The 140,726-nt window shown below is 45.0% G+C and overlaps 2 protein-coding genes, 31 non-coding genes and 2 pseudogenes across 35 annotated transcripts; 17 read left to right on the plus strand and 18 right to left on the minus strand.

Annotated features, from left to right (window-relative positions):
- Positions 1–6,661: 6,661 nt before the first annotated feature.
- LOC148663609 (U1 spliceosomal RNA) lies at positions 6,662–6,815 on the minus strand (annotated as a pseudogene).
- Positions 6,816–14,627: 7,812 nt separating this feature from the next.
- Positions 14,628–14,683, plus strand: LOC148663610 (U7 small nuclear RNA). Its single transcript, XR_015939025.1, has one exon. It is a non-coding gene; the product is annotated as a U7 small nuclear RNA (small nuclear RNA).
- Positions 14,684–21,639: 6,956 nt separating this feature from the next.
- Positions 21,640–29,234, plus strand: LOC148663611 (uncharacterized). The gene is made up of 4 exons (XM_088632863.1): positions 21,640–22,244; positions 22,346–22,461; positions 22,526–22,746; positions 29,227–29,234. Exons 1-4 carry the CDS (start codon positions 21,687–21,689, stop codon positions 29,232–29,234), a joined length of 903 nt encoding a protein of 300 aa, XP_088488989.1. The 5' UTR covers positions 21,640–21,686.
- Positions 24,551–24,623, minus strand: trnav-cac (transfer RNA valine (anticodon CAC)). The gene has a single exon. It is a non-coding gene; the product is annotated as a tRNA-Val (tRNA).
- On the minus strand, positions 25,060–25,131 carry trnae-uuc (transfer RNA glutamic acid (anticodon UUC)). The gene has a single exon. It is a non-coding gene; the product is annotated as a tRNA-Glu (tRNA).
- Positions 29,235–33,984: 4,750 nt separating the features above from the next.
- On the plus strand, positions 33,985–34,058 carry trnat-agu (transfer RNA threonine (anticodon AGU)). Its single transcript has one exon. It is a non-coding gene; the product is annotated as a tRNA-Thr (tRNA).
- A 2,769-nt stretch (positions 34,059–36,827) lies between these two features.
- On the plus strand, positions 36,828–36,901 carry trnat-agu (transfer RNA threonine (anticodon AGU)). Its single transcript has one exon. It is a non-coding gene; the product is annotated as a tRNA-Thr (tRNA).
- A 1,005-nt stretch (positions 36,902–37,906) lies between these two features.
- Positions 37,907–37,988, minus strand: trnal-aag (transfer RNA leucine (anticodon AAG)). Its single transcript has one exon. It is a non-coding gene; the product is annotated as a tRNA-Leu (tRNA).
- Positions 37,989–39,666: 1,678 nt separating this feature from the next.
- On the plus strand, positions 39,667–39,740 carry trnat-agu (transfer RNA threonine (anticodon AGU)). The gene has a single exon. It is a non-coding gene; the product is annotated as a tRNA-Thr (tRNA).
- Positions 39,741–40,745: 1,005 nt separating this feature from the next.
- On the minus strand, positions 40,746–40,827 carry trnal-aag (transfer RNA leucine (anticodon AAG)). The gene has a single exon. It is a non-coding gene; the product is annotated as a tRNA-Leu (tRNA).
- Positions 40,828–42,386: 1,559 nt separating this feature from the next.
- Positions 42,387–42,460, plus strand: trnat-agu (transfer RNA threonine (anticodon AGU)). Its single transcript has one exon. It is a non-coding gene; the product is annotated as a tRNA-Thr (tRNA).
- Positions 42,461–45,229: 2,769 nt separating this feature from the next.
- Positions 45,230–45,303, plus strand: trnat-agu (transfer RNA threonine (anticodon AGU)). Its single transcript has one exon. It is a non-coding gene; the product is annotated as a tRNA-Thr (tRNA).
- A 1,005-nt stretch (positions 45,304–46,308) lies between these two features.
- On the minus strand, positions 46,309–46,390 carry trnal-aag (transfer RNA leucine (anticodon AAG)). Its single transcript has one exon. It is a non-coding gene; the product is annotated as a tRNA-Leu (tRNA).
- A 1,678-nt stretch (positions 46,391–48,068) lies between these two features.
- trnat-agu (transfer RNA threonine (anticodon AGU)) lies at positions 48,069–48,142 on the plus strand. The gene has a single exon. It is a non-coding gene; the product is annotated as a tRNA-Thr (tRNA).
- Positions 48,143–49,147: 1,005 nt separating this feature from the next.
- trnal-aag (transfer RNA leucine (anticodon AAG)) lies at positions 49,148–49,229 on the minus strand. Its single transcript has one exon. It is a non-coding gene; the product is annotated as a tRNA-Leu (tRNA).
- A 1,678-nt stretch (positions 49,230–50,907) lies between these two features.
- trnat-agu (transfer RNA threonine (anticodon AGU)) lies at positions 50,908–50,981 on the plus strand. The gene has a single exon. It is a non-coding gene; the product is annotated as a tRNA-Thr (tRNA).
- Positions 50,982–51,986: 1,005 nt separating this feature from the next.
- trnal-aag (transfer RNA leucine (anticodon AAG)) lies at positions 51,987–52,068 on the minus strand. The gene has a single exon. It is a non-coding gene; the product is annotated as a tRNA-Leu (tRNA).
- A 1,678-nt stretch (positions 52,069–53,746) lies between these two features.
- On the plus strand, positions 53,747–53,820 carry trnat-agu (transfer RNA threonine (anticodon AGU)). Its single transcript has one exon. It is a non-coding gene; the product is annotated as a tRNA-Thr (tRNA).
- Positions 53,821–54,825: 1,005 nt separating this feature from the next.
- Positions 54,826–54,907, minus strand: trnal-aag (transfer RNA leucine (anticodon AAG)). The gene has a single exon. It is a non-coding gene; the product is annotated as a tRNA-Leu (tRNA).
- Positions 54,908–56,585: 1,678 nt separating this feature from the next.
- trnat-agu (transfer RNA threonine (anticodon AGU)) lies at positions 56,586–56,659 on the plus strand. The gene has a single exon. It is a non-coding gene; the product is annotated as a tRNA-Thr (tRNA).
- Positions 56,660–57,672: 1,013 nt separating this feature from the next.
- On the minus strand, positions 57,673–57,754 carry trnal-aag (transfer RNA leucine (anticodon AAG)). Its single transcript has one exon. It is a non-coding gene; the product is annotated as a tRNA-Leu (tRNA).
- A 1,678-nt stretch (positions 57,755–59,432) lies between these two features.
- trnat-agu (transfer RNA threonine (anticodon AGU)) lies at positions 59,433–59,506 on the plus strand. Its single transcript has one exon. It is a non-coding gene; the product is annotated as a tRNA-Thr (tRNA).
- A 1,013-nt stretch (positions 59,507–60,519) lies between these two features.
- trnal-aag (transfer RNA leucine (anticodon AAG)) lies at positions 60,520–60,601 on the minus strand. Its single transcript has one exon. It is a non-coding gene; the product is annotated as a tRNA-Leu (tRNA).
- Positions 60,602–63,366: 2,765 nt separating this feature from the next.
- trnal-aag (transfer RNA leucine (anticodon AAG)) lies at positions 63,367–63,448 on the minus strand. The gene has a single exon. It is a non-coding gene; the product is annotated as a tRNA-Leu (tRNA).
- Positions 63,449–66,213: 2,765 nt separating this feature from the next.
- On the minus strand, positions 66,214–66,295 carry trnal-aag (transfer RNA leucine (anticodon AAG)). Its single transcript has one exon. It is a non-coding gene; the product is annotated as a tRNA-Leu (tRNA).
- A 2,765-nt stretch (positions 66,296–69,060) lies between these two features.
- On the minus strand, positions 69,061–69,142 carry trnal-aag (transfer RNA leucine (anticodon AAG)). The gene has a single exon. It is a non-coding gene; the product is annotated as a tRNA-Leu (tRNA).
- A 1,678-nt stretch (positions 69,143–70,820) lies between these two features.
- On the plus strand, positions 70,821–70,894 carry trnat-agu (transfer RNA threonine (anticodon AGU)). Its single transcript has one exon. It is a non-coding gene; the product is annotated as a tRNA-Thr (tRNA).
- A 1,010-nt stretch (positions 70,895–71,904) lies between these two features.
- trnal-aag (transfer RNA leucine (anticodon AAG)) lies at positions 71,905–71,986 on the minus strand. Its single transcript has one exon. It is a non-coding gene; the product is annotated as a tRNA-Leu (tRNA).
- An 11,531-nt stretch (positions 71,987–83,517) lies between these two features.
- trnal-uaa (transfer RNA leucine (anticodon UAA)) lies at positions 83,518–83,600 on the plus strand. The gene has a single exon. It is a non-coding gene; the product is annotated as a tRNA-Leu (tRNA).
- Positions 83,601–86,028: 2,428 nt separating this feature from the next.
- Positions 86,029–86,100, plus strand: trnaw-cca (transfer RNA tryptophan (anticodon CCA)). Its single transcript has one exon. It is a non-coding gene; the product is annotated as a tRNA-Trp (tRNA).
- Positions 86,101–93,497: 7,397 nt separating this feature from the next.
- LOC148663639 (U7 small nuclear RNA) lies at positions 93,498–93,555 on the minus strand. Its single transcript, XR_015939077.1, has one exon. It is a non-coding gene; the product is annotated as a U7 small nuclear RNA (small nuclear RNA).
- An 8,691-nt stretch (positions 93,556–102,246) lies between these two features.
- Positions 102,247–102,319, plus strand: trnaf-gaa (transfer RNA phenylalanine (anticodon GAA)). Its single transcript has one exon. It is a non-coding gene; the product is annotated as a tRNA-Phe (tRNA).
- A 3,331-nt stretch (positions 102,320–105,650) lies between these two features.
- LOC148663641 (U1 spliceosomal RNA) lies at positions 105,651–105,815 on the minus strand. Its single transcript, XR_015939102.1, has one exon. It is a non-coding gene; the product is annotated as a U1 spliceosomal RNA (small nuclear RNA).
- A 938-nt stretch (positions 105,816–106,753) lies between these two features.
- Positions 106,754–106,872, plus strand: LOC148663642 (5S ribosomal RNA; annotated as a pseudogene).
- A 13,494-nt stretch (positions 106,873–120,366) lies between these two features.
- LOC148663643 (zona pellucida sperm-binding protein 3-like) lies at positions 120,367–122,591 on the minus strand. Of its 3 annotated transcripts, XM_088633050.1 has the most exons (7): positions 121,965–122,525; positions 121,748–121,863; positions 121,328–121,675; positions 121,139–121,256; positions 120,840–120,940; positions 120,689–120,762; positions 120,367–120,519 (listed from the first exon to the last, which is right to left on the minus strand). In XM_088633050.1, exons 1-3 carry the CDS (start codon positions 122,511–122,513, stop codon positions 121,618–121,620), a joined length of 723 nt encoding a protein of 240 aa, XP_088489176.1. In that variant the 5' UTR covers positions 122,514–122,525; the 3' UTR covers positions 120,367–120,519; positions 120,689–120,762; positions 120,840–120,940; positions 121,139–121,256; positions 121,328–121,617. The 3 variants fall into 3 exon arrangements, with proteins under 3 accessions (XP_088489176.1, XP_088489177.1, XP_088489175.1); XM_088633051.1 differs by lacking the exons at positions 121,139–121,256; positions 121,328–121,675 and having other exon boundaries at positions 120,368–120,519; XM_088633049.1 differs by lacking the exons at positions 120,367–120,519; positions 120,689–120,762; positions 120,840–120,940; positions 121,139–121,256; positions 121,328–121,675 and having other exon boundaries at positions 121,744–121,863; positions 121,965–122,591.
- Between the last annotated feature and the right edge of the window lie 18,135 nt (positions 122,592–140,726).

Genomic DNA, 140,726 nt, shown 5'->3' on the forward strand with positions numbered 1-140,726 from the left:
GGCTGCTGACTAACACTGTACTGTCTGGAGATCAGCTCCATTTGCAATAAAAAAACGTGCGTAACAAAGCTGGAGAGCAGCTGAACTTGTGCTCAGTAGTCAGTATGGTGCTGAGGGTTCAATACTGTCGTTGTTGTATTAGCACGAGCTGCACAGGCTCTGAATCAGACCATTTCAATTAGTCTGATCAGTGCAGGACAAGTTAAATGTAGAATTATTGCTTTACGATGTAGGTCATGCGTTGATATATGACATGTCTCATTCCTGATTCAGCTCATGTTCCATAGGAGAGAAGAGATTCCTCCTGTTTCTCGTACAACCATATCAGAACAGAAGCCCATGTCACCCAGCTCTGATTCAAGATCGAGTTGCATCTTCAACATTTTGTTTTTGTTTCTGATCATAATTTTCTTTAGTTATGATCAATATTGAACTTTTTCTAAGTAAAACAAAACTAATCAAACATGCAGGCAGATTTTTGAAAAGTATTAGGAGTTGATAGGGCGCTCCTTCGGAATAGTCGTCAGAAAATGTGAGAAAAGGAAAGTTACGTAAACTCTCACACACAGCATTAAAGACTGGAATCTGATCATAAAAAAACTAGCTGTCTCCCCGTCGGTAATCAAACCCCGGTTTCCCGCGTGACAGGCTGGGACACAAACAACTTTGCTAACTAGGAGCGCTTGCTAGCTATTAGGAGGCATTTACTCTTAAATATGTTACTGTTTTGGGTTTCGACTTTAATTTTCCCGATACCAGTTTTTTACAAAAGTAAAGGCACATGGCACATGTGTGGCACATCACGTCCGAGTTTAGTGACAACTACCTCAGAGATTGTAAGCTGGGTAGTTTCAGATCACTTTTTTTTAAAGCTTCAAGCAAACCCGAATACCTTTGTGTAATCGTTTTTCATAAAGTGTCATTGTATTGTAACGCCCTCGCCTGGTGGTGAGGAGGAAGCGCCCCTAGGCGCTCGTAGTACCGCTGGGCATGATGGGAGTGGTAGCCGGGAGGAGTCTGAGGGTCAGCACGATGACCAGCGGCTGACCCTACCTGTGTAAATAATGTCCTAGTAATTCTAGTGCCCTGTGTAGTCCTGTAAAAGTAGAGTGTGTTGTTAGATAATTACCACCCTAAGTGTGTACGTGTTCGTCAGTCTCCTCATGTGTGTGTAGATCGTGTGTTTGGTTTTGGTGTGGTTGTTAAATAAAGTCAGTGCTTGGTTAATCGCGTCTCCACTGTTCTTTAGTTCTGAAAAAAAACCTGCTAACGCTACATTGGTGTCAGAAGCGGGCAGAATGAACAACTCGTGGCAGACACTACCCGATTCCGTAAAGCGCCGGCTGACGCTGAAAGTCGCAGAACCCATCGGTGGCGCACATAGGGAGCCTGAGCAACTCCTGGGTGCGACAGGTGGCCACAGCCCTTACCAGGGCTACCCAGTAGTGGTCCCGCCAGTAGAATTGGGGCGGCCGCCCCGGAGAGAGGATGCCCTCCCTGCCGGAGCCGATCAGCGATTCCCACACCCATCGGTGCGGGTGCGACCAGGTCGCTACGATGGTGAAGCGCCTTGGGAGACCTATGAGGCGCAGTTCCAGCTCGCGGCCTGGACGAATGGCTGGAGCCGGGCGGAGATGGCCGGCCACCTGGCGGCGGCGCTGGAAGGAGCGGCCTGCCAGGTGCTCCTGGACGTCCCGGAGGAGGACAGAGGCGACTACACGGCGCTGGCAGCAGCCCTCCAGCTGCGCTTCGGTGTAGAGGAGGCGCCGGACTTGATGCGGGAGAGGCTGGCCCTGCGGCGGCGCCGACCAGGAGAGCGACTGGGCCCGGTCGCCGCGGATGTCATGTTCCTCGCCCGCCGAGGATACCCAACTTTCCCCCGGGAGGCGCAGCGGGAGATGGCTCTCCAGGCCTTTCTCAAGGCCCTCTCGCCTGAGGAGCTGCGGCGCCACGTGCAGCTGGCCACGCCAACATCGCTAGAGCAGGCCTTGGCCCTTGCTACACGGGCTGAGGTAGTGTTCGGGGTGACTGGAAGCGCCAGCAGACGCAGTGCGCCCTGCCGGCTGACCGAGACGGCGAAGGAGGAATCCAGCGAGGGGGAAGAGGAGCCAGCCCGTGCAGCGACCGCCGCGGAACAGCCCCACACGCTGATTTGCAACCGCTGCGGGAAGAGAGGACACCGAGCCCGGTTCTGCCGGGCACCCGAACCTCGCTCTCCCCGATCGGCGTCGGGAAACAGGAACGGGGCGGCTCAGCGCGGGGAAGGCCGCCCTTTGAACACCTCAACCCCCGCTCCGGAGAGCGCTGTAAAAACCGGCGCCCCTCACGCCACCGTGGGGCGAGTCGGCTGTAGCCGGGGCCTCTACCTCCACTGCCGGATTGAGGACCAACCCTGCCTGGCCCTACTCGACACCGGTTCATCAGTAACCCTACTCCGGCCGGGCGTCCTCCCCGACACCGAGGACACCAACCCCCCAGGATGGGAGGCCTCCGGCCTCCGGCCTGCGGCTGAGGACCGTGACGGGACAGCTCGCTGCAGTCCAGGGGAAACGGGTGCTTGCCTTCCGTCTGGGTGCAGCGACGGTGCGCCACCCCTGCTACCTTGCACCCATCCAGGAGGACTGCATTCTGGGGCTGGACCTACTGCAGCGAGTGGGGGCCAGGTTGGACTTGGACCGGCAGGAGTTGGTGTGGCAGGGGGAGCGACTGCACCTGGTGGAGGGCAGGTCCGGCGAAGGCCGAGGGACGCGGGCTTGCCGGAGCCGGGGGAACAAGAGGCGGCGGCGGCGGCGGCGTCAGTCGCCGGGGCAGACCAGGCCTGCGAGCCGGGGAGCGAGCGTGCCGGATCCTGCCCCTGAGTCGGCCGGGGGGCCAGACAGGGCGGCGGTGGGGGCCGAGCGTTGCGTGGAAGCGAGGCGTGCCGTTGAGGACCTCTTCCAGCGGAGCTGCGAGGGCCTCGATCAGGACCAGCGGCAGCGGCTCCAGGAGCTACTCGCCCAGAACAAAGACCTCTTTGCGGCGAGGGATGAGGACTGCACCCGCAGTGCCCTGGTCCAACACGAGATCAACACCGGCGACGCTCGGCCCATCCGCATCCCACCGGGACGCATGGTCCACGCCAAGCGGACCGCCGCCGAGGAAAAGATCCGGGAGATGGCCGCAGCGGGGGTGATTGAGCCCTCCGCGAGCCCGTGGTCGGCGCCAGCCGTACTGGTTAAAAAAAAAGACGGCTCGTGGAGGTTCTGCGTCAACTACCGCAAGCTGAACGAGGTCACCCGGAAAGATTCCTACCCCCTGCCGAGGATAGATGACGCCCTGGACTACATCACCGGGTCGACCTGGTTCAGCTCCCTGGTCCTCCGCTGCGGCTACTGGCAGGTACCGCTTGCTCCCGATGCTCGCCCGAAGACGGCCTTTTCCATCGGCCAGGGCCTCTGGCAGTTTACTGTCATGCCTTTTGGCCTGTGCAATGCCCCGGCGACGTTCGAGAGGCTGATGGAGAGGGTGCTGGCATCGGTCCCGCGGAACCAGTGTGTGTTGTATCTGGACGATCTGCTGGTTCATGCACGGAGTTTCGACCAGGCCTTGACGAACCTCCAGGCGGTGCTGGCCTGCATCCGCCGTGCTGGCCTGAGGCTCAACCCCCGCAAGTGCGAGCTCCTGCGGCGGGAGGTGACCTTCCTGGGACATGTTGTTGGACCGCGAGGGGTGGCTACGGACCCAGGTAAGGTCGCCGCAGTGAGGGGCTGGCCGACTCCTTGCACCATCGCGGAGCTCCGCAGCTTTCTGGGGTTGGCCTCGTACTATCGGAGGTTCGTCCGGGACTTTGCCAGCATCGCTGCCCCACTGCACCGCCTCACCAACAAGGGCCGCCGTTTTGACTGGGACTCGGGCTGTGAGACTGCCTTTGGCCGGTTGCGTGAAGCTCTGGTGGGGGCCCCCGTGCTGGCCTACCCCGACCCGCGGTTGCCGTATATTCTCGACACCGACGCGAGTGACTCGGGGGTGGGGGCGGTGTTGGCACAGGAGGGGCCGGATGGGGAGCGCGTAGTGGCTTACTATAGTCGGGCTCTGACTAGGCCTGAGCGGAACTACTGCGTGACCCGTCGCGAGCTGCTGGCGGTGATGGCGGCGGTCCACCACTTCAGGCCGTACCTGTTCGGGACCCGGTTCCGGTTGAGGACCGACCATGCATCCCTCACCTGGCTGCTCCACTTTAAGGAGCCAGAGGGGCAGATGGCGCGATGGATAGAGATCCTGCAGGAGTACGACTTCACTGTCGTGCACCGTGCGGGGTCTCGCCATCTCAATGCCGATGCTCTCTCGCGGCGCCCCTGCGAGGCCGCGGACTGCCATCACTGCGCCCGGCGGGAGCAGCGTGAGGAGGCTGTCCGCGCCGTGGCGGGGGTGAGCGCCGCGGCCATGGCCCGGGAGGGGCCGCTGGGGGTGGGCCTGCCAGACCTGGCGCAGCGTCAGGCAGCTGATCCTGACGTGGGGCCGGTGCTCCGCTGGAGGGCAGCAGGAGTGCGGCCTACGCGAGAGGAGCTCGCCCCGCACTCGAAGTCCGTCAAGGCCCTCTGCGCCCTGTGGGAGGCCTTGGAGGTAAAGGACGGGGTGCTGCGCCGGGGGTGGCGGGTACCCTCCAGTGGCGAGGTACGGTGGCAGCTGGTGGTGCCTCGGTTGCTCTGCGGGGCGGTGCTCCGAGCGGTGCACGGCCAGCCGGGTGTGGGGCACTTCGGCGGTAAAAAAACCCTGCAGCGTCTCCGAGGCCATTTTTATTGGGGTCTTTGCCACCGGGACGTGGAGCGGTACTGCCGAACGTGTGCAGTGTGCGTGGCGCAGAAGGGTCCCCCCGAGCGCTCTCGGGCCCCCCTCCAACAACACCAGGTGGGGGCTCCTATGGAGCGGGTGGGGGTGGAAGTTTTGGGCCCGTTTCGGCGCACCGAGGCCGGGAACCGCTACGTCTTGGTGGCCATGGATTATTTTACGAAGTGGCCGGAGGCCTACGCCCTCCCGGACCAGAGTGCCCCCACGGTGGCCGATGCACTGCTAGAGGGGATGTTTGCCAGGCTGGGGGTGTCGGAGGAGTTACACAGTGACCAGGGGCGTAACTTCGAGTCCCAGGTCTTCGCCAGAGTGTGCCAGCGCCTGGGGATCACACCGCTGCATCCCCAGAGCGACGGGTTGGTGGAGCGGTTTAATCGGACGCTCGCCACCCAGCTGGCCACCCTGGTGTCCCTACACCAACGGGACTGGGACCGCCACCTCCCCCTTGCGCTCTGGGCGTATAGGACCGCGGTCCAGGAATCCACCGGGTGCACCCTGCCTCGCTCATGCTGGGCCGGGAAATGCGAACCCCGGTGGACCTGGTCTTCGGCCCGCCGCCCGGAGACGGGTCGGCACCACCGGCTGGACCGGACTACGAGTGGGACCTGCGGCAGCGGATGCAGCGGGTGCACAGCTTTGCACGGACCCACCTGACACAGGCGGGGGTCCGGTAGAAGCGGTACTACGACCTGCGCTGCAGGGGGCCTGCCTTCCAGCCCGGGGACTCGGTTTGAGTGTACAACCCGCGCCGCCGCAAAGGCCTCAGCCCTAAGATGGCGCCGTCGTGGGAGGGGCCCGCTGAGGTACTCGGGGTGGTGGGCGAGGTCTGCTACCGTGTCCGGTTGCGAACACGGGGTAGAGTGGTGGTCCTGCACTGAGACCGCCTGGCCCCCTACCGGGCCCGGGAGGAGGAGCCGTGTGGGGAACCTCTAGAGGAGCAGCCGGGGCTTGAGCCGGCCGATAGTGGGGCGTCCATGGGTCGCCAGCCATCACCGCGGCGCAGCGGCCGCTCACGCAGGGTTCCGCAGCAGTTAGCCGAGTACGAGTACAGCCTGAGGGGGGTGCTCGACGTCGGCGAGACGCCAGACGCTTCAGGTGGGGGCAGTGTAACACCCTCGCCTGGTGGTGAGGAGGAAGCGCCCCTAGGCCCTCGTAGTACCGCTGGGCATGCTGGGAGTGGTAGCCGGGGAGAGTCTGAGGGTCAGCATGATGAAAAGCGGCTGACCCTACCTGTGTAAATAATGTCCTAGTATTTCTAGCGCCCTGTGTAGTCTTATAAGAGTATAGCGTGTTGTTAAGTAATTACCACCATAAAGATGTGTACGTGTTCCGTCTCCTCGTGTTTGGTTTTGTGTGGTTGTTAACAAATAAAGCTAGCGCTTGGTTTGTTAATCGCGTCTCTACTGGTCTTTTGTTCTGAAAAGAACCTATAAATATAAATATATTCATTTATTACTGGTTTCATTCATTGAGCACGGATACAATAGAGGTACAGCCATTCACTATTTGACATGTCTGCACTGGTACAGAACCTAGCAATCAGAAAACAGGTGAATCTGTCTTTAGAATTAGCACACAGTACTGAGGCCCCCATGACCAAATAAAGGCTAACCTCGATAATCAGCCTAAATAATGCAGACCACAGCAAAACAACTGACTTTGAAAAGGGAATGAATGTCCGGAAAGAGAAGTGTAACCAGCTTGAGATGCTTCTCCGGACCTCTAACTAAAAGAAACCGGGAACCAGCAGTGGCATCGACTCCTTTCGAACTAGGATCCTATCGCAGCTCGTGGTGTCGTAACTCTTCCGTATCTGATATTGGACCAAGCACATCAGGGGAGAGCGTGAACACAGTCCCCCACTACCAGAAATTATGCAGTCGAGATTCCCACATTTGGGGAATTCGCAGGGGTCAGCACAGCTGGAGTGCAATGGCCGAGCCTTGCTCTGGGTGAACCGATTTCGATTTCGATTTTTAAGAACTTTTATTTCCTTTTCACAATCAAATACAGGGCATCACAAATGCTTTACATTAATATACATACTTAAAACAGTATATATGATCACATCTTATTACATTTTGACACGGTACCAGTTACATAGCAACAATTTCTTTTTTCTGAAGCAAATCACATTCTTTACTTAAACATGATAATGTTTTTCACAGTTTCTTGAGATATTGACCTATGCTCTCTATTTCCCACAGATTTTCTGCTTCCTCCCTCCCTTCTCTCCACAGATCTCTGAGGTAATAGTTCTCTCGGGTGATGAACAGGGCCAGGCTACCTGCTGCCTTGACTGGGACCTCGATGCCTTTGAACAGCCCCATGTTCCTCACTCTCCACAGGGCGTCTTTCCCACTGTTCACCACGGCCCAGATCCTGTCAAACACGTCAGGAGGAAGTTTGACAGGAGAGATGCCGTATATGACGAAAGCAGCGGTCAGGGTAAATTGGGGCGAGAGAGCTTGCAACCAATCTTCAAACTGTGCCCAGAAGGCCTTAGCAAAAAAGCAGGACCACAGGAGATGGGTCACAGTCTCCTCCTCGCCGCAGCCCACCCTAACGCAGCGAGGGCTGGGGGTGAGGCCTAAGAACTAAGAAAGTTCGTACCGGTAAGCACTGGTGGACGACACTCCAGGCTAAATCTCTGTGAATGTTGCACAGAAACTTAGAGGATGTGTGTTTCCACACCTTCCTTGTTTGGGCTGATGTTAAAATGCCCACAGGGGTCTGCCTATTGTTCTGGGGTGCAACGAAATCTTCCAGTTTTTGGACGCTGACATCTCGGAGGGGAATATGGCCAATTGGGTGAGATCTTAGAAAACTTTTAACTGTCCCATAAATTGCAGGGCATGTGTCAGAGAGTGGGACATCCAGCTTGGGTCTGACACCCCACACTCTGAACACCTCCCTACCTACCCAGAGCCTGGCAAAATAAGTCCAGGTGCTGCAGGTGCTGCTGCAAAGCCTCTCAGCACAGAGGCCAGGAAAATGCACAGCAGCTTCGTAGCAATATCTGGGACAGACTTCCCCCCTGAGGGTAGCGGCCTGTACATTATTTCCCTTCTGAGTCTTTCCTGCTTCCCACCCCATAGAAATTGAAACATCAATCTCCTCAGCACCGCCGTAACATGGTGTGGGATTGGGAAGGTAGAAGCCAGAAAATTCAAGACAGGCAAGAGCTCGGCTTTGATGACCAGCACCTTACCTGTCATGGTGAGGTCTCGGTCCTTCCATTGCATCAGTTTTTTGTTTAAGATTGGCAATTTGTTCTGCCAATTTACTGTTCCCATCTCTTCTCCAAAATACACCCCCAGGACCTTAATTCTCTTCTCTTGCAGCCTGAGATCATGTCCTTCTTTTGGCTCCCTCCAGTTCTGATAAAAAATCTCACTCTTAGATTTGTTAGTTTTTGCGGAGGAAGCCAAAGAAAAACGATCACAGCACTGCAGAGCTCTGCTAATTGAGGCTTTGTCAGACAGGAGCAGGGTGACGTCATCCATGTAGAGAGATGTCTTTACCTCTCCTCCCCTGATCCTGGCGCAAGGCACAGGCTAAGAACTCCATAGCCAAAATGAATAACAAGGGGGATAATGGGCAGCCCTGCCTCACCCCTGAATAGACTTCGAAGGGGCGTGATTTATTGCCATTAACCATTACTCTGCTGTTGCTACCTGTGTATAGCAGGTTAATCCACTTTCTCATGATGGGGCCAAACTTCATGTGCTCAAGTACCGATGTTAAGTACTGCCGGTTTAGGCGGTCAAAGGCCTTTTCTAGGTCTACACCTAAAATGCACAGAGGGAGGGAGCGATCCTCCGAGTACAGACAGACATCCCTCAACAAGGCCAGGTTGTGGCTCATCAGGCGTCCTGCTATGCCACAAGTCTGTTCTTTCCCTACCAGTGAGGCCACTACATTTTTTAGGCGCAGGAAAAGGGCTTTGGACAGGATCTTAGTGTCCACACCTAACAGGCTGAGGGGTCTCCAGTTTTTTATGTCATTCTTTGCTCCTTTCTTAAACAAGAGAGAGATAGTGCCTTCTCTTAAGGAGTCAGGCAGCAATTCTGTCTTATAGCTTTCCTCGAAAAGGAGCATTAGTGGATCCTGAAGCAGATCCCAAAAGGTGCAATAAAATTCCTTAGGGAGCCCGTCAGCACCCAGAGTTTTCCCCTTCTGTATGCTCTCCATAGCCTGTCTCAGCTCTTCTACTGTCAAATCCCTCTCAAGTACTTCCCTATCTTCTTCACTCAAAACGTTTTCTAGCTTTGAGGTAAAAAAATGAATTTCTTCATCCTTTACCTCTGTACAGTCTTGAGTAGAAGGCCTCGATGCAGGAGAGGATAGCACTCGGCTCTGTTCTCTCTCTTCCCTCCTCATCAACTACACTTTCCATGACAGACTTGGAGCCTACCACTTTCCTGAAAAAGAAGCGAGTACACTTCTCATTTTCTTCCAAGAACTGCACTCAGCTTCTTAACAGCACTCCTCGACTACTTTCTTCCGCTATGCTTCGGATGTCCTTTTTTAAAAGGGCGATATCCTCAAGCACATTGAAGCCACTGTGCAGCATCGTGTAGAAACGCTGCAGCTGCCTCTGTTTCCTGGCTAGCACTCCTCTCCGTCTGGCAGCAGCCTTCCTTCCCTCAGCCATGAAAAAGGCCCTTGTCCTCACCTTCACCTCCTCCCACCATTCTCCTACTGACCCATACAGACACTGCAAGGACAGCCACTGTGATAGTTTCTCCTTGTAGCGGGATACTACCCCCTCGTTCTCTAGCAGCTTTGTGTTGAGTTTCCAGAGGCCTGGGCCAAAGACAGTCCCACCCTTGAGTTCCACTCTACACCCTAAAGCCTGGTGATCTGAGAAGAAGACAGGCTGAAGAGTGACCCCAACAACTTTCACTCTCTCTGAGACAAAGCAATAGTCAATTCTGGAGCTGCTATTCCTCCCTGACCATGTATATCCTGCTGTTGTGGGATATATACATCTATATGTGTCTGAGAGTTTAAAGTCTTGAACTAAGTTTTGCAGGGCCAGTGAGCTGGAATCCAATTTTATCGGGCTTTTGGCTAAGATCAAGTTCAAGTGGCATGCCCGTAGTTCCTGTCTTTCCAAAGTTCTAGAAGGTGATCGAAGATCCTGAAGAGTGCTTGAGCTGGTATCGACCTAGGTTGAGACTAGGGGGTTAAGGCCAAGCAGCAGCTGAGCTGGGTGGGATCCGGCAGCAACGTTCTCTCTCTCTGCTCTCTCCTCTCCCCTCCCCCTTTCTCTTGCTCCGCCTCCTTGGCCTCTTGGCTGGGAGTAGGTACTCGTGGCCTGCCCGCGGTGCTTGCTTTCTTCCTCGAGACTCGGAAGCGCTATCCGCTCCCTCTCCCTCTCTCTCTCTCTGCCTCCTTGGCCTCTTGGCTGGGAATAGATACTCGTGGCCTGCCCGTGGTGCTTACTTTCTTCCTCGAGACTCGGAAGCACTATCCGCTCCCTCTCTCTCTCCTCCTGCGCCTGCACCTAGCTGGGCTTTGCCCACAAGGGCAAAGGCCAGGGCTCCCTTGCTGCTCCTTTAGGAGGGCAGCTAAACCCTCCTCTCCACAGGACCTTGTTCTCTCTCTTTCTCTCCTTTTTTCTTTTTTCTCCTTTCCAGATGGCAGACAAGAAGACACTGATCCGGTTCCACTGGACTAAGAAAACAGAGACGATGCCAACTGTGAAATCCTTTTTCATTACCTTCCTGAGAAGGATCCTGCAGTTGGTGGCCGGAGATCTCTACTGCCTGCAAGACAACAAGGCAGAGAGATGCATGGAGGCCTACATGGCCACGGACGCCTCATATGAAAAGGCAACGAAAATGATCAGAGAAAAAGGTAAGCACCCCGGTTTCTCTGATTTCAGGCCTGAGCCTATGAGGAAGACAAACCAGAGGACCATCACAGTCCTCACATACAACCCTTACGTACCAATGGAACTGGTAACACCTCCCCCGCAGAGAACCAAACTGCCGAGGCCACACCCCCAGCCGCACCAGTGCCACAAGATGGCCGCCAGGACGACGGACAAAATGGCTGACCGGAGGAAGGGCCCTCATAACTCCCAGCAAGAAGGGAAAGAGAAAGCGGGAGAAGAGATGCAGGGCAGATCCACCTTCGGAAGGACAAAAGAAAAGAGTGGTAAGGGAGAACCGTTTCCTCGTCCTAGAGGAAACGGAACTTTCTTCCCCCGAGGCCCAGGAACAACTGGAGGAGGCAGCCCAGGAAGTGGAGCCCCCCTCCCCCGAGGCTCAGGAACAACAGGAAGAGGCAGCCCAGGAAGTGGAGCCCCCCTCACCCAAGGCCCAGTAGCAACTGGAGGTCCCCGAAACTCCTGGAGAAAGGAAAGAAAAAAGCCTTCCCGAAGCGGTGGCGGAGAATTTCCTCGAGGAAGATGAGGATTACTTTGAAGCCGCCCTGGAGCCGGGACTGATGGTAGGGCTGGACCTGTCCAGCATGTTTACCTTTCAGTCCCCAGCGAGACCTGGAGGGAGCCCAGCATATTCCCCCCAGCACCCAAGGAGAGGAGTTACATCTAGGCTAAACAGTGCCCAGATGTAGACTCCCAAGTTTTCCACTGTAAGCACAAAGAGAGGAGGTTCAACTTTCACTTGTTTAATCATGACTGTGAAACTTACCTTTCTAACAACTAACGTGAGAGGGCTAAGAGTCTTTCATGATCTGGCCTCAAAGTCTTTCTCAGTTTGTTTCTTACAGGAGGTCCACCTGAAGGATGAAAGTGACAAGCTGACATTCACCAGGGAATGGACGAAGGGAGAATCATGCTGGAGCGTAGGAGGGGTCCACTCTTCCGGAGTGGGAATCCTCCTCGGAAACCAAGAGTTGACGCTGGTTTCCTCCTTCTCGGTGGTGCAGGGCAGGATCCTGGTCGCAGAGATCGACTGGAGGGGGCAGAAGTTGAGAGCAATTAACGTCTATGCTCCGGCGGAACCCTCTATCCGGAAGGAAGTGTTTGCTGACCTGGCCAGCATTCGGTCTTGGGTACTGGAAGCTGAACCGGGAGATACTGGAGGAAGACGACTTCAGGGCACTGTTCCGTAAAGACTACGCAAGCTGGGTCGATCTGAGAGACGGCTACAGCTCCATGGTGGAATGGTGGGAGTCGGTGAAGGACAGGACCTGAACCCTGGCGCAGATGTACTGCAGACGGAAGGCGGCCAGGGAGAGGAAGGAAGCTGCACGACTCCAGAGACAACTAGAGGAGGAGTACAGCTCGGCTAACGGGGGAGGAGCCTTCAATTCAGCCCGGGCACAGGACCTGAAGGAGAGGCTCCGCAAACTCAATCAGGTCCGAGGAGCCCAGAAAAAGAGGGTGATCCACGGCCTGAGACGAGGAGATGGAGAGGAAGTGCTGGACGAGAGCGACAAGGTAGAAGCGGCCACCGCTTTCTACACGGAGCTCTTTTCAGAAAAGCAGACGGAGGTGGAGGCAGGCGATGCTTTTCTGGAGGAGCTGAAGGCACGAGTACCGGAGGAGGTGAGGGAGGACTTGGAGGGTCCGATCACGGCCGAGGAGCTGAAGGCGGTGCTCTTGTCCATGGAGAATGGCAAGGTGCCGGGGCCGGACGGACTCCCAAAGGAACTCTACACCTGCTTCTGGGACACCCTGGCGGCAGATCTGGTGGAAGTGGCGCAGGAGATCTTCCGCCGGGGGAAACTCGGAGACACCATGAGGGAGGGCATCATCTACCTGCTCTTCAAGAGCCCTTAGCAGAGACGGTGAGACGGGACCCTGTCATCGACGGCCTGGAGATACCGGGAGGCGCGGGGGAAACCCTGAAGATCTCCCAGTTCGCTGACGACATGACGCTGTTCCTGAGGTCGGACAGGGGGTTGAGGAGGGCCCTGCAGGTCATGGAGCAATACTCCAGAGCCTCGGGGTCGAAGCTCAACCGCCGAAAGAGCAAACTGAAGTTCTTCGGGCCCTGGAAGCACAGGACGACGGCGCCGGAGGGTCTCGAGCTCTGCACGGAGCCCCTCAAAATACTGGGGGTTTCCTTCCAGAGCCAGGACAACGAGACCAACAACTGGACCGAGAGGATCGCCAAGGTGAACGCGAAGCTGGGTCTGTGGAAAACGCGGTCGCTGTCCTACACAGGGAAAGTGATGGTGTTGAAAGCAGACATCCTGGCGGCTTTGGTTTACCTGGCGGTGGTGTACCCGCTGCCGGCCAGACTCAGACGAGCGCTGCAAGGGATTATCTTCGGCCTCGTCTGGGGCGGCAAGTACGAGTACATCACTCGAAAACCGGATGTGTCAGCCGGTCGAGGAAGGGGTTCGAGATGTCCCACATTTCCCCCTGAAACTCAACTGCATCTTCTACTGCAACCTCTGTCGGGCGCTGCAGGAGCCCATTGGCCACAAGTACCAGTACTTTGTCAGGCTGTGGCTCTCCGTCCCGATGAGGCACTTGGTCCAGTGGTCAAACACTGGGCCCAAGGCAGAGAGGCGACCGAAGTTCTACACCCACGCTGTCAAGTGGAGCAGGAGGTACGAGGCCACGAGACAGCCAGAGCTCTGCACCAACCACAGAGGCCTGTACAAAGAGGTGAGGGGGCATTTGGTCGCTGACGAAAGGCTGCAGGTTCCCAGACAAGTCTGGGAAAGGACACAGCCCAAAGAACTTGACAACCAACTGAAGGACCTCAACTGGATGGCTGTGCACCAGAGACTGGCTACCAGAGAGGTCCTCTACAGACACTCGCTAACCAGGAATCCGCATTGCCCCCGGGACACGTGTTTTGTCGAGGAGACTCAGGAGCATGTGTTCTGGAGCTGCCTCTTCGCCAAGGTGGTGTGGGGCAGAATGGACAACATTATGCAACTCCTGGGAAAGGATGCAGTGCTCAGTTACCAGTACATTCTGCTGGGGGCTGGCACCCACCAGACTGGACAAGGGGACACAGGACCTGTGGGGGCTGCTACTGTCCCTCACAAAACAAGGACTGTGGAAGGCGAGGAACACTCTCATCCGGCACAACATAAAGTGGGGGGCGAGGGAGCTGGAGGAGAGGATCCTGGCGGACCTCAGGAGGAGGACGAAGCACCACGTCGCCAAATGGGGTTTCCCCACGGGGAGGGAGCGCTGGAATGGACTTTGGGACCTATACAGAGATTAAAGGACAATAGCAAGTGGTAGATTTGGAGGGACTCTCTTAATTGCGCAAATCCGCCCCCACTCGCAAAGATTGATAACGGACAATCAATCTCCGTTCCGCCGTTGTTTTTTATAACATGGAGTGTTAATATGTGTGAGATGTTCCTTTTGAGATGTTTTTTTTGCAGAATAAAGTATATTTTGTAGAACAAAAAACATCTTATGACAAGGTTTACAAGTTATCTGTTGAACTACATTCTCATAGGTGTGGTCACATTCCAGATCATTTGTTTACGTTTTTGTTTCTGGAGCAACTGTTAGATGAAATGTGCTAATATGTAACCTAACTCCAGTGTGAATAACTAGAAGAGGGGAGCAGCTCCATTCCATACCATGGGAGCTTTGAGATTGGCTGGGCCAGATCTCTCATTTGCATATCTGATTTGGAAATATAACACTAAACCCCTTCTTGCATGGATTTAACTTGCACCCAAGAGTCCCCTACTGTGTATTGCTACTTATTTTTTTATGATAAGTGGTGATTACCAGTTGACAGGTTTTATTTGTTGAATTATAAATGGTTTTGTATTATCATCCTGAATGGCCTGTACTCAAGGTTTGGTAGGGTATGTGTTTTCATTTCATTTACCAAATTGAATTTTTGCTCTTTTAGTATTTGTCTAGAAGGCTTTCTGAAGTCAGGAACCCCATTTATTTGGTGAAAAAGGATTCTGTATTAATATTTCTCATACAACATAAATAGGGTCTTTTATGAATAAAAAGATCTTGCACTTGGAAATCTTGATAAAGCTGTGTGCTTCCATACACTCAAGCAGTTTTGATTCCTAATATTTGACCTTAGGTGCGGGAACGGGTCTTTTTTGCCATTTGATTTCCAATTGATCAGCACAGTATAGAAAATAGACCCATAAAGCAACCTCAGCAGTGACAAATGTGCGAAAAGTGATCACTTGTTTTCGCCCGCTTTCAAACTGAAACCCTTTGGTGTGTTAAGAGAATGTGATAACCACTACACTGCGCAAGGTGGGAATGGGTGACTTGCAGAGAGTGTTGAACGTCGAGAAAGGACTTCTCTCAGGAATATATTTCCACATTCTGAAGAGGAGATTTTCTCCATTTCTATAGTCTGACTTCCTCTTTTGCTAGAGAGCTGTAGAATTTGGAGTCACCTATCCAGCTCTGGGAGCAGTGTGTAGATAACAGGTTTGTAACTGCCTGATGAGCACAGTAAATTAATACAGCAGAATAAACACACTGTGAGTATTTGAAGGGAATTAACAATCTTTCACGTCTCGCCATGTTCAATGCTGCTGTCATTTCTGTAATATTGTGATTATCACGTTCATCACACATGGGCAAGATCCCCTTTTTGAAAGCGGGCAGAAACAGGTGTCTTTTTATCTTCTCACATTTTGCACTTCTGCCAGTGTTTTATGGATCTTGTTTTGTCTTATTGCAATAATTCGAATTTCCTGTGTCATTCATGATCACATCAAACAGGCAGCAGATCATGTCACCTTTCAGATAGTCGTTCTTCTGCTTCCTAAATTTCCTAGAGACAGGTCTTTTCAGCAGAACTGACAAATGTGGCAAAGCAACCTGATAAGACCAGGTCCTAGAAGTCACTACTCAGTCAGTTACTACTGCCGAAATGCAAGCCCTTCCTCCAGCCTGAAGAAGTTGATCCTACATTACTCAGGAAGAAGATGTATCTACCAAACTTCAGAGAGCTGAGCTGGATTACGTAACACTCTACCACTCCTCTTCGTGCACTCATGCTGGAACTTTGGGAGGCTACTGCAGACAGCAGAGGTTAGATCGTAAACAGAGGTTGAAATAGCTCAGCTGAGAAAGCCTTAGACTGATGCTCTAAAGGTCCCTGGTTCAATCTGGGGTTTTGGCATTTTGTTTCGTTGCGCCATTTGTTCCTCTATGCAATGCCCTGTGTCCAAAGTCACACTTCCCTTTCTCAGCCTGAATCCCAAACTAGAGTCTTTGTGTCCTTGAGTCCCTCTTTTACCGACACTGATGAAGTACAGAAATAACTTAACATATTTTGCACTCCTTATGGTGTTTTATGGTGGGACCTGTATTTCTCTATGAATTTCCTTAGTGACAGCCCATTTGTTTTCAATATATTTCTGGTGAAGTTATTACATCGGTCTCCCCTGGTGGCTTGTTTTCATATCCCACTTCTGACAATGACTTTTCTTATGTCACTTTGATGCTTTAAAGCTCCTTAGCTCCCTGTCAGGAATCAAACCCCATTCTCCTGTATGACAGGCAGGGATTCTCACCATGGTTAAATTGCAACTGTAATAATATTGACAACATTAATAAATGCATATATAATTGAAATTAAAAACATATCTAACACAGCATCTTTTCTGGTTATATACCACAATGCATTGCTGATATTTGTTGTTTGCCATTTAGGTTAAATACTGTCATGTTTTTCTCAGCAATCTTCTTTTGATGCGTAAGTATAAATAATGATAATACTACTTGAATGCATACAGGTCTTAATATTATTTTGATTAAAAATAGTACGTTAATAAGCAATAAATGGCATATAAAATAGTGTGAAGGTGAAGATCACACAAAATCAACTACAAATGTGGGAATTATACATTTTTAGGATTATAAATTGCATGTAGCACATTAGCAACACTACAGTAATGCTAATATAACAATAGTGTAAAAAAAATCCTGACCTTATTCCTTACAAATGCTGATACAAAATGGGAATGATTTCAGAGTTTCGGGGATTGGGTCTCCTGATAGAGATCAGAGATGAACTGAGGCATGTGGGAAAGTGTACAGAACTGGTGAACTCCCAATTCCACATCAAGAGGCTGAGCACAATGGAAGAGTCCTGTACACACAAGTGAGTCCTTGACAACATGGACAATCAAAACCTACTGGTATGATATTATATTCTCTCTGTGGTGTAGAAAATATTCACTAATAGTATTATAGGTTACAGATAGGTCATTATATGACAGCTTACATCTGATTAATAGGATCCATCTCTGGCATAAATTCTTATTTTTAGTTTATAATGTATAATCTTGCTAATTTTTTAATGCCAAAATAAAGTGTTTTATAAAAAGCTTCATGTTCTAAGAAATTACTACAACTTTTGAACTTTGAAATATTGCCACTTTGTATTCTAGGACTTAGCAAATACTGCAGAAAAGTGGAGTTAAAATGTGAAAATGTGTAATGGGTATGTCTGATTAGTTTATTAGTGAAGATCCAGTAGTAAAAATAGCTTCTAATATTATTTCTAATATAATATTATTTCCAGATAAACCAACTTTGGAGAGTAGGCAACAGTGATTTCAAAGAAAGTGTGTTCACAGTGTTGTTAAGGTATTGCTTATAGATTTTTTTAATGTTTTTACATTACATTTTTACTTTGATCAAGTTAAAATATCCACAAAATTTAGCTTAAAGATACCTTGTTAACCACTGAATTTGCAAGGTGTAAAACTGCTAAATTGTCTTTTAAAATCTAAGGATTACAGTAGTACATTTGATACTAAATATTTGAGTAAATAAACGTTGAGTGAAAACTCGCTTGAGAAATGTCTAAGCTCAGTCATAATTTGGTTTTCAGACTTAAGACAAATTAACTGATGATGGAATTCAACTTTGCTGGCACAAACCAGAAAGATCAAAGACAAAAGAGGTGCCTGGGAGACACAAATCTTTTTAGAGCAATTAAAGGTACTTTTATTCTATGTTGTACTTTCAAACTTTGGGTACTCTTTAATTAGGACAGACTTTATTGCTCAATTACTATGATGCAAGCTAAACTTAATACACTGATTAAGCTTTGATCTTAGTAAACCTTAATGGTTCTTTTTTGAGATTATATTCAAGAAGAGATTAATCATCATTTGTCGATCATTTGTTCATTTGTTGGAGAACTTGATAATCTTTGACAATTATTATTAAATGAGCATTATACAAATGTGCGTTGATATTTTTAATATGTACCTTAATTGTAATATATATAAACACAATTGGTTTGATATGGATGTTCATTTGAAGGATTTGAGGATATCAAGGATCGCAGAACAACCAAAGATACATTTGGGTCTCTGCTATTGGTAAAGATGAAAGAGTACCGTAAGTGTGAAGCTTGCATACACACGAGAGAAAAAATCAGTTTTAATGCACTTCATTAAACTGATGGTGTGCTTATCAATCGTGCATGAAAAATACATAGCAGAGGATGGTTTCGATCTATCGACCACTGGGTTATGGGCCCAGCACGCGTCCGCTGCGCCACGCTGCTGACAGCTGTCATAGTGTGATTCAACACAACTGCTCTATCTTTGCTTTCTAAAAGTGCGCCCGAGATTAAAAGTTTCAACGGCAAACGCAGACGTCACTTTGAGCACTTGGTCTTTTATAGTACAAATATCACACGCTGCACTACATGGGCGTGTCTTCAAGATCGTTGAGAACCAAACCTTCTGCTTTCCGAGGCAACTGATTCTTTCCTTGTTAATTCACAAATCTTCAATGAGAATCAGTGAAACGAAAACCAAACACATGTACACACTCGCGTCCTAGCCTGAAAGAAAAATGATGGAAGCATTTGAGGAATAACAAGAGTAGTCTGAACAGCTCCAGTCTATCAACTGCTCTACAAAGTGATCGCTACTTCCACACCCAGTTTATAACACTGAAAATGATTCAGGAAGCACAGCAAAGTTCTAAAAGCAGCGCTTGAAAAGCGTCTAGATACATAAAATGACAATTTCTCAAAAGTAAAATCTTCAGCTTTTAAATATTGTCATCCATATATTTTCGTTTTTCTCTTTTTTACATAACACGCTTTCGAGAAATAGACTGTCTTGTAATGAAGGCTGCATTAGAACGTGTATCTACATTAAAATCGGGTTTATGACTTTTGCGTTATTCAGCTTTCTTAGCGCTTGGGTCTCGATTCAGATATCGCAATAAAAGCAACAGGGGAGTAAGTTTTCCTTTTCTAAATCAAAGGTGATCTGCTCACAAGGAAGTATAAAAACTTCAAAGGAACAAGTAATAGGTTTATTCCATGCTGAAAAAAAGAAGAAAGAGAACACAACGTTTCGGCCGTGGAGCCTTCTTCAGGTGAAGTATAAAAAAGTATATAATGTATAATGAAGTATAATGAAGTATAAAAACTTCAGCGTTTACTTTTTGAAGACCTCAAATTGTTGAAACACTATTGCTTCATGAGCTAATAAGTAAGGTTTCTGAGCACGCATTGTATTACTAATGCTGTTATTAATAAACAAAAAGCTTAAATTCACATAATGGAATTTGGACGGCTCAAAGTAGTCTATTCTTTGGACAACTTTACTTGCCCGCTGAGTAGAGTTTAAAGCAACGGCAGCAGAAGTAGCAGTAATAGCAACAACGTGGTTAGAGTGTCACAATACACTCTATGAAATTATTACGGCTTCAGATCGTTTTGTTCTGTTGAAGCTGCCTACAGGCTCTGAATTGCTGACATTGGCTGTGATCTTTTTTCAAGTTTCATGAAATCCTTCACATATTTGAAATATTTAATTCGGGTTCGCCTAATACACGGTACCTGCAGCAGAATGCTGTGGCACATGAAGCCGTTTTGTTTATCGGTTGTAAGGATTTAGGAGCGTACTACAAATCGAGCAAGCGAAAAGAAAATTAAACAGGAGTCACTTTTTGGATTGCTAATTCATTGTGCTCTGCTCGTCTAGGTTGAAATCCCATCCTTGTCATGGTTAAGGCCTGAGACGTGTGTGTTTTTTTCTAAACGGTGTTTGCATTTGTTTCCTCTTTTACTCCTGTAAACTCAGGATTTGTTTTCCTTGGTGGCAACAATACGCTTCTGTAAATGGTAGACTCTGCTTTCAAATGAGCTGCACCAGGCATTCGGATACAGAAGAACACAGGGATTTAAAATTCAGGAATACGAACGGCCAATTGCTTACAGCTAGGGTTTTTACGTTTTCTTATTTAGCGATTTGTGTATCAATCTTTTAACAATTCATTAAAATGCTAACAATATGTAAAATCAAAACAACAGCACCGTTAAATGCCGGAGAGACAGGTCGTTTTTTTTTCCATCAGATGCCAATCTCTAATGCTGTGTGAGAGCTTACGTACCTTTCCTTTCCTCACATTTTCTGACAACTATTCCAAAGGGGCACCCTGTCAGCTCCTAATACTTTTTAAAAGTCTGCCTGCATGTTTGATTATTGTCGTTTTATTTAGAAAAAGTTCAATATTGATCATAACTAAAGAAAATTAGGATCACGAATAAAAAAAGGGCTGAAGATGCGAGTCGCTCTTGAATCAGAGCTGGGCGACACGGGCTTCTGTTCTGATATGATTGTACGAGAAGCAGGAGGAATCTCTTCTCTCCTATGGAGCATGAGCTGAATCAGGAGTGAGACATTTCGTTTGCTCGTGCATATGTTAACACATGACCTACATCGTAAAACTAAATTAAAAACTAACATTAAGTTGTCAAAGACATTCATTTATATACAAACAAGAGACAGACATAGTAATGATTCTACATTAACTTGTCCTGCACTGATCAGACTAATTGAAATGTATGAAAGCCCGTTTCCGCCAGGGAGTTACAAAAAAACGCGCTATGGTATCGCAGAATTCCGACTAAGTAACTCAGAATTGCGACTTAGTAACTCACAACTCCGACTTTATATCTCACATTTGCAACTTCGAAATAGCCCATATTTCATTGTCTGTCCTTTTGTTATTGTAACGGATTCGGGTTCTAGCTAGCAAGACCTGGGTTTGAGCCAATACAGTGAGGCACGAAGTAGGGTGGGAGCGGAGAGGGCACAAGCCCTAGAACCCGAATTCGTTACAATAACAAAAGGACAGACAATAAAATATGGGCTTTTCGAAGTCGCAAATGTGAGAGATAAAGTCAAAATTCTGAGTTTTTATGTCGCAATTCTATGATTCTAAGTCACAATTCAGGATACCATAGTGCGTTTTTTTTACTCCCTGGCTGAAACGGGCTTCCATAGGTTCTCAGTGCTGCGAAGCAAAAGCAATCTCTGGAAAATCAGACAAATTATTATCAGATCATGTCAAAAGCTGATCAGTATTTCTTTACTGGGAAGCAAAGAAATGCTTGTATTACACATTTTAATATGACATGCAATTACACATGAAAAATAGTAAAATTATTTTCATTGCGGTACGTGTTGATAGATCAGCCCCCTCGATAAAAGAAAGTGTGGACGGACGTGTCGCATGTTCCGTACTCTGTCTGACAGCGAGTTTAACACACTTTCCTCGGAAATTAGAAACTAATTGAACAATAAATTAATCTGAGCAAACTTTACACGTGTGGGTGATTTAATTCTGTCGAAATTGCGTGGAACTCCTCCGCTGAGGTCAGATACACACGGGAAAATGTTCAGGCGGCTTCACGGAGTCCCGACTCAGACTGGAATCAGGTTCTAATTAGACGCTGAGAACAATCCGGATCTCTGTATGTAATTGATTGTGTTGATTGAGCGGTAGTGTGACCAGGTGTGCGGTAGCAGGTCCTGCCAGTATAAAAACCTAGTCACCGCGTTCACATTTTATGCTTTCTTGCTTCAACACAGTTTTGTGGTTTACTTATTTTACTCCTGTAGCATTTGAACGGGACGTTAATTTGGCGATGCGCTCGTTTCTCTTTATGCTGTGCCTGTACACAGGGGCCGGGCTCCCCGCACTGGTCTCCGCCGGGCCGGCTGGCTGGGACTCTCGGGAATTGGCGCTCCAGGCCGACCTCCCGGCTCCTGAAGACGCAGCCCAGTTGGAGGACTTGAACCTGGCAGATGCGCCCTCCGAAGACCTGTCTGCAAGCGAGAACGACTCGCAGTCCTTGGCTCCCGACTTTCGCCGCCTTCCCGTGTCCAGAGACGCGTACTCGCCCTACTTCGACAAGGAGAAGATGAAGCCCGAAGCCAGCAGCCGCCCCTTACCCGCCTACATCAAGAGCGTCCTGTTTCCTCCCCAGCGAGGGCGGCAGCCGGCTCGCCCGGCCATCGGGGGCACCCGAGGAGTGGCTGTGTGGTGCGACTCCAGCAGGATGTACGTGAGGGTCAGTCGGCTCCTGTTCGGCTTCAGCTGTTGGCCGTCGGAGGTGACCTTGGGCAACTGCAGCGTCAGCCGAACCACACGCACTTACTTCTACTTCATCTACGGGCTTCACGAGTGCGGCACCGAGCGATCGGTAAGCGGGTCTTCATCTACAGGCAGTGTATCGATGTGAGCTGTAGGGCCAGTATCGGGGTTGCCTTTCCTGGGAATATCCCTTCCTCTGTGACCCTGCAGGTTGTCCAGGGCCGCCTGGTGTACTCCAACACTCTCCGCTATGCCCCGCCCTCCTCCAGTGCACCTGTGCATCGCTTCATTCCCTTCTCTGTGCCGGTCAAGTGCTCCTACAACAGGTAGGCAGGGCTCTGCTGCTGCTGGGAAAGTGTCCAGATGCCCCTCATCACCTCTGTCCTGCAGGTTCCACTACTCCTACAAGGTTGGCTATGTCCCCACGTGGGTCAGGAGAAGGACCTTCTTCAAGGACCTGAAGAACAAGCACAGCTTTGTCCTGCTCACCACCAACTCCTTGAGTGAGTGGCTCCACCTGCCTGCAGGGGGTGCTGTGTGCAGGTGTAATGCTGCCTCTCTCTCTCCAGCCCACTGGGTCCGGCTTTCTCCCAAGGATGAGTACTTCCTGGGTCAGCCCATGTACTTCCAGGCCACTGCCTACTTTGCCACAGCGGAGCAGAGGCTGTACATCCACTCGTGTTACGTAACGGAGAAACCAGACCAGCACTCCCAGCCCCGTTTCCCTGTGATCGACAATTTGGGGTATGGCCCCTTCTGGGAGGGGAGGTGGGCAGGAGCCCTGAGAGCCTGCAGGGGTTCATCCTTGTTCTTGTCCCCAGGTGCATGGTGGACAGCAAGGCAGATGGCTGCCTGTCCAGGTTTGTCCCCTCCAAGCAGAAGGATGTGCTCTGCTTCACAATTGATGCCTTCCTCTTCCAGAAGAAGCTGTCCAGGAAGGTATTGCTCTCAAAGGCTGCTCAGCCTTCTCGCTCTACTGATCCATTGTCTGCTTTTTCATCCATGATCTAGATGTGAACCAGACTGTGGCAGCTGTAGTGCCTAGAGCTGCCAGCTTGCCTTCACTGATGGCAGAAGGTCCTTCTCTGTCCCTCTATTGGCCTTGATCCCTTAATGCTGTGACCTTCCCTCTTGCAGCATGAAGTGACTGAGCTGTACATGCACTGTGTCATGGCTGTGGCTCCTGCTAAAGCAACACCAGGGACCAAGTCCTGCACCGAAAAACAGAAAAACAAAACTACTCACTCTTTAATCTCGTCTAATCCAAGACGCACCGAATATCACAGTCTTCTTTTAACACGCGTGCTGTGATTCCTCTATGTAGCAGAAATGACAACCGAGGAGCCGAGAGATTATTTCAGCATTTCGCATCTGAACGGAAAACATGAACGACCAACTTGGACATGGGTGTCTCATGACCGCACCTTAGGTTGTGACACGTGCAGGTGTGAGGGGTTGCCGGGCTACTTTGGAGCAGAGCTTGGGCGGAGGGGGGGCGGGAAAGCAGACAAAGAGGTGACACCTCAAGGTCTGCACGATCACAGCTCTCCGCCGCCCCAGGCTTCCGCTCGATAAGCTACTGGACACACCCGCCCCTCCTCACACAGACCGTGGAAAAGCCCCTGAGTGGGAGGGCTCTCTCTTCCTCCCAGGAGCTCTTGGACACGACGCACAGACAGGGCGCGGGGAGCCGCCGCCTGCAAACACGGCTCCAGGCAGGACTCCACTCCGCAGGAGCCGCAGAGCAGAGGAGATGAGGGCAGCTTAGCTCCTGTGCAGAGACCTGAGCTGTTGTTGCTGTGGATGCTGTCTTTTCTGCACTCGGGGTAGGAGTGAATGTTGAGTTGCCCTTAGAAATGAAGCAGAGCACTTCAACGGCACGGGTGTGTGTGTGTGTGCGCCCTGGTGATTCTGGGAGACAGATCGAACCTGGGCTAAAAGAGAGGGGGCTTAGCCCTCTTCCGTTTGCTAGTTCAAAGTTGTACAACCCATTTGTATCTGCTAGGCGGCGCAGTCGTCGTGCACAAAGAACGCTTTGAAAAGCGTCAAAGGCAAGTCATTCCGAGTTGGTCGTTTGTGTTTTCCGTTCAGACGCGAAATGCTGAAATGATCTCTCGGCTCCTCGGTTGTCATTTCTGCTCCGTAAAGGAATCGCAGCACGCGTCGGCTTCCAGCACGGTGGGTCGGGACACGATGCCGGGGGTCGGAGAGAGCGATGTCTTTCTCGTTAGTATAGGACCTGTCACCTGTCACGCGGGAGACTGGGGTACATCAGGACGCGCATTGAAGTGAAAGCAGGATGCGCTGTGACATGCACTGTGCAGATCCTGCCACACTAAGAGGTGAGTGGGTCTGTTCGATCACAGCGCTAGACGAATCCCCAATCCCCTTTTGTGCCTGGCGACAAAAGATGTCTGTTTCCGCCCGGTTTCGAACCGGGGACCTTTCGCGTGTGAGGCGAACGTGATAACCACTACACTACGGAAACGATGGTAAGACGTGCCCAGCGGCCCAGCGCTGAGCTTTGCCAATGCGATTCAGCTGCTTCCAGTGCCTTTATTGGAGTGCGCTGATGGACCGTGCTCTCTCTCCAGAGACCAGCACGCCTGTCATGGACGGAGCAGGAAAGGTGGCGCCACATTCTACAGCCCTCTCCACGCAATCGACGAAATCGGGCTACTGAAGTGGAGAAAATCGCCTCTCCAGAAAGTGCAAATATCATCTTGGAGACTATAAATCCTATTGCCGAAGGTCAGCCCTGTCTACCAGAGTAACCCTCCTGCAGCGATGATCAGCTCGTCTCACACGCGAGAAGTTTCGGCTGGAAACAAGCGCCCCCTCTTCTCGCACGTTCGAGTAGTTTTAATGCGGCTCCTTCGTACACGGTGCTGATCTTTTGGAAAGCAGGAGGCAAAACTGACACGTTCCCATACCGGGAGTCGAACCCGGGCTGCCTGGGAGAAAACCAGGAATCCTAACCGCTAAACCATATGGGAGCACACAACCCTGCTGTTCTGGGCATCATGTAAGCAAACTACATAAATATGAGCACACGCAAGAGAGTTGTCACTCAGAGTGTCGAAGGGTCGATGTATACTGGTGCTCAGTTGAAATGCAATGTCAGGACTTTTCCGAATTATGTCACACGAAGAGAGCACATCCTTTTCCGCCCTGCTACATGTGTATCGGTAACTCACCGTGATCGTATAGTGGTCAGTACTTTGCGTTGTGGCCGCAACAACCCCGGTTTGAATCCGGGTCACGGCAGAATAGGGGCGTCTGCTTTTACTACTTGCACGAATGAAGGCAAGAAAAAGCCAATCGATGTGAACGAACGGCGCTTTACAGAGGAGTACTGCCTGACTGGATCGTTGATGAACGACAGGGGCCACTTCGACCTCTTCTCGGTTTTCTTCAATGACTTACTAAGGATCTTCTTCACATTCGCCTATGCAGGGGAAGCCAGTTACACCAAAGCAAACGCAGGAAAGTGCAATTCAAGCAGAGACCCGGAGGGACTTGTTTACACCGAGAGTGGTCGGAGAATGGAACAATGCGCCCAGCCCTGTTGCTGGAGCCGATTCTTGATGAGCTCTTGGGCTCACTAAGAGGCCCCCGCTGGATGCTAATCTTTCTGTTGTACTTGCAGGTCCTGCGCTGCTTTTGAGCCGACAGAGCTCGACCTGGTCTGTCGGCACAGCCCAATTGCAAATGATCGGCTCCGCGTACAGAAGGAACGTGCGTTTGGTACTGTTGTAACAGAAGGAATAAGGTTCTTGATCCCAAGATGAAGTAAAACAGATGAGTTTATTGCATGCAAGGAACAATAAAGCCGAAGTCTTGTTTCCCGCAAGAAACAACAAAACCGAAGTATTGTTCGATGTGCCGGTACAAACTTTTAGGTTATATAGTCCTTCCTTGCTGCTTCAGACGTCATTCGGTGTTATGGTAAGGGGGGGGTCATGGTATTTGGCCAGTTAAGAGGCCCTGGCCAAATGGTCAGTTTAAGATTATGCCCCCAGGGGGTTCCTTGTTCGCATCTGGCATCCTTATCAGTTAACCCCCTTTCCTGCCATAAACCCCTGTTGCTTAGAAGTCTAATTTTCAGGCAGAACTGACTTACGTTAACCCTTTTTACATCTTATCTCTTACTTCATTCCCCCCTTATAAAATATGGCCTACGTCAGGACTGCCTATTTTTTCACATACAATGTCAGGGCAGATCTTTCCTTTTTAGATGTACAGGCATGCGTTACCATGACATTGTGTGTTCCACAGTTACAACAAGATGTTATTGATGTTTTTGTACAAGTGATAGTTACAATTATACATATAAAACAGCCCTAATCCTACAAATACATGAAGTCCTACTCCAGGACCCAAACGCAGACCTCAGCCATGTGGAGATCTATCGTCAGGATCTTGGAACAGCAATACTGACCCAACTCCGATTATAATTTTTTGGCTTATAGATATGCCAACACCCGGAATGTATTGATACCATATCCCCAGAAATGCTCCTCAGGCCTAACAAGCACACTGTTGGTCTTAGGAAACATCAGACACAGAAACGGTAACAACATCCTTCTTTCTGTTCACTCAGTCTCTGGTGCCGTGGGTCGGTGAAAGTGCGATACGCGGATCCAGCGATCTCATCCTGTCACTCAGATGGCACAGTCAGTAGTTGGTGGCACTTGATATGGTCCCTCCCAGCAGGATTGCAACGTCTGGCAGGGTATCTCTCCTTCACCTACACCCACTCGCCAGGTATCCGGTCGTGTCTCCCCTCTACTGGAGGTCCCCAAGCGTCCGGCACCTGTTCACGAGCCCTGTGCACTGCTTCAGTTAACAAACCTACAATACTTTAATAGAGAGTTAGTTAATTCATCAGTGCCTTAGCCAAACTTGGCCTCCAGGGAGTTTCTTTGGCTGCCCGTGATGATCTCAAATGGGCTCAGTCTCACAGTTCTGTTTGCTCCAGCCCGCAAACCGCACAGGACTGCAGGTAGAGCATCTACCCACGGTGTTCCTTCAGTTGATATTTCCTTAGTTGGTCTTTCAGACTGTGGGTGATGGGGGCAATGTGACTTCTAACTTACCCCTAGTGAGGCAATTACAGCCTGGCACACCTTCCCAGTGTAGTATGCCCCTAGATCAGTATCCAAGGGGAAGGGCAGTCCGTACCACGGGATCATCTTTGTCATACACTTGGGTATGTGCCAGCCCACATCCCATCATTATACAACCCCACATTGTTACACATTTGTTCTAACCACTATTAAACATCTATTAAAGCCCTCAAACTGAATTCTCCCCTTTCCCCAATAGAGGTTTCACAGGGGTCTCAGACTCCCGCTCTCCCAGTGCCGCTCGTCTGGCATCTGCTTCTGCATGGTTGTTACCTTGAGTTACTGGAATTCTTTATTTATTGTGTTATTTACACCTTACTCAAGCTGCTTCTGTCGGCAGCTGTAAAACTACAAATCAGTTCAGAGACAAGCCCAGTATTCTTAACTGGAGTCCCTGCCGTTGTGAGAGAATCCTATTTCTCCATAGCCATCCAGAATTGTGGCCTACATGCAACAAATACATACATTATATACATATACAGTAACCCTTTGTCCACACTTACATATAAAGGAATGGTTGATCCATCTGAGGAAACCCCAGTCTCAGCACCTGTAAGAGAGCTTGTTTCAAATTATTACAGGCGGCTTTTGCTGCTGGAACCAAGGCAATCTTGTCCTTGTACTGCACTCCCCCCTTAAGCAGATCTGTTAAAAGTTGTGCTCACCCCGTAAAAACATTGCACCCTGGCCCTGTTAAAATTCCACAATGCTCGACACAAAAGGGCCTTATTATAACTGCTTAATATTAGACACTATAAAGCTGAAGCAACTCAGACTTGTGGGTTTCCTCGTCAGGGGAAGAACTCAGAATACCATCAACATACTGAGTGATCACAGTCAGTTGAAGCCATGTGATACCCTGTTCTGGATAGTCATTCTTTGTAATGCATAATATTCCAACCCAATAGATCTGGGATAAAACCACCCATTAAAATCTGGTACTCGGCAAGTAAAACTTGCTGCCCCAATACTCCTGTGGCTTCCTGCCGTCTCCCCATATACATTACTCTATAGCACACTGTTGAACAGAGGAGTGAAACAAGCATGACAGTAGTGCTCCAGTATCCCCTAACAGAGAAACCAACACTCCATTAACAATACATTTTTATCCACTGGACTGGGACAGACTTAGGGAGGCTACAAGGGATTTACAAGATCTAATCGTTAGGTAACAGATCTTCTCACAAGACGTTATTCTCCCCAATCTCGATTCTAAACCTACAGCGTTTCAGCATGTCTGGTTTCGAGACATTCAAAAAAATCCAAATTGTTTCCACTATTGCAACTAATTGTATAAAAATACAAAAACTGTTTATCTAACTACTTTTACGTCCACCTGTACTGTACTTATACGTTTCAGACGCTCTTATATTTTCCAATCTCCTTACAGATGCAGCCATTCAAAGTGCTCGGTACAGACACATACCGGAGGTAATTGGCTACGGCGTCGTGCATCGTGACGCGCGATGACGCAAAATACCGCGGTATGTGATTGGTTGACCGACAGGGGCACTCGTGGTCCGTTGGTCTGTCATAGAAAGACTTACTGTAAACGTCTTTACTGTGCCCGTTGTAGATATTGAATTTTACCACTGAAGGGAAATCTGAGTAGCTGAGCATAAAAAGAATAGGAGCATACTGTAATGTGTGTGAAGGCCATAAACGATATTAATTTTGGAACATAAACATACAGTATATAGCTGGTCTTGGTACTTTAAAGAAAAAAATACACACCAGTATTCCATTTCTCCCTAAACATTGTAAACTTCGAAGTCTTTAACTAACGTGATACCGGAGTCAACAAGCATACTTTAAGAATTTGATTAAAAGGGAATATAATATGGAATCGCGTATCTCAAGAATTTAATAACGGTATGATTATATCCATGTACTGCGACAGGGCTCTGTAGGGCTGTTTCGCCTATGTATTCATGTGAGCTCTCTTTTGGCCCACTGGTCTAGGTGCGTGACTACCAACTGGCAGGTTGTGTGTTCGAATCCAGCTGGTGCTGGACTTTTCATTTTTATTTATTTATTTTTTAATCACGTAACATAAACATATTACCGTATGCAAACTGTATACAGTATGAATATGTATATTTAATGTCTTAACTGTGCCCATTTAAGTATTGAATATTCATATCTCATTTTACCACTGAAGGGAAATATTATTACATGGGGATTCAGTTGTCTGAAAAAACGCGTTTATTTCGGGCTGAAAAACACGTTTTGAAAAGTGTGCTGTTACTGCCCCATAACTTACATGGGGTTGACCAAACTTGCAGAAACATGTTTATTTCTGCTGAGAAACACGTTTTGACCCTTTCTGCACACTGGGGTTAAGAGCTGAGTGTGTGGGCTCTTCTGAGCATAAAAAGAATAGGAGCATACTGTAACGCGTGTGAAGGCCATAAACGATATTAATTTTGGAACATAAACATACAGTATATGGCTGGTCTCGGTACTTTAAAGAAAAAAATACACACCAGTATTTCATTTCTTCATAAACATTGTAAGCTTCGAAGTCTTTAACTAACGCGATACCGGAGTCAACAAGCATACTTTTAGAATTTGATTAAAAGGGAATATAATATGGAATCGCGTATCTCAAGAAATTAATAACGATATAATTATATTCATGTTGCAAAAGAACTGCAACGGACATAAAAACTCCCTTGCTTTTAACAGAGCGTTCCATAATTTCTAACTACGAAAATGCCAGGTGAAAGGATTTGTAAACATATTTTGTTAAAGCAAGTCAGTTTTTTCCGCAACACATAAAATACATTTTTCCAAGAAAGTTTAGCCTTTGTCACTAATGAAACCACTAAATAAAGACATAAATATAGAAATCTTAAGATTTGTTTTATTTAATGTTGGTAGCAGGATGAACTGTCAGAGTGTATATTTTGTCGCAGAGTTGCTACAAGATGTTAACAGTGAAAAAGGTATTTAGAAATGAGTTATTTCAAGATGAAAAAGAAAACATACACGAAACATGGTTTCATTATGACCAGAATCGGTCTTGAGATATTTTTAACTTGATTTACAGTATTTGAAAGGTATGTCTTAACACCGATACTACAGTGCTTAAGTACTGCTCACGTATATGTTTCTAGGTTTATATTATGCATTTCATATGGTCAAATTACTTTTTGAGCAACTAATAAGAAGCGCGAAACGGTATCTGTTTTAGTTTCGTTTTGTGCTGGGACCCGTGGATTGATTAGAGATATCAAGTACATAGAAGTCATTTTTTAAATGTTGTTGTTCGTCTTGAAAAAATGTTACGAGTACATCATCTATCAACAATTACACAGGTTCTGTTTCCATATTGCGGATTTTGGTTACGTAATATTATTTTCTAGATTTCACGTTGTGAATATATGATTTGGGCAAACAGAGCCGCAAAGAAGTACATTATTGGTTGTTGTTTTTTTTTTGCAGTTTTATCTAGAACAAGCGATGCTTAAACCTTTGTCTGATTCTTGTGAAACTATCCACACGACAGTTACAGTACCTAGGAGTTGACTTCAGTGATGTCACTGATGGGATGTTTCTAAAAATCCATCCTCTGTAAAACGTCTTCTCTAGTTGTCCTGCATATGTATTCGCTAATGAAGCTGTGTGTTCTGAGCCTGGAACTCTACATTTCTTTATGAACCAGCTTAGAGGGCTAAAGACAGCTTGTGTTTAAATTGAGTGTAAGGCAATTTATGCTTCTAAAGTCATGGTCAGCATTTATTTTTGTACTGTGCTTTAAACTTGTTCTGTGCCTAGTCACATTATTTTATAGCGTTTTTATAGCGTTATCAAATCCATGAAATGTTAGTTTCCTGACTCCCATGTCACATGGTCTGTGATTGAAACCTGTAAAACCGGTTTAAATCGCCACAGCCAGCACTCTTCAGGTGTGAGGGTCTTCTGCTCAGAATGAAACGCTAAAATGTTTGTGTATATTCTAATGGTAGTGGGGGCAGGGTGTGTGGGAACAGGTTTGGTTGAAATTGCATTGGAGATCTATGTTCTTCACACCTGAAACATTTTCTCTGAAAGCATTTTCTTCACAGTTTAACCGATCTTGTTACAGCATTTTACAGTTTACTATTATGAACCATATTAATTTTAAGTGCTTAATGTAAAATCTTGTAAAAATATATTTTCATTGTTCAAATATACATTAAGTCTGACTATCATATAATAAGTTAAATACAAAACTAAAGAAAAAATAGGGTTAAATATAATTCAAAATATTTTGCTAACAATGTTAACTGTTGATGAATAATAAAATGTATTAACTAAGGAGTAGGATGGCATAGTTGTTAGTATGTTTTTTGTTTTGTTTCTTTTTCATAAATACAACAGTAGTACCTGATGTCTCAGTGGCTTTCAAAATTAAATTATGCATGCAAACCTGTGAACTAGAAAGATAACTAAGATATCCATCCATTATATTCCATAATATCCATGAAATATATGGCGCTGAAATATGTGTGACGCAGTGGTGGCCTGACACGGAGAGGTGCCCTGGCAGCTGTATGATGCAGTGGTGGCCTGGCACGGTGAGCTGCGCTTGCAGCTATGTGGCACGGTGAGGTGCGCTGGCAGCTGTGTGATGCAGTGGTGGTCGAGTATGTAGAGGTGTCGTGCGAGGCATGCTTTTTGCACGCATGAAGTAAATCCCACGATTGCTTTTGAACTTGGACAAAGTACTTCCAAAGGAGCGCTATGCGCAAAGATTTAACAAGCTCAACCCCCGCCGACGATTTGGTGTGAAGAAGCAGAACATTCAAGTTTCACAGACAGAAGCAGCACGCCAGCACAGCCAACATTAAAACGGAGGGCACACTACGATTTGCATTGACACAAAAGTGATCTGGGCAGACATCGTTCCCTGCATAACGCAAAAAGTGACAAAGCGCTTTTGGGTTGAGAGGACGCAAGAAGGTTTTTGTTTTGTGCCTTGATGTCAAGCTGAGAAAGTATCTTTAAACACTTTGCTTAGTTTCTCGAGAGACTGCCAAAAAGCAGTTCCCTCCCTTTCGTCTGAAGCCAGCTGAAAGGGGGTCTCGACAGAAGCACCTGGCAGCGGTGGGATTTGAACCCACGCGCCCGAAGAGACTGGAGCCTTAATCCAGCGAATTAGACCGCTCGGCCACGCTACCCGCTGTGCACTGTCTCTTTGTCTCATTACTTGCCCGGAGGAAGCCGGGTGGGTTTTGCTCTTGTCGCCCGAATTAGTGGCGTTATGACCGTGGAACCGACTGCACCTGCTTTTTCTGAGACGCTTCCCCTCTCATGGTGAGATCTCTACTTCTTTAACACCTCTTGATAAAAATCTTCTTTTGAGCAGGTTTCAGACCTCTGCGTACAGCATCCTTGATGTCATTTTATTTTTACAGCAGCCGCATCCGGAAAGTTGTGTCTTTTACGTTTTATTTGAACAACAAAACTACATACAATACAAACAAGAGCACATATAACGTATCAAGAAAATCGTCAGGGGCACATGCTATAATACAATGACACTTTATGAAAAATGATTACACAAAGTAAAGATAAGGTCTGCACAGCTTGTTCTTACATTTCGAAAGAGTCCGTAAATACCCCTTTACGTCTATTTTGAACTGTTCAAATGTAGGACTCTTCCCAGACCATTTCACTTTATACCACATTCCTAAACGAGGATGCTTCTCCTGTTTTAGAACTATTTTGGGCGGTATGGCTTATACAGCACACCCACAGTATTCTAATGGTGGACTGCAGATCTGTGCTATAGTTCAGTCGAATTCAAAGGATCCAGCAATCGTACTGGATTTGTCTGGGATTCTGAAATGTCTCTTGCAAAAGTATTTGGGTTTGCTTGAACCTTTGATAAAAAAAAGTGATCTGATCTGAGACTACCCAGCTTACAATCTCTGAGGTAGTTGTCACTAAACTCGGACGTGATGTGGCACACATGTGCCGTGTGCCTTTACTTTTGTAAAAAACTGGTATCGGGAAAAGTTTCTTAATATTTCTTTTGATTAGCATGCAAGAAAGTGTGATCATTACCTATGGAATTTCCCGCCAGCGTGGAGCTTGAATTCACAACCTTGAGACTCAGTGTTCAACAGTCACAGAAGAGGTCAGCCTGGTCTTCAGTTTGCCAACGATAAGCTCCGGCAGTGCTCCTCTGTAAAGCAGATTGTTCGGATCGGTTATGTGGGACGGCACTTCGATACTAAGATCGTTTGCAGCACACGCATGGTTTCCCCCTTCACGCAAAAAACATAGACGAAGGAAACTCTCTTGTCTTGGGCTGCTGACTCCCGGATTTAAAGCGCTCTGGGTGCCAGCTATGTCTCTAACAAGCACACTATAAAGACAGGAATTACACTTTGCTCACGTCACGCATGGAATGGCGAGGCTACTTGTTCCAATATTATCTAGTCTCACCTCATATGGTGCCGATTCCTGGTTTTCATTTAAGAAAGAGCACTGCAAACACCGCAAACAGTGCAAAACGTGTGATGAAAGAAGTCTTTTCCCCCCTTTGTCTAAAGCGGAACACAGCGGAGTGACAGATAAAAGCCATTTCTCATCCTTTCTCTTAGTGGTGGAACTATCGCATGTAAATGAGGCAACTTGCAAGGCGAGCAGGCTCGGTGCACACCGAACGCAGATGTCTCAGAGCAGTAGAGACGTGTCCAAGTGGCTGTCAAAGGACAGCACTTCGCCGGCGCCGTGGCTTAGTTGGCTAAAGCGCCTGTCTAGTAAACAGGAGATCCTGGGTTCGATTCCCAGCGGTGCCTTTCTTCCTGTCTTACTGTACAGAATTTATCCTTATGGGCAAATCCCATGCCTTTTAATTCAGGTGAATGCAAGTGTCCGTTTCCTTTCTGGAACAACTTGTTTTGAAAGAAATCTATACAGCTTGCGAAAGATGAAACACAAATCTTGCTTATCAGTGAAGAAGAGGTACTCCCAGCAGGCCAGCTAATACCAGCAAAGTTTTTTTTCACCCTAACCCAGAGAATGGAGAAAAGCGAGGCGCCTGTGGCTCTGCAGTGTAATCAGTTCGCGAGTTTGGCGGTTAGCTGAAAGAGTGGTAAATGGAGCTCGCCCCAGCCCGTCCTTATTCGTTTAAAGAGGATAAAAAATTAACTTCGCCGCCATTACTACCAGCTTTAAAAGACTGCCATGGGCACGGAAAAAAACACACTACAGATGACTTTTCTGGAGCCGAAGCAGAGATTCCTTTACGAACCAACTGATAAAGCTCAGCCAGTGAATACTGTTAACAGAATGTGAAAGCACGATCAACTTTGTAACTGCAACCACAGGAAAAACAGCAAGAAGCAGGCTCCATTCCCCATTTAAATCTGTCGTGCGAGGCATGCTTTTTGCACGCATGAAGTAAATCCCACGATTGCTTTTGAACTTGGACAAAGTACTTCCAAAGGAGCGCTATGCGCAAAGATTTAACAAGCTCAACCCCCGCCGACGATTTGGTGTGAAGAAGCAGAACATTCAAGTTTCACAGACAGAAGCAGCACGCCAGCACAGCCAACATTAAAACGGAGGGCACACTACGATTTGCATTGACACAAAAGTGATCTGGGCAGACATCGTTCCCTGCATAACGCAAAAAGTGACAAAGCGCTTTTGGGTTGAGAGGACGCAAGAAGGTTTTTGTTTTGTGCCTTGATGTCAAGCTGAGAAAGTATCTTTAAACACTTTGCTTAGTTTCTCGAGAGACTGCCAAAAAGCAGTTCCCTCCCTTTCGTCTGAAGCCAGCTGAAAGGGGGTCTCGACAGAAGCACCTGGCAGCGGTGGGATTTGAACCCACGCGCCCGAAGAGACTGGAGCCTTAATCCAGCGAATTAGACCGCTCGGCCACGCTACCCGCTGTGCACTGTCTCTTTGTCTCATTACTTGCCCGGAGGAAGCCGGGTGGGTTTTGCTCTTGTCGCCCGAATTAGTGGCGTTATGACCGTGGAACCGACTGCACCTGCTTTTTCTGAGATGCTTCCCCTCTCATGGCGAGATCTCTACTTCTTTAACACCTCTTGATAAAAATCTTCTTTTGAGCAGGTTTCAGACCTCTGCGTACAGCATCCTTGATGTCATTTTATTTTTACAGCAGCCGCATCCGGAAAGTTGTGTCTTTTACGTTTTATTTGAACAACAAAACTACATACAATACAAACAAGAGCACATATAACGTATCAAGAAAATCGTCAGGGGCACATGCTATAATACAATGACACTTTATGAAAAATGATTACACAAAGTAAAGATAAGGTCTGCACAGCTTGTTCTTACATTTCGAAAGAGTCCGTAAATACCCCTTTACGTCTATTTTGAACTGTTCAAATGTAGGACTCTTCCCAGACCATTTCACTTTATACCACATTCCTAAACGAGGATGCTTCTCCTGTTTTAGAACTATTTTGGGCGGTATGGCTTATACAGCACACCCACAGTATTCTAATGGTGGACTGCAGATCTGTGCTATAGTTCAGTCGAATTCAAAGGATCCAGCAATCGTACTGGATTTGTCTGGGATTCTGAAATGTCTCTTGCAAAAGTATTTGGGTTTGCTTGAACCTTTGATAAAAAAAAGTGATCTGATCTGAGACTACCCAGCTTACAATCTCTGAGGTAGTTGTCACTAAACTCGGACGTGATGTGGCACACATGTGCCGTGTGCCTTTACTTTTGTAAAAAACTGGTATCGGGAAAAGTTTCTTAATATTTCTTTTGATTAGCATACAAGAAAATGTGATCATTACCTATGGAATTTCCCGCCAGCGTGGAGCTTGAATTCACAACCTTGAGACTCAGTGTTCAAGAGTCACAGAAGAGGTCAGCCTGGTCTTCAGTTTGCCAACGATAAGCTCCGGCAGTGCTCCTCTGTAAAGCAGATTGTTTGGATCGGTTATGTGGGACGGCACTTCGATACTAAGATCGTTTGCAGCACACGCATGGTTTCCCCCTTCACGCAAAAAACATAGACGAAGGAAACTCTCTTGTCTTGGGCTGCTGACTCCCGGATTTAAAGCGCTCTGGGTGCCAGCTATGTCTCTAACAAGCACACTATAAAGACAGGAATTACACTTTGCTCACGTCACGCATGGAATGGCGAGGCTACTTGTTCCAATATTATCTAGTCTCACCTCATATGGTGCCGATTCCTGGTTTTCATTTAAGAAAGAGCACTGCAAACACCGTAAACAGTGCAAAACGTGTGATGAAAGAAGTCTTTTCCCCCCTTTGTCTAAAGCGGAACACAGCGGAGTCATGCCGAGGGTTGTGAGATCAAGATTTCAGTGGAGCACTGTCGTCTACGTCTTTAGCTACATGAGTTGGACATCCTCTTGTACAGGGAAAGCAGATTGAGATCCTCTGACATGAAAAGTGACAGATAAAAGCCATTTCTCATCCTTTCTCTTAGTGGTGGAACTATCGCATGTAAATGAGGCAACTTGCAAGGCGAGCAGGCTCGGTGCACACCGAACGCAGATGTCTCAGAGCAGTAGAGACGTGTCCAAGTGGCTGTCAAAGGACAGCACTTTGCCGGCGCCGTGGCTTAGTTGGCTAAAGCGCCTGTCTAGTAAACAGGAGATCCTGGGTCCGATTCCCAGCGGTGCCTGTCTTACTGTACAGAATTTATCCTTATGGGCAAATCCCATGCCTTTTAATTCAGGTGAATGCAAGTGTCCGTTTCCTTTCTGGAACAACTTGTTTTGAAAGAAATCTATACAGCTTGCGAAAGATGAAACACAAATCTTGCTTATCAGTGAAGAAGAGGTACTCCCAGCAGGGCAGCTAATACCAGCAAAAAATTTTTTTCACCCTAACCCAGAGAATGGAGAAAAGCGAGGCGCCTGTGGCTCTGCAGTGTAATCAGTTCGCGAGTTCGGCAGTTAGCTGAAAGAGTGGTAAATGGAGCTCGCCCCAGCCCGTCCTTATTCTTTTAAAGAGGATAAAAAATTAACTTCGCCGCCATTACTACCAGCTTTAAAAGACTGCCATGGGCACGGAAAAAAACACACTACAGATGACTTTTCTGGAACCGAAGCAGAGATTCCTTTACGAACCAACTGATAAAGCTCAGCCAGTGAATACTGTTAACAGAATGTGAAAGCACGATCAACTTTGTAACTGCAACCACAGGAAAAACAGCAAGAAGCAGGCTCCATTCCCCATTTAAATCTGTCGTGCGAGGCATGCTTTTTGCACGCATGAAGTAAATCCCACGATTGCTTTTGAACTTGGACAAAGTACTTCCAAAGGAGCGCTATGCGCAAAGATTTAACAAGCTCAACCCCCGCCGACGATTTGGTGTGAAGAAGCAGAACATTCAAGTTTCACAGACAGAAGCAGCACGCCAGCACAGCCAACATTAAAACGGAGGGCACACTACGATTTGCATTGACACAAAAGTGATCTGGGCAGACATCGTTCCCTGCATAACGCAAAAAGTGACAAAGCGCTTTTGGGTTGAGAGGACGCAAGAAGGTTTTTGTTTTGTGCCTTGATGTCAAGCTGAGAAAGTATCTTTAAACACTTTGCTTAGTTTCTCGAGAGACTGCCAAAAAGCAGTTCCCTCCCTTTCGTCTGAAGCCAGCTGAAAGGGGGTCTCGACAGAAGCACCTGGCAGCGGTGGGATTTGAACCCACGCCCCCGAAGAGACTGGAGCCTTAATCCAGCGCCTTAGACCGCTCGGCCACGCTACCCGCTGTGCACTGTCTCTTTGTCTCATTACTTGCCCGGAGGAAGCCGGGTGGGTTTTGCTCTTGTCGCCCGAATTAGTGGCGTTATGACCGTGGAACCGACTGCACCTGCTTTTTCTGAGATGCTTCCCCTCTCATGGCGAGATCTCTACTTCTTTAACACCTCTTGATAAAGATCTTCTGTTGAGCAGGTTTCAGACCTCTGCGTACAGCACCCTTGATGTCATTTTATTTTTACAGCAGCCGCATCCGGAAAGTTGTGTCTTTTACGTTTTATTTGAACAACAAAACTACATACAATACAAACAAGAGCACATATAACGTATCAAGAAAATCGTCAGGGGCACATGCTATAATACAATGACACTTTATGAAAAATGATTACACAAAGTAAATAAAGATAAGGTCCGCACAGCTTGTTCTTACATTTCGAAAGAGTCCGTAAATACCCCTTTACGCCTATTTTGAACTGTTCAAATGTAGGACTCTTCCCAGACCATTTCACTTTATACCACATTCCTAAACGAGGATGCTTCTCCTGTTTTAGAACTATTTTGGGCGGTATGGCTTATACAGCACACCCACAGTATTCTAATGGTGGACTGCAGATCTGTGCTATAGTTCAGTCGAATTCAAAGGATCCAGCAATCGTACTGGATTTGTCTGGGATTCTGAAATGTCTCTTGCAAAAGTATTTGGGTTTGCTTGAACCTTTGATAAAAAAAGTGATCTGATCTGAGACTACCCAGCTTACAATCTCTGAGGTAGTTGTCACTAAACTCGGACGTGATGTGGCACACATGTGCCGTGTGCCTTTACTTTTGTAAAAAACTGGTATCGGGAAAAGTTTCTTAATATTTCTTTTGATTAGCATGCAAGAAAATGTGATCATTACCTATGGAATTTCCCGCCAGCGTGGAGCTTGAATTCACAACCTTGAGACTCAGTGTTCAAGAGTCACAGAAGAGGTCAGCCTGGTCTTCAGTTTGCCAACGATAAGCTCCGGCAGTGCTCCTCTGTAAAGCAGATTGTTTGGATCGGTTATGTGGGACGGCACTTCGATACTAAGATCGTTTGCAGCACACGCATGGTTTCCCCCTTCACGCAAAAAACATAGACGAAGGAAACTCTCTTGTCTTGGGCTGCTGACTCCCGGATTTAAAGCGCTCTGGGTGCCAGCTATGTCTCTAACAAGCACACTATAAAGACAGGAATTACACTTTGCTCACGTCACGCATGGAATGGCGAGGCTACTTGTTCCAATATTATCTAGTCTCACCTCATATGGTGCCGATTCCTGGTTTTCATTTAAGAAAGAGCACTGCAAACACCGCAAACAGTGCAAAACGTGTGATGAAAGAAGTCTTTTCCCCCCTTTGTCTAAAGCGGAACACAGCGGAGTCATGCCGAGGGTTGTGAGATCAAGATTTCAGTGGAGCACTGTCGTCTACGTCTTTAGCTACATGAGTTGGACATCCTCTTGTACAGGGAAAGCAGATTGAGATCCTCTGACATGAAAAGTGACAGATAAAAGCCATTTCTCATCCTTTCTCTTAGTGGTGGAACTATCGCATGTAAATGAGGCAACTTGCAAGGCGAGCAGGCTCGGTGCACACCGAACGCAGATGTCTCAGAGCAGTAGAGACGTGTCCAAGTGGCTGTCAAAGGACAGCACTTTGCCGGCGCCGTGGCTTAGTTGGCTAAAGCGCCTGTCTAGTAAACAGGAGATCCTGGGTCCGATTCCCAGCGGTGCCTGTCTTACTGTACAGAATTTATCCTTATGGGCAAATCCCATGCCGTTTAATTCAGGTGAATGCAAGTGTCCGTTTCCTTTCTGGAACAACTTGTTTTGAAAGAAATCTATACAGCTTGCGAAAGATGAAACACAAATCTTGCTTATCAGTGAAGAAGAGGTACTCCCAGCAGGGCAGCTAATACCAGCAAAAAATTTTTTTCACCCTAACCCAGAGAATGGAGAAAAGCGAGGCGCCTGTGGCTCTGCAGTGTAATCAGTTCGCGAGTTCGGCGGTTAGCTGAAAGAGTGGTAAATGGAGCTCGCCCCAGCCCGTCCTTATTCTTTTAAAGAGGATAAAAAATTAACTTCGCCGCCATTACTACCAGCTTTAAAAGACTGCCATGGGCACGGAAAAAAACACACTACAGATGACTTTTCTGGAACCGAAGCAGAGATTCCTTTACGAACCAACTGATAAAGCTCAGCCAGTGAATACTGTTAACAGAATGTGAAAGCACGATCAACTTTGTAACTGCAACCACAGGAAAAACAGCAAGAAGCAGGCTCCATTCCCCATTTAAATCTGTCGTGCGAGGCATGCTTTTTGCACGCATGAAGTAAATCCCACGATTGCTTTTGAACTTGGACAAAGTACTTCCAAAGGAGCGCTATGCGCAAAGATTTAACAAGCTCAACCCCCGCCGACGATTTGGTGTGAAGAAGCAGAACATTCAAGTTTCACAGACAGAAGCAGCACGCCAGCACAGCCAACATTAAAACGGAGGGCACACTACGATTTGCATTGACACAAAAGTGATCTGGGCAGACATCGTTCCCTGCATAACGCAAAAAGTGACAAAGCGCTTTTGGGTTGAGAGGACGCAAGAAGGTTTTTGTTTTGTGCCTTGATGTCAAGCTGAGAAAGTATCTTTAAACACTTTGCTTAGTTTCTCGAGAGACTGCCAAAAAGCAGTTCCCTCCCTTTCGTCTGAAGCCAGCTGAAAGGGGGTCTCGACAGAAGCACCTGGCAGCGGTGGGATTTGAACCCACGCCCCCGAAGAGACTGGAGCCTTAATCCAGCGCCTTAGACCGCTCGGCCACGCTACCCGCTGTGCACTGTCTCTTTGTCTCATTACTTGGCCGGAGGAAGCCGGGTGGGTTTTGCTCTTGTCGCCCGAATTAGTGGCGTTATGACCGTGGAACCGACTGCACCTGCTTTTTCTGAGATGCTTCCCCTCTCATGGCGAGATCTCTACTTCTTTAACACCTCTTGATAAAGATCTTCTGTTGAGCAGGTTTCAGACCTCTGCGTACAGCACCCTTGATGTCATTTTATTTTTACAGCAGCCGCATCCGGAAAGTTGTGTCTTTTACGTTTTATTTGAACAACAAAACTACATACAATACAAACAAGAGCACATATAACGTATCAAGAAAATCGTCAGGGGCACATGCTATAATACAATGACACTTTATGAAAAATGATTACACAAAGTAAATAAAGATAAGGTCCGCACAGCTTGTTCTTACATTTCGAAAGAGTCCGTAAATACCCCTTTACGTCTATTTTGAACTGTTCAAATGTAGGACTCTTCCCAGACCATTTCACTTTATACCACATTCCTAAACGAGGATGCTTCTCCTGTTTTAGAACTATTTTGGGCGGTATGGCTTATACAGCACACCCACAGTATTCTAATGGTGGACTGCAGATCTGTGCTATAGTTCAGTCGAATTCAAAGGATCCAGCAATCGTACTGGATTTGTCTGGGATTCTGAAATGTCTCTTGCAAAAGTATTTGGGTTTGCTTGAACCTTTGATAAAAAAAAGTGATCTGATCTGAGACTACCCAGCTTACAATCTCTGAGGTAGTTGTCACTAAACTCGGACGTGATGTGGCACACATGTGCCGTGTGCCTTTACTTTTGTAAAAAACTGGTATCGGGAAAAGTTTCTTAATATTTCTTTTGATTAGCATGCAAGAAAGTGTGATCATTACCTATGGAATTTCCCGCCAGCGTGGAGCTTGAATTCACAACCTTGAGACTCAGTGTTCAACAGTCACAGAAGAGGTCAGCCTGGTCTTCAGTTTGCCAACGATAAGCTCCGGCAGTGCTCCTCTGTAAAGCAGATTGTTCGGATCGGTTATGTGGGACGGCACTTCGATACTAAGATCGTTTGCAGCACACGCATGGTTTCCCCCTTCACGCAAAAAACATAGACGAAGGAAACTCTCTTGTCTTGGGCTGCTGACTCCCGGATTTAAAGCGCTCTGGGTGCCAGCTATGTCTCTAACAAGCACACTATAAAGACAGGAATTACACTTTGCTCACGTCACGCATGGAATGGCGAGGCTACTTGTTCCAATATTATCTAGTCTCACCTCATATGGTGCCGATTCCTGGTTTTCATTTAAGAAAGAGCACTGCAAACACCGCAAACAGTGCAAAACGTGTGATGAAAGAAGTCTTTTCCCCCCTTTGTCTAAAGCGGAACACAGCGGAGTGACAGATAAAAGCCATTTCTCATCCTTTCTCTTAGTGGTGGAACTATCGCATGTAAATGAGGCAACTTGCAAGGCGAGCAGGCTCGGTGCACACCGAACGCAGATGTCTCAGAGCAGTAGAGACGTGTCCAAGTGGCTGTCAAAGGACAGCACTTCGCCGGCGCCGTGGCTTAGTTGGCTAAAGCGCCTGTCTAGTAAACAGGAGATCCTGGGTTCGATTCCCAGCGGTGCCTTTCTTCCTGTCTTACTGTACAGAATTTATCCTTATGGGCAAATCCCATGCCTTTTAATTCAGGTGAATGCAAGTGTCCGTTTCCTTTCTGGAACAACTTGTTTTGAAAGAAATCTATACAGCTTGCGAAAGATGAAACACAAATCTTGCTTATCAGTGAAGAAGAGGTACTCCCAGCAGGCCAGCTAATACCAGCAAAGTTTTTTTTCACCCTAACCCAGAGAATGGAGAAAAGCGAGGCGCCTGTGGCTCTGCAGTGTAATCAGTTCGCGAGTTTGGCGGTTAGCTGAAAGAGTGGTAAATGGAGCTCGCCCCAGCCCGTCCTTATTCGTTTAAAGAGGATAAAAAATTAACTTCGCCGCCATTACTACCAGCTTTAAAAGACTGCCATGGGCACGGAAAAAAACACACTACAGATGACTTTTCTGGAGCCGAAGCAGAGATTCCTTTACGAACCAACTGATAAAGCTCAGCCAGTGAATACTGTTAACAGAATGTGAAAGCACGATCAACTTTGTAACTGCAACCACAGGAAAAACAGCAAGAAGCAGGCTCCATTCCCCATTTAAATCTGTCGTGCGAGGCATGCTTTTTGCACGCATGAAGTAAATCCCACGATTGCTTTTGAACTTGGACAAAGTACTTCCAAAGGAGCGCTATGCGCAAAGATTTAACAAGCTCAACCCCCGCCGACGATTTGGTGTGAAGAAGCAGAACATTCAAGTTTCACAGACAGAAGCAGCACGCCAGCACAGCCAACATTAAAACGGAGGGCACACTACGATTTGCATTGACACAAAAGTGATCTGGGCAGACATCGTTCCCTGCATAACGCAAAAAGTGACAAAGCGCTTTTGGGTTGAGAGGACGCAAGAAGGTTTTTGTTTTGTGCCTTGATGTCAAGCTGAGAAAGTATCTTTAAACACTTTGCTTAGTTTCTCGAGAGACTGCCAAAAAGCAGTTCCCTCCCTTTCGTCTGAAGCCAGCTGAAAGGGGGTCTCGACAGAAGCACCTGGCAGCGGTGGGATTTGAACCCACGCGCCCGAAGAGACTGGAGCCTTAATCCAGCGAATTAGACCGCTCGGCCACGCTACCCACTGTGCACTGTCTCTTTGTCTCATTACTTGCCCGGAGGAAGCCGGGTGGGTTTTGCTCTTGTCGCCCGAATTAGTGGCGTTATGACCGTGGAACCGACTGCACCTGCTTTTTCTGAGATGCTTCCCCTCTCATGGCGAGATCTCTACTTCTTTAACACCTCTTGATAAAAATCTTCTTTTGAGCAGGTTTCAGACCTCTGCGTACAGCATCCTTGATGTCATTTTATTTTTACAGCAGCCGCATCCGGAAAGTTGTGTCTTTTACGTTTTATTTGAACAACAAAACTACATACAATACAAACAAGAGCACATATAACGTATCAAGAAAATCGTCAGGGGCACATGCTATAATACAATGACACTTTATGAAAAATGATTACACAAAGTAAAGATAAGGTCTGCACAGCTTGTTCTTACATTTCGAAAGAGTCCGTAAATACCCCTTTACGTCTATTTTGAACTGTTCAAATGTAGGACTCTTCCCAGACCATTTCACTTTATACCACATTCCTAAACGAGGATGCTTCTCCTGTTTTAGAACTATTTTGGGCGGTATGGCTTATACAGCACACCCACAGTATTCTAATGGTGGACTGCAGATCTGTGCTATAGTTCAGTCGAATTCAAAGGATCCAGCAATCGTACTGGATTTGTCTGGGATTCTGAAATGTCTCTTGCAAAAGTATTTGGGTTTGCTTGAACCTTTGATAAAAAAAAGTGATCTGATCTGAGACTACCCAGCTTACAATCTCTGAGGTAGTTGTCACTAAACTCGGACGTGATGTGGCACACATGTGCCGTGTGCCTTTACTTTTGTAAAAAACTGGTATCGGGAAAAGTTTCTTAATATTTCTTTTGATTAGCATGCAAGAAAATGTGATCATTACCTATGGAATTTCCCGCCAGCGTGGAGCTTGAATTCACAACCTTGAGACTCAGTGTTCAAGAGTCACAGAAGAGGTCAGCCTGGTCTTCAGTTTGCCAACGATAAGCTCCGGCAGTGCTCCTCTGTAAAGCAGATTGTTTGGATCGGTTATGTGGGACGGCACTTCGATACTAAGATCGTTTGCAGCACACGCATGGTTTCCCCCTTCACGCAAAAAACATAGACGAAGGAAACTCTCTTGTCTTGGGCTGCTGACTCCCGGATTTAAAGCGCTCTGGGTGCCAGCTATGTCTCTAACAAGCACACTATAAAGACAGGAATTACACTTTGCTCACGTCACGCATGGAATGGCGAGGCTACTTGTTCCAATATTATCTAGTCTCACCTCATATGGTGCCGATTCCTGGTTTTCATTTAAGAAAGAGCACTGCAAACACCGTAAACAGTGCAAAACGTGTGATGAAAGAAGTCTTTTCCCCCCTTTGTCTAAAGCGGAACACAGCGGAGTCATGCCGAGGGTTGTGAGATCAAGATTTCAGTGGAGCACTGTCGTCTACGTCTTTAGCTACATGAGTTGGACATCCTCTTGTACAGGGAAAGCAGATTGAGATCCTCTGACATGAAAAGTGACAGATAAAAGCCATTTCTCATCCTTTCTCTTAGTGGTGGAACTATCGCATGTAAATGAGGCAACTTGCAAGGCGAGCAGGCTCGGTGCACACCGAACGCAGATGTCTCAGAGCAGTAGAGACGTGTCCAAGTGGCTGTCAAAGGACAGCACTTTGCCGGCGCCGTGGCTTAGTTGGCTAAAGCGCCTGTCTAGTAAACAGGAGATCCTGGGTCCGATTCCCAGCGGTGCCTGTCTTACTGTACAGAATTTATCCTTATGGGCAAATCCCATGCCTTTTAATTCAGGTGAATGCAAGTGTCCGTTTCCTTTCTGGAACAACTTGTTTTGAAAGAAATCTATACAGCTTGCGAAAGATGAAACACAAATCTTGCTTATCAGTGAAGAAGAGGTACTCCCAGCAGGGCAGCTAATACCAGCAAAAAAATTTTTTCACCCTAACCCAGAGAATGGAGAAAAGCGAGGCGCCTGTGGCTCTGCAGTGTAATCAGTTCGCGAGTTCGGCAGTTAGCTGAAAGAGTGGTAAATGGAGCTCGCCCCAGCCCGTCCTTATTCTTTTAAAGAGGATAAAAAATTAACTTCGCCGCCATTACTACCAGCTTTAAAAGACTGCCATGGGCACGGAAAAAAACACACTACAGATGACTTTTCTGGAACCGAAGCAGAGATTCCTTTACGAACCAACTGATAAAGCTCAGCCAGTGAATACTGTTAACAGAATGTGAAAGCACGATCAACTTTGTAACTGCAACCACAGGAAAAACAGCAAGAAGCAGGCTCCATTCCCCATTTAAATCTGTCGTGCGAGGCATGCTTTTTGCACGCATGAAGTAAATCCCACGATTGCTTTTGAACTTGGACAAAGTACTTCCAAAGGAGCGCTATGCGCAAAGATTTAACAAGCTCAACCCCCGCCGACGATTTGGTGTGAAGAAGCAGAACATTCAAGTTTCACAGACAGAAGCAGCACGCCAGCACAGCCAACATTAAAACGGAGGGCACACTACGATTTGCATTGACACAAAAGTGATCTGGGCAGACATCGTTCCCTGCATAACGCAAAAAGTGACAAAGCGCTTTTGGGTTGAGAGGACGCAAGAAGGTTTTTGTTTTGTGCCTTGATGTCAAGCTGAGAAAGTATCTTTAAACACTTTGCTTAGTTTCTCGAGAGACTGCCAAAAAGCAGTTCCCTCCCTTTCGTCTGAAGCCAGCTGAAAGGGGGTCTCGACAGAAGCACCTGGCAGCGGTGGGATTTGAACCCACGCCCCCGAAGAGACTGGAGCCTTAATCCAGCGCCTTAGACCGCTCGGCCACGCTACCCGCTGTGCACTGTCTCTTTGTCTCATTACTTGCCCGGAGGAAGCCGGGTGGGTTTTGCTCTTGTCGCCCGAATTAGTGGCGTTATGACCGTGGAACCGACTGCACCTGCTTTTTCTGAGATGCTTCCCCTCTCATGGCGAGATCTCTACTTCTTTAACACCTCTTGATAAAGATCTTCTGTTGAGCAGGTTTCAGACCTCTGCGTACAGCACCCTTGATGTCATTTTATTTTTACAGCAGCCGCATCCGGAAAGTTGTGTCTTTTACGTTTTATTTGAACAACAAAACTACATACAATACAAACAAGAGCACATATAACGTATCAAGAAAATCGTCAGGGGCACATGCTATAATACAATGACACTTTATGAAAAATGATTACACAAAGTAAATAAAGATAAGGTCCGCACAGCTTGTTCTTACATTTCGAAAGAGTCCGTAAATACCCCTTTACGCCTATTTTGAACTGTTCAAATGTAGGACTCTTCCCAGACCATTTCACTTTATACCACATTCCTAAACGAGGATGCTTCTCCTGTTTTAGAACTATTTTGGGCGGTATGGCTTATACAGCACACCCACAGTATTCTAATGGTGGACTGCAGATCTGTGCTATAGTTCAGTCGAATTCAAAGGATCCAGCAATCGTACTGGATTTGTCTGGGATTCTGAAATGTCTCTTGCAAAAGTATTTGGGTTTGCTTGAACCTTTGATAAAAAAAGTGATCTGATCTGAGACTACCCAGCTTACAATCTCTGAGGTAGTTGTCACTAAACTCGGACGTGATGTGGCACACATGTGCCGTGTGCCTTTACTTTTGTAAAAAACTGGTATCGGGAAAAGTTTCTTAATATTTCTTTTGATTAGCATGCAAGAAAATGTGATCATTACCTATGGAATTTCCCGCCAGCGTGGAGCTTGAATTCACAACCTTGAGACTCAGTGTTCAAGAGTCACAGAAGAGGTCAGCCTGGTCTTCAGTTTGCCAACGATAAGCTCCGGCAGTGCTCCTCTGTAAAGCAGATTGTTTGGATCGGTTATGTGGGACGGCACTTCGATACTAAGATCGTTTGCAGCACACGCATGGTTTCCCCCTTCACGCAAAAAACATAGACGAAGGAAACTCTCTTGTCTTGGGCTGCTGACTCCCGGATTTAAAGCGCTCTGGGTGCCAGCTATGTCTCTAACAAGCACACTATAAAGACAGGAATTACACTTTGCTCACGTCACGCATGGAATGGCGAGGCTACTTGTTCCAATATTATCTAGTCTCACCTCATATGGTGCCGATTCCTGGTTTTCATTTAAGAAAGAGCACTGCAAACACCGTAAACAGTGCAAAACGTGTGATGAAAGAAGTCTTTTCCCCCCTTTGTCTAAAGCGGAACACAGCGGAGTCATGCCGAGGGTTGTGAGATCAAGATTTCAGTGGAGCACTGTCGTCTACGTCTTTAGCTACATGAGTTGGACATCCTCTTGTACAGGGAAAGCAGATTGAGATCCTCTGACATGAAAAGTGACAGATAAAAGCCATTTCTCATCCTTTCTCTTAGTGGTGGAACTATCGCATGTAAATGAGGCAACTTGCAAGGCGAGCAGGCTCGGTGCACACCGAACGCAGATGTCTCAGAGCAGTAGAGACGTGTCCAAGTGGCTGTCAAAGGACAGCACTTTGCCGGCGCCGTGGCTTAGTTGGCTAAAGCGCCTGTCTAGTAAACAGGAGATCCTGGGTCCGATTCCCAGCGGTGCCTGTCTTACTGTACAGAATTTATCCTTATGGGCAAATCCCATGCCTTTTAATTCAGGTGAATGCAAGTGTCCGTTTCCTTTCTGGAACAACTTGTTTTGAAAGAAATCTATACAGCTTGCGAAAGATGAAACACAAATCTTGCTTATCAGTGAAGAAGAGGTACTCCCAGCAGGGCAGCTAATACCAGCAAAAAATTTTTTTCACCCTAACCCAGAGAATGGAGAAAAGCGAGGCGCCTGTGGCTCTGCAGTGTAATCAGTTCGCGAGTTCGGCAGTTAGCTGAAAGAGTGGTAAATGGAGCTCGCCCCAGCCCGTCCTTATTCTTTTAAAGAGGATAAAAAATTAACTTCGCCGCCATTACTACCAGCTTTAAAAGACTGCCATGGGCACGGAAAAAAACACACTACAGATGACTTTTCTGGAACCGAAGCAGAGATTCCTTTACGAACCAACTGATAAAGCTCAGCCAGTGAATACTGTTAACAGAATGTGAAAGCACGATCAACTTTGTAACTGCAACCACAGGAAAAACAGCAAGAAGCAGGCTCCATTCCCCATTTAAATCTGTCGTGCGAGGCATGCTTTTTGCACGCATGAAGTAAATCCCACGATTGCTTTTGAACTTGGACAAAGTACTTCCAAAGGAGCGCTATGCGCAAAGATTTAACAAGCTCAACCCCCGCCGACGATTTGGTGTGAAGAAGCAGAACATTCAAGTTTCACAGACAGAAGCAGCACGCCAGCACAGCCAACATTAAAACGGAGGGCACACTACGATTTGCATTGACACAAAAGTGATCTGGGCAGACATCGTTCCCTGCATAACGCAAAAAGTGACAAAGCGCTTTTGGGTTGAGAGGACGCAAGAAGGTTTTTGTTTTGTGCCTTGATGTCAAGCTGAGAAAGTATCTTTAAACACTTTGCTTAGTTTCTCGAGAGACTGCCAAAAAGCAGTTCCCTCCCTTTCGTCTGAAGCCAGCTGAAAGGGGGTCTCGACAGAAGCACCTGGCAGCGGTGGGATTTGAACCCACGCCCCCGAAGAGACTGGAGCCTTAATCCAGCGCCTTAGACCGCTCGGCCACGCTACCCGCTGTGCACTGTCTCTTTGTCTCATTACTTGCCCGGAGGAAGCCGGGTGGGTTTTGCTCTTGTCGCCCGAATTAGTGGCGTTATGACCGTGGAACCGACTGCACCTGCTTTTTCTGAGATGCTTCCCCTCTCATGGCGAGATCTCTACTTCTTTAACACCTCTTGATAAAGATCTTCTGTTGAGCAGGTTTCAGACCTCTGCGTACAGCACCCTTGATGTCATTTTATTTTTACAGCAGCCGCATCCGGAAAGTTGTGTCTTTTACGTTTTATTTGAACAACAAAACTACATACAATACAAACAAGAGCACATATAACGTATCAAGAAAATCGTCAGGGGCACATGCTATAATACAATGACACTTTATGAAAAATGATTACACAAAGTAAATAAAGATAAGGTCCGCACAGCTTGTTCTTACATTTCGAAAGAGTCCGTAAATACCCCTTTACGCCTATTTTGAACTGTTCAAATGTAGGACTCTTCCCAGACCATTTCACTTTATACCACATTCCTAAACGAGGATGCTTCTCCTGTTTTAGAACTATTTTGGGCGGTATGGCTTATACAGCACACCCACAGTATTCTAATGGTGGACTGCAGATCTGTGCTATAGTTCAGTCGAATTCAAAGGATCCAGCAATCGTACTGGATTTGTCTGGGATTCTGAAATGTCTCTTGCAAAAGTATTTGGGTTTGCTTGAACCTTTGATAAAAAAAGTGATCTGATCTGAGACTACCCAGCTTACAATCTCTGAGGTAGTTGTCACTAAACTCGGACGTGATGTGGCACACATGTGCCGTGTGCCTTTACTTTTGTAAAAAACTGGTATCGGGAAAAGTTTCTTAATATTTCTTTTGATTAGCATGCAAGAAAATGTGATCATTACCTATGGAATTTCCCGCCAGCGTGGAGCTTGAATTCACAACCTTGAGACTCAGTGTTCAAGAGTCACAGAAGAGGTCAGCCTGGTCTTCAGTTTGCCAACGATAAGCTCCGGCAGTGCTCCTCTGTAAAGCAGATTGTTTGGATCGGTTATGTGGGACGGCACTTCGATACTAAGATCGTTTGCAGCACACGCATGGTTTCCCCCTTCACGCAAAAAACATAGACGAAGGAAACTCTCTTGTCTTGGGCTGCTGACTCCCGGATTTAAAGCGCTCTGGGTGCCAGCTATGTCTCTAACAAGCACACTATAAAGACAGGAATTACACTTTGCTCACGTCACGCATGGAATGGCGAGGCTACTTGTTCCAATATTATCTAGTCTCACCTCATATGGTGCCGATTCCTGGTTTTCATTTAAGAAAGAGCACTGCAAACACCGTAAACAGTGCAAAACGTGTGATGAAAGAAGTCTTTTCCCCCCTTTGTCTAAAGCGGAACACAGCGGAGTCATGCCGAGGGTTGTGAGATCAAGATTTCAGTGGAGCACTGTCGTCTACGTCTTTAGCTACATGAGTTGGACATCCTCTTGTACAGGGAAAGCAGATTGAGATCCTCTGACATGAAAAGTGACAGATAAAAGCCATTTCTCATCCTTTCTCTTAGTGGTGGAACTATCGCATGTAAATGAGGCAACTTGCAAGGCGAGCAGGCTCGGTGCACACCGAACGCAGATGTCTCAGAGCAGTAGAGACGTGTCCAAGTGGCTGTCAAAGGACAGCACTTTGCCGGCGCCGTGGCTTAGTTGGCTAAAGCGCCTGTCTAGTAAACAGGAGATCCTGGGTCCGATTCCCAGCGGTGCCTGTCTTACTGTACAGAATTTATCCTTATGGGCAAATCCCATGCCGTTTAATTCAGGTGAATGCAAGTGTCCGTTTCCTTTCTGGAACAACTTGTTTTGAAAGAAATCTATACAGCTTGCGAAAGATGAAACACAAATCTTGCTTATCAGTGAAGAAGAGGTACTCCCAGCAGGGCAGCTAATACCAGCAAAAAATTTTTTTCACCCTAACCCAGAGAATGGAGAAAAGCGAGGCGCCTGTGGCTCTGCAGTGTAATCAGTTCGCGAGTTCGGCGGTTAGCTGAAAGAGTGGTAAATGGAGCTCGCCCCAGCCCGTCCTTATTCTTTTAAAGAGGATAAAAAATTAACTTCGCCGCCATTACTACCAGCTTTAAAAGACTGCCATGGGCACGGAAAAAAACACACTACAGATGACTTTTCTGGAACCGAAGCAGAGATTCCTTTACGAACCAACTGATAAAGCTCAGCCAGTGAATACTGTTAACAGAATGTGAAAGCACGATCAACTTTGTAACTGCAACCACAGGAAAAACAGCAAGAAGCAGGCTCCATTCCCCATTTAAATCTGTCGTGCGAGGCATGCTTTTTGCACGCATGAAGTAAATCCCACGATTGCTTTTGAACTTGGACAAAGTACTTCCAAAGGAGCGCTATGCGCAAAGATTTAACAAGCTCAACCCCCGCCGACGATTTGGTGTGAAGAAGCAGAACATTCAAGTTTCACAGACAGAAGCAGCACGCCAGCACAGCCAACATTAAAACGGAGGGCACACTACGATTTGCATTGACACAAAAGTGATCTGGGCAGACATCGTTCCCTGCATAACGCAAAAAGTGACAAAGCGCTTTTGGGTTGAGAGGACGCAAGAAGGTTTTTGTTTTGTGCCTTGATGTCAAGCTGAGAAAGTATCTTTAAACACTTTGCTTAGTTTCTCGAGAGACTGCCAAAAAGCAGTTCCCTCCCTTTCGTCTGAAGCCAGCTGAAAGGGGGTCTCGACAGAAGCACCTGGCAGCGGTGGGATTTGAACCCACGCCCCCGAAAAGACTGGAGCCTTAATCCAGCGCCTTAGACCGCTCGGCCACGCTACCCGCTGTGCACTGTCTCTTTGTCTCATTACTTGGCCGGAGGAAGCCGGGTGGGTTTTGCTCTTGTCGCCCGAATTAGTGGCGTTATGACCGTGGAACCGACTGCACCTGCTTTTTCTGAGATGCTTCCCCTCTCATGGCGAGATCTCTACTTCTTTAACACCTCTTGATAAAGATCTTCTGTTGAGCAGGTTTCAGACCTCTGCGTACAGCACCCTTGATGTCATTTTATTTTTACAGCAGCCGCATCCGGAAAGTTGTGTCTTTTACGTTTTATTTGAACAACAAAACTACATACAATACAAACAAGAGCACATATAACGTATCAAGAAAATCGTCAGGGGCACATGCTATAATACAATGACACTTTATGAAAAATGATTACACAAAGTAAATAAAGATAAGGTCCGCACAGCTTGTTCTTACATTTCGAAAGAGTCCGTAAATACCCCTTTACGTCTATTTTGAACTGTTCAAATGTAGGACTCTTCCCAGACCATTTCACTTTATACCACATTCCTAAACGAGGATGCTTCTCCTGTTTTAGAACTATTTTGGGCGGTATGGCTTATACAGCACACCCACAGTATTCTAATGGTGGACTGCAGATCTGTGCTATAGTTCAGTCGAATTCAAAGGATCCAGCAATCGTACTGGATTTGTCTGGGATTCTGAAATGTCTCTTGCAAAAGTATTTGGGTTTGCTTGAACCTTTGATAAAAAAAGTGATCTGATCTTAGACTACCCAGCTTACAATCTCTGAGGTAGTTGTCACTAAACTCGGACGTGATGTGGCACACATGTGCCGTGTGCCTTTACTTTTGTAAAAAACTGGTATCGGGAAAAGTTTCTTAATATTTCTTTTGATTAGCATGCAAGAAAATGTGATCATTACCTATGGAATTTCCCGCCAGCGTGGAGCTTGAATTCACAACCTTGAGACTCAGTGTTCAAGAGTCACAGAAGAGGTCAGCCTGGTCTTCAGTTTGCCAACGATAAGCTCCGGCAGTGCTCCTCTGTAAAGCAGATTGTTTGGATCGGTTATGTGGGACGGCACTTCGATACTAAGATCGTTTGCAGCACACGCATGGTTTCCCCCTTCACGCAAAAAACATAGACGAAGGAAACTCTCTTGTCTTGGGCTGCTGACTCCCGGATTTAAAGCGCTCTGGGTGCCAGCTATGTCTCTAACAAGCACACTATAAAGACAGGAATTACACTTTGCTCACGTCACGCATGGAATGGCGAGGCTACTTGTTCCAATATTATCTAGTCTCACCTCATATGGTGCCGATTCCTGGTTTTCATTTAAGAAAGAGCACTGCAAACACCGTAAACAGTGCAAAACGTGTGATGAAAGAAGTCTTTTCCCCCCTTTGTCTAAAGCGGAACACAGCGGAGTCATGCCGAGGGTTGTGAGATCAAGATTTCAGTGGAGCACTGTCGTCTACGTCTTTAGCTATATGAGTTGGACATCCTCTTGTACAGGGAAAGCAGATTGAGATCCTCTGACATGAAAAGTGACAGATAAAAGCCATTTCTCATCCTTTCTCTTAGTGGTGGAACTATCGCATGTAAATGAGGCAACTTGCAAGGCGAGCAGGCTCGGTGCACACCGAACGCAGATGTCTCAGAGCAGTAGAGACGTGTCCAAGTGGCTGTCAAAGGACAGCACTTTGCCGGCGCCGTGGCTTAGTTGGCTAAAGCGCCTGTCTAGTAAACAGGAGATCCTGGGTCCGATTCCCAGCGGTGCCTGTCTTACTGTACAGAATTTATCCTTATGGGCAAATCCCATGCCGTTTAATTCAGGTGAATGCAAGTGTCCGTTTCCTTTCTGGAACAACTTGTTTTGAAAGAAATCTATACAGCTTGCGAAAGATGAAACACAAATCTTGCTTATCAGTGAAGAAGAGGTACTCCCAGCAGGGCAGCTAATACCAGCAAAAAATTTTTTTCACCCTAACCCAGAGAATGGAGAAAAGCGAGGCGCCTGTGGCTCTGCAGTGTAATCAGTTCGCGAGTTCGGCGGTTAGCTGAAAGAGTGGTAAATGGAGCTCGCCCCAGCCCGTCCTTATTCTTTTAAAGAGGATAAAAAATTAACTTCGCCGCCATTACTACCAGCTTTAAAAGACTGCCATGGGCACGGAAAAAAACACACTACAGATGACTTTTCTGGAACCGAAGCAGAGATTCCTTTACGAACCAACTGATAAAGCTCAGCCAGTGAATACTGTTAACAGAATGTGAAAGCACGATCAACTTTGTAACTGCAACCACAGGAAAAACAGCAAGAAGCAGGCTCCATTCCCCATTTAAATCTGTCGTGCGAGGCATGCTTTTTGCACGCATGAAGTAAATCCCACGATTGCTTTTGAACTTGGACAAAGTACTTCCAAAGGAGCGCTATGCGCAAAGATTTAACAAGCTCAACCCCCGCCGACGATTTGGTGTGAAGAAGCAGAACATTCAAGTTTCACAGACAGAAGCAGCACGCCAGCACAGCCAACATTAAAACGGAGGGCACACTACGATTTGCATTGACACAAAAGTGATCTGGGCAGACATCGTTCCCTGCATAACGCAAAAAGTGACAAAGCGCTTTTGGGTTGAGAGGACGCAAGAAGGTTTTTGTTTTGTGCCTTGATGTCAAGCTGAGAAAGTATCTTTAAACACTTTGCTTAGTTTCTCGAGAGACTGCCAAAAAGCAGTTCCCTCCCTTTCGTCTGAAGCCAGCTGAAAGGGGGTCTCGACAGAAGCACCTGGCAGCGGTGGGATTTGAACCCACGCCCCCGAAGAGACTGGAGCCTTAATCCAGCGCCTTAGACCGCTCGGCCACGCTACCCGCTGTGCACTGTCTCTTTGTCTCATTACTTGCCCGGAGGAAGCCGGGTGGGTTTTGCTCTTGTCGCCCGAATTAGTGGCGTTATGACCGTGGAACCGACTGCACCTGCTTTTTCTGAGATGCTTCCCCTCTCATGGCGAGATCTCTACTTCTTTAACACCTCTTGATAAAGATCTTCTGTTGAGCAGGTTTCAGACCTCTGCGTACAGCACCCTTGATGTCATTTTATTTTTACAGCAGCCGCATCCGGAAAGTTGTGTCTTTTACGTTTTATTTGAACAACAAAACTACATACAATACAAACAAGAGCACATATAACGTATCAAGAAAATCGTCAGGGGCACATGCTATAATACAATGACACTTTATGAAAAATGATTACACAAAGTAAATAAAGATAAGGTCCGCACAGCTTGTTCTTACATTTCGAAAGAGTCCGTAAATACCCCTTTACGTCTATTTTGAACTGTTCAAATGTAGGACTCTTCCCAGACCATTTCACTTTATACCACATTCCTAAACGAGGATGCTTCTCCTGTTTTAGAACTATTTTGGGCGGTATGGCTTATACAGCACACCCACAGTATTCTAATGGTGGACTGCAGATCTGTGCTATAGTTCAGTCGAATTCAAAGGATCCAGCAATCGTACTGGATTTGTCTGGGATTCTGAAATGTCTCTTGCAAAAGTATTTGGGTTTGCTTGAACCTTTGATAAAAAAAGTGATCTGATCTGAGACTACCCAGCTTACAATCTCTGAGGTAGTTGTCACTAAACTCGGACGTGATGTGGCACACATGTGCCGTGTGCCTTTACTTTTGTAAAAAACTGGTATCGGGAAAAGTTTCTTAATATTTCTTTTGATTAGCATGCAAGAAAATGTGATCATTACCTATGGAATTTCCCGCCAGCGTGGAGCTTGAATTCACAACCTTGAGACTCAGTGTTCAAGAGTCACAGAAGAGGTCAGCCTGGTCTTCAGTTTGCCAACGATAAGCTCCGGCAGTGCTCCTCTGTAAAGCAGATTGTTTGGATCGGTTATGTGGGACGGCACTTCGATACTAAGATCGTTTGCAGCACACGCATGGTTTCCCCCTTCACGCAAAAAACATAGACGAAGGAAACTCTCTTGTCTTGGGCTGCTGACTCCCGGATTTAAAGCGCTCTGGGTGCCAGCTATGTCTCTAACAAGCACACTATAAAGACAGGAATTACACTTTGCTCACGTCACGCATGGAATGGCGAGGCTACTTGTTCCAATATTATCTAGTCTCACCTCATATGGTGCCGATTCCTGGTTTTCATTTAAGAAAGAGCACTGCAAACACCGTAAACAGTGCAAAACGTGTGATGAAAGAAGTCTTTTCCCCCCTTTGTCTAAAGCGGAACACAGCGGAGTCATGCCGAGGGTTGTGAGATCAAGATTTCAGTGGAGCACTGTCGTCTACGTCTTTAGCTACATGAGTTGGACATCCTCTTGTACAGGGAAAGCAGATTGAGATCCTCTGACATGAAAAGTGACAGATAAAAGCCATTTCTCATCCTTTCTCTTAGTGGTGGAACTATCGCATGTAAATGAGGCAACTTGCAAGGCGAGCAGGCTCGGTGCACACCGAACGCAGATGTCTCAGAGCAGTAGAGACGTGTCCAAGTGGCTGTCAAAGGACAGCACTTTGCCGGCGCCGTGGCTTAGTTGGCTAAAGCGCCTGTCTAGTAAACAGGAGATCCTGGGTCCGATTCCCAGCGGTGCCTTTCTTCCTGTCTTACTGTACAGAATTTATCCTTATGGGCAAATCCCATGCCTTTTAATTCAGGTGAATGCAAGTGTCCGTTTCCTTTCTGGAACAACTTGTTTTGAAAGAAATCTATACAGCTTGCGAAAGATGAAACACAAATCTTGCTTATCAGTGAAGAAGAGGTACTCCCAGCAGGGCAGCTAATACCAGCAAAAAAATTTTTTCACCCTAACCCAGAGAATGGAGAAAAGCGAGGCGCCTGTGGCTCTGCAGTGTAATCAGTTCGCGAGTTCGGCGGTTAGCTGAAAGAGTGGTAAATGGAGCTCGCCCCAGCCCGTCCTTATTCTTTTAAAGAGGATAAAAAATTAACTTCGCCGCCATTACTACCAGCTTTAAAAGACTGCCATGGGCACGGAAAAAAACACACTACAGATGACTTTTCTGGAACCGAAGCAGAGATTCCTTTACGAACCAACTGATAAAGCTCAGCCAGTGAATACTGTTAACAGAATGTGAAAGCACGATCAACTTTGTAACTGCAACCACAGGAAAAACAGCAAGAAGCAGGCTCCATTCCCCATTTAAATCTGTCGTGCGAGGCATGCTTTTTGCACGCATGAAGTAAATCCCACGATTGCTTTTGAACTTGGACAAAGTACTTCCAAAGGAGCGCTATGCGCAAAGATTTAACAAGCTCAACCCCCGCCGACGATTTGGTGTGAAGAAGCAGAACATTCAAGTTTCACAGACAGAAGCAGCACGCCAGCACAGCCAACATTAAAACGGAGGGCACACTACGATTTGCATTGACACAAAAGTGATCTGGGCAGACATCGTTCCCTGCATAACGCAAAAAGTGACAAAGCGCTTTTGGGTTGAGAGGACGCAAGAAGGTTTTTGTTTTGTGCCTTGATGTCAAGCTGAGAAAGTATCTTTAAACACTTTGCTTAGTTTCTCGAGAGACTGCCAAAAAGCAGTTCCCTCCCTTTCGTCTGAAGCCAGCTGAAAGGGGGTCTCGACAGAAGCACCTGGCAGCGGTGGGATTTGAACCCACGCCCCCGAAGAGACTGGAGCCTTAATCCAGCGCCTTAGACCGCTCGGCCACGCTACCCGCTGTGCACTGTCTCTTTGTCTCATTACTTGGCCGGAGGAAGCCGGGTGGGTTTTGCTCTTGTCGCCCGAATTAGTGGCGTTATGACCGTGGAACCGACTGCAACTGCTTTTTCTGAGATGCTTCCCCTCTCATGGCGAGATCTCTACTTCTTTAACACCTCTTGATAAAGATCTTCTGTTGAGCAGGTTTCAGACCTCTGCGTACAGCACCCTTGATGTCATTTTATTTTTACAGCAGCCGCATCCGGAAAGTTGTGTCTTTTACGTTTTATTTGAACAACAAAACTACATACAATACAAACAAGAGCACATATAACGTATCAAGAAAATCGTCAGGGGCACATGCTATAATACAATGACACTTTATGAAAAATGATTACACAAAGTAAATAAAGATAAGGTCCGCACAGCTTGTTCTTACATTTCGAAAGAGTCCGTAAATACCCCTTTACGTCTATTTTGAACTGTTCAAATGTAGGACTCTTCCCAGACCATTTCACTTTATACCACATTCCTAAACGAGGATGCTTCTCCTGTTTTAGAACTATTTTGGGCGGTATGGCTTATACAGCACACCCACAGTATTCTAATGGTGGACTGCAGATCTGTGCTATAGTTCAGTCGAATTCAAAGGATCCAGCAATCGTACTGGATTTGTCTGGGATTCTGAAATGTCTCTTGCAAAAGTATTTGGGTTTGCTTGAACCTTTGATAAAAAAAGTGATCTGATCTGAGACTACCCAGCTTACAATCTCTGAGGTAGTTGTCACTAAACTCGGACGTGATGTGGCACACATGTGCCGTGTGCCTTTACTTTTGTAAAAAACTGGTATCGGGAAAAGTTTCTTAATATTTCTTTTGATTAGCATGCAAGAAAATGTGATCATTACCTATGGAATTTCCCGCCAGCGTGGAGCTTGAATTCACAACCTTGAGACTCAGTGTTCAAGAGTCACAGAAGAGGTCAGCCTGGTCTTCAGTTTGCCAACGATAAGCTCCGGCAGTGCTCCTCTGTAAAGCAGATTGTTTGGATCGGTTATGTGGGACGGCACTTCGATACTAAGATCGTTTGCAGCACACGCATGGTTTCCCCCTTCACGCAAAAAACATAGACGAAGGAAACTCTCTTGTCTTGGGCTGCTGACTCCCGGATTTAAAGCGCTCTGGGTGCCAGCTATGTCTCTAACAAGCACACTATAAAGACAGGAATTACACTTTGCTCACGTCACGCATGGAATGGCGAGGCTACTTGTTCCAATATTATCTAGTCTCACCTCATATGGTGCCGATTCCTGGTTTTCATTTAAGAAAGAGCACTGCAAACACCGTAAACAGTGCAAAACGTGTGATGAAAGAAGTCTTTTCCCCCCTTTGTCTAAAGCGGAACACAGCGGAGTCATGCCGAGGGTTGTGAGATCAAGATTTCAGTGGAGCACTGTCGTCTACGTCTTTAGCTACATGAGTTGGACATCCTCTTGTACAGGGAAAGCAGATTGAGATCCTCTGACATGAAAAGTGACAGATAAAAGCCATTTCTCATCCTTTCTCTTAGTGGTGGAACTATCGCATGTAAATGAGGCAACTTGCAAGGCGAGCAGGCTCGGTGCACACCGAACGCAGATGTCTCAGAGCAGTAGAGACGTGTCCAAGTGGCTGTCAAAGGACAGCACTTTGCCGGCGCCGTGGCTTAGTTGGCTAAAGCGCCTGTCTAGTAAACAGGAGATCCTGGGTCCGATTCCCAGCGGTGCCTTTCTTCCTGTCTTACTGTACAGAATTTATCCTTATGGGCAAATCCCATGCCTTTTAATTCAGGTGAATGCAAGTGTCCGTTTCCTTTCTGGAACAACTTGTTTTGAAAGAAATCTATACAGCTTGCGAAAGATGAAACACAAATCTTGCTTATCAGTGAAGAAGAGGTACTCCCAGCAGGGCAGCTAATACCAGCAAAAAATTTTTTTCACCCTAACCCAGAGAATGGAGAAAAGCGAGGCGCCTGTGGCTCTGCAGTGTAATCAGTTCGCGAGTTCGGCGGTTAGCTGAAAGAGTGGTAAATGGAGCTCGCCCCAGCCCGTCCTTATTCTTTTAAAGAGGATAAAAAATTAACTTCGCCGCCATTACTACCAGCTTTAAAAGACTGCCATGGGCACGGAAAAAAACACACTACAGATGACTTTTCTGGAACCGAAGCAGAGATTCCTTTACGAACCAACTGATAAAGCTCAGCCAGTGAATACTGTTAACAGAATGTGAAAGCACGATCAACTTTGTAACTGCAACCACAGGAAAAACAGCAAGAAGCAGGCTCCATTCCCCATTTAAATCTGTCGTGCGAGGCATGCTTTTTGCACGCATGAAGTAAATCCCACGATTGCTTTTGAACTTGGACAAAGTACTTCCAAAGGAGCGCTATGCGCAAAGATTTAACAAGCTCAACCCCCGCCGACGATTTGGTGTGAAGAAGCAGAACATTCAAGTTTCACAGACAGAAGCAGCACGCCAGCACAGCCAACATTAAAACGGAGGGCACACTACGATTTGCATTGACACAAAAGTGATCTGGGCAGACATCGTTCCCTGCATAACGCAAAAAGTGACAAAGCGCTTTTGGGTTGAGAGGACGCAAGAAGGTTTTTGTTTTGTGCCTTGATGTCAAGCTGAGAAAGTATCTTTAAACACTTTGCTTAGTTTCTCGAGAGACTGCCAAAAAGCAGTTCCCTCCCTTTCGTCTGAAGCCAGCTGAAAGGGGGTCTCGACAGAAGCACCTGGCAGCGGTGGGATTTGAACCCACGCCCCCGAAGAGACTGGAGCCTTAATCCAGCGCCTTAGACCGCTCGGCCACGCTACCCGCTGTGCACTGTCTCTTTGTCTCATTACTTGGCCGGAGGAAGCCGGGTGGGTTTTGCTCTTGTCGCCCGAATTAGTGGCGTTATGACCGTGGAACCGACTGCAACTGCTTTTTCTGAGATGCTTCCCCTCTCATGGCGAGATCTCTACTTCTTTAACACCTCTTGATAAAGATCTTCTGTTGAGCAGGTTTCAGACCTCTGCGTACAGCACCCTTGATGTCATTTTATTTTTACAGCAGCCGCATCCGGAAAGTTGTGTCTTTTACGTTTTATTTGAACAACAAAACTACATACAATACAAACAAGAGCACATATAACGTATCAAGAAAATCGTCAGGGGCACATCCTATAATACAATGACACTTTATGAAAAATGATTACACAAAGTAAATAAAGATAAGGTCCGCACAGCTTGTTCTTACATTTCGAAAGAGTCCGTAAATACCCCTTTACGTCTATTTTGAACTGTTCAAATGTAGGACTCTTCCCAGACCATTTCACTTTATACCACATTCCTAAACGAGGATGCTTCTCCTGTTTTAGAACTATTTTGGGCGGTATGGCTTATACAGCACACCCACAGTATTCTAATGGTGGACTGCAGATCTGTGCTATAGTTCAGTCGAATTCAAAGGATCCAGCAATCGTACTGGATTTGTCTGGGATTCTGAAATGTCTCTTGCAAAAGTATTTGGGTTTGCTTGAACCTTTGATAAAAAAAGTGATCTGATCTGAGACTACCCAGCTTACAATCTCTGAGGTAGTTGTCACTAAACTCGGACGTGATGTGGCACACATGTGCCGTGTGCCTTTACTTTTGTAAAAAACTGGTATCGGGAAAAGTTTCTTAATATTTCTTTTGATTAGCATGCAAGAAAATGTGATCATTACCTATGGAATTTCCCGCCAGCGTGGAGCTTGAATTCACAACCTTGAGACTCAGTGTTCAAGAGTCACAGAAGAGGTCAGCCTGGTCTTCAGTTTGCCAACGATAAGCTCCGGCAGTGCTCCTCTGTAAAGCAGATTGTTTGGATCGGTTATGTGGGACGGCACTTCGATACTAAGATCGTTTGCAGCACACGCATGGTTTCCCCCTTCACGCAAAAAACATAGACGAAGGAAACTCTCTTGTCTTGGGCTGCTGACTCCCGGATTTAAAGCGCTCTGGGTGCCAGCTATGTCTCTAACAAGCACACTATAAAGACAGGAATTACACTTTGCTCACGTCACGCATGGAATGGCGAGGCTACTTGTTCCAATATTATCTAGTCTCACCTCATATGGTGCCGATTCCTGGTTTTCATTTAAGAAAGAGCACTGCAAACACCGTAAACAGTGCAAAACGTGTGATGAAAGAAGTCTTTTCCCCCCTTTGTCTAAAGCGGAACACAGCGGAGTCATGCCGAGGGTTGTGAGATCAAGATTTCAGTGGAGCACTGTCGTCTACGTCTTTAGCTACATGAGTTGGACATCCTCTTGTACAGGGAAAGCAGATTGAGATCCTCTGACATGAAAAGTGACAGATAAAAGCCATTTCTCATCCTTTCTCTTAGTGGTGGAACTATCGCATGTAAATGAGGCAACTTGCAAGGCGAGCAGGCTCGGTGCACACCGAACGCAGATGTCTCAGAGCAGTAGAGACGTGTCCAAGTGGCTGTCAAAGGACAGCACTTTGCCGGCGCCGTGGCTTAGTTGGCTAAAGCGCCTGTCTAGTAAACAGGAGATCATGGGTCCGATTCCCAGCGGTGCCTTTCTTCCTGTCTTACTGTACAGAATTTATCCTTATGGGCAAATCCCATGCCTTTTAATTCAGGTGAATGCAAGTGTCCGTTTCCTTTCTGGAACAACTTGTTTTGAAAGAAATCTATACAGCTTGCGAAAGATGAAACACAAATCTTGCTTATCAGTGAAGAAGAGGTACTCCCAGCAGGGCAGCTAATACCAGCAAAAATTTTTTTTCACCCTAACCCAGAGAATGGAGAAAAGCGAGGCGCCTGTGGCTCTGCAGTGTAATCAGTTCGCGAGTTCGGCGGTTAGCTGAAAGAGTGGTAAATGGAGCTCGCCCCAGCCCGTCCTTATTCTTTTAAAGAGGATAAAAAATTAACTTCGCCGCCATTACTACCAGCTTTAAAAGACTGCCATGGGCACGGAAAAAAACACACTACAGATGACTTTTCTGGAACCGAAGCAGAGATTCCTTTACGAACCAACTGATAAAGCTCAGCCAGTGAATACTGTTAACAGAATGTGAAAGCACGATCAACTTTGTAACTGCAACCACAGGAAAAACAGCAAGAAGCAGGCTCCATTCCCCATTTAAATCTGTCGTGCGAGGCATGCTTTTTGCACGCATGAAGTAAATCCCACGATTGCTTTTGAACTTGGACAAAGTACTTCCAAAGGAGCGCTATGCGCAAAGATTTAACAAGCTCAACCCCCGCCGACGATTTGGTGTGAAGAAGCAGAACATTCAAGTTTCACAGACAGAAGCAGCACGCCAGCACAGCCAACATTAAAACGGAGGGCACACTACGATTTGCATTGACACAAAAGTGATCTGGGCAGACATCGTTCCCTGCATAACGCAAAAAGTGACAAAGCGCTTTTGGGTTGAGAGGACGCAAGAAGGTTTTTGTTTTGTGCCTTGATGTCAAGCTGAGAAAGTATCTTTAAACACTTTGCTTAGTTTCTCGAGAGACTGCCAAAAAGCAGTTCCCTCCCTTTCGTCTGAAGCCAGCTGAAAGGGGGTCTCGACAGAAGCACCTGGCAGCGGTGGGATTTGAACCCACGCCCCCGAAGAGACTGGAGCCTTAATCCAGCGCCTTAGACCGCTCGGCCACGCTACCCGCTGTGCACTGTCTCTTTGTCTCATTACTTGGCCGGAGGAAGCCGGGTGGGTTTTGCTCTTGTCGCCCGAATTAGTGGCGTTATGACCGTGGAACCGACTGCACCTGCTTTTTCTGAGATGCTTCCCCTCTCATGGCGAGATCTCTACTTCTTTAACACCTCTTGATAAAGATCTTCTGTTGAGCAGGTTTCAGACCTCTGCGTACAGCACCCTTGATGTCATTTTATTTTTACAGCAGCCGCATCCGGAAAGTTGTGTCTTTTACGTTTTATTTGAACAACAAAACTACATACAATACAAACAAGAGCACATATAACGTATCAAGAAAATCGTCAGGGGCACATGCTATAATACAATGACACTTTATGAAAAATGATTACACAAAGTAAATAAAGATAAGGTCCGCACAGCTTGTTCTTACATTTCGAAAGAGTCCGTAAATACCCCTTTACGTCTATTTTGAACTGTTCAAATGTAGGACTCTTCCCAGACCATTTCACTTTATACCACATTCCTAAACGAGGATGCTTCTCCTGTTTTAGAACTATTTTGGGCGGTATGGCTTATACAGCACACCCACAGTATTCTAATGGTGGACTGCAGATCTGTGCTATAGTTCAGTCGAATTCAAAGGATCCAGCAATCGTACTGGATTTGTCTGGGATTCTGAAATGTCTCTTGCAAAAGTATTTGGGTTTGCTTGAACCTTTGATAAAAAAAGTGATCTGATCTGAGACTACCCAGCTTACAATCTCTGAGGTAGTTGTCACTAAACTCGGACGTGATGTGGCACACATGTGCCGTGTGCCTTTACTTTTGTAAAAAACTGGTATCGGGAAAAGTTTCTTAATATTTCTTTTGATTAGCATGCAAGAAAATGTGATCATTACCTATGGAATTTCCCGCCAGCGTGGAGCTTGAATTCACAACCTTGAGACTCAGTGTTCAAGAGTCACAGAAGAGGTCAGCCTGGTCTTCAGTTTGCCAACGATAAGCTCCGGCAGTGCTCCTCTGTAAAGCAGATTGTTTGGATCGGTTATGTGGGACGGCACTTCGATACTAAGATCGTTTGCAGCACACGCATGGTTTCCCCCTTCACGCAAAAAACATAGACGAAGGAAACTCTCTTGTCTTGGGCTGCTGACTCCCGGATTTAAAGCGCTCTGGGTGCCAGCTATGTCTCTAACAAGCACACTATAAAGACAGGAATTACACTTTGCTCACGTCACGCATGGAATGGCGAGGCTACTTGTTCCAATATTATCTAGTCTCACCTCATATGGTGCCGATTCCTGGTTTTCATTTAAGAAAGAGCACTGCAAACACCGTAAACAGTGCAAAACGTGTGATGAAAGAAGTCTTTTCCCCCCTTTGTCTAAAGCGGAACACAGCGGAGTCATGCCGAGGGTTGTGAGATCAAGATTTCAGTGGAGCACTGTCGTCTACGTCTTTAGCTACATGAGTTGGACATCCTCTTGTACAGGGAAAGCAGATTGAGATCCTCTGACATGAAAAGTGACAGATAAAAGCCATTTCTCATCCTTTCTCTTAGTGGTGGAACTATCGCATGTAAATGAGGCAACTTGCAAGGCGAGCAGGCTCGGTGCACACCGAACGCAGATGTCTCAGAGCAGTAGAGACGTGTCCAAGTGGCTGTCAAAGGACAGCACTTTGCCGGCGCCGTGGCTTAGTTGGCTAAAGCGCCTGTCTAGTAAACAGGAGATCATGGGTCCGATTCCCAGCGGTGCCTTTCTTCCTGTCTTACTGTACAGAATTTATCCTTATGGGCAAATCCCATGCCTTTTAATTCAGGTGAATGCAAGTGTCCGTTTCCTTTCTGGAACAACTTGTTTTGAAAGAAATCTATACAGCTTGCGAAAGATGAAACACAAATCTTGCTTATCAGTGAAGAAGAGGTACTCCCAGCAGGGCAGCTAATACCAGCAAAAATTTTTTTTCACCCTAACCCAGAGAATGGAGAAAAGCGAGGCGCCTGTGGCTCTGCAGTGTAATCAGTTCGCGAGTTCGGCGGTTAGCTGAAAGAGTGGTAAATGGAGCTCGCCCCAGCCCGTCCTTATTCTTTTAAAGAGGATAAAAAATTAACTTCGCCGCCATTACTACCAGCTTTAAAAGACTGCCATGGGCACGGAAAAAAACACACTACAGATGACTTTTCTGGAACCGAAGCAGAGATTCCTTTACGAACCAACTGATAAAGCTCAGCCAGTGAATACTGTTAACAGAATGTGAAAGCACGATCAACTTTGTAACTGCAACCACAGGAAAAACAGCAAGAAGCAGGCTCCATTCCCCATTTAAATCTGTCGTGCGAGGCATGCTTTTTGCACGCATGAAGTAAATCCCACGATTGCTTTTGAACTTGGACAAAGTACTTCCAAAGGAGCGCTATGCGCAAAGATTTAACAAGCTCAACCCCCGCCGACGATTTGGTGTGAAGAAGCAGAACATTCAAGTTTCACAGACAGAAGCAGCACGCCAGCACAGCCAACATTAAAACGGAGGGCACACTACGATTTGCATTGACACAAAAGTGATCTGGGCAGACATCGTTCCCTGCATAACGCAAAAAGTGACAAAGCGCTTTTGGGTTGAGAGGACGCAAGAAGGTTTTTGTTTTGTGCCTTGATGTCAAGCTGAGAAAGTATCTTTAAACACTTTGCTTAGTTTCTCGAGAGACTGCCAAAAAGCAGTTCCCTCCCTTTCGTCTGAAGCCAGCTGAAAGGGGGTCTCGACAGAAGCACCTGGCAGCGGTGGGATTTGAACCCACGCCCCCGAAGAGACTGGAGCCTTAATCCAGCGCCTTAGACCGCTCGGCCACGCTACCCGCTGTGCACTGTCTCTTTGTCTCATTACTTGGCCGGAGGAAGCCGGGTGGGTTTTGCTCTTGTCGCCCGAATTAGTGGCGTTATGACCGTGGAACCGACTGCACCTGCTTTTTCTGAGATGCTTCCCCTCTCATGGCGAGATCTCTACTTCTTTAACACCTCTTGATAAAGATCTTCTGTTGAGCAGGTTTCAGACCTCTGCGTACAGCACCCTTGATGTCATTTTATTTTTACAGCAGCCGCATCCGGAAAGTTGTGTCTTTTACGTTTTATTTGAACAACAAAACTACATACAATACAAACAAGAGCACATATAACGTATCAAGAAAATCGTCAGGGGCACATGCTATAATACAATGACACTTTATGAAAAATGATTACACAAAGTAAATAAAGATAAGGTCCGCACAGCTTGTTCTTACATTTCGAAAGAGTCCGTAAATACCCCTTTACGTCTATTTTGAACTGTTCAAATGTAGGACTCTTCCCAGACCATTTCACTTTATACCACATTCCTAAACGAGGATGCTTCTCCTGTTTTAGAACTATTTTGGGCGGTATGGCTTATACAGCACACCCACAGTATTCTAATGGTGGACTGCAGATCTGTGCTATAGTTCAGTCGAATTCAAAGGATCCAGCAATCGTACTGGATTTGTCTGGGATTCTGAAATGTCTCTTGCAAAAGTATTTGGGTTTGCTTGAACCTTTGATAAAAAAAGTGATCTGATCTGAGACTACCCAGCTTACAATCTCTGAGGTAGTTGTCACTAAACTCGGACGTGATGTGGCACACATGTGCCGTGTGCCTTTACTTTTGTAAAAAACTGGTATCGGGAAAAGTTTCTTAATATTTCTTTTGATTAGCATGCAAGAAAATGTGATCATTACCTATGGAATTTCCCGCCAGCGTGGAGCTTGAATTCACAACCTTGAGACTCAGTGTTCAAGAGTCACAGAAGAGGTCAGCCTGGTCTTCAGTTTGCCAACGATAAGCTCCGGCAGTGCTCCTCTGTAAAGCAGATTGTTTGGATCGGTTATGTGGGACGGCACTTCGATACTAAGATCGTTTGCAGCACACGCATGGTTTCCCCCTTCACGCAAAAAACATAGACGAAGGAAACTCTCTTGTCTTGGGCTGCTGACTCCCGGATTTAAAGCGCTCTGGGTGCCAGCTATGTCTCTAACAAGCACACTATAAAGACAGGAATTACACTTTGCTCACGTCACGCATGGAATGGCGAGGCTACTTGTTCCAATATTATCTAGTCTCACCTCATATGGTGCCGATTCCTGGTTTTCATTTAAGAAAGAGCACTGCAAACACCGTAAACAGTGCAAAACGTGTGATGAAAGAAGTCTTTTCCCCCCTTTGTCTAAAGCGGAACACAGCGGAGTCATGCCGAGGGTTGTGAGATCAAGATTTCAGTGGAGCACTGTCGTCTACGTCTTTAGCTACATGAGTTGGACATCCTCTTGTACAGGGAAAGCAGATTGAGATCCTCTGACATGAAAAGTGACAGATAAAAGCCATTTCTCATCCTTTCTCTTAGTGGTGGAACTATCGCATGTAAATGAGGCAACTTGCAAGGCGAGCAGGCTCGGTGCACACCGAACGCAGATGTCTCAGAGCAGTAGAGACGTGTCCAAGTGGCTGTCAAAGGACAGCACTTTGCCGGCGCCGTGGCTTAGTTGGCTAAAGCGCCTGTCTAGTAAACAGGAGATCATGGGTCCGATTCCCAGCGGTGCCTTTCTTCCTGTCTTACTGTACAGAATTTATCCTTATGGGCAAATCCCATGCCTTTTAATTCAGGTGAATGCAAGTGTCCGTTTCCTTTCTGGAACAACTTGTTTTGAAAGAAATCTATACAGCTTGCGAAAGATGAAACACAAATCTTGCTTATCAGTGAAGAAGAGGTACTCCCAGCAGGGCAGCTAATACCAGCAAAAAAATTTTTTCACCCTAACCCAGAGAATGGAGAAAAGCGAGGCGCCTGTGGCTCTGCAGTGTAATCAGTTCGCGAGTTCGGCGGTTAGCTGAAAGAGTGGTAAATGGAGCTCGCCCCAGCCCGTCCTTATTCTTTTAAAGAGGATAAAAAATTAACTTCGCCGCCATTACTACCAGCTTTAAAAGACTGCCATGGGCACGGAAAAAAACACACTACAGATGACTTTTCTGGAACCGAAGCAGAGATTCCTTTACGAACCAACTGATAAAGCTCAGCCAGTGAATACTGTTAACAGAATGTGAAAGCACGATCAACTTTGTAACTGCAACCACAGGAAAAACAGCAAGAAGCAGGCTCCATTCCCCATTTAAATCTGTCGTGCGAGGCATGCTTTTTGCACGCATGAAGTAAATCCCACGATTGCTTTTGAACTTGGACAAAGTACTTCCAAAGGAGCGCTATGCGCAAAGATTTAACAAGCTCAACCCCCGCCGACGATTTGGTGTGAAGAAGCAGAACATTCAAGTTTCACAGACAGAAGCAGCACGCCAGCACAGCCAACATTAAAACGGAGGGCACACTACGATTTGCATTGACACAAAAGTGATCTGGGCAGACATCGTTCCCTGCATAACGCAAAAAGTGACAAAGCGCTTTTGGGTTGAGAGGACGCAAGAAGGTTTTTGTTTTGTGCCTTGATGTCAAGCTGAGAAAGTATCTTTAAACACTTTGCTTAGTTTCTCGAGAGACTGCCAAAAAGCAGTTCCCTCCCTTTCGTCTGAAGCCAGCTGAAAGGGGGTCTCGACAGAAGCACCTGGCAGCGGTGGGATTTGAACCCACGCCCCCGAAGAGACTGGAGCCTTAATCCAGCGCCTTAGACCGCTCGGCCACGCTACCCGCTGTGCACTGTCTCTTTGTCTCATTACTTGCCCGGAGGAAGCCGGGTGGGTTTTGCTCTTGTCGCCCGAATTAGTGGCGTTATGACCGTGGAACCGACTGCACCTGCTTTTTCTGAGATGCTTCCCCTCTCATGGCGAGATCTCTACTTCTTTAACACCTCTTGATAAAGATCTTCTGTTGAGCAGGTTTCAGACCTCTGCGTACAGCACCCTTGATGTCATTTTATTTTTACAGCAGCCGCATCCGGAAAGTTGTGTCTTTTACGTTTTATTTGAACAACAAAACTACATACAATACAAACAAGAGCACATATAACGTATCAAGAAAATCGTCAGGGGCACATGCTATAATACAATGACACTTTATGAAAAATGATTACACAAAGTAAATAAAGATAAGGTCCGCACAGCTTGTTCTTACATTTCGAAAGAGTCCGTAAATACCCCTTTACGTCTATTTTGAACTGTTCAAATGTAGGACTCTTCCCAGACCATTTCACTTTATACCACATTCCTAAACGAGGATGCTTCTCCTGTTTTAGAACTATTTTGGGCGGTATGGCTTATACAGCACACCCACAGTATTCTAATGGTGGACTGCAGATCTGTGCTATAGTTCAGTCGAATTCAAAGGATCCAGCAATCGTACTGGATTTGTCTGGGATTCTGAAATGTCTCTTGCAAAAGTATTTGGGTTTGCTTGAACCTTTGATAAAAAAAGTGATCTGATCTGAGACTACCCAGCTTACAATCTCTGAGGTAGTTGTCACTAAACTCGGACGTGATGTGGCACACATGTGCCGTGTGCCTTTACTTTTGTAAAATACTGGTATCGGGAAAAGTTTCTTAATATTTCTTTTGATTAGCATGCAAGAAAATGTGATCATTACCTATGGAATTTCCTGCCAGCGTGGAGTTTGAATTCACAACCTTGAGACTCAGTGTTCAAGAGTCACAGAAGAGGTCAGCCTGGTCTTCAGTTTGCCAACGATAAGCTCCGGCAGTGCTTCTCTGTAAAGCAGATTGTTCGGATCGGTTATGTGGGATGGCACTTCGATACTAAGATCGTTTGCAGCACACGCATGGTTTTCCCCCTTCACGCAAAAAACATAGACGAAGGAAGCTCTCTTGTCTTGGGCTGCTGACTCCCGGATTAAAAGCGCTCTGGGTGCCAGCTAAGTCTCTAACAAGCACACTATAAAGACAGGAATTACACTTTGCTCACGTCACGCATGGAATGGCGAGGCTACTTGATCCAATATTATCTAGTCTCACCTCATATGGTGCCGATTCCTGGTTTCATTTAAGAAAGAGCACTGCAAACACCGTAAACAGTGTAAAACGTGTGATGAAAGAAGTCTTTTCCCCCCTTTGTCTAAAGCAGAACACAGCGGAGCCATGCCGAGGGTTGTGAGATCTAGATTTCAGTGGAGCACTGTCGTCTACGTCTTTAGCTACATGAGTTGGACATCCTCTTTTACACGGAAAGCAGATTGAGATCCTCTGACATGAAAAGTGACAGATAAAAGCCATTTCTCATCCTTTCTCTTAGTGGTGGAGCTATCGCATGTAAATGAGGCAACTTGCAAAGCGAGCAGGCTCGGTGCACACCGAATGCAGATGTCTCAGAGCAGTTGAGACGTGTCCAAGTGGATGTCAAAGGACAGCACTTTGCCGGCGCCGTGGCTTAGTTGGCTAAAGCGCCTGTCTAGTAAACAGGAGATCCTGGGTCCGAATCCCAGCGGTGCCTTTCTTCCTGTCTTACTGTACAGAATTTATCCTTACGAGCAAATCCCATGCCTTTTAATTCAGGTGAATGCAAGTGTTCATTTCCTTTCTGGAACAACTTGTTTTGAAAGAAATCTATACAGCTTGCGAAAGATGAAACACAACTCTTGCTTATCAGTGAAGAAGAGGTACTCCCAGCAGGCCAGCTAATACCAGCAAAGTTTTTTTTTCACTCTAACCCAGAGAATGGAGAAAAGCGAGGCGCCTGTGGCTCTGCAGTGTAATCAGTTTGCGAGTTCGGCGGTTAACTGAAAGAGTGGTAAATGGAGCTCGCCCCAGCCCGTCCTTATTCTTTTAAAGAGGATAAAAAATTACCTTTGCCGCCATTACTACCAGCTTTAAAAGACTGCCATGGGCACGGAAAAAAACACACTACAGAGGACTTTTCTGGAACCGAAGCAGATTCCTTTACGAACCAACTGATAAAGCTCAGCCAGTGAATACTGTTAACAGAATGTGAAAGCACGATCAACTTTGTAACTGCAACCACAGGAAAAACAGCAAGAAGCAGGCTCCATTCCCCATTTAAATCTGTCGTGCGAGGCATGCTTTTTGAACGCATGAAGTAAATCCCACGATCGCTTTTGAACTTGGACAAAGTACTTCCAAAGGAGCGCTATGCGCAAAGATTTAACAAGCTCAACCCCCGCCGACGATTTGGTGTGAAGAAGGAGAACATTCAAGTTTCACAGACAGAAGCAGGACGCCAGCACAGCCAACATTAAAACGGAGGGCACACTAGGATTTGCATTGACACAAAAGTGATCTGGGCAGACGTCGTTCCTGCATAACGCAAAAAGTGGCAAAGCGCTTTTGGGTTGAGAGGACGCAAGAAGGTTTTTGTTTTGTGCCTTGATATCAAGCTGAGAAAGTATCTTTAAGCACTTTGCTTAGTTTCTCGAGAGACTGCCAAAAAGCAGTTCCCTCCCTTTTGTCTGAAGCCAGCTGAAAGGGGGTCTTGATAGAAGCACCTGGCAGCGGTGGGATTCGAACCCACGCCCCCGAAGAGACTGGGGCCTTAATCCAGCACCTTAGACCGCTCGGCCACGCTACCCGCTGTGCACTGTTTCTTTGTCTCATTACTTGCCTGGAGGAAGCCGGGTGGGTTTTGCTCTTGTCGCCCGATTTAGTGGTGTTATGTCCGTGGAACCGACTGCACCTGCTTTTTCTGAGATGCTTCCCCTCTCATGGCGAGATCTCGACTTCTTTAACACCTCTGGATAAAGATCTTCTGTGGAGCAGGGTTCAGAACCTCTGCGTACAGCACCCTTGATTTCATTTTATTTTTACAGCAGCCGCATCAGGAAAGTTGTGTCTTTTACGTTTTATTTGAACAAAAAAACTACATACAATACAAACAAGAGCACATATAAAGTATCAAGAAAATCATCAGGGGCACATGCTATAATACAATTACACTTCATGAAAAAAAGATTACACAAGGTAAATAAAGATAAGGTCCGCACAGCTTGTTCTTACATTTCGAAAGAGTCCGTAAATACCCCTTTACGTCTATTTTGAACTGTTCAAATGTAGGACTCTTCCAAGACCATTTCACTTTATACCACATTCCTAAACGAGGATGTGTCTCCTGTTTTAGAACTATTTTCGGCAGTATGGCTTATACAACACACCCACAGTATTCTAATGGTGGACTGCAGATCTGTGCTATAGTTCAGTCGAATTCGAAGGATCCAGCAATCGTACTGGATTGGACTGGGATTCTGAAATGTCTCTTGCAAAAGTATTCGGGTTTGCTTGAACCTTTGATTAAAAAAAGTGATCTGATCTGAAACTACCCAGCTTACAATCTCTGAGGTAGTTGTCACTAAACTCGGACGTGATGTGGCACACATGTGCCATGTGCCTTTACTTTTGTAAAATACTGGTATCGGGAAAAGTTTCTTAATATTTCTTTTGATTAGCATGCAAGAAAATGTGATCATTACCTATGGAATTTCCTGCCAGCGTGGAGTTTGAATTCACAACCTTGAGACTCAGTGTTCAAGAGTCACAGAAGAGGTCAGCCTGGTCTTCAGTTTGCCAACGATAAGCTCCGGCAGTGCTTCTCTGTAAAGCAGATTGTTCGGATCGGTTATGTGGGATGGCACTTCGATACTAAGATCGTTTGCAGCACACGCATGGTTTTCCCCCTTCACGCAAAAAACATAGACGAAGGAAGCTCTCTTGTCTTGGGCTGCTGACTCCCGGATTTAAAGCGCTCTGGGTGCCAGCTAAGTCTCTAACAAGCACACTATAAAGACAGGAATTACACTTTGCTCACGTCACGCATGGAATGGCGAGGCTACTTGATCCAATATTATCTAGTCTCACCTCATATGGTGCCGATTCCTGGTTTCATTTAAGAAAGAGCACTGCAAACACCGTAAACAGTGTAAAACGTGTGATGAAAGAAGTCTTTTCCCCCCTTTGTCTAAAGCAGAACACAGCGGAGCCATGCCGAGGGTTGTGAGATCTAGATTTCAGTGGAGCACTGTCGTCTACGTCTTTAGCTACATGAGTTGGACATCCTCTTGTACACGGAAAGCAGATTGAGATCCTCTGACATGAAAAGTGCCAGATAAAAGCCATTTCCCCTTCTTTTCTCTTAGTGGTGGAGCTATCGCATGTAAATGAGGCAACTTGCAAGGCGAGCAGGCTCGGTGCACACCGAACGCAGATGTCTCAGAGCAGTAGAGACGTGTCCAAGTGGCTGTCAAAGGACAGCACTTTGCCGGCGCCGTGGCTTAGTTGGCTAAAGCGCCTGCCTAGTAAACAGGAGATCCTGGGTCCGAATCCCAGCGGTGCCTTTCTTCCTGTCTTACTGTTGTAGCGGCAATGCTTGTTAATAAGACAGAATTAAGCGTTGGTATGCTCCTAAAAGAGGCCCCATCTCACCCTCCATCTCTGTGGTGCAGCCACAGAGAAAGAATTCATGCAAGCTGATTTAAGAGTGTTTTCTTGTGATAAGAAACAAGCTCCCAGACGGGGATGCAATTAGCTGAGCCTGGCTATCATGATCAATGTTCATCCATTGGCGCCTATCAGTCTAGGGAGTGCCGAATGGACATCCAGACTGCATTCCTAAGTTTCAAGAGTAAGTGACTTATATCTCACCTTGACCAACCAATCAGGGACTGGCAGGGCGTGGAAATACCACGTGGGTCTCCAATGCCCGCCAAACTCTCAACCAATCAGCACACATCTGGGTCTTGATCAAAAAGGGAGCGCAAGCTCAGTTCTGGGCTCTCCTTGGCCATTTTCGCGCATCCTCAGAGACAATCACGTGACAACTGCTGTTGTCTGCAAAAGGACTTGGACTTTGTTCTAAGCGCGAGGCCGAGGATCCCGTACGTACTCAGAATTCTACCAACGTGAATGCTCCGCTTGATCAACGGCAGCCTTCAGTTGGACCCTCGTCAACAACCTGAATAGCTTATTCAGAAGCAGCGCTGGACCGGGAACGAACCAGTTTCTTCCCAGGCAAAAGAGTGACTTGAGTGAGGACTCGCGGTCACACTCTGTGCATAGAGACTTTCTATTAGCCAGCTGGACTGCTGGTAGATCCCCTCGGAGCAACGACTGCCCTGCGCGCCGCAGTTAGATTCCTCCGCCCGTCCTACTCCGAGCTGCACCTCGACTGGTTGGCCGGTAGCCAGAGGACGCCGTCACAACGCCCATTGGACAACCGCTGCAACAGAGGCTGCAACAGAGCCTGTCAGCTGGTTTGGTGTTCGTGCCGGGAAACTCCAAATCCAAACACAGTGGATAAGTAAACCCCATGTTCTACATAGCGTCTCGAGAATTCAATTGTACCTCAACACAAGTTGTTTTCAATTTAATTCATGAGTAATGTATTTACTTCCGAGTTTAGAGTAACAGTGGGTAATAACACTGATTAGCGATTTGGTAACCGAACGATATATATTGACATATATTCTCTGTTCTGTATCTCTTTGTGTTTGCATCTCTTCGAGATTATATACCTTGTATATTGATAACCCTCACCGTAAGGTCTGCCGCTCGTATCCAGGCAGACTAGTATATGTTTGGTGCACAGTTATATTAATAAATGTATCCCGTGTATTGAACCCGTGTGTGTGCGTTGTTAGTTGTTCTGATGATTGATTTTCTAAAAGCCCCAACGAACAACCTCGTGATTACAGCTACAATTAATAATTGTCTCAGTAAACCCATCAAACCACTACATTTAATGGCGTCCCTGGGTGGGCGGAGTTAAGAATGAAATGAGAATCAATCGCACAGAATAACTGATATTGCTGTGAGTTCAAGTTCAGCACAGCACCGCGATTTCTATAGGCGAATACCGGGTGTGCTGATAACTGCGCAAAGAAATCCCCCTGTTTTTTAGCGTTTAGTGTAACGTGTGCTGATTGGAAATCCATCTGCTCGGGTGTTTAAATTCCATACTGTATTTTAGTAAAAGGAAAAAAAAGTAATACTCTTAAAGTTTCTCTGACGTAATGACAATGGCTGCTAAAATGTCTGAAAAGGAGTCGCTTATAAGTACTATTTCTAGCGACGACAATCCTGGTTACTGGAGCGGTATCGAAAAGTTGAACTTTGATGATATTGAGAAGCTGCAAGTAGATTTAGTAGCCAAGGTAGCGAACCAGCTTAACACAGGAGGGTCAGTGAACGCAGTTCAGGTCCTATCGAGTTTCGCCTTAAATCTAGCTAAACAGCTGGAACTGTCTTTGTCCGAGCTGACAAAGTTTCAAAAGCTTCAGGGAAAGCTAGAAAGATATAAGGCGGAGCGAGTTGAGTTGTTGGATATAATCAGAGAAAAGAGAGTGAAAAATGAGGAAAGTGAAGACAGACTCAGGGAAGTTTTAGGTAAATTAGATGACCTGTCTGCTAGAGAAACTGCGGCTGAGGTAGCTAGGAGAGACCTGGAAGCGAGCTTGAAAGAAAAAGAAAAAGAAATTGAGAGTTTAAATGAGCTCAGCCAGGAAAGGCAAAAGGAGTTAGATGCTGCCGTACTGGAAGCAAAACAGGCTAGATCCCACTTGCATGCCAGCCCACCTAGCAGCCCAGAGCGCTCACCCAGCGTGCCGGGAGGAGGTTTCTCCCGGCCAGGGTCTGTGGTCGGATCGGCATGGGGGAGATCGCCAAGTCCTGCGCGGGACGCAAGGGCGATTCAATTCAGGCATAGACCCCCTGCTCCTGATCACGGCCGTCCTCCTGCCCGCGGAGAAACCGTAAAAATTAACCTCCACTCCCTGAGGCAGTTAGCCAAAGATGTAGAAAGGTTCGACCTGTCAGTGTCAGGGAATAATGTGGAAACCTACATCGATGAGCTGAGATATACTTTGCAGTTTATGCCCGAAGCGTCCGAACAGGAAAAGGCTATGTTAGTAAGGAAAACTACCAGCCGAGCGGTCCACGAGTGGATGTCTAGACAAGGACCGGAGGTCTGTAATAGCTTTGAGGAGCTGTGTCAGGCAATGATCGGAGAATTTTCGGCTTTTATCGATCCCATAGCTGCCGTGGCCGCTGCGCACCATATTAAGCACGAAAAAGCTGAAGCCCCTCGCGACTACTATGAGAGGCTTAGGCGCACTTATTTTGCAGGGCGGAATGAAGAGGGTTGCGAAGAGAACGTGAATTTCAAAGGTTTATTCATTGCTAATCTGCATCCCTCAGTCAGGAAAATGATTGTGATGCACACACTCAAAAAGCCTGGGGAGCTGAAGTCTCTGCTTCCTCAGAGCGAAAACCTGGTAAAACGGCCGTGTTCACCACTAAAGCCAGCAGGGTTGACGACTCGCCTCAGCTTGAGGGAGCTGAGGTTCCTGAGCCCGCTAAGCCCCGGCGCAAAATAGGCAGGCAGGACCGCACTAAGCGTCAGAGCCGCCGTGAGCGCTACGGGGAAGGCAAGGGCTCAGGCAGAGCCTATCATAAGGCTGGACGAAGGGAGTCGACTGCAGCCCGCTTGGCCCGGCTTGAACAAGCCCTGTGTCATGATATTAGTCCCCCCTCCTTAAGGGTGCTCCAGCCCTTTCACTTAAGACTTTATTCTCTGCACCTGTTTCCCATTCCCAGCCCACCTTAAAAGCCAGGCGCTGACGCTCATCCGGTCTCTGCATCTGATTTCCATATCGTGCGAGTCCGGGACCTGGAAGCGCCTGGTCCCATTAAGGTTTTAACCTCCGTTCCCATTCCCGTTCCTGTTCCAGTTCCCCGTCCCCCGGTTCCGACCCGGCCTTCGTGGCTTTTAATTCCTTCTTCTGATGGATCTTCTGGTTTTGGACTTACCCTTGTGTTTTGGATATTCCCAAAGGACTACTCTCTCGGATTGTTCGCCTCGGCCACACCTTCCCCGTGCACCAGCGCACCTTGGACACGCCCCCCTGTCTTCAGCCCCGTATTCCTGCATGACGTTTCCCTAGTGTTTCCCCACTCCGTCGGACTGTGTCGTCCGCATAGGGTCCGGAAAGAACTGTTCGTTACACCCTGCTTGAGAGATCAGGACAGGGTAAACCTTCCGCACCGAATGCCGGAAGCGTGAATAAGCTGAGGGGGGCCACGCCCCTTCTCACTGGAGGAGGCGGGGATCCACCCAAACCCCTCCCTCAGTCTATCTGATTGGGTGGGAGGGTTCCTGCCTGGAAGAAGGCTGTGACTCTGAGTTGGGCGCTGACCCCGCCCCTGAAGTCAAAGAAAAGACAGGCTTCCAACATTTCTTAGGGAATCTCAGCCAGAAAGGCAAAGCAAGGCGTATTTATATCAAGGTTTCTCTTGAAAACATCTTAGATAGAGAAGCACTGATTGACACTGGGGCTGAAATTAGTTTGATGTCAGCCGATCTACTCAGCGAGCTCAAACGAGTAGCGAAAGGAAAAGGCATCAGACTTAAGGTAGAACCGTGTAAGATAGATATTTCCAGCTATACCCAGGATCATGCCGGGATCACACACCGAGTGTGGGTGGCACTTAGGTTCGGGCCAATGAACGTGGTGCATCCTGTTTACATCTCTAGGTTTAAAACAGAGCCACTACTCATTGGCCAAGACCTGCTTGACAGGCTGGAGCCTCTGGTGGACTGCCAGCGTGGAAAATTGTGGGCTCAGGTCAAAAACCCTAAGCCTGTCGCAAAGCAAAAAGGGGGGTTCAGTGGTTATGCTGTGATCACACAGTGCCCACTGAACACTATAGCTGAGTTGGAAGTTCCTCCTGGTTCCTCTGGACGAGAAATAAATGTCTCTTCTTGCTTTCCAAAACTACAGGGAAGTCGTGCCCTGGCCAAGGTCCCAACAGCCTCCATGCCACAGGAGCGGTGCTCCGAGCAGCCGCCTGATCCACCAGGTAAAGCAAACCCCTTTCACATCCCTAAAGAGGAGCGGATCTCCCCACTTGGTGATGAAAAGGAGCTTTCCCTGTGCACCCTGGCACCCAAGAGGGGTCAGGACCACCACCCTGCAGTGGTGGAAGGGATCCAGATGGCAGGAGAGCAGGTTGGTGATGTAGCCCTCACCCTTAGCTCTGAGAGGTCCTCTATAAGTGAGGATCTGCTTGAGCAGCTGTCACAGGGCCACCGCCAGGTGCCCCTGGTGCAACATTCACAGGTTAGACAGGAGGTCCAGCTGGACACTGGGACTACTGCGCTGTGGACACATCTGATCCCAGATGCCGATTCCCTCTGCTGTGATCCAGGGAACCTGCAGTCAGTCATAACATTATTTCTTACAACTACCAGGTAGTGAGAGAGACCGACCTGATTGTTCCTGCCTCAACGGCAGGGTTTCCAACACACCCAGTCCCCAAGAAGGGACAGGGAATGAAAGCCGAGCCGGTTTTCTTACAGCCACCAGCTCAGTCTGTCAGTCTGAGTCTGACCAACAGTGGTTCAGCCATACTGGAGCTGGATGCTCAAGCCACCCGCCTGCCAGCGCAGGACATCGCAAAGAGGGGTGTCAGAATCCCCGCCTGCACTGACATGGGCCTGGTGGGTGATAGCGAGTTCAAAGACAGTGAACTAGCTATCCCAGTGCTGGGGCAGCTCCCTGAACCCCTAGCGAGGGAAGGGGGGAGCGAGCAGGTGTCCTACACCCACACCCAGTGAACGATTGTAAACATGCCGATAGAGGGATTCCTCAATCAGGAGGGGTGCAGGGTGGACCTGAACAGTGAGAATGGGGTAACAATCCCAGATCACTCAGGTGCTCCAGATGACCACTCAGCCGAGGGTCAGGCATGCTCCACCGCTGCACCGCCCCCTGCAGGGTTCCTAGAGCACAGGCATGAACAAATCAAAAAAGCAGATGCCCTGGAAATGGAGGAGCAGCATCAGCAGCTGCGTCAGATCTCCCCAGATTTCCAGGATGTTGGTGCCCAGGATGCCACATGGCATACTGAGAAAGACACCATGTACACGCTGCGCCAGCTTAGAAAGGCGACAGTCACTCAGAAGGAGATGACTGGGATCAGCCACCCTTAAAAACTTTTGGGAGGACTGATTGCTGCCGCCACTGTTGTGCATTTGCTCTTTTTGGTAGGTTTGTTTGTTACTGGCACTCTCACCCTGACTGCCCCAAGAAGGCAGGTGTCAGAAATGCCAGAGGGTAGTGAAAGACTGTATCAACAGAAGCAGCGACTGGAAAGCCTAGGGAAAACCTTACAGGGCACAATATTAGCAGTAAACCTTCATGCAGCAGTGTTAAATAACACCCTCCACACCGTGGGCAGGATTGTCGACGTGTTACAGTAGGATTATGCTTACGTGCAACAGGTCAGAATGCTGATGCAGGATTTGCTTAGGGAGCTTAGTGCCACAGTAACTAGCCTAGCCATGGGACAGATTCCAACCTACTTGGTTCCACTGTCCTTGGTAGAAGAAGTACTGAGGACCACCACTTCTGAGATGGTGCAGCCAGTGCAAGTACATCTTGCATACAGTCTAGGCAGTGCCATTCCCATACATGTCAACCCCGAAGCCAAGGAAATAGGTTTCCTGTTGAACCTTCCCATCGTGAGTAGCAAGGATATCTATAGACTCAAGTCTATATCGAACGTTGGCTTCTGGAGGGGGGACATGCATGTGAAGTTGACCACCCCACCGCTCGTAGCTTACCAGGAGGATGATCCAAATTTGTACCTTGTTCCAAACCTGGAACTGTGTCAACCAAGGATATCCACTGGGTATGCCCAAGTAAGCCATTCCTTAGGGACACAACTCAGAGGTTGTGTGGTATCAGAAAGGGGGCTGCCACTGAAAAGTGTAAAGCCACAGTGACGAGCAAAAGTGAGGTTAATGAACCCCAGGTTGAGCAGGTGGGAAAGATATGGCTGGTCAGCACACCACAGTTAACTGTTACAAGAACCTATGACAGACATGACACAGCTACCGAAGTGCAGCTACCCAACCAAACAGTTTTTCTACAAGTTTCTGAAGGAGCTATAGTGCATCTCAACGATTTAACACTATATCATCTGGAGTCAGAACTGTATGAAACGGAACTCGAGATTGTAGACGGTTTCAGAGGACACAGCGTTGACTTGGATGAGAGAATCCAAGAGACAGTAAGCCTTGAGGGTGTACAGTTACTCGAATTTGTTCTCAACGACACAAACTTAAAAACTACGCTGGTAGGTCCCAAGCACAGTCGTTGTGGATCCTCTGGGGCGCTGGGAACAGTAAACGTGGTCATCTTGACACTGCTGCTGGGTAGCTGGATCATGGCTGGGGTAATGTGTTGGATGCTGTTCTCTTGTATCAAAGCCTTGCGGGGTAGTTTGAATGAGACAAAGGGGGCAATGGTGTATCACCGAAATCAGGTAACCACTCCCAAACGTCTGCCTGCTGCAGAGCTATCCGATACTGATAGCGAACTGCCGGAAGTTTAAGGTCTAGGGCTAATGATGATGCCCGATGCCTCATTTCTATGTACCTTATAACTGAGAGCAGGTATACGCAATGTTCTTTCCAACACTATTTCCTGTACAAATTCTCGAGAGGTAATGTGAATATTGGGTGGTAGAATCCACCGTGGTACAACAGACATCACTTAACTCTGTTTTTGTTTTGAAGGCAACAACGCCTCAGGACCTCGTGACCTTCAAAAAGGGGGGATATGTAGCAGCAATGCTTGTTAATAAGACAGCATTAAGCGTTGGTATGCTGTCCTAAAGGAGGCCCCATCTCACCCTCCATCTCTGTGGTGCTGCCACAGAGAAAGTATTTATGCAGGCTGATTTAAGATGTTTTCTTTTGATAAGGAACAAGTTCCCAGACGGGGATGCACTTAGCTAAGCCTGGCTATCATGATCAATGGTCATTCATTGGCGCCTATCAGTCTAGGGAGTGCCGAATGGACATCTGGACTGCATTCCTAAGTGTCAAGAGTAAGTGACTTATATCTCATCTTGACCAACCAATCAGGGACTGGCAGGGCGTGGTAATACCACGTGGGTCTCCAATGCCCGCCAAACTCTCAACCAATCAGCACACATCTGGGTCTTGGTCAAAAAGGGAGCGCAAGCTCAGATCGGGGATCTCCTTGGCCATTTTCGCGCATCCTCAGAGACAATCACGTGTCAACTGCTGTTGTCTGCAAAAGGACTTGGACTTTGTTCTAAGTGCGAGGCCGAGGATCCCGTACGTACTCAGAATTCTACCAACGTGAATGCTCCGCTTGATCAACGGCACCCTACAGTTGGACCCTCGTCGACAACCTGAATAGCTTATTCAGAAGCAGCGCTGGACCGGGAACGAACCAGCTTCTTCCCAGGCAAAAGAGTGACTTGTGAGGACTCGCGGTCACACTCTGTGCATAGAGACTTTCTACTAGCCAGCAGGACTCCTGGTAGATCCCCTAGGAGCAACGACTTCCCTGCACGCCGCAGACAGATTCCTCCGCCCGTCCTACTCCGAGCTGCACCTTGACTGGTTGGCCGGTAGCCAGAGGACGCCGACACAATGCCCATTGGACAACCTCTGCAACAGAGGCTGCAACAGAGCCTGTCAGCTGGTTTGGTGTTCATGCCGGGAGATTCCAAATCCATACACAGTGGATAAGTAAACCCCATGTTCTACATTGCGTCTCGAGAATTCAATTGTACCTCAACACAAGTTGTTATCAATTTAATTCATGAGTAATGTATTTACTTCTGAGTTTAGAGTAACAGTGGGTAATAACACTGATTAGCGATTTGGTAACCGAACGATATATATTGACATATATTCTCTGTTGTGTATCTCTTTGTGTTTGCATCTCTTCGAGATTATATACCTTGTATATTGATAACCCTCACAGTAAGGTCTGCCGCTCGTATCCAGGCAGACTAGTATATCTTTGGTGCACAATTTATATTAATAAATGTATCTCGTGTATTGAACCCGTGTGTGTGCGTTGTTAGTTGTTCTGACGATTGATTTTCTAAAAGCTACAACGAACAACCTCGTGATTACTGTTACAATTAATAATTGTCTCAGTAAACCCATCAAACCACTACACTATTGAGCCATGAAGAAGACCCACTTGTCCCAGTGTATTATTACCTGTTGTGTTACTTTCAGAAAATCATAAAAAAATAAAGAAAGAGGCCACAGCCACAGCAATGTTGTATGAGGTTAGGGGCCCTGTCTGGTGTGTAAAACATATGGTTTCAGCAGTGTGGCTGTTGTATTTGAATTACTATTGAGCCATGAAAAAGACCCATCTATCCCAGTGTATACCTGTAGTGTTATCTTCAGAAATTCATAAAAAATAAAGGTTCCACAACCCAAAACAAAGCTGGGAAAAGTCAGAAGACCTGCTTAGTGTGCAAAACACTTACTTGCAGCATTGTGGGTGCTGTGATTTAAATGCTATTGGTTTGTGAACAGAATACCCCTATCCCAGTGCATTGTGCCATATTAAATAAAAGCATGAGAAAAAGAGATTCAGAACGCAAAGCTGTGTCAGTGTTCTGTGTAAAAAATCGGTTTGAACATCATGGGAGCTGTTTTTAATGAGCTGCTGAGTAAAGAATATTTTAATCTTCCTGCTGTCAGTAGTATTGTCAATATAGTTGACCCTTACCTGAATGAAAACAGGGTGTAAAGGAAGGGTTTCAGAAATCAAACAAAGCTTTATTCCTGTGCTTATAGTCTGGGTAATTGGAGACTGCGCTGTTCTGCTTCCTATGGTCATATACGGGTTATTCGCACAAAGCCGTATTGAACAGTATTTCTCGCGTTGTGAACGTCTGTACACAGCAGTCCTCCGGGTTCCAGTAAGTGCGTAATTACGCATTGATGAAAAACCGGAGGTTTAAAAAAAGATAATCCCACTGATAGTTTGATGTAGAGGCTGTGGAAATATCCACAAGTCTTGGTCTTTAAAATGCATTTGGTTTGACGGCGTTCTGTGCTTCCATTGTGAAGATATGGACAAAAGAATATTCGTGCTCGGTCAAAAAAATGTAATAAAAACGAAAAAGTAAAGGCTGAGAAAGCATTCACAATGTATTTTATACACAAAGGAAGTATTCTCGCAACTCTAAGAGGTTTCGTGGTTTAATTTTTTTTTAATTACTGAATCATATTTAAATGTTAAACAACTGAAAAGCATATTGCTGTAGACCAGGATGGCCGAGTGGTTAAGGCGTTGGACTTAAGATCCAATGGACAAATGTCCACGTGGGTTCAATCCCCACTCCTGGTAGTGTTGTAATAAGTTTTAAGTGACAGAACACTTTGATTTACACTCTATTTAAATATGAATTTACTAAATTTCAGTTCAGTTCTCTTCACTCCCACTCCCTGGCATAACTGAGCTCTCACTATCGCATACTGAAGGCTTTACATGCATTAGCTGTGATACAGCTCCCAATAAAGACGGAATCAAACAGTTTGTTCTGTCTCTCATGGTGATCCTCTTCTCGATCCAAATGAAATGTTTAATATGATGCCTCGAGAAAAAAAAGCCTGTAATGATTGATGCCCCATCAAACATTTTGTAACATCCCCGGAAGATTATACAGTAGAATCCTGGTTTGTGGCTTAAATTCAAGGTAAACAAGACCAAGGAAACGAGTTGGAAACTTGATGTCGAACTGGAATTTAAGTACCCGGAATATTTCACTACATTGGGCAATATGTGCCAGAGAGGAACACTTTAAATCCCTTCGATAGCTCAGTTGGTAGCGCGGCTGACTGTATTAGAAACAGTTAGGAATCCTTAAGTCACTGTTTCGACTACAGCTCGAAGAAAGGTGCTTTTGTGAACTTTAATTAAATAGTTAAAATAGCGAATCTTTTTCACTCAGACGTTGATCAAAAGCTCAATAAACGATGAAGCAGAGGCTCTTGTTCCGAATTCAGCTAACATCTGGTTGTCTTGTTTTGGCAAATATCTTATCTTTGAATTAAGGGACTATGCTGTCTGATTTGTAATTCAAAAGTAGATACAAATGTCACTGTTTTCAAAGGATAGGTACTTAATTGGCTTTATGATTTGGTATTGATTTTGTATCATTATATTATTACGTTTGTGCTTTCTGTGTTTTTTATCGTATTGTGAACTTATTTTTTAAACAAATGCTTACAAAGGCAAACACAGCACACATCTGTTTATACCAGCGGTGAATTGTAGATTTTTATTAAGTACAATCTACTGTATTTTTAGAAATAAATGGCATACTGTGCACGATATGTTGCAGAAACACAACCTGATATTTTCATAATTATTATTTTAATCATTTGACAAGTATGAGGTCCCGGATCCAAATCTTCAGTTCTGATTTTTTTTAAAGTGATATCTTCTCTTCCTCTCGTGGAAATCACAAGATGTGAGCAAATGTTTTTTGTTCTTTTTTTTCACGTTGCGATCCAAAGAGCCTCAGACGCACAGTCTGATAGTAACCAAACCAGAATGGATTCTGCTGGGAGCCAGACTGAGCTCATTCTCACTCCCTGTGCTGAAAACAGAATTATCTCTTCCCCGAACATCGTCTACAGCTGCTAGATATTGCTCTGTGTCCTACTGCTCCAGCAATTCCTTTGACCAAAGACAGATCACTTGTGTGCTTTTAAACTTCTTGCCACTACAGGCTCTTTGATGGCTCATGCTGATCGTCCTGTGGATCCAAAAGAAAATATTAAAGCTGATACTGATATTTTCGATTGTAATTTGCATCTAGCTACAACGCCCCTGGAAAAGATAATTTATTAGTTGCGTGCAATCCGAATCTTTTACTTTATGTATGGTAGTGGAAATAGTTTTAAAAATGTTTTCTAAAGAATATTGTATTGCCAGGACCTGCCTTTAGCGCTCAGTAGCGATGACGCTGTTGATATAGATGGAGAAGAAATGTAAGATGAATTGATGATCTAAGCTAAAATAGCCCTAACACGCCTCCTGTAACAGTGTTTGTATTCATAGCAAGTAATATTCTTTTTCAAACCCGAACGTTCCTTTTGCATTGTGTTATGTAACCATTAGCGGTTTCTGTAGCTTCTGAAGAGCGCACTTTTCCAAACTGAAGCCTATGAGAACATTATTCAAGATGCACTATGGCCCAGAATCGTGCATCGGGACAAGGATTAACATCAATTGAAAGTACTCCCAAATAAAATATTTGACCGAAAAATTAAAAGAGTAGGCAAGTATTAAAAAAAAAAACATAACTTCTTGACTTCCAATCTCTTTCCTGGTTCAGGCCATGTAAAATGACATATTCAGTGGACTCATGCCGAGGTTGTGAGTTTAAGCCTCACCTGCAGCAGCCTGGTTTTCTGTCTTGACAGGTAAACAGTGTTTTTTGTTATTTGCTAAATGGAGAGAGGATTCTGTGTTAATTGTGCTCCTCCTGGGAGAGGTCAAGATGAGACGTTCACGAGGCTGGTGGTAAATATCCTGTCCAGGAATATCGGGGCTGTAGGGGGTCAGATCTATAGATGTAGTAAACACATCAGTGGAGACGGTGTGTCTGCTCTCTGTGAGAGAGCCGGGCGGAAAGAATATTCTGTGGTCTGGGAAGAAGAGTCTCTCGTTGGAAGAGCGGCGCTCCTCACAGGAGAGAATGAAAAAAAATCTTTTTCAGGGATGCTGATTGTTCTCTTTGGGGGAATTAAAAGCACTTGTGGCGAGTGACCTCGTGGCGCAATGGTAGCGCGTCTGACTCCAGATCAGAAGGTTGCGTGTTCAAATCACGTCGAGGTCAGCTGAGGAGTTTGCAGGCGCTGCTGGTGCCGAACCCGGAAATTACACCACGCAGTCGGGTTTTATCTGTACACCACATAGGTAATCTGAACGAAGTAACAGCGCAGTACAAAACACCCAATCAGGAGCTTATGCAGCGAATCATCATGAACACGACAAGAGAAAAGGCACATTGCATATCCGCGAAACATCACGCCCGGCTTTAGAGACAGTGACATCAGAGAATGGAAGCTTCAGACCCCTTTTTTGTTACAGGTTCAAGCAAACCTGAAAGTTAGGGAGTGTTTGGTCTCTTTTGTTTGAAAAAGTGTCTGAAGCCTGTAATTATAATTTGCCCTTTTTTAATTGTGGTTGAAATCCACTCCCATGTACCAAGACCTTACAGTATATTCATGTTTACTTAAATGACTAACGCCATTGGACATTAGTTGGTGTTTTTTTTTTTTGTAACGATTTGCTATTTCATGTAGGAAAGAAAGGAACCCAGACCCAACGTTTGCTTTCAGGTGCGGTTCATTTACATAACGGACATCTATTTCTGAGGAGCCTGATTTAAATCACACAACCCCGGTAGAAGTCGAATCGACAATCTAATAAACCGAAATCAGACGCGTTATCCATTAAACCACCAGCCCGTCACGTAAATGAATTGCACCATGGTGAGTTCAGCGCCGCTCCTAGTAATACTCCACCCCCATCTTAAATTTCTACGTGAGAAACGTGTTTTCTACATTTTTATCAGTTTTTAAAAATCATCACTTTTAAGCAGACAAAGCCTTTATGTGTCGCTCTGAATTTCTAATTGATTTAGAATTCCAAGAAAAAAGCGTTTTGTTCCACAACAGTGTGAAATGATCACGTCTTTCACCCTACTTCTCTCTTGTAGTAAAGCAGACCTTGCTGGGTGAGTATTTGTTCTGGTAAATTAGGTCACGGATCATGTTAACTCACTTCTGTTAAACACAACATTTCCTTATGCACGGGAGTGTGTCTTTGTACAGCTGTTATACAAAGGGCTGGTGGTCAGGGACGCGCTTCGGATTGTTTCGATGTAAACATAATCTCCGCTAAAAGCCCTCTTGAACTTTGCAGGAAATGTGCGTGAAACCATTTTCACGTGTGGAATTTTATCTTCAGCTGGCTGTAGTTAGAATGCCTTATACACCCGTTGTGTATCCTTAGCAAAAATGTTTTAAAATTATAACACAGAGTTGTCGGAGAACTCGACAATCATTATTAAATGAGCACAGTACAAATGTACATTGATATTTTTGTTGTATGTACTTTAATTTTAAAAGATATAAACATAACTGTGCTGATATGGATGTTCATTTGAAGGATTTGAGGAATCTATAAAGGATGTCAGAACAACAAAAGAAACATTTGGGCATCTGCATATTTGTAAAGATTAAAGAGCACCCTAAGTGTGAAGTTTGCACATACGAGAGAAGAAATCAGTTTCAATGCACGTCATTAAACTGAGGGTGTGCTTATCAGTCGTGCATTAAACATGTATAGCAGAGGATGGCTTTGATCCATTGATCTTTGGGTTATGGACCCAGCACGCTTCTGCTGCACCACTCAGCTATGTTTAACACAACTGCTTTTGCATCTGAGATGAAAAGTTTCAACGGTAAACGCAGACGTCACTGAGCACTTGGTCTTTTGTAGTACAAATCATCACACGCTGCTCTACATGGGCGTCTTCAAGATCGTTGAGAACCAAAGCTTCTGCCTTCCTGGTTACTGATTCTTTCTTCGTTAATTCCCAAATCTTCAATGAGAATCAGTGAAACGAAAACCAAACACATGTACACACTCGCGTCCTAGCATGAAAGAAAAATGATGGAAGCGTTTGAGAAATAACAAGAGTAGTCTGAACAGCTCCAGCCTATCAACTGCTCTACAAAGTGATCGCTATCTCCACACCCAGTTTATAACACTGAAAATGATTCAGGAAGCACAGCAAGGTTCTAAAAACAGCGGTTGAAAAGCGTCTAGATACATAAAATGACAATTTCTCAAAAGTAAAATCTTCATCTTTTAAATATTGTCATCCATATATTTTCGTTTTCCTCTTTTTTACATAACACGCTTTCGAGAAATAGAGTGTCTTGTAATGAAGGCTGCATTAGAAAATGTGTATCTAAATTTAAATCGGGTTTATTACTTTTGCGTTTTTCAGCTTTCTTAGCGCTTGGGTCTCGATTCAGATATTGCAATGAAAGCAACAGGGGAGTAAGTTTTCCTTTTCTAAATCAAAGGTGATCTGCTCACAAGGAAGTATAAAAACTTCAGCGTTTACTTTTTGAAGACCGCAAATTGTCGAAACACTGTTGCTTCATAAGCTTATAAGTAACGTTTCTGAGCATGCATTGTATTACTCATGCTGTTATTAATAAAAAAAAGCTTAAATTCACATAATGGAATTTGGACGGCTCAAAGTAGTCTATTTCTTGTACAACTTTACTTGCCCGCTGAGTAGAGTTTAAAGCAACTGCAGCAGAAGTAGCAGTAATAGCAACAGCATGGTTAGAGTGTCACAATACACTCTGAAATTATTGCGGCTTCAGATCGTTTTGTTCTGTTGAAGCTACCTACAGGCCCTGAACTGTTGACATTGGCTGTGATCATCTTTTTTCAGGTTTCATGAAATTCTTCACATATTTGAAATATTCCATTCGGGTTCGCCTAATACACGGTGCAACCCGTACCTGCAGCAGAATGCTGTGGCACATGAAGCCGTTTTGTTTATCGGTTGTAAGGATTGAGGAGCGTACTACAAATCGAGCAAGCGAAAAGAAAATTAAACAGGAGTCACTTTTTGGATTGCTAATCCATTGTACTCTGCTCGTCTAGGTTCAAATCCCATCCTTGTCATGGTTAAGGCCTGAGACGTGTGTGTTTTTTCTAAACGGTGTTTGCATTTGTTTCCTCTTCTACTCTTGTACTGGAGCAGTAATATTTCTAGCGGTGGACGAACATGGTATCACAGGCTGACAGCAGGAACACGTGGCCACAAGCTGCAGTACATTGGTTTGGGAACAGCAATAAATTTCCTGTGGAGACAGGTGCGCCGGTATTAATACAGCTCTTTCGAGCGGAAAGAGTAACAAGAACTGACTTAAACTTACCAGTTATGTTTAATAGCTAAAAACACAAAACCAACCTCTTCAGTGGTTGAATCTAAATTACAGAAGCCAATGCTGCCATCAAGGGAAAAAAATATCTTGAGTTATGTAGTTTTGAGACTAAATATCTGACTTTCAGTTTGAAGCGGTACAATGGATTCCAGGTCACATTCGTTCTTAATTCATATATATGAGTGTGATAATGGTTAAAACTGTGTTTACATGAGGTACAAACGGTAACCTTTTCATTCCGAGAAGAAAGTCAGATTGTGCGCATTTCTCAGCACGCACATTGTCAGGAACACTAAACCCACAGTGCCAGCAAACCAATCGACAGCCTGTAGGTACTGCCATTGCAAATGTAAAAGGTTGTTCATACACACATATGATATCGTTGCTATCTCGTAATTAGGAGATAATTTGGTATTTCTTAATTAAGAGAACTCAGGATTTTTTTCCTTGATGGCAACAATGCGCTTCTGCAATAAATCATAGACTCTGCTTTCAAAATAGCTGCACCAGGCACTTGGACACAGATAAACACGGATTTAAAATTCAGGAATATGAATGGTCAATTGCTTACAGTTGGGTTTTTTACGTTTCGTATTTAGCGATTTGTGTATCAATATTTTAACTTATTTTATAACAATCTTTCAATTCATTAAAATGCTAACAATATGTAAAATAAAAACAACAGCACCGTTAAATGCTGGGGAGACAGGTAGTTTTTTTAACAATCAGATTCCAAGCTCTAATGCTGTGTGAGAGTTTACGTAACTTTCCTTTTCTCACATTTTCTGACGACTATTCTAAAGGGGCACCCTGTCAACTGCTAATACTTTTAGAAAATCTGTCTGCGTTTGATTATTGTCGTTTTATTTTTTTTAAAAGTTCAATATTGATCATAACTAAAGAAAATAATGATCACGAACAAAATATGGAGGATGAACTGAATCAGCAGCGAGACATGTCAATCAGGCAGGAGTTGAACCTACAATCTCCTGATGAAAAAGCGTTTTTTAATAAGCTACTGGCCCTGGTCTTATGACTTAACTTCACCATAGTGAACTCAGCGTCACTACTAGTAATACATCACCTCCAGTCCAAAATTTCTAAGCAAAAAAAATACTATATATAATTATACGTATATATAATATATTTAAAAAAGACAAAGGGTTTGTGTGTCGCGCTAAAATTCCGCTTCATTTTGAATGCAATTAAAACCATTTTCTTCCAAGAAATCATTTTTTTCCCCATCCTTCATACTATACATCTCTCTTGTAGTAGTAAAGCATTTTGATTTAAACCAATAAATTAAAGGTTTCATCTATACACTTATACTTACGCTGCAGTGCACCGGAGCCTGATACACGATACCGTCCGGTTTCAGCCTCACAGACACGTCCAGACCCCGCTGAACGATAACCTAATCTGCGTAACCTCTTTGTTCACAGCTCCCTTGACCGCCATCAACAACCATCCACACCAGGCACTTTCCCTTGCAACAGAGCTCGCTGTATCACCTGCAAGTACACAGCCACCACCACACTCATTCAAGGCCCCTCAGGACAATTCCGGATCACCCAGACAGCATCTTGTACCTCCAGCAACCTTATTTACTGTATCTCTTGCAGTAAATGCCCAGCCATCTACATTGGAGAAACAGGAAGGAGACTCGGAGACCGCTTCAGAGAACACGTCAGGGCTGTGAAGATTAAAGATCTCTCCAAGCCCATTGTTTCTCATTTCACCTCTGATGGCCACAACCACTCTAATCTCTCCGTCTGTGTTCTCAAAGACGGTTTTCCGAACTCATACATCAGAAAGACCACTGAAACTAAAATTATTCTGCAGCTAGGATCACACATTCTCCCTTCCCTTAACGACAGACTACTGTTCTTTTAAATTTTCTCCATTCATTGGAAGTTTCATTTCACACCTCTCTGCACCCATTCTGACTTCACACCTCTTGATTGGCCTCTCTTTCTGTCCCCTGCTCCCGCCTCTCACTCCTCCTCCCTCTCAACCTTTGTTCTCCCGCTACTTTACCTTTGCCTACTGCCCTGTCTCTCTTACACCTGAAGAAGGCTCCACGGCCGAAACGTTGTGTTCTCTTTCTTCTTTTTTTCAGCATGGAATAAACCTATAACTTGTTCCTATTTTAATCAAAATAATATTAAGACCTGTATGTATTCAAATAGTATTATCATTATTTATACTTACGATTGCTGAGAAAAACATGACAGTATTTAACCTAAATGGCAAACAACAAATATCAGCAATGCATTGTGGTATATAACCAGAAAAGATGCTGTGTTAGATATGTTTTCAATTTCAATTATATATGCATTTATTAATGCTGTCAATATTATTACGGTTGCAATGTAACCATGGTTAGAATCCCTGCCTGTCATACAGGAGAGTGGGGTTTGATTCTTGACAGGGAGCTAAGGAGCTTTTTCTATGACCTGTTTACAATTTAAACTGTAGTGTGAGACACCTTTCTTCTACAGAAATCTATTTTTTTTAAAAAGGAGATGAATTAGTTATAACAACACAAAACATCAAAGTGAAGTTGCTTTTCAGCAACTCCTTGGCTACATGGGAATTTAGTTTTTTTGACAGCAGGGTAATTTGCAAAATTAAACAAGGAATTGATTCACTCCTGTGGAATACTGTATAAAATGGAAGACAGGTTTGATATGGAAACAACTACACACATTTTAGTTTTTTTTCCAATTGTACTCCCATCAAAGTGACATAAGAAAAGTCATTGTCAGAAGTGGGATATGAAAACAAGCCACCAGGGGAGACCGATGTAATAACGTCACCAGAAATATATTGAAAACAAATGGGCTGTCACTAAGGAAATTCATAGAGAAATACAGGTCCCACCATAAAACACCATAAGGAGTGCAAAACATGTTAAGTTATTTCTGTACTTCATCAGTGTCGGTAAAAGAGGGACTCAAGGACACAAAGACTCTAGTTTGGGATTCAGGCTGAGAAAGGGAAGTGTGACTTTGGACACAGGGCATTGCAGAGAGGAACAAATGGTGCAACGAAACAAAATGCCAAAACCCCAGATTGAACCAGGGACCTTTAGAGCATCAGTCTAAGGCTTTCTCAGCTGAGCTATTCCAACCTCTGTGTACGATCCAACCTCTGCTGTCTGCAGTAGCCTCCCAAAGTTCCAGCATGAGTGCACGAAGAGGAGTGGTAGAGTGTTACTGCAACGTCATTCAGAAGGGGAGTGATCCAGCTCAGCTCTCTGAGGTTTGGTAGATACATCTTCTTCATGAGTAATGTAGGATCAACTTCTTCAGGCTGGAGGAAGGGCTTGCATTTCGGCAGTAGTAACTGACTGAGTAGTGACTTCTAGGACCTGGTCTTATCAGAAATTTAGGAAGCAGAAGAATGACTATCTGAAAGGTGACATGATCTGCTGGCTGTTTGATGTGATGTGATGTGATCTGATGAATGACACAGGAAATTCGAATTCTTGCAATAAGACAAAACAAGATCCATAAAACACTGGCAGGAGTGCAAAATGTGAGAAGATAAAAAGACACCTGTTTCTGCCCAATTTCAAACAGGGGATCTTGCGCATGTGTGATGAACGTGATAATCACAATATTACAGAAATTACAGCAGCATTGAACATAGCAAGACGTAAAAGATTGTTAATTCCCTTCAAATACTCACAGTGTGTTTATTCTGCTGTATTAATTTACTGTGCTCATCCGGCAGTAACAAACCTGTTATCTACACACTGCTCCCAGAGCTGGATAGGTGACTCCACATTTCTGCAAAAGAGGAAGTCAGACTACAGAAATGGAGAAAATCTCCTCTTCAGAATGTGGAAATATATTCCTGAGAGAAGTCCTTTCTCGAAGTTCAACACTCTCTGCAAGTCACCCATTCCCACCTTGTGCAGTGTAGTGGTTATCACATTCTCTTAACACACCAAAGGGTTTCAGTTTGAAAGCGGGCGAAAACAAGTGATCACTTTTTGCACATTTGTCACTGCTGACGTTGCTTTATGGGTCTATTTTCTATACTGTGCTGATCAATTGGAAATCAAATGGCAAAAAAGACCCGTTCCCACACCTAAGGTCAAATATTAGGAATCAAAACTGCTCGAGTGTATGGAAGCACACAGCTTTATTAAGATTTCCAAGTGCAAGATCTTTTTATTCATAAAAGACCCTATTTATGTTGTATGAGAAATATTAATATTAATACAGAATCTTTTTTCACCAAAAAAATGGACTTCCTGACTTTAGAAAGCCTTCTTAACAAATACTAAAAGAGCAAAAATTCCATTTGGTAAATGAAATGAAAACACATACACATACTGTCAACTGGTAATCACCACTTATCATAAAAAAATAAGTAGCAATACACAGTAGGGGTCCCTTGGGTGCAAGTTAAATCCATGCAAGAAGGGGGTTTAGTGTTGTATTTCCAAATCAGATATGCAAATGAGAGATCTGGCCCAGCCAATCTCAAAGCTCCCTTGGTCTGGAATGGAGCTGCTCCCCTCTTCTAGTTATTCACACTGGAATTAGGTTACATATTAGCACATTTCATCTAACAGGTACTCCAGAAACAAAAACATAAACAAATGACCTGGAATGTGACCACACCTATTAGAATGTAGTTCAACAGATAACTTGTAAACCTTGTCATAAGATTTTTTGTTCTACAAAATATACTTTATTCCGCAAAATAAACATCTCAAAAGAAACATCTCACACATATTAACACTCCATGTAATAAAAAACAACGGCGTAACAGAGATTGATTGTCCGTTATCAATCTTTGCAAGTGGGGGCGGATTTGCGCAATTAAGAGAGTCCCTCCAAACCTACCACTCGCTATTGTCCTTTAATCCTTGTATAGGGCCCAAAGTCCTTTCCAGTGCTCCCTCGCCGTGGGGAAACCCCATTTGGCGACTAGGCGCTTCGTCCTCCTCCTGAGGTCCGATGGGCTCCCGCAGCGCCCGACTGAGGTTGCAGTAGAAGATGCAGTCGAGTTTCATCTCGACCCCCTTCCTCGACCGGCTGACACATCCGGTTTCTCGTGATGTACTCGTACTTCCCGCCCCAGACGAAGCCGAAGATCATCCCTTGCAGCGCTCGTCTGAGTCTGGCCGGCAGCGGGTGCACCACCGCCAGGTAAACCAAAGCCGGCAGGATGTCTGCTTTCAACACCATCACTTTCCCTGTGTAGGACAGCGACCGCGTTTTCCACAGACCCAGCTTCGCGTTCACCTTGGCGATCCTCTCGGTCCAGTTGTTGGTCTCGTTGTCCTGGCTCTGGAAGGAAACCCCCAGTATTTTGAGGGGCTCCATGCAGAGCTCGAGACCCTCCGGCGCCGTCGTCCTGTGCTTCCAGGGCCCGAAGAACTTCAGTTTGCTCTTTCAGTGGTTGAGTTTCGACCCCGAGGCTCTGGAGTATTGCTCCATGACCTGCAGGGCTCTCCTCAACCCCCTGTCCGACCTCAGGAACAGCGTTGTGTCCTCGGCGTACTGGGAGATCTTCAGGGTTTCCCCCACGCCTCCCGGTATCTCCAGGCCGTCGATGACAGGGTCCCGTCTCACCGTCTCTGCTAAGGGCTCTTGAAGAGCAGGGAGATGATGCCCTCCCTCATGGTGTCTCCGAGTTTCCCCAGGCGGAAGATCTCCTGTGCCACTTCCACCAGATCTGCCGCCAGGGTGTCCCAGAAGCAGGTGTAGAATTCCTTGGGGAGTCCGTCCGGCCCCGGCACCTTGCCATTCTCCATGGACAAGAGCGCCGCCTTCAGCTCCTCGGCCGCGATCGGACCCTCCAAGTCCTCCCTCACCTCCTCCGGTACTCGTGCCTTCAGCTCTTCCAGAAAAGCATCGCCTGCCTCCACCTCCGTCTGCTTTTCTGAAAAGAGCTCTGTGTAGAAAGCGGTGGCTGCTTCTACCTTGTCGCTCTCGTCCAGCACTTCCTCTCCATCTCCCCGTCTCAGGCCGTGGATCACCCTCTTTTTCTGAGCTCCTCGGACCTGATTGAGTTTGCGGAGCCTCTCCTTCAGGTCCCGTGCCCGGGCTGAATTGAAGGCTCCTCCCCCGTTAGCCGAGCTGTACTCCTCCTCTAGTTGTCTCTGGAGTCGTGCAGCTTCCTTCCTCTCCCTTGCCGCCTTCCATCTACAGTACGTCTGCGCCAGGGTTTGGTTCCTGTCTTTCACCGACTCCCACCATTCCACCATGGAGCTGTAGCCGTCTCTCAGATCGACCCAGCTCGCGTAGTCTTTACGGAACAGTGCCTTGAAGTCGTCTTCCTCCAGTATCTCCCGGTTCAGCTTCCAGTACCCACGACCGAATGCCGGCAGGTTGGTGTTAACCACCACCGTCAAGCGCTTGTGGCTGGAATACCACTCCGGGGACACCGTCGCCGACTCCAGGGAGCAGGTCGTGTGCAGAAAGATGTAGTCCAGGCGGCTGCACACTCCCCGGGAGTTTTTCCATGTCGTTCCGGCGTCGTTAGGGCGGCACCGTCTGAAACCGTCTACCAGGGAGAACTGCTTGAGTAGCGACTCCAGCTCTGCCGAGCTAGCGTCGCTCCCCTTCTCCCGGTCGACGTTGAAGTCCCCGCCAAGCACCACCTGTCTGTTGGTGGTGCAGCAGCTGGCCAGGTCAGCAAACACTTCCTTCCGGATAGAGGGTTCCGTCGGAGCATAGACGTTAATTGCTCTCAACTTCTGCCCCCTCCAGTCGATGTCTGCGACCAGGATCCGGCCCTGCACCACCGAGAAGGAGGAAACCAGCGTCATCTCTGGGTTTCTGAGGAGGATTCTCACTCCAGAAGAGTGGACCCCTCCTACGCTCCAGCATGATTCTCCCTTCGTCCATTCCCTGGTGAATGTCAGCATGTCGCTTTCATCCTTCAGGTGGACCTCCTGTAAGAAACAAACTGAGAAAGACTTTGAGACCAGATCATGAAAGACTCCCCATCTTTTCACCGGGTCTCTTAGCCCTCTCACGTTAGTTGTTAGAAAGGTAAGATTCACAATCATGATTAAACAAGTGAAAGTTGAACCTCCTCTCTTTGTGCTTACAGTGGAAAACTTGGGAGTCTACATCTGGGCACTGTTTAGCCTAGATGTAACTCCTCTCGTTCGGGTCCTGGGGGGAATATGCTGGGCTCCCTCCAGGTCTCGCTGGGGACTGAAAGGTAAACATGCTGGACAGGTCCAGCCCTACCATCAGTCCCAGCTCCAGGGCAGCTTCAAAGTAATCTTGTCTTCCTCGAGGATACTCTCCGCCACCGCTTCGGGAAGGCTTTTTTCTTCCCTTTCTCCAGGAGTTTCGGGGACCTCCAGTTGCTCCTGGGCCTTGGGGGAGGGGGGCTCCACTTCCTGGGCTGCCTCTTCCTGTTGTTCCTGGGCCTCAGGGGAGGGGGTTCCGACTTCCTGGGCTGCCTCTTCCTGTTGTCCCTGGGCCTCGGGGGAGGGGGTAACCTCTTCCTGGGCTGCCTCCTCCTGTTGTCCGTGGGACTCGGGGGAGGGGGGTTCCGTTTCCTGGGCTGTCACTTCCTGTCATCTTTGGGCCTCAGGGGGGGGGTTTCCATTTCCTGGGCTGCCTCCTCCGGTTGTTCCTGGGCTTCGGGGGAAGAAAGTTCCGTTTCCTCCAGGACGAGGAAACGGTTCTCCCTTACCACTGTAGGAAAACCGGCTCAGGGACGCCAAATATGTAAGAAAACCGGCTCAGGGACGCCAAATATGTAATCATAGTGGCTCTCTGAAGGCACCAGTTCTGTAGGGTTTGGGAATTTACTGAGACAATTATTAATTGTACCAGTAAATCACAAAGTTGATTCTTTTGATGGCTTTAGAATCCAACCATGCGACATAACTCAAACAACGCACACACACAGGTACTAATACACGAGGATACATTTATTAATACATAAAATATGCATGTAAACCTAACAGATCTTATCGAGGGGGTTATCAGAATACAAAAGATATATATTCAGTCAGTTACGAAGTGTTACACATATCAAGAGGACATACATTCAGTATATCATTCATTAAGACCGTTTCGTAAAGTGAACTTGGTTACAACTTCTACATTAGATACTCAAAACAAGAACATAACTCTTAGGAATTAAATTGATATCAACTGGTTGGGATTACAATTGAATTCTCGAACAGTAATGCAGTGAAGTTGAATACTCATCCAATCTCTGGGGATTCAGATCTCCTGCGGGCACAGAGAAACAGTTGCAGGCTGTTGCTGTCCAATCCACGCTCTCTGGCTCGGTGCCAGGCTGTGCTGTGCGGCTTGCGACACTTCTTTAAGCAGGGAGTGGCAGGGGTGGGATGTCAGGGCCTGACGATACTACTTTACACAGTTAGTGGTGGGGGTGGGATGTCAGGGCCATACGACACTTCTTTACGCAGAGAGTGGCAGGGCTTGACAACACTGCTTTATGCAAAAAATGGAGGGGTGGGTGTCAGGGCTTTATGACAGTGCTTTCCGCAGAGAGTGGTGGGGGTGTGATGTCAGGGCCATACAGCAGTGCTTTACACAGAGAATGGTGGGGGTGGGATATCAGGGCCTGACAACACAGCTTAACGCAGAGTGTGGAGGGGTGGGTGTCAGGGTTATACGGCAGTGCTTTACGCAGAGAGTGGTGGGGGTGTGATGTCAGGGCCATACGACAGTGCTTTACACAGAGAGTGGCAGGGGAGGGATGTCAGGGCTTGACAACACTGCTTTATGTAGAGAGTGGAGGGGAGGGTTTCAGGGCCATAAGACACTGCTTTATGCAGAGAGTGGCGGGAGTGGGATGTCAGGCCCTGACGATACTACTTTACGTAGACAGTGGCGGGGGTGGGATGTCAGGGCCTGACAACACTGCTTTATTCAAAGAGTGGAGGGGTGGGTGTCAGGGCTATATGACAGTGCTTAATGCAGAGAGTGGAGGGTTGGGTGCCCGGGCTATACGACAGTGCTTTCCGCAGAGAGTGGTGGGGGTGTGATGTCAGGGCCATACGACACTTCTTTACGCAGGGAGTGGCAGGGGCGGGATGTCAGGGCCTGACGATACTTATTTACGCAGAGAGTGGCAGGGGTGGGATGTCAAGGCCTGAAGATACTGCTTTTCGCAGAGAGCGGAGGAGGTGGGATACGACCTCTCAGTGGGGCCAGCAGGGGGCACTCACCCTGCGGTCTGTGTGGGTCTTAATGCCCCAGTGTAGTGATGGGGGACACGATCTGGCCCACCAGCGACGAGCAGCTTACCAGATCTAGACAAAGGGGGCAACTCTTAGTATGAGCTTAGTCACACATCGCAGCGATTAAAAAAACAAAACAAACATGTTATGTCTGTTACTAACGACTTTTTTTCCTACATTGAAAGTCTCTTTCCCGGGTGATTTTCTAGCGCGACTGACTCTTCATTTCTCCTCAGTGTCTCATCGCGGGCGGATTTGAAACAGACCACAGAAGGTGGTCACACACTATATTATTATTGAGAGACAGGCTCACTGTACCTCAGGCTGGGACATTAGATCACACTGTATTATTATTATTATTAATATTATTGAGAGTCTGGCTCACTGTTCCCCAGGCTGGGACAGGAGATCCCACACTGTATTATTATTATTGAGAGACAGGCTTACTCTCTGTTCCTCAAGCTGAGACAGGACATCACATACTGTATTATTATTGATTGACAGGCTCACTGTTCCTCAGGCTGGGACAGGAGATCACACACTGTATTATTATTATTGAGAGACAAGCTCACTGTCTGTTCCTCAGGCTGGGACAGAGGATCACACACTGTATTATTATTATTTAGAGACAGGCTCACTGTCTGTTCCTCAGAGTTGGACAGGAGATCCCACACTGAATTATTATTATAGAGAGACAGGCTCACTGTATGTTCCCCAGGCTGGGTCAGGAGCTCACACAGTATTATTATAATAATTGAGAGACAGTCTCACTGTCTGTTCCTCAGTCTGGGACAGGAGATCACACACTGTATTATTATTATTGAGAGACAGGCTCACTGTCTGTTCCCCAGGCTGGGACAGGAGATAACACTGTATTATTATTGAGAGACAAACTCACTGTCTGTTCCTCAGGCTGGGACAGTAGATCACACTGTATTATTATTATTGAGAGTCTGGCTCACTGTTCCCCAGGCTGGGACAGGAGATCCCACACTGTATTATTATTATTTAGAGACAGACTCACTGTCTTTTCCTCGGTCTGGGACAGATGGTCACACACTGTATTATTATTGAGACAGGCTCACTGTCTGTTCCTCAATCTGGGACAGTAGATCACATTGTATTATTATTATTAATATTATTGAGAGTCTGGCACACTGTTCCCCAGGCTGGGACAGGAGATCCCACACTGTATTATTATTATTTTGAGACAGGCTCACTATTTGTTCCTCAGGCTGGGACAGGAGATCACATACTGCATTATTATTATTGAGAGACAGGCTTACTCTCTGTTCCTCAGGCTGGGACAGAGGATCACACACTGTATTATTATAGTGAGACAGGCTCACTGTATATTCCCCAGGCTGGGACAGGAGGTCATACATTATATTATTATTATAGAGAGACAGGCTCACTGTATGTTCCACAAGCTGAGACAGGAATTCACACTGTATTATTATTATTGAGAGACAGGCTCACTGTCTGTTCCTCAGGCTGGGACAGAGGATCACACACTGTATTATTATTGAGAGACAGGCTCACTCTCTGTTCCTCAGGCTGGGATAGGAGATCACAAATTGGCTTGTTATTGAGAGGCAGGCTCACTGTCTGTTCCTCAGGCTGGGACAGGAGATCACACACTGTATTATTATAGTGAGACAGGCTCACTGTATATTCCCCAGGCTGGGACAGGAGGTCATACATTATATTATTATTATAGAGAGACAGGCTCACTGTATGTTCCACAAGTTGAGACAGGAATTCACACTGTATTATTATTATTGAGAGACAGGCTCACTGTCTGTTCCTCAGGCTGGGACAGAGGATCACACACTGTATTATTATTATTGAGAGACAGGCTCACTGTCTGTTTCTCAGGCTGGGACAGGAGATCACACACTGTATTATTATTATTGACAGATAGGCTGACTGTCTGTTCCTCAGAATGGGACAGGAGATCACACACTGTATTACTATTATTGACAGATAGGCTCACTGTGTCTTCGCTTGGGCTTGACCAGGAGATCACACACTGGATTATTATTATTGAGAGACAGGCTCACAGTCTGTTCCTCAGGCTGGGACAGGAAATCACACACTCTATTATTATTATTGAGAGACAGGCTCACTGTCTATTCGTCAGGCTAGGGTAGGATATCACACACTGTATTATTAGTATTGAGAGAAAGCCTCAGTGTTCCCCAGGCCGGGAAAGGAGATAACACATTGTATTTTTATGATTGAGAGACAGGCTCACTGTTCCTCAGGCTGGGACAGGAGTTCAAACTGTATTATTATTATTATTGAGAGACAAGCTCACTGTTCCTCAGGCTGGGACAGGAAATGACACACTGTATTATTATTATTGAGAGACAAGCTCACTGTTCCCCAGGCTGGGACAGGAGGTCATACTCTGTATTATTATTATTGAGAGACAGGCTCACTGTCTGTTCCTCAGGCTGGGACAGGAGATCACAAACTGTATTATTATTATAGAGAGACCTGCTCTTTCCTGACTGTTCCTTAGGCTGGGACAGCAGGTCATAATCTGCTTTATTATTATTGAGAGACTGGCTCACTGTCTGTTCCTCAGGCTGGGGCAGGATATCACACACTGTATTATTAGTATTGAGAGACAGCCTCAGTGTTCCCCAGGCTTGGACAGGAGATCACACACTGTATTATTAGTATTGAGATACAGACTCACTGTCTGTTCCTCCTGCTGGGACTGGAGATCACACACTGTTCTATTATTACTGAGGGACATGCTCACTGTTTGTCCTTCAGACTGGGACAGGACATTCCACACTAGGTTATCATTATTGAGAGACAGGCTCGCTGTCTGTTCCTCAGGCTAGTACAGGAGATCATGCACTGTATTATTATTATTTAGATACAGGCTCACTGTGTGTTCCTCTGGCTGGGACAGTAGATCACACTGTATTATAATTATTGAGAGGCTGACTCACTGTTTCCCAGGCTGGGACAGGAGATCACACACTGTATTATTATTGAGAGACAGGCTCACTGTCTGTTCCTCTGGCTGGGGCAGGGAATCACACACTGTATTGTTAGTATTATTAAGAGACAGGCTCGCTGTCTGCTCCTCAGGCTGGGACAGGATATCACACACTGTTGTAGTGTTCTCTCACGAGGCACCAGTTCTGTAGGGGTTTGGGCATTTACTGGGACAATTATTTTTGTGGCAGTAAATCACAAAATTCATTATTTTAATGGTCTTAGAATCCAACCATGCGACATAACTCAAACAACGCACACACAGGTACTAATACATGAGGATACATTTGTTAATATATAGAATATGCATGCAAACCCATCTTTTGCATACAAAAGATATAAATTCATTCAGTTACAAAGAGTTACACATCAAGAGGACATAAGTATATCATTCATTTAGACCGTTTCGTAATTGAACTTGTTTACAACTTCTACATGAGATACTCAAAACAAGTACATAACCCTTAGGAATTAAATTGATATCAACTGGTTGGGAGCAGTAATGCAATAAGGTTGAATACTCACTGCCGGTGGGCCCCTCTTCTCACCGTTTCCGTAGTGCAGCGGTTATCACGTTTGCCTCACACGTGAAAAATCCCCGGTTTGAAACCGGACGGGAACAGCCTCTTTTTGTACGCACCTGTACTTCACAGAGGTCTTGAGCGACCGGTCACATGTTCCTTTCCTTCTGAGGGACATTCCTGCAACACTCTCCCGCTCCTCTTGGTGCGCTCATGCCGCAACACAGGAAGGCTGGAGCAGGTGGCTGTGTGCTCTTTCCACCGCCGAAATAGCTCAGCTGGGAGAGCGTTAGACTGAAGATCTAAAGGTCCCTGGTTCGATCCCGGGTTTCGGCATTTTGTTTCATCGCGCCCTTTGTTCCTCTCTCCAGCGCCCCCTGCCTAAAGTGACGCGTCCCTTTCTCAGCCCGAAACGCAAGCGAGACACCAGCAGCGGTCCCTGCAGGTTTCCGTAGTGTAGCGGCTATCACGTTCGCCTAACACGCGAAAGGTCCCCGGTTCGAGACTGGGCGGAAACAGCCTCATTTTGCACGCTCCTGTACTTCACAGAGGTCTTGAGCGACCGGTCATTTGTTGCCAATGTATTTCCTGTGCCTTCATTCACTCTTGTACCAAACGCACGTTCCTTCTGTACACGGAGCCGATCATTTGCAATTGGGCTCTGCCGACAGACCAGGACGAGCTCTATTGGCTCAAAAGCAGCTCAGGAACTGCAAGAACAACAGAAAGATTAGCATCCAGCGGGGGCCTCTTAGTGAGCCCAAGATCTCATCAAGAATCGGCTCCAGCAACAGGGCTGGGCGCATTGTTCCATTCTCCGCCCACTCTCGGTGTAAACAAGTCCTTCCTGGTCTCTGCTTGAAATGCACTTTCATGCGTTTGCTTTGGTGTACCTGGCTTCCCCTGCATGGTCGAATGTGAAGAAGATGCTTAGTAAGTCATTGAAGAAAACCGAGAAGAGGTCGGAGTGGCCTCTGTCGTTCATCAACGATCCAGTCAGGCAGTACTCCTCTGTAAAGCGCCGTTCGTTCACATCGATTGGCTTTTTTTGCCTTCATTCGTATAAGTAGTAAAAGCAGACACCCCTTTAGGGAGCCTGTCAGCACCCGGAGTTTTCCCCTTCTGTAAGCTCTCCATAGCCTCTCAGCTCTTCTACTGTCAAATCCCCCTCAAGTACTTCCCTATCTTCTTCACTCAAAACGTTTTCTAGCTTTGAGGTAAAAAAATGAATTTCTTCATCCTTTACCTCTGTAGAGCTGTACAGTCTTGAGTAGAAGTGTCATGCCCTCTGCAGCCAGAGGGCGGTCCTTCTCTGTCCTGTCCCTAGTTTCTGGTCTGCTGTCCTTCCTGTCCCTCTCTTTCCCTTGGGCTAAATATTTCAGGGTCTTGCACTCTGTCCTCGCTCAGCACTGACGTTCGGATTTCCTGAGACCCGCCTAGCACTAGGGCACCCCACGTCCGCTCCCTGAGGGCACAGGTTTCTATACGGCATTCCTGAACTCTTTGCACTAATGAGCCCGGGCCTTTTTCCCGTCTCGCCGCTATGCATATGGGTCTTTTTCCGCCCTCCTGCTCCCCACGGTTAGTCCCCTTGGACGTCTGTGACAAGAAGGCCTCGATGCAGGAGAGGATAGCACTCAGCTCTGTACTCTCTCTTCCCTCCTCATCAACTACACTTTCCATGACAGACTTGGAGCCTACCACTTTCCTGAAAAAGAAGCGAGTACACTTCTCATTTTCTTCCAAGAACTGCACTCTTCTTAACAGCACTCCTCGACTACTTTCTTCCGCTATGCTCCGGACATCCTTTTTTAAAAGGGTGATATCCTCGAGCACATCGAAGCCATTGTCTCGTGTAGAGACGCTGCAGCTGCCTCTGTTTCCTGGCTAGCACTCCTCTCCGTCTGGCAGCAGCCTTCCTTCCCTCAGCCATGAAAAAGGCCTTTGTCTTCACCCTTACCTCCTCCCACCACTCTCCTACTGACCCATACAGACACTGCAAGGACAGCCACTGTGATAGTTTCTCCTTGTAGCGGGATACTACCCCCTCGTTCTCTAGCAGCTTTGTGTTGAGTTTCCAGAGGCCTGGGCCAAAGACAGTCCCACCCTGGAGTTCCACTCTACACCCTAAAGCCTGATGATCTGAGAAGAAGACAGCCTGAAGAGTGACCCCAACAACTTTCACTCTCTCTGAGACAAAGCAATAGTCAATTCTGATTCCTCCCTGACCATGTATATCCTGCTGTTGTGGGATATATACATCTATATGTGTCTGAGAGTTTAAAGTCTTGAACTAAGTTTTGCAGGGCCAGTGAGCTGGAATCCAATTTTATCAGAGAGCTAGCCTGCCTATCTGTGTGCTCTAAGATACAATTAAAATCCCCTCCCACTATCACGTCTGTGCTACATAACAATAGGGGAGAGAGTGCTTTGAGTAGCTCCACCCTTCCTCCCACGTCAGTAGGACAATACACATTGATTAGACGCAGGTTAACGGTCCCCCATTCCACATCCACACACAGCAACCTGCCATCTATGACCCTCTGAATACTTTTCAATTTGAATGCCCATCCTTTGAAAAGAATGGCCATGCCAGAGGTTCTGTTGTTATTGTCCCCTGACCAATCAGAAGGCCCTTTATCCCACCTATCTTCAAAGCTTTTATACCTCTCTTGATTTACTTCTTTTTCTTTTTCTTCTTACCAATTTCCTGCCAGCCATCCTCTGAATGAGCCTTCATCAGGGTGGCAGCAGTAAAAGCGTTCACGGAGTCCATTTCAAGGAAGGGGGTAGAGGGAGGGGTGGAGGGGTTCCAGCTGTCCCCATCACCATGCTCTCCTTCCTCCTCGCTCGGGGAGAAAACAGAGTCATTTTTCCTTTTCCTCAAGTCCAACTCCTGGGAGCACTGAGGGGAAAGGGGTGCAGCCGATGCACCAGTCTCCTCTTCCTCCTCACCCACCAGCTGCTGCAGATCCTCCGTGATGGACTGGATGGAGGAGAGGAGGACATCTCTAGCACTTGCAGAGTCTGAGAAAAGCAGCACCGCTGAATCCTGGGTATCCTCGCTGGACCCGCTCCACCGGGGGGCCCCACACTGGCCTTCGTTCTGAGGAGCAGGAGTGGGGGAGGGGTCCTCACTGTTCTCGGGGGTTTTCAAACCCTCGTGCTTGTCTGGTGCAGTCTGCGGTTGTGGGGGCGTAGTGGATTTCTCTTCCACCGGCCCCGGAGCCACAGCAGGACTGATCCTGGCTGGAGGCTGAGAGTCTTTGTCCAACAAGGGTTCTTTGTTTGACTTGTTATTTGCTTTGGATTTTCAGGCCGGTTTGGCTGAAACAAGCACAGATACAATAGAGGTACAGCCATTCACTGTTTGACAGAACCTAGCAATCAGAACACGGGTGAAACTGTCTTGAGAATTAGCATACAGTACCGAGGCCCCCATGACCAAATAAATTGGCCTTAATAATGCAGACTACAGCAAAACGACTGACTTTGAAAAGGGAATGAATGTCCGGAAGGAGTAGTGTAACCAGCTTGAAATGCTTCTCCGGACCTCTAACTAAAAGAAACCGGGAACCAGCAGTGGCATCGACTCCTTTCGAACTGGGATCCTATCGCAGATCGTGTTGTCGTAACTCTTCTGTATCTGATATTGGACCAAGCACATCAGGGGAGAGCGCGAACGCAGTCCCCCACTACCAGAAATTATGCAGTCGAGATTCCCACATTTGGGGAATTCGCAGGGGTCAGCACAGCCGGAGTGCAATGGCCGAGCCTCACCCTGGGTGAATCGATTTTTTAAGAACTTTATTTTCTTTTCACAAAAAAATACAGGACATCACAAATTAGAAAGCTTTACATTAATATACATACTTAAAACAGTATATATGATCACATCTCATTACATTTTGACACGGTACCAGTTACATAGCAACAATTTCTTTTTTTCTGGTGTAAATCACATTCTTTACTTAAACATGATAATGTTTTTCACAGTTTCTTGAGATATTGACCTATGCTCTCTATTTCCCACAGATTTTCTGCTTCCTCCCTCCTTTCTCTCCACAGATCTCTGAGGTAATAGTTCTCTCGGGTGATGAACAGGGCCAGGCTACCTGCTGCCTTGACTGGGACCTCGATGCCTTTGAACAGCCCCATGTTCCTCACTCTCCACAGGGCGTCTTTCCCACTGTTCACCACGGCCCAGATCCTGTCAAACACGTCAGGAGGAAGTTTGACAGGAGAGATGCCGTTGTAGCGGCAATGCTTGTTAATAAGACAGAATTAAGCGGTGGTATGCTGTCCTAAATGAGGCCCCATCTCACTCTCCATCTCTGTGGTGCTTGTGTATTAGCGTGAGCGTTTTTTATTCTGATCAGGAACAGTTTTACAAGTCCGCAAAGGATCGAGGAAAGGTTTATCGCCAGCTGAAAAGTGACACAGCGCTTCGGCTGTGGAGACTTGTTCGGCTGGCGTTCGGGGAGTCGCGTTTTTCAGAATTGTATTGAGATCGTTTTCCACAGAGCTCAGATGTCAAAGCACAGCAGCAGCTCTCCACAGCGATCCTCTATAGCGCCCTTTCTCCCGCAGCTCCGTCCTCATTGGAAGGAAGCAAGAGTGAAAGGCTGAAGTGAAATAGAGCGGGGACGAAGGCAGTGAAGAGAGAGAACGTGGGAAGAAGAGAAAAACGCAAGGGAAAAAAAGATGCGTCGTAAAAGAGGTGACAGAGCTGTCCTCTCTATAAGAAGGGTGCCAGCGAGCCTTGCTCTCGCTTACGGCCACATCCCCTTGAGCACGCCTGATCTCGTCTGATCTCGGAAGCTAAACAGGGATGGGCCTGGTTAGTACTTGGATGGGAGATCTCCTGGGAATACCAGGTGCTGTAAGCTTTTAAGCACAGGAGGCGCCCTATCCCCGTTCGCTCGCTCATTCCCCTGTTCACACGTGCAGTGCGGCTTGTCCGTCTGTTTATTTGTCAGCTTTGGCGAGATACTGGTGCTTGTGTATTAGCGTGAGCGTTTTTTATTCTGATCATGAACAATTTTACAAGTCCGCAAAGGATCGAGGAAAGGTTTATCGCCAGCTGAAAAGAGAGACAGCGCTTCCGCTGTGGAGACTTGTTCGGGTGGCGTTCGGGGAGTCGCGTTTTTCAGAATCGTATTGAGATCGTTTTCCACAGAGCTCAGATGTCAAAGCACAGCAGCAGCTCTCCACAGCGATCCTCTATAGCGCCCTTTCTCCCGCAGCTCCATCCTCATTGGAAGGAAGCAAGAGTGAAAGGCTGAAGTGAAATACAGATGCAGCCATTCAAAATGAGCGTTAAAAACCCGCGGTACAGTAACAAACCCGCAGGGCACCGTAGGGCACCGCGGTAAGTGATTGGCTGGCCAAAATGACCGACAGGGGCACTCGTGGTGCATTGGTTGGTAGTGAAAAGATTTAATCATTTAATGTCTTTACTGTGCACGTTTCAATACGCTTAGTTTTGAATATTTATATGGAATTTTACCACTAAAGGGAAATTTTAGTAGCTGAGCATAAAAAGAAGAGGAGCATAACGCATCTGAAGGTCATAAACGATATTAATTTAGGAACATAAACATTACTGTATGTACATAAACTGTACTGTGTATGGCTGGTCTTGATAGTTTAAAGAAAAAATACACACCAGTCTTCCATTTCTCCCTAAACATTTTAAGCATGAAAGTTTTATGAAACGATACCCAAACATGTGATTGCTGTATAGAATGAATTTTAATTTTTAAAAATTATTTAACACGAAAATTAAGCTGTTTACATCTTCCGCCTGAGAACAGTCAACCGTTGCTACCCAACGCAGAAACACAGCCACTAAGTAGCAAAGAGAGGACATTAGCTAGCCAATATGATAAAGAAATAAATGATTATTTTGTATATTTCTTTTGCACATTTATTTGAACATTTCCATCGATTGTACAAGCACTTGGAAACTGTCCAATCCCTAGTTCATCAAGCATTTACCGGTCTGGCGCCGGTCTGTGTCTTCTAGGATATAATGCCAGCGAACTCTTGTTTTTATGTCCACTATAACTACGCTGGGCAAACATTCCAAGGTCAAATTCTTCCAGCACGGGGGTACCTTTAAAGCGGAGACGACGGCACCAAATTTTTTTGGCGCGCCTTCTCTTTTAAGCCCTGGCCAAATATGAAGACAGTACGTACAGTTATAATTCAAACGGAATTAAAAACTACACATCCCAGTTACCATGGTGGTGCTTGTGATCATTGCGTTTAACCAACGAAACAGGGCGAAAAATTAGTCACATGACTTTGGGGCAGAGTTTCGAAAGCTTAACCTATCAGCAACAAAGCGAAATTTACACGATAGGCTACCTCAAACTGTCAGTTACACGACTGTGTATGTCGCTTAAGCCACTCCTATTTGGCATTTTAGTTATGGAGGCGAGAAGACGCCCCCCCCCCCTTCTCTGGGTGTCTGATTTGCCGCCATGTTTAACTGTTCGGTGTCCGAATCGGAGTAGCTACGCGTACGAAATAAAGTTAATCCCAACTACAAAACATATTTTTGTGGTAAGAGGGCGCAAAACATCAGTATTTACTGCTATTAATTACTGTACGATTTATAGTTGAAATTTGAGCCTAGATATAAAGTTAGATATAAAGTTAAAATCTCGACAAAGCAATGTAGGAAATACAGAGAAAATAAATCCTTTCTGACATCTAAAATCAGTTTCGATCAAGGTCTCTAAAACGAGAAAAGAAAAAGAGGATTTTCGGAGGGCAATTACGCTGTGTTTATATAGAATAACTGATTTATGAGCAATCTAATTTCTTGTTCGTTTAAAATAGTGAAATGTCAGCTGCAAAAGATCGCACCAGAAACAGCACTCTCTCTGCCTGTCATAGACGTTCAGGAAAGGCTGAATGAAGTCATGTCAAGTACAATAATTCGGTGATCAATAATAACAATTGTAGGACAGTATATAAGGAGGATAAGGATTTTGAAGTTGACTCGAAATCTGATAGGTAACCAGTGCAAGGACTTGAAAACAGGTATAATGCATCCCTGATAGGATTCTTGCTGTCATATTCTGAACATATTGAAGATTGCTCAGTGTGGATTTAATTTCCCCAGTGAACAGGATGTGCATTTATTAATTCTAGAAAAAAAGCCTTTCTTGATTTCTCTAGTTCTTAGTTTCTCTAGTTCCCTTTAAAATAAACTATTATTCCACAATGCAGAGTATTACATGGCCAGTATTTACACATGATATTTGTGATTTAAATAAATTAACACAAGCAGCTTTTGGAGATTTAAGTGTTGGCTGAGTTATTGCAGGATAAAAGACTAGAGATGTTGGCAAGAAGAAGATAATTTGGGGAAAGCTGAGGAATACACTTATAACAAGAACACTTCCTAATGGGGTTAGGCATACTTTTGATGAAGATGATGAAGTTAACAGACTATATGTTTACATAGATACTGAAATAAGGATTGTATTTTAGATGATGTGTAGTTGCTGGCATTGAACTGTGTGTTGGATGCACATGAATTGAAGGAATGGGCAAACATAGCTGATGCAGATCCACAGAGCCAGAATATTAAGATGTTTATAATTAAAGGCAATTTGTTTAAATAACTAGGTATGGATACTGATGTGCAAGAGAGGTGGAAAGGCTGTTTCCTTAAGCCAGCACTATAAGATATTTTATTCCCAGTGAGATGCTGCCATTTCATAGTGGGTTTCTAACACTGTGTATAGTTCCATCCACACAGTGCCTTTACTTCCATCCATTTCTAATCTCTTTATCCAGTACAGAGGATTTGGAGCCTATCCCAGTAAGCAACGGACACAAGGCAGAATACACCCTGGACATAGCGCCAGTCCATCACAGGACAGACAGACACAAACACACACACACCAGGGCCAGTTTTCCCATAAACCAATTAACTTACCAGTATGTTTTGGAGTGCGAGAGGGAGTCATATCACACATATGGAGAAAAACCATGTAACCCGGAGAGAACATGTAAACCCCACACACACAGGATGGCAGGAATTGAACCTAGGACCCCAGTGCTGCAAGATAGCAATGCTAACCACTTCGCCACCATTATAAATGGATGGATATCTTAGTTATCTTTCTAGTTCACAGGTTTGCATGCATAATTTAATTTTGAAAGCCACTGAGACATCAGGTACTACTGTTGTATTTATGAAAAAGAAACAAAACAAAAAACATACTAACAACTGTGCCATCCTACTCCTTAGTTAATACATTTTATTTTAACATTGTTAGAAAAATATTTTGAATTATATTTAACCCTATTTTTTCTTTAGTTTTGTATTTAACATATTATATGATAGTCAGACTTAATGTACATTTGAACAATGAAAATATATTTTTACAAGATGCGGGGGAAAGTGCAACAGCTTATTACAGTGCTAAATTTAATATTATTGATTGCTAATAGTTTATGCTAACACCTAACTTTCTTAATTAGATGTATTTAAAACAGGGAACTAAGTGTAACATACTATTCAGAAATACAATCGAAAATAGTTTTGTGGTGTTTGTATGGATGAAACGTTTCTAAAATGTATAACGTAACAAAATTAAAGACGATTAAAATCTGTAATCTTTCCACTTGTAATGTCATTAGACAGAACAACACGTTTCTGGTTTGTTTTAATTAGCTAGTATTAGTTAGTAGTTAGTAGTTTTAATTTAATTAGTATTGCAATTCGCACTGATTCCTTTGCGAAGATATGGATTTAAGAATATTCGTGCCTGGTCAAAAAATGGCATTAAGCACTTAAAATTTATATGGTTAATAATAGTAAACTGTAACATGCTGTAACAAGATCGGTTAAACTGCGAAGAAAATGCTTTCAGAGAAAATGTTTCAGGTGTGAAGAACATAGATCTCCAATGCAATTTCAACCAAACCTGTTCCCACACACCCTGCCCCCACTACCATTAGAATATACACAAAGCACTGAAATCTTTCGAGCTAATGATCAGGTGACCCGAGAGAGAGCGAGAGAAACACCAAGGGGTGCGGAACCAGGGAACTATTTACATGGAAAACGGGCGATCTCCCCAGACTCCCCAGTCCGCCCGTTTCACTGTTACCTGGATACCTCTTTATTTAGAACTCACTAACACTGATTTTTAGTTTAGAAGGATTCAAGTAGGGTTTTAGATGAAAGGCAGCGACCTTAATCAAGCCCAAATCATAATTGAACCCATTCAGAGCCTACATTACATTTTAGCGTAAGAAGGCTTGCGTTTTCTCTCTTCTCTTTTAAGCATGTGTACGATGTGTAATACAATTACAATGTGTAATTACAATGCTGTAATACAATTTGAATCGTATGAGGGTGGGGGGGGAGGGGGAGGTGTCTTTCGCTGGAAATCTCGCCTGCTTCTACTTTACGAGTACAACCCCCTCTCTGCCGGAGTGCTGGCTGTGACGAATTAAACCGGTTTCACAGGTTTCAATCACAGACCATGTGACATGGGAGTCAGGAAACTAACACACAGCGCCTCCGGATTTGATAACGCTATAAAAACGCTATAAAATAATGTGACTAGGCACAGAACAAGTTTACAGCACAGTACAACATCACTGAAGTCAACTCCTAGGTACTGTAACTGTCGTGTGGATATTTTCACAATAATCAGACAAAGGTTTAAGCATCGCTTGTTCTAGATAAAACTGCAAAAAAAAAAAACAACAACCCATAATGTACTTCTTTGCGGCTCTGTTTGCCCAAATCATATATTCACAACGTGAAATTTAGAAAATAATATTACGTAACCAAAATCTGCAATATGGAAACAGAACCTGTGTAATTGTTGATAGATGATGTACTCGTAACATTTTTACAAGACGAACTACAACATTTAAAAAATGACTTGTATGTACTTGATATCTCTAATCAATCCACGGCGACATTGTTAAAGCAGAGTCCCAGTAAAACGAAACTAAAACGCCCTGGGCATACCGTTTCGCGCTTCTTATTAGTTGCTCAAAAGTAATTTGACCGTATGAAATGCATAATATAAACCTAGAAACATATACGTGAGCAGTATTTACGTACTGTAGTATCGGTGTTAAGACATACCTCTCAAATACTGTAAATCAAGTTAAAAATATCTCAAGACCGATTCTGGTCATTATGAAACCATGTTTCGTGTATGTTTTCTTTAAAGTACCGAGACCAGCCATATACTGTATGTTTATGTTCCAAAATTAATATCGTTTATGACCTTCACACGCGTTGCAGTATGCTCCTATTCTTTTTATGCTCAGCTACTAAGATTTCCCTTCAGTGGTAAAATTAGATATGAATATTCAATACTTAAACGGGCACAGTTAAGACATTAAATATACATATACATACTGTATACAGTACAGTTTTCATACAGTAATATGTCTATGTTCCTAAATCAATCTCTTTTATGAGCATGTGAAAGGCATGGTGAATCGATTCTCAAAAATTACTGTACTTTGCATGATTGGAAACAAATGCGTGATTGCGAAATGCTGTGGTGTTACTTTTACAAAGACGGTCAATGAAAAAAAGAATGTTGACCAGGGCAATACTTTGAGTTTACACTTACAGCTTGTCCAAGGTCATTCATTATTAGTACTATTAGTAATATCTTCGTTAAAGACTTTGATGGCCACAGCTCAAACATGAGAGGTTGAGCTTTATTAGCTCCACCTTGCCGAAATTCAGGATACTATTATTTTGCTTGTCATATTATAGGAGAATTTATGGTAACTCGCGGTATTTACCGGTAACTTGCGGTAGACTGCGTACAGCATACCGGAAAATAATGCGGTATCGCCCACGCATTTTGAATGGCTGCATCTGTATGTCCCCCAGCTCTGAGCCCATTGGGCCTGCTGGTGTGACCAGAGCTGCAGCGTCGCCATGCTGGTGGGGGTCAGTTCGGCTTTTCTGTTGGAATGAACAGGGGGGTTACATGATGGTGCTGTCTGTGGTCTGGCTGTCCTGCTGGTCTGGATGAGGGGTGCGTAGTGTGGTGCAGGTACTTGTCCCATCCTGCTCTTGGTCCAGGTTGGAGGGTTGCACTGATTCTGAGTCTTGTTAGCTGGTATGGATGGGTTTGGGGGTGTTGATACCAGAGTGGTCCGGGGGGGGTGCAGGTGTCTCGGGGGCATTCTTGTTTTTCTGTGAGTTCAGGTTGGTTCTGTTGGTTTTGCCACGAATCTCCCTCACGCAGGCAAGCACTCCCGCATTCCTACGAGCTCTCCCCGTACCAAACGTGCACGTGTCAATCAGTCCTCTGCTTAAACCCTCATCTGCCCCCCGGTCATTGCTCACGATTGAGATTCTCTCCCGGAGCTTATGTACTAACTACACCTTTGCCTTACTATGACTTCTCCCCTGGACCTCGACCCCGCTTTTCCGACTACCGCTTTAGCCACTCGATTTTGTACCTTCGCCTGTTTTACGCTTTCTCGGATCCTGACCCAAGCCTGTCTCTTTGTTTACACCTCTGTCTACCGACGCAACTTCTACGCCTTCCCGGACTCCGACCCCTGCCAGTCCCTCGACTACGCCTTCGCCTGTCGATTCTGTGCCTATGCCTGTACTACGCCTTCCCGGACTCGGACCCCTGCCTGTTTACTCCGACTACGTCTGCGTCTCGCGCCAACCCTACCAAGGGCACCGCATTGGATCCCTATCCTCAGCAGTCAGCCCCTGCGTGACAGGTTCTGAGTGTCTTGGTTACATCCGTTTGTGTGTATAGATGAAAAAGCTATTGAAGAGCACCCCCACACCCCCCACCCATCTCGGTGGAAGTTGCCAAATTCAAAAAATCCTAAAAAGATAATTAAAAATGCACACAACAAAGCATGACTGTGAAAGGTCAGGAGGCCTGCCTAGTGAGCACAACACTTGATTACAGTAAAAAAAACCATTAAAAAATAAAGAAATGTTCCACAACTCAAAGCAAGGTTGTATAAGGTTAGGGGAAATGTCTGGTGTAAAACACCTGGTTGCAGCACTGTGGCTGTTGTGCTTGAAGAGCTATTGACTCATGAATAGCACCCCCCAATCCCCATGTACCGCCTCTCTAATGGTGCCATATTGATCCTTTTTCACTCAGACTTTGATCAAAAGCTCAATAAACGACGAAGCAGAGGCTCTTGTTCCGAATTCAGCTCACGTCTGATTGTCTTGTTTTGGCCAAGATCTGATCTTTGAATTCAGGGACTACTCTGTCTACTTTGTACAGTAATTCAAAAGTAGATACAAATGTCACATTTTTATTGTAGATATAAAGGTGTTCTCTGTTTTCAAAGGATAGGTACTTAATTGGCTTTATGATTTGGTTTTGATTTTGTATCGTTGTATTATTAAGTTTGTGCTTTTTGTGTTTTTAACATATTGTGAACTTATTTTTGAAACAAATGCTTACAAAGGCAGACATGGCACACATCTGTTTATACCAGCGGTGAATTGTATATTTTTATTAAGTAGAAGCTACTGTGCACTTCTGGGAGTATAACAGGTTCGATATAAAGTGTCAAAAATATAAAAGGGGAAAATACCCCAGACTGGGTGTAAACGCCTCGTTGTGACTGTTGTTTTATTGTTGAATACAGCATACTGTGCACGAAATGTTGCAGAAACACAATCTGATAGTTAAATAATTCTTATTTTAATAATTTGATAAGTATGAGGCCCCGGATCCAAATATTCAGTTCTGATTTTTTTAAAGTTATATCTTCCCTTCCTCTGGTGGAAGTAACACGATGTGAGCAATTGTTTTTTGTTCTTTTTTTTCACGTTGCGATCCAAAAAGCCATAGATGCACAGTCTGACAGCAACCAAACCAGAATGGATTCTGCTGGGAGCCGGACTGAGCTCATTTTTGCTCCCTGTGCTGAAAACAGAATTAGCTCTTACCCGAGCACCATCTACAGCTGCTGGATGGTACTCTACGCCCTGCTGCTCCAGCAATTATTTTGACGAAAGACAGATCACTTGTACGCTTTTAACCTTCTCGCAGCTACAGGCATATATATAAAGGCACGCGCTGGTACACCTTCTCTAACTTTCACAATCGCGATAAACATTTTTTTAAGACCTTTGAAAAACTAGATATAGATATAGATAAAACTAGATAAAAAACATGAGCTTTATCGGTTTTTACATTAATCGATTTTGAATCAAACTTGATCTTTTTACATTGCATTTTACGTTGAAATGTAGCATGCATACCTAATCCACCAACGGACAGAGCAATATTTTACGTTGCCTTCCAGAGCTTCCAACGTGTGGTGGATTTGTATGGGTGTCTGTATGATACCACTACAGCACTGGCGCAGGTGCAAACCACTTTCACAAGACTTTTTCAGTCTTCTCTCTCAAATGGATCGAAGCACAGGAGCCAATATTAGAGAAAACGACAGGTGTTTAAACAGAGGATGTCCCAATGTCTGGGACAACACATTGTGATTTTGTATAAACGCAAATGGTTTCTCATTTAAAAGCCAACAATATTCTTTTTCTCCCTGGTGCTAATAAGCTACCACACACAAAATTCATATGTGCATAGGAAGGCAGAATAAAATCCAGAACTGTGTTGGTGATATCGATAAACAGGGCTCATGTTCACAACAAAACTTTACTGTATAAAAAGTTATAATTCGTAAATATATATTTTTTTTATTATGCAAAGTGTCTGTTAAACCATTCATGAAGGATTTTTAGACAAAAAAACACACCATTATATGAGAAAATATATTTACTATATCTGCATTTAACTCACTTTTTAACAATTTTCAATTTCAAGGCCGATATAAATTGTTGCCTTGCTTTTTTGTCATGAATACACAAGCTTGTTATGTCTTGTGTCAGAAATAAACTGCATGAAATTTGCTAAAGCAACAAAAAGTAAGCGCCACAAAGAAGAGAGACATTTGCGTTTATAGTGCAATGTTATCTCGAGCCTTTAAAATTACTTTAAATGCAATTTGTTTTTCTCTGTGGCTCTAAGGCTTTGTCATTTACTGTAGTTATTGAGGAGAACATTATGTTAATCGTATAGATGAAACGTTTAATATATTCAAGTGGGTAGCTACGTCAGCATGCGTATCTGCAAAGGAACAAGTAATATTGTAGGTTTATTCTATGCTGAAAAGAGAAGAGAGAAAACAAACCTGAAGAAGGTTTCACAGCTAAAACGTTGTGTTTTCTCTCTTCTCTTTTCAGCATGGAATAAACCTATTACTTGTTCCTTTAATATATTGTTCGGTTTGACTCAAAATGCTTTACTACTACAAGAGAGAATTATAATATGGAGGATGAGACAAATTTATGATTTCTTGGAAGAAAATGTTTTTTCTTTGCATTCGAAATGAATCGAAACTTTAGCGCGACACACAAACCCTTTGTCATTTTTAAAGATATAATATTTTTAAACAGTATAGAAAACGTTTTTTTTTACTAAGCAATTTTGGCTGGGGGCGACGCATTACTAGGAGTGGCGCTGAGGTCACTATGGTGCAGTTGAGCACCGTAAGATTAGGGCCAGTGACGTAATGTATAACGCATCTGACTGTCTGAAGATCAGCTCCTCCTCTGAGCTCAATAGCAATGCAAAACTGTGCGAAACAAAGCTGGAGAGCAGCTGATCTTGTGCTCAGTAGTCAGTACGGTGCTGAGGGTTCAGTTCTGGCGTTGTTCTAATTAGCACGAACTGCAATGGCTCTGAATCTGACCATTTCTATGGAAGCCCGTTTCAGCCAGGGAGTAAAAATAAAAACGCGCTATGGTTTCTCAGAATTCCGACTTAGTAACTGAGAATTGCGACTTAAAAACTCAGAATTCCGACTTTATATCTCGTAGTTGCGACTTAATATCTCACATTTGGAACTTCAAAATAACCCATATTTCATTGTCTGTCCTTTTGTTATTGTAACGGATTCGGGTTCAAGGGCTTGTGCCCTCGCCGCTCCCACCCTAGTTCGTGCCTCACTGCATTGGCTTGAACCCAGGCCTTGCCAGCTGAGCTAAAGAAGAGTTTCTTTTTTAAGTAAAAAAGGACATACAATGGAAATATTTAAAAAGTATAAGTTTCAGCTTTTATAATTGTGAATTATTCTGGATGTGAAGTGTCTATTTCTGTATCTTATTTCATATTCTGTCTTTGTTTTTGTATTTCTGGTGTTTAAATAAAAAAATAATTTAAAAGCCCACCGTCCACTATTCCATCCGTGTACTATGGAAGCCTCACTACCGGAAATGGGATTCCATAAGAATTAGTGGAATTAATTTGATTTTTATCAGGGCACTGTACAAGACAAGTCTTCAGGCTTATAGATCCTATGATCTTGTACGATTCATCAATATAGTGTAACGGAACGGCCGACATACAATTTGTAGTTCAGGTGGGTAGCTGCGTCAGCATGCGTGGGCTGCAAAGGAACAAGTAATAGGTTTATTCCATGCTGAAAAAAAAGAAGAAAGAAAATATGTTTTGGCCAAAACGTACCAGTAAACTTTACATTAACAATACCAGCCAACGATACATTATCATTTCACAACGGTTCTACAGGAATCTACAGCAGAGCCCTGAGTTGACTCCCGGAGTCCCACTGAGCCCATAGAATTCCACATCACCCATCACTCCTGCGCACAGTCCGCTGAGAGCGCCTGTCCATAAACTACTGGATTGAGAATGGGATCAAATAATTCCCCATTTTCTTAATTCTACATCAAAGGACTGTTAAAGGTCTATTTGAAGGCATCGATTTGTATTCTTAAACCAGATGAACGCCTGGAATAAGTTAATATTACTTTAAAAAATAAACAGTCGTGCTACAGTACTCCAGTTGAAGGCACGCTTCTAGCTTTGCGGTACTCTGGTGCGTCACAAATTTATGTTTGAATTTCTGTGGATGAACTACTATAGGTGTACCCTCGCTCACTTTCTTTAGCGACGGTCGTTACTCCTCATCTGAGTGATGTATTTGCCTTGTTTACAGTTAACTTCCCTGCAAGGAATATTCACCTCAGAGCTCTCTTTCACAGACTGCAGGCGCTATGTTTGTTAACAGGTATTATAGTGATGACATCTTTCTGTATGATCAGGACTGGAGCTGCAAGTCCACTGTGTTGTGGCTGCAGTACAATTTTAGCTTATTATTATAACACTTTTTAACAGCGACAGATTCTTAAGATCACGAGGTGTTTACGATATTATTTCAGTATTAAGCTGTTACTACATTCGGAACTGTCCCATAGGATTCAGTGTTCCATTAGTTTGGCACTAAACTGCTTAGTCTATTGCAGGAATTGTACTTAGTCCTGTCCTGTAGTGTCCTCTAGAGAGCAGCAGCTGTTTCCTTGGGCTCATTGCAATTGGGAACATTGTGATTACTGAGCAGGGGACTAAAGTCAGCAGACGAGCGAGTTGCAAATCGGTATTTATCTGGCGTACAGAGCTGCATGCTAATCTCTGGATCATCTCCAGTTAATGCGATGCTGTTCTTACCTTGCACTTGACCCAATCTGACTACTGGCACCAACAACCCTGTTATTACAAATAAACTTCTTGTGTACCTACCGTGATACAGAAGTTTGCTGGAGAGGTTTGGCAGCCTATATTCAGTCAAAGGTGTGTGTGCAGATCACTGTGATATACAGGCATCAACAAACTGACATACAATATTAAATGTTTAACTGATAAAACCCAAATGAACCAAACCTGAATAAATTAGTGGTGGAAAGGAGTCTTTTTATATAGCAAAAGGTCTCTGAGCCTTTGGTAATAATGATGGGTATATAACCCATTGTCCTCAGTATTAGAAATGAATCCTTGAGCACTGCTGTTGTACCAACAGTCCTCAAAAGTGCTGCCAGTACCCCCGTCCCATAAAAGCCTAACATTACCCTTTCTTGCATAAACTGTAGAACGTGCCTTCACATTTCAGTTGCAGTTTAATCTATTATCACCCTACTCCCCACTTCATAACCTTCACTCTAATTCTGGTCTCCTAACTGTCCCCCAAGCCCGTCTACACTGTAAGGATGACAGGGCCTTTTCCTGTTATGCCCCCAGGCTCTGGAACTCTCTGCCCAAGGATAGCAGAGTCACCTTCCCTAAACTCCTTCAAATTCAGACTCAACACCTTCATCTGTAGAAGAGCCTTTACTGAACTGGTTCCATTCTTTACCCCTCTGCTTCTACTTTCCTTAGTACCACCATCCATGGTCTCCTCTGTCTATTGGAATTGTTTTATCCTGTGTATTCTTATTGTAATTCTGTCAAGTGATTTGAGAAGCCACCTTTGGAACCATTATATAAAATAGTTTATCCTAAATCCTTGAAGCTTTAATAGGGCAGTGCAGTAGGGCTAAAAATTAGTGTTAGTGGGCCAGCAGGATTTGTGCAAGTTATAGGTAGTCACAAAGGAAGACTAGGATTCACTTGAAATTCATGACATGGGACACTGAAACAGTGGAGAGGCTTTGTGTAGTAAGCGTTCAGTCTCAATCTACACAGTCTGTGCTGGTGGTAGAGGTGGTTGTGAACACCCGCCTTCCCAAGTAGAGTCAAGTACGGGGGAGAGCGGAGAGTCAAGTCCCAGTCAAGTACTGGGATCTCCAGTCTCAATCCTAATACTTCCCCATGACTGTCCAATACCACTGCTGTGAAACCAACACCCATAAGATAAGACCTCAGAGATTCTAACTACACCATTATTCACTGATGTTTTTGCACCAGTATTGTTCCTCTGCTAAGGATGGGAAGGCCTACTTTACACCAAGCCCGTTGACAACTCCTTCCTTGCGTTTCTTTTAGTCAGTTTGTGCAGCCTAGAATGGGACACCAGATCTCACTCTTACTGGGCACTACAGTAGCAACTCACACTCCATAAGCACTACCCATCTCAGAAACAGGAGGATTTCCAGTATATTGAACACCTCCATCTCTCACAGTAAAAAAAAAAAAAAGTCACAATGCCCTGCCCAAGGAATAGTGCGGCCATCTTCCCCCACTACAACGCTTTATTACTCCAGCCATTTTCAGTCCTCATTGGCAGCAATACGGGAAGCATTCTTGAAAGGGAACCCCCACAAATACTTCCCTTGAATTCCTCCACCCCATTCAAACCTATAAACCATAAAGAAACAAGGGTAGGCAGAAGGGTCTTTCACAGCTTTATTGAGATGTTGCCATTACAAGGCAAGTGGAGGCAGGAGAGTCACAAGGGCCAGGCTGGAGCCTTCATTCAGGCACCTGGGGAGGAAGAAGGAGAACAATCCAGCTGAACTGCAGGACACCACCCCTACAGGAGCTCCTCCTGCCAGACCCTACCTGTCCACTGGCCAACATCTCCAAAGTCCTCTGCTCCCTCCACATCTTCACTGGTGCTCTGAGGGTCTCCCTCCTCATCCTCAGTCCAGTCAGCTCCCACATCCAGAGGAGCTTCTACTGGTGCCACAGCCACCCAACTGTGGGTCACCAGGCTCCTGGTACCTGTGGACAAGCAACACCCAGGAGTGAGGGATCTGCTATACCCAGAGTCCCACAGTGATGCTACTCATCTAAACAGTCTTTGTCCAGCATGGGATCATTCCTCAGTTGTCCAAGCATGGTTGTCTCTTGAGCAGAGATGCATCCACAAGGGATAGAGAACCAGACCCACCTTCATTCCGACTGCCAGCACACCTGGACTCACAGCAGGCACAGACCGCATGGTCACCATACAGCTCCTCCCACCTGGAGGAGAGGAGAACAGGTGAGGCCTCCACCTGGCATGTCCCAGAGCACCCTCAGCAAGCTTCTTGCAGAAGTACCTCTTAGCCTCCCTGTTGTAGGTTCAGGACTTGGTCCCTGGTGTTGCTTTAGCAGGAGCCACAGCCATGACACAGTGCATGTACAGCTCAGTCACTTCATGCTGCAAGAGGGAAAGTCACAGCATTAAGGGATCAAGGCCAATAGAGGGACAGAGAAGGACCTTCTGCCATCAGTGAAGGCAAGCTGGCAGCTCTAGGCACTACAGCTGCCACAGTCTGGTTCACATCTAGATCATGGATGGAAAAGCAGACCATGGATCAGTAGAGCAGGAAGGCTGAGCAGCCTTTGAGAGCAGTACCTTCCTGGACAGCTTCTTCTGGAAGAGGAAGGCATCAATTGTGAAGCGGAGCACATCCTTCTGCTTGGAGGGGACAAACCTGGACAGGCAGCCATCTGCCTTGCTGTCCACCATGCACCTGGGGACAAGGACGAACCCCTGCAGGCTCTCGGGGCTCCTGCCCACCTCTTCTCCCAGAAGGGGCCGTACCCCAAGTTGTCGATCACAGGGAAACGGGGCTGGGAGTGCTGGTCCGGTTTCTCCGTTACATAACACGAGTGGATGTACAGCCTCTGCTCTGCTGTGGCAAAGTAGGCAGTGGCCTGGAAGTACATGGGCTGACCCAGGAAGTACTCATCCTTAGGAGAGAGCCTGACCCAGCGGGCTGGAAAGAGAGGCAGCATTACACCTGCACACAGCACCCCCTGCAGGCAGGAGGAGCCACTCGCTCAAGGAGCTTACAGTTGGTAGTGAGCAGCACAAAGCCATGCTTGTTTTTTTCAGGTCCTTCTCCTGGCCCACGTGGGGACATAGCCAACCTTGTAGGAGTAGTGGAACCTGCAGGACAGAGGAGATGAGGGGCATCTGGACACTTTCCTAGTGGCTTCTCAGCAGCAGAGCCCTGCCTACCTGTTGTAGGAGCACTTGACCGGCACAGAGAAGGGAATGAACCGATGCACAGGTGCACTGGAGGAGGGCGGGGCATAGCGGAGAGTGTTGGAGTACACCAGGCGGCCCTGGACAACCTGCAGGGTCACAGAGGAAGGGATATTCCCAGGAAAGGCAACCCCGACACTGGCCCTACAGCTCACATCGATACACTGCCTGTAGATCGAGACCCGCTTACCGATCGCTCGGTCCCGCACTCGTGAAGCCCGTAAATGAAGTAGAAGTAACTGCGTGTGGTTCGGCTGACGCTGCAGTTGCCCAAGGTCACCTCCGATGGCCGACAGCTGAAGCCGAACAGGAGCCGACTGACCCTCACATACATCCTGCTGGAGTCACACCACACAGCCACTCCTCGGGTGCCCCCGATGGCCGGGCGAGCCGGCTGCCGCCCTCGCTGGGGAGGAAACAGGACGCTCTTGATGTAGGCGGGTAAGGGGCGGCTGCTGGCTTCGGGCTTCATCTTCTCCTTGTCGAAGTAGGGCGAGTACGCGTCTCTGGACACGGGAAGGCGGCGAAAGTCGGGAGCCAAGGACTGCGAGTCGTTCTCGCTTGCAGACAGGTCTTCGGAGGACCCATCTGCCAGGTTCAAGTCCTCCAACTGGGCTGCGTCTTCAGGAGCCGGGAGGTCGGCCGGCCTGGAGCGCCAATTCCCGAGAGTCCCAGCGGAGACCAATGCGGGGAGCCCGGCCCCTGTGTACAAGCACAGCACAAATAGAAACGAGCGCATCGCCAAATTAACGTCCCGCTCAATTGCTACAGGAGTAAAATAAGTAAACCACAAAACTGTGTTGAAGCAAGAGAGCATAAAGTGTGAACGCGGTGACTAGGTTTTTATACTGGCAGGACCTGCTACCGCACACCTGATCACACTACCGCTCAATCAACACAATCAATTACATACAGAGACCCGGATTGTTCTCAGCGTCTAATTAGAACCTGATTCCAGTCTGAGGCGGGACTCCGTGAAGCCGCCTGAACATTTTCCCGTGTGTATCTGACCTCAGCGGAGGAGTTCCACGCAATTTCGACAGAATTAAATCACCCACACGTGTAAAATTTGCTCAGATTAATTTATTGTTCAATTAGTTTCTAATTTCCGAGGAAAGTGTGTTAAACTCGCTGTCAGACAGAGTACGGAACATGCGACACGTCCGTCCACACTTTCTTTTATCGAGGGGGCTGTTCTATCAACACGTACCGCAATGAAAATAATCTTACTATTTTTCATGTGTAATTGCATGTCATATTAAAATGTGTAATACAAGCATTTCTTTGCTTCCCAGTAAAGAAATACTGATCAGCTTTTGACATGATCTGATAATAATTTGTCTGATTTTCCAGAGATTGCTTTTGCTTCGCAGCACTGAGAACCTATGGAAGCCCGTTTCCGCCAGGGAGTAAAAAAAACGCACTATGGTATCTCAGAATTGTGACTTAGAATCATAGAATTGCGACATAAAAACTCAGAATTTTGACTTTATCTCTCACATTTGCGACTTCGAAAAGCCCATATTTCATTGTCTGTCCTTGTTATTGTAACGAATTCGGGTTCTAGGGCCCTCGCCGCTCCCACCCTGCTTCGTGCCTCACTGTATTGGCTTGAACCCAGGTCTTGCTAGCTAGAACCCGAATCCGTTACAATAACAAAAGGACAGACAATGAAATATGGGCTATTTCGAAGTTGCAAATGTGAGATATAAAGTCGGAGTTGTGAGTTACTAAGTCGCAATTCTGAGTTACTTAGTCGGAATTCTGCGATACCATAGCGCGTTTTTTTGTAACTCCCTGGCGGAAACGGGCTTTCATACATTTCAATTAGTCTGATCAGTGCAGGACAAGTTAATGTAGAATCATTACTATGTCTGTCTCTTGTTTGTATATAAATGAATGTCTTTGACAACTTAATGTTAGTTTTTAATTTAGTTTTACGATGTAGGTCATGTGTTAACATATGCACGAGCATACGAAATGTCTCACTCCTGATTCAGCTCATGCTCCATAGGAGAGAAGAGATTCCTCCTGCTTCTCGTACAATCATATCAGAACAGAAGCCCGTGTCGCCCAGCTCTGATTCAAGAGCGACTCGCATCTTCAGCCCTTTTTTTATTCGTGATCCTAATTTTCTTTAGTTATGATCAATATTGAACTTTTTCTAAATAAAACGACAATAATCAAACATGCAGGCATACTTTTAAAAAGTATTAGGAGCTGACAGGGTGCCCCTTTGGAATAGTTGTCAGAAAATGTGAGAAAAGGAAAGGTACCTAAGCTCTCACACACAGCATTAGAGATTGGCATCTGATGAAAAAAACAACTACCTGTCTCCCCAGCATTTAACGGTACTGTTGTTTTGATTTTACATATTGTTAGCATTTTAATGAATTGTTAAAAGATTGATACACAAATCGCTAAATAAGAAAACGTAAAAACCCTAGCTGTAAGCAATTGGCCATTCATATTCCTGAATTTTAAATCCCTGTGTTTTTCTGTATCCGAATGCCTGGTGCAGCTAATTTGAAAGCAGAGTCTACCATTTACAGAAGCGTTTTGTTGCCACCAAGGAAAAAAAAATCCTGAGTTTACAGGAGTAAAGAGGAAACAAATGCAAACACCGTTTAGAAAAAACACACACGTCTCAGGCCTTAACCATGACAAGGATAGGATTTGAACCTAGACGAACAGAGCACAATGAATTAGCAATCCAAAAAGTGACTCTTGTTTAATTTTCTTTTCGCTTGCTCGATTTGTAGTACGCTCCTAAATCCTTACAACCGATAAACAAAACGGCTTCATGTGCCATAGCATTCTGCTGCAGGTACGGTTTGCACCGTGTATTAGGCGAACCCGAATTAAATATTTCAAATATGTGAAGAATTTCATGAAACCTGAAAAAAAGATCACAGCCAATGTCAGCAATTCAGAGCCTGTAGGCAGCTTCAACAGAACAAAACGATCTGAAGCCGCAATAATTTCCTAGAGTGTATTGTGACACTCTAACCACGTTGTTGCTATTACTGCTACTTCTGCTGCCGTTGCTTTAAACTCTACTCAGCGGGCAAGTAAAGTTGTACAAAGAATAGACTACTTTGAGCCGTCCAAATTCCATTATGTGAATTTAAGCTTTTTTTTTATTAATAACAGCATTAGTAATACAATGCGTGCTCAGAAACCTTACTTATTAGCTTATGAAGCAATAGTGTTTCGACAATTTGCAGTCTTCAAAAAGTAAACGCTGAAGTTTTTATACTTCCTTGTGAGCAGATCACCTTTGATTTAGAAAAGGAAAACTTACTCCCCTGTTGCTTTCATTGCAATATCTGAATCAAGACCCAAGCGCTAAGAAAGCTGAAAAACGCAGAAGTCATAAACCCGATTTTAATTTAGACACACATTTTCTAATGCAGCCTTCATTACAAGACAGTCTATTTCTCGAGAGCGTGTTATGTAAAAAAGAGAAAAACGAAAATATGTGGATGACAATATTTAAAAGCTGAAGATTTTACTTTTGAGAAATTGTCATTTTATGTATCTAGACGCTTTTCAACCTCTGCTTTTAGAACTTTGCTGTGCTTCCTGAATCATTTTCAGTGTTATAAACTGGGTGTGGAAGTAGCGATCACTTTGTAGAGCAGTTGATAGACTGGAGCTGTTCAGACTACTCTTCTTATTTCTCAAATGCTTCCATCATTTTTCTTTCACACTAGGACGCGAGTGTGCACATGTGTTTGGTTTTCGTTTCACTGATTCTCATTGAAGATTTGTGAATTAAGGAGGAAAAATCAGTTGCTTGGGAAAGCAGAAGGTTTGGTTCTCAACGATCTTGAAGACACGCCCATGTAGTGCAGCGTGTGATATTTGTACTATAAAAGACCAAGTGCTCAAAGTGACGTCTGCGTTTACCGTTTAGACTTTTCATCTCGGGCGCACTTTTAGAAAGCAAAGATAGAGCAGTTGTGTTGAATCACACTATGACAGCTGTCAGCAGAGTGGCGCAGCAGAAGCGTGCTGGGCCCATAACCCAGAGGTCGATGGATCGAAACCATCCTCTGCTATACACACCGTCAGTCTAATGAAGTGAATTTAAGCTGATTTTTTTCTCTCGTGTGTGTGCAAGCTTCACACTTACTGTATTCGTTAATCTTTACCAATAGCAGATGCCCAAATGTATCTTTGGTTGTTCTGCGATCCTTCATAGTTTCCTCAATTCCTTCAAATGAACATCCATATCAAAGCAATTATATATATACATTACAATTAAGGTACATATTAAAAATATCAACGCACATTTGTATAATGCTCATTTAATAATGATTGTCAAGGATTGTCAAGTTCTCCAACAAATCTGTGTACTAATTTTAAAATATTTTTGCTAAGGATACAACGGGTGTATAAATGAATTCTCCCAACAGCCAGTTAAAGAAAAATTCCACACGTGAGGATGGTTTCTTGGACATTGACTTAGGTACTTAATTGTTTACTTGTTGTAGTTGCACACGAGTAAAACACGAAGATATCCTGCAACATTCAAGAGGGTTTGCGAACAAATCCCTTCAATTTTTAGCAGAGATTATGTTTACATCATCACAATCTGAAGCACGTCCCTGAGTGCATTTGACCCAGCAGCCCTTTGTTTAACAGCTGCACAGGGACACATTCCCATTGCTTTTCACAAATCACTGGCATTTTTTTGCAGCATTTCTTCTGTCCTGAGAAGCAAGATTTGTATTTTATCTTTCAGAAGTTGTATGAATTTCTTGAAGTTCAGAAACAACTTGTTCCAGAAAAGAAATGAACACTTGCTTCAAAGTAAATCAAGACGTATGTGTCTCTTGCTGTGTGTGCTCTTATCTGTCCATCTCTCTCTCCTCTTCTCTCTGGCAGTCTGTGTAGAGTATCTGAAGGGGATGTAACACCACTTGGAAAAGAAGAAAAATTCTCAGGAAAAATTCTCAGGCAGAATAAAAAATCATAATTCTCTTCTCAGTCAGATTCACAACTCAGACTCACACTCAGACAGAAGCTCAACTCCGTACTGCTCTCTATCCTCACAATCCAGAACTAGAAGATATTCAGACAATCAGTGCTGCTACATGAACAATATCAGACAGAACAGCCTGGACTCATGTCACATTTCCCCCTTTTTTCCTTCCTCCCAGCCCTCTTAGAGACATAAAAGAGCTCCTGGTTCTCCTCTCTGTGAACTGGGCTCAGGGGTCACTGATCTGGCAGTTGTGGGCTCTGTTCCAGGTTGAAAGCAAGAAGGTTCTATTAACGCTTTCCAGGACTTCCAGCCCTTCAGTATTACTTTCTTTACTGTATGTCAGCCTCCCAAAATGTTTATAAATGTTTTATAACACATATGAGTGTGGAATTATCTTATTATTTATATATAGTATTTATGTAATAAACACCAGTAGTTATTTGTAACCAGTAGTTATTTGTAGCCGATGGTCCGATGGTCGTGTCTACAATAGTGACCATTTGACCAGTCTGTAGCTCTGGGCAGTGGGACTCAGATCACACAGAAGACCCGTCTGTGTGTGATTCCATACGAGCCCTGGGATTCAGCTACTCTAACAAATGTCTCATAGACCGTCTTATAAATTTACAATTAGATGAAGTCATGTAACAGTTTTACAGATAATTTAAATAATCAGACAGCAGTTTTGGCAGTGGATACATCTCCACATGGGGGAAAGAAACTGAAATATATGTGCTCACTGTGAAGTAGGAAGAGGTGGTCAGACAAGCAAAACAACTTTGCAAATAATGTGAAGTGACATTGTTATGTGTCAATCAGCTCACAGATTTCGCTTCATGTGCCTTAAGCTGTGCAATTTGTATGGTTGTTGAATGAGATTGGTTTCTTCACAAGCCCAGTCAATTGCCCAGCTTGCCGACGCACACCTCCATGAAGACTCTCTTTAAGATTTAATTGTCAAGTCGCCTCCTTTGCATACAATAGTAGCAGCGACACTAAGAGAAAGGATGAGAAATGGCGTTTATCAAGCGATTGCAGTGTTTGTTTGACTGAGGATCCTTGTGTGCTGAACTGGCCTCTGGAGAAGTGTAGTGCTGTAAAACAGAAGGTTTGTGTCACTCAAGATTGTTACAGAACAGAACAATACAATTACAATACTTTTGTGAGAGTAAATATTACTGGTGCATCACAGTTCTTATAATGGTGAAAACAGGAGCACCTTCTCTACATTTTTGACTAAAGTATTTAAATGGAAAGAAATAATATCACTATGCAATTCATAAATGCAATTGAGCTCCTCTAAATGTTCTAATCTGATGAAACAATGTATAGAATTAGGTGACAATATCGGAATTAATTCAAATGCACAAGATTAATTTTCAGCAACAAAAAAAGTGCTCGGAAATATTTTACAAGAATGAAACCTAACATTCACCTAAATAAACATTCACCCTCTACATAAGTAGAGAACAGTAGGACAGAAGGTTAGTGTCACTGGACACTGAGTCAGAGAGGCCGATCTCTTCTCCCTCATTATGCAGGCTTACCCACTCATGATGAACTGTCATCCAGTGATACTCAGCTGCCATCATCGACTCAGACATGACGTTCATGTACATATTATACCTTAATATGGCACTGCGTTAGAATAATTTGATCAAAACAACTGGTGAAAAAATAATAATCAAATATTTCTTTCCTTCTTTTAGTAAAGATAAAGACTTTGTCCAAAAAAGAAGCATTTATACCTTTCCTCTCCTACCAGCCCTTACAAGTCACCCAGTTTTTAATTTAGAGGTGGATTAAAGCTCTAGTCTCTTTGGGGGTGTGAGTTGGAATCCCACTGCTGCCAAATATCTCCAACTATCTCAGTGTTAAGAAGCAAAAAACACACATTTGCTGCAGAAGTAACAGGAGAATTTGTGCCATTCAGCCTTATAGCGTGATGTCATTTTCTCATGCTCATTTTTAGATGCTTGTGATCGAATCTATGATTCTTATGAGTGTGCCCTCCATAAAGGTAGCAGATATAACGTGCCAAGTTTTCAGAGAATCGCATTAAATACAGGTCAGAAGAAGGCGACAAAGTGTCCGCTAGGCAGTTCAGCGATTTCAACAGTGTTCTCTGTTGTTTAGGTCCAGAATGACACCCGTTACAACACACAGTGTCAGGCATCAAAAAGACTTCCCAAAACCCCGATCCTCTCCTTGATCCGGTGATGGCATCCAGACATTTCCTGCAACAAAGCCAGGATACGATCTTCAACAACACGAGTGAAAGGCTAATTCCCAACCTTTGCAATCCTTTGCAAAGAAGGACCGCATGTGCTCAGTGTTAAATGCACTGTTCATTATTATTAATCATAATAATAATAATCTTTACATTATATACTGTAGTGCCTTTAAAGGTGGCTTTCCAAAGCGCTTTACAGAATGAAACCAATAAAGTTAAAAAAATACACAAGATAAGCAGGATGAGAATACACAGTTAGAGGAGACAATAGATGGTGGTATTAAATACAGTAGGAACAGAGGGGTAAAGAATAGTTCATTAAAGGCTCTTCTTTGTCAATTCAATGAAATGTTTCAGAAATGCTGAACGATTGATGTGTTTCACGCGCAGCGCGGGCTCTCCTTTGCTTACAAATATTTTTTTCCACCAATTTACTCAACTACGATTTTTGCTGAGCATTTTGTTTGACTGCTTCCTATTGTATACTGCACTGATTTCTGTATTGTTCAATTTCCCTGTTGATTTTAATTTCTTGTTTTCTAAGACAATCAGACCAGCTGTTCTGACCATACCTTGCACTGGAGCCACTCTTTTCTTTCCAAAGGCGTGGAGAGAGATGCTACTGCAGGTAACACCCCATGAGAAACATCATGAGCATCTGTAAAAGCTCTCTACCTGCCCGCTCCCCACACCGACGTGTGTGAGCAGGGATTTAAAGGGACATTTTGAAGTGTAGAAACATTTTATTGTTACATACTTTTTCTGTGCAGTTAGTTCTCCTTCAACTCCGCCCAACAACAGAGGTCAGTTTTAATACAGGAGTAAAGGCACATTGCACATCTGCAAAACATCACATACAGGTTTAGGGAGAGCTACATCAGTGATTGGAAGGTAGGAAGTTTCGGGTCACTTTTTTATTATAGATTCAAGCAGCCCTGAATACCTTTTCAAGAAACATTTCAGAATCCCAGTCACGTCCAGTATGATTGCTACACAGGTCTACAGTATACAATCAGAATACTGTTTGTGCGTTATATAAAACACACCGCCCAAAGTATTTCTAAAACAGGAATTACACGTTTCTGAATGCGCCCTCCTTTATAAATAAAATAAAAGGTCTGAAGCCTGCTCCAAAGAAGCACTATATTCAGAGCTGACAAAGAAGTGATAGGAAACATCTCGGAAAACGAAGGTGCAGTCATTTCCAAGCATCGCACAACAAGAGCTGAACCCACCCGACGTTCTCCAAAAGAGTAAGGTGTTGGGAGTGTGGCTGGGTGGTCTAAGTGCTGGGTTTGTGCTCCATTTTCTTCGCTGGGTTAGGTTTGAATCTTGCCGCTGCTAAGTGTTGGTGGGTTAAGACCTTCCTTCTATTGTGAGTTCAATGGGTAAAAGCTTTGCTTGACAGTCTGTCGAGAGACTGAACTAGGTGTTTCAAGATAGTCTTTGTCAGCTTAACATCAAGGCATAAAAAAGCCTCATTTTGTGTTCCCAACAGCAATGCTCTTTGGTCCCTTCAGCATTATGCAGGGAACAACATCTGCCGTGATCACTTTTGAGTCAGTGTGAATCGTAGTGTGCCGCAATTGTTTTTTAAATTGGTTTTGTAGGCATGGTGCATTTTTCTGTGAAACTTGAATGCTGTGCTTTTTCACGCAGAATCATCGGCAGGAGCAAAGCTTATTCAATCTTTGCGCACAGCACTCCATCAGAAATACTTTGTCCAAGTTTTGAAGAGATTGTGGGATTCTCTGCACACGTTCACATCGCGTACCTCAGACAACAACACCATTCGATGGGAAGTTGATTCTGCTTCTTGCAGTTGTCCCTGTGGTTGCAGTAGTTACAAAGTTGCACTTTCCTCCACCTTCTGCTATAGTATTCACTGGGTGAGCTTCATCATTTGGCTCAGAAAGGTCAACTGTGCTTCGGAAAAAATCAGCTGCAGTGTCGTTATTTTGTAGGTGAGTATGGCTGTCTTTTAAAGCACATGAAAAACACGAGTTTGTGGATTTCTCCAAATAGCAACGAATTCAGTTGTGCAGTGCTTTACTGCTTTCAGAGGGTCTTTTATCAACGCTGCTATAGTAGAGAAGTGACATAATCACAAACGCAACCATTTGTGCTGGCTGTTTCACTAAGTATTAAGCTTTTTCAACTATCACATGATTTTAACTAATTTAACATCATCTCCAGGAGAGCACCTCGCACTGCTCACTGAGCTGATGTACAGTATGTGCCCATTTCTCAAAAATTAAATATCATCTGAACTGATTTTTTCTATTTTAAATGCTTTCCTACTCTTTTAATATTTCAGTTAAATCTTGAAGTACTTTCCATTGATATTAATCCTAGTCCCGATGAACGATTCTGGGACATGGTGTACCTTGAATAATGTTCTTATAGGTTTCAGTTTGGAAAAGTGCGCTCTCCAGAAGCTACCGAAACCTCCAATGGTCGCACAAAGCTTAATGCAATAGCAACGTTTGGGGTTGAAAAAGAATATTACTTGCTATGAATACGAACACTGTTACAGGAGGCGCGTAAGGACTATTTTAGCTCAGATCATCAATTTATCTTACATTTCTACTCCATTAATATCGCTATTGAGTGCTAAAGGTAGGTCCTGGCAATACTTCATGAGATCTTCTTAAGAAAACTTAAAAAAATAGATTTCCAGTGCTGAACAAAAAGTAAAAAATATCGATTATGTGCAACTGATAAAATCTCTCTTCCAGGGATGTTGTAGCCACATGCAAATTACTTTATCAGCTTTAAAAGTTTCTTTTGCATTTATAAGACGATCAGCATGACACTCAAAACATACCTGTATTCAGTAAGCGCTGAGTCTGCTGGCTGAGCAAGTTGCCTCCTCTACACACAATAGCAGCCCTGAAGCTAAGATAAATGAAGAGAAATTGCTTTTATTGGGCACTTTTCATATCCGATGAGCTTGACATCTCCCAAGGGCGATGGAGTTTTTTTGCGACACTGCTTTTCCCTTTTTTCTTCTTTCTGTACTCTGATGGAAAAAAAAAAAACGAGAAATCATGTAAGGGAAAAATGTATTTTTTTTCATGGAGAAAACGTGCACCAGGAAATGTTTTGTTTTGAAGAAGTGATTTAACATGATACATGACCTAATTTACTGGAGTAAATGCTCACACTGCAAGGTCTGCTTTACTACAAGAGAGAAGTAGAGTGAAAGATGTCATAATTTCACTGCGTTGTTCAAGAAAACATCTTTTTTTTTAATTCTAAATTCTTCAGAATTTCAAAGTGACACACAAACCCTTTGTCTGTATTAAAGAGATGATATTTTAAAACTGATAAAAATGTAGAAAACACGTTTCTCACTTAGAAATTTTAGATGGGATGGTGTATTACTAGTTGCAGCGCTGAACTTACCATGGTGCAATTCAGTTACATGATTGGCCAGTGGTTTAATGGATAACGCGTCTGATTTTGCATCGTGAGATTGTAGGTTCGACTTCTACCGGGTTCGTGTGTTTTTAAATCAGGCTACTCAGAAATAGATGTCCATTATGTGAATGAACCGCACCTGAAAGCAAACGTTGGTCGGGTTTCCTTCTTTCCAGCATGAAATAGCAAATCGTTACAAAAAGCACCAGCTAATGTCCAATAGCGTTAGTCATTTTAATTAACATGAATATACTGTAAGGTCTTGGTACATGGGATTGGATTTCATCCACAATTTAAAAAAGGGCAAATTATATTTACAGGCTTCAGACACTTTTTAATACAAAAGTGACCTAAAACTCTGTAACTTTCAGGTTAGTTTGAACCTGTAATGAAAAAGGGGCCTGAAACTTCCATTCTGTGATGTAACTGTCTCTAAAGTCGGACGTGATGTTTCACGGATGTGTAGTGTGCCCTTTCTCTTGTCGTGTTCAAAATGACTTGCTGTGTAATTTCCTGAATGCGTGTTCTGTACTGCTCTGTTATTTCATTTAGATTATCTATGTGGTGTACAGATAAAACCAAACTGCATGGTATAATTTCCGGGTTCGGCACCAGCTGAACCTGAACATACATCAGCCAATCTCTACAAGATTTGAACACACAACCTTCTGATGTGGTATCAGATGCACTACCGTTGCACCACAAGGTCACTCCCCATAAGTGCTTTTAATTCCCCCAAGGAGAAAAATCAGCGTCCCTGAAAAAGATTTTTTTTCATTCTCTCCTGTGAGAAGCGTCGCTCTTCCAACGAGGGTCTCTTCTTCCCAGACCACAGATTATTCTTCCTGTCCGGCTCTCATACAGAGAACAGACACACTGTCTCCACTAATGTGTTTACTACATCTATAGATCTGACCCCCTTACAGCCCTGATATTCCTGGACAGGATCCCATATTGAGCAGTATTTCTCGCGTTGTGAACTTACAGATGCAGCCATTGAAAATGCGCGGTAAAAACCCGTGGTACAGTAACCTACCCACAAGCCACCGCGGGGCACCGGAGGGTACCGCAGGGCAAGTGATTGGCTGGCCAAAATGACCGACAGGGGCACTCGTGGTGCATTGGTTGGTAGTGCAAAGATTTAATCATTTAATGTCTTTACTGTGCACATTTTAATCTGCTTAGTTTTGAATATTTATATGGATTTTACCACTAAAGGGAAATTTTAGTAGCTGAGCATAAAAAGAAGAGGAGCATAACGCATCTGAAGGTCATAAACGATATTAATTTAGGAACATAAACATTACTGTATGTATGTAAACTGTACTGTGTATGGCTGGTCTTGGTAGTTTAAAGAAAAAATACACACCAGTCTTCCATTTCTCCCTAAACATTTTAAGCATGAAAGTTTTATGAAACGGTACCCAAATATGCGATTGCTGTATAGAATGAATTTTAATTTAAAAAAATTATTTAACACGAACATTAAGCTGTTTACATCTTCCGCCTGAGAACAGTCACCCGTTGCTACCCAACGCAGAATGGTGATTGGCTGACACCATCTGACACCCCTCTGATTGGAGAAAAAAGACGTGCTGGTTTGCTATACATACTGTACCAGGAAGAGGATTTCTTTCTATTCAAAACCTGTATTTTAAAAGTTTAAGAAGTAAAAACCTTACAGCGTACACAGATTTCTAAACTGATCAGGATCGTTATCTTTGTCTTATGCATAATAATGTTCACCGCTCTGTCCAGCAAATTAATAATAAACTTTATTTTATATAGCTTTTTAAACGAATAAGTAATTAGATTGCTCATAAACCTAATCAGTTGCTTTTTCTTTTTATTTAGGCTCAGATTTCAACTATAGATCGTATTATTAATAACCATAATAACAACCAACCAACAAAAACAACCATATAAACATAATACCAACCAAAAACATAGATAACAACCACAATACAAAATCAAATAATCAAACCATTTTACTCTCGCAAGTCGTCCAATTATCATAATCCCGCCCCTTATGCAAAACCAAACCTTCCTCCCATCCCAGTTTATCCTGTTTATCATAAACAAAATCCACCTCAATTTTCAACATAAAGCATTACACAAAATCAGTACCTCAACACTCCATACTCAACAACGATAATTCACAAACAGCCAGAACATGTAACTACACATTCCCAAACAGACCTAATTTCCATAGCCCCGCCCCTTATGCAAAACCTACATCCCTCCCCTGTTCTCTCTCTCCCCTGGTGGTTGTAATTGTTTTTATTTTCAAATAAATTTCAGCAAAGTCATGTATTTTAAAAATATTAAGATTTTTATATTTATGTCTTTATTTAGTGGTTTCATTAGTGACAAAGGCTAAACTTTCTTGGAAAAATGTCTTTTATGTAAACCATGTTTGCTATTAATTCATTCAGGGCTAAAATATGTTCATTGTCTTCTAATGAAAGAAGGGTTCCTTTCGCCGTAGTCGGGAGCCTAGCCTTTAACTAGTAAGTACTGTATTTACTGGGTTTTTGAGGGGGGTATCTTTCGCTGGAAATCTCGCCTTCTACTTTGAAAATACCCGTGAAACCGGTTCAATTCGTCACAGCCAGCACTCCTGCAGAGAGTTGGGCTGTACTTGCAGTGTATACAGTACACGCGTTATGCTCTTCGTTAATGTCTGTGAAGTTTTATTTAATCTCTGAGCCATACTGATTCTTCTGGAAGCCAGTTTCCGCCAGGGAGTAAAAAAAAAAACACACTATGGTATTCTCTCCAATGCAGTGCAGTTAAAAACATACCTCTGATGCTGCTCCTAAATGAATATCGTTTATGACAATCAGAAGCTTTATGCTCCTTTTCTTTTTTCCAGTGGATTGAACAGGGAGAGGCATTTCATGATGTACTTTTCACTGATGAAACAACAGTGGCTCTGGAACAGTTTTCAACCAAGTCGTTTTATAAAAAGGGGAGATATGTACACGTTACTGAAGCTAAAAGTTTAGCCTTTGTCACTAATGTAAACACTAAATAAAGACATATAGAAATCCCTACGTTACAGACTGTATATGGCTGGTATTGGTAGTTTAAAGAAAAAATACACACCAGTATTCCACTTTCTCCCTAAACATTTTAAGCATCAGAGTCTTACATGTGGTTATTTCGAAAACGTTTGTACGTGCTCCTTCTTACCATGTTACTGTTTACTGTTACTGACCATATTAAGTTTAAGTGCCTGTGGGCACATTTCCTGTCCGTGGGGGGTGGACCGTCTTTCATTAAAAGGTTAGTCTGTTCTACTCTGAGAATGTAGAGGGGGTGGAAAGTGCCCGCGGTCATTTAATTAGTATTAAAATCTTAGTTATCTTTCTAGTTCACAGGTTTGCATGCATAATTTAATTTTGAAAGCTACTGAGACATCAGGTACTACTGTTGTATTTATGAAAAAGAAACAAAACAAAAAACATACTAACAACTGTGCCATCCTACTCCTTAGTTAATACATTTTATTATTCATAAACAGTTAACATTGTTAGCAAAATATTTTGAATTATATTTAACCCTATTTTTTCTTTAGTTTTGTATTTAACTTATTATATGATAGTCAGACTTAATGTATATTAATGTATATTTGAACAATGAAAATATATTTTTACAAGATTTTACATTAAGCACTTAAAATTAATATGGTTAATAATAGTAAACTGTAACATGCTGTAACAAGATCGGTTAAACTGCGAAGAAAATCCTTTCAGAGAAAATGTTTCAGGTGTGAAGAACATAGATCTCCAATGCAATTTCAACCAAACCTGTTCCCACACACCCTGCCCCTACTACCATTAGAATATACACAAACATTTTAGCGTTTCATTCTGAGCAGAAGACCCTCACACCTGAAGAGTGCTGGCTGTGACGAATTAAACTGGTTTTACAGGTTTCAATCACAGACCATGTGACATGGGACTCAGTAAAGTAACACACAGCGCCACTGGATTTGATAATACTGTATCTAACCAAAATCCGCAATATGGAAACAGAACCTGTGTAATTGTTGATAGATGATGTACTCGTAACATTTTTTCAAGACGAACTACAACATTTAAAAAATGACTTGTATGTACTTGATATCTCTAATCAATCCACGGGTTCCAGCACAAAACGATACTAAAACGCATACCGTTTCGCGCTTCTTATTAGTTGCTCAAAAGTAATTTGACCGTATGAAATGCATAATATAAACCTAGAAACATATACGTGAGCAGTACTTAAGCACTGTAGTATCGGTGTTAAGACATACCTCTCAAATACTGTAAATCAAGTTAAAAATATCTCAAGACCGATTCTGGTCGTAATGAAACCATGTTTCGTGTATGTTTTCTTTTTCATCTTGAAATAACTCATTTCTAAATACCTTTTTCACTGTTAACATCTTGTAGCAACTTTGCGACAAAATATACACTCTGACAGTTCATCCTGCTACCAACATTAAATAAAACAAATCTTAAGATTTCTATATTTATGTCTTTATTTAGTGGTTTCATTCGAAGCTTACAATGTTTAGGGAGAAATGGAATACTGGTGTGTATTTTTTTCTTTAAAGTACCGAGACCAGCCATATACTGTATGTTTATGTTAAGATTTCCCTTCAGTGGTAAAATTAGATATGAATATTCAATACTTAAACGGGCACAGTTAAGACATTAAATATACATATACATATTGTATACAGTACAGTTTGCATACGGTAATATGTTTATGTTACGCGATTAAAAAATAAATAAATAAAACTGGAAGGTCCAGCACCACCATTATGTTTATATTGTTGTTTTTGTTGGTTGGTTGTTATTATGGTTATTAATAATACGATCTATAGTTGAAATCTGAGCCTAAATAAAAAGAAAAAGCAAGTGATTAGGTTTATGAGCAATCTAATTACTTATTCGTTTAAAAAGCTATATAAAATAAAGTTTATTATTAATTTGCTGGACAGAGCGGTGAACATTATTATGCATAAGACAAAGATAACGATCCTGATCAGTTTAGAAATCTGTGTACGCTGTAAGGTTTTTACTTCTTAAACTTTTAAAATACACGTTTTGAATAGAAAGAAATCCTCTTCCTGGTATAGCACACCAGCACGTCTTTTTTCTCCAATCAGAGGGGTGTCAGATAGTGTCAGGCAATCACCATTCTGCGTTGGGTAGCAACGGGTGACTGTTCTCAGGCAGAAGATGTAAACAGCTTAATGTTCGTGTTAAATAATTTTTTTTAATTCAATTAAACGGGCACAGTTAAGACATTAAATATACATATACATACTGTATACAGTACAGTTTGCATACGGTAATATGTTTATGTTACGCGATTAAAAAATAAATAAATAAAAATGAAAAGTCCAGCACCAGCTGGATTCGAACACACAACCTGCCAGTCACACACCTAGACCAGTAGGCTACAAGACAGCTCGTATAAGCAGGCAGGCGAAACAGCCCTACACAGTTCTGCCGCAGTACACGGATATAATCATACCGTTATTAAATTCTTTAGATACGCGATTCCATATTATATTCCCTTTTAATCAAATTCTAAAAGTATGCTTGTTGACGTATCCGGTATCACGTTAGTTAAAGACTTCGAAGCTTACAATGTTTAGGGAGAAATGGAATAGTGGTGTGTATTTTTTTCTTTTCATGATAGGTGTCGCATTTTAAATCATTTTCGTAGTTAGAAATTATGAAACGCCCTGTTAAAAGCAAGGAAGTTTTTATGCCCGTTGAAGTAAAACAAAATGCCTGACAAAGTATGGCTTGGACAGATTCCAAGTGCTTGTACAAATGTGCTAAAGAAATTATACTTTGAGTATACAGCTTGTCCAAAGTCATCCATTATTAATACTATTAGTAATATCTTCAGTAAAGGCTTTGATGCATAAATATTTCTGATAAAGGTAGGTTGTGTACTTTTGTCCAACTGAGCAATCTTGCTTTCATAAAATATACCAACATTTTAATGACTGATGATTAACATGCTGTAATACACAGTTCAAAATTAAAGGCTCAAATGCTGTACATGAGAGGTTAAGCTCCCCCTGGCGGTTTTACAAGGCGATGCCGGATAGTTAGTCACGTGACACACGTGAACCGCGTGATACCCCGGTGGGCGTCGCGGTATGCCGCGAAATACCTCACCCATTTTGAATGGCTGCATCTGTACAGTGTGTACACAATGTACTTTATACACAAAGTAAGTGTTTTCGTAACTCTTGAACGTTTTGTGAAAATATTACTGGCATGTCAAAATCGCCCCCTCAACTGAACAGTTCCACCCCCCTCAGTTTTGGATAAAAGGTTTGGATAAAAAGTTTTTGAACACTTTCACTTACTTAACTTGAGCCGTAAAAAATAGTTGTACTTTGTCAATGGTCAGATAACTATACTAACCCCGAATTCACAGTTACTACATCAGACTGTTTGATGTGCAGGGGGCTATCCACCCAGGAACAGCACGTTACATAGTGTCTATGTTTTGGGGTGTCAACATTATTATGACCTTATTTGCTCAGGTGGACCAATGGCTTGCAGTAGTTTATCCTTATACTTACAATCGTTATATAACTAGGACTGTAGTTATAGAAGTTTGTACTTTCTGTTGGTTTTACAATGATTTCTTAATGATTCAGATCCTCGTTACCGTTGATGTTGTTGAGAAAAAGAACACATATGGTTGATGCTCCAGGCAAAAATAATCACGTGAGTTCTGATGAACGTGGAACTGTTCTTTATCACTAAATACCAGATTGCTTGTCGTTATCTTTTAACATGAAATACTAATCAGTGGCATGCTTACGAGAATTCACTTGGATGGTTGCAACGGCTCCATTTAAACCAAAATATCACTGCCCCCCTCAGGATTTCAGACCCCCCCCTACAGATCATTCCCCTGGCGCCAGTCCTGGGTATAATGATGAACATAGCTGCCTTGCAAGCAGTGAATCCGGGTGTGATTCCCACCTGACCCATCGACAAACTTTTTCCAATGAATCTTTGATCGATTTTAAAAAGTCTTGAAGCTGGTAGGCTAGGGAAGAAGCACTGTTCGAGTGCACTGAGGAAAATGTGCTACTGTGCTGTGCTGCTCCAGTAGCGCAATTGGTCAGGTTGTGGTGCTTTTGTAGTGGAGTCATACCAAGGTTGTGAGCTCAATCATCACGTGGAGTAGGTTCCGTTTTCAGCTGCAGAAACGTGCTGTTGAATTTAAGTTGGTTCTTGTGTTACTTTTTCCTCTCAATGGAGCTGTATTAATGCAGGCACACCTGCATCCATGTCAAGTTATTTTATCATTGCTCACAAACCAACACACTGCAGGCACCTCTGATATTGTCACTGTTTGTGGGCCACATGTTCCTGCTGTCAGCCTACCATGATCATACACCTATAGAAATATTACTGCTGTAGTACAGGAGCGAAGAAACGAAACGAAAGCACACCAAGTTTAAAAAGGTCAAAATGTGTCAAAGCCCTTCCTCGAGGAGGATGGGGTTCGAACCTACTTGTGCAGAGTATCATGAACTAAGAGGAGAGTGCTTTAACCACTAGGCCACCTCCATACACACTTTAGCCCCTTCCGGACATGAGTTGGCCTCTTTCCCCATACTCGAGGGTAATTTTCCACTTCCACCTACAATTTCAACATTTACCTTGTGAGATGTCAAACCACAGAGCCTGTGCTGCGCTTCAGTGTTAGCTGTAGTGGACAGCCCATTGAACATAAAAAGCATATTGAACTCCTTTGACATAAGCCATTTCTTGTCACTTTGCTCAGCGAGCAGGCTCAGCGCACACTGAATGCAGGTGTCTCAGAGCAATTGAGATGTGTCCAAGTGGCTGTAAAAGGGATATCTGATGCCAAGGCTTAGTTCACTGGTTGGAGTATTCTCGGTCGCATTTAATGGCAACGTCATGGCAACGTCAGCTCAAACCACCAAATGGAGACGGGCGTGCCGACAAGCTGACCCTGCTGATGCAGGATTAACACTAGGATGCGAGAATGCTGTGGCTTAGTTGGTTAAAGTGCCTGCCTAGTAAACAGGAGATCCTGGGGTTGAGTCCCAGTGGTGCCTGTCTTGCCACACAGTTTATCATTATGGACAGCAACATGCTTCTACATTAAATTTAATGGAAGTGTTCATTTAATTTTTGGAGCAACTTGTTTTTAAAAAAATCCATACAAATTGCAAAAGATAAAATACTCATCTGTTTTGTCAGTGCAGAGGAACTACTGCCAGCTGGCAAGGAAACGAA

The sequence above is a fragment of the Lepisosteus platostomus genome, chromosome 5 (assembly GCF_059453375.1).
Source record: "Lepisosteus platostomus isolate fLepPlt1 chromosome 5, fLepPlt1.hap1, whole genome shotgun sequence".
Lineage (NCBI taxonomy): Eukaryota > Metazoa > Chordata > Actinopteri > Semionotiformes > Lepisosteidae > Lepisosteus > Lepisosteus platostomus.

Bases quoted from the DNA above. Each gene is read 5' to 3' on its own strand.
- LOC148663611 (XM_088632863.1), top strand. From the start codon at position 21,687: ATGCGCTCGTTTCTCTTTATGCTGTGCCTGTACACAGGGGCCGGGCTC. The intron at 22,245-22,345 runs GTAAGCGGGTCT...GTGACCCTGCAG, and splicing joins AGTGCGGCACCGAGCGATCG to GTTGTCCAGGGCCGCCTGGT. The intron at 22,462-22,525 runs GTAGGCAGGGCT...TCTGTCCTGCAG, and splicing joins GTCAAGTGCTCCTACAACAG to GTTCCACTACTCCTACAAGG.
- LOC148663643 (XM_088633049.1), bottom strand. From the start codon at position 122,591: ATGCTCTCTTGCTTCAACACAGTTTTGTGGTTTACTTATTTTACTCCT. The intron at 121,864-121,964 runs GTAAGCGGGTCT...GTGACCCTGCAG, and splicing joins AGTGCGGGACCGAGCGATCG to GTTGTCCAGGGCCGCCTGGT.